Source organism: Haemorhous mexicanus, chromosome 11 (assembly GCF_027477595.1).
Source record: "Haemorhous mexicanus isolate bHaeMex1 chromosome 11, bHaeMex1.pri, whole genome shotgun sequence".
Lineage (NCBI taxonomy): Eukaryota > Metazoa > Chordata > Aves > Passeriformes > Fringillidae > Haemorhous > Haemorhous mexicanus.
The window spans coordinates 24,272,771-24,390,514 of record NC_082351.1 but is presented as its reverse complement, the minus strand read 5'-3'; the positions used below and the strand labels follow the sequence as shown (position 1 = coordinate 24,390,514).

The following is a 117,744-nucleotide window of genomic DNA, read 5'->3' as shown; positions in this document are numbered from 1 at the left end:
CTGACCTGCTCAGGAGGATGCCCGCACCCAGGATAGGGCCCTCTGGGACAGATTTGATCCATATGAATCTGAAAAAAAGTTAGGGCAACAGTCAAACCGTTGCAGGATAACTTAACCTGCAGAGCTCCAGGCATCTTGTGCCCATCTAGAGTCCAACAACACCCCACATTACAAACTTCAGGGCCCCGGGACTTCTACTGCACCAGGCTATGCGACAGGGCAGAGCGGTTCCGGCACAAATGCGTGCAGACACCCATGACACAGGACAGGACGTGACAAACAAGGGGGACACGACACACACAGAAATCTCTTGGCAAGGGAAATGACTGCAAGGACCGAGAGAATGCAAAATGAGATGACCGAGGTGGGACCGATGGAGAGCTGATGAGGCTCAGAGAACCCTGGAGGAAGAAGATGCTAACTGAATGATTTATTCCAAGAACTGCCAAAATGGATGCCTGAGAATCCTACGGTCACAATCCTCTGCCTAACCTCGCATTCTGACAAGTCCTAACCTGCCATAATGGATCTTTGTGGGGCGCAGCTGTCCATACAGCTCGGAACAAGACCTGAGAAGACACCTGACTGGATGCTTCTAAAGAGACATGCGAGTCTGATGGCAGTCTGAGCTCCCAAGTCAGAAGTTCTATGGCATTGGTGCCAGAATAAAGAATGCAGATCACAGATGCCAAGAATGGTTTCTGATTGGCCCCTCAAAGGCCTGAGGTAAAAGACATGACATATACAAACAAACAACACAGAATGCACGATAGACAAGTGACACGACACACACCGGGACTGCTCTGCCCTGTGCACCTCGGCACTGTGATCAAAAGCGACATTTTACCTTTACAGGGCCTAAGGGGGCATTACTTGGACATCCCCATCTCCAAAGCCGAATCAAAATCCCCTCCCCGTGAGTTGTAACCCAGACCCCGCTTTCATCCCCTCTGTGGGTCGTAGCCCTCTACTTATCTCTCGGACAGCTGGGCGTGCCGATCCGTGCTGGGTGGAAAGAAGGCGGACCCGCTATCTGGGAAGTCCCTGCTGACACCGGGCTGTTGTCTCTTAGTCTGCCAGGAGAAAGGAAACCAAACGTGAGCGCACAATCTTAGCAGCACAGCAGCCAAAACGTGACAATTTTCCTACTCACCGTTCTCCTGTGAAGGCCTGGCTCCTCGGGCCGCACGCTTCAGGCCTGCTCGGTGGCTGACACCATCATCACACCTGGGTTAAAGTGGAGACAAGGTGATCTGGCATTGCTGAGACCTGAGTGGAGCCTCCCTCCTCCTCCCTGCCTCCTTGACTCACCGCAACTCCTCGGCCGTTCCTGAGGGCTGCCAGGATGGGACCGTGAAATAGCAAAGTTGAAGGCTTCATCATCACAGACTCCTGTAATACTTCCACCGGGCTCACAGATGTAGGAAACCCGGTGCATCGGCCGGTTGGTGACGGGGGCTGGATGTACGCCGAGTCGATTGCCTAAAGTGCACAAACGAGAAAGGATGCTTAGAGTTGCACCAGAAAGTGAGACTTGGGCAATAACAACTGCTCCTGTACACTGCTCAATGCTCACCTTGCCCACTTGGCCTTGACTGCTGCTCTCTGCCTTGACTTCCTAAAAAGAAAGACAAAGAACAGTGCTGTAACAGAGTCACCATTTACACTTCTGCTGCAGAGACAAACAGTGAGTGACTGACCTGCTCAGGAGGATGCCCGCACCCAGGATAGGGCCCTCTGGGACAGATTTGATCCATATGAATCTGAAAGAAAAGTTAGGACAATAGTCAAACTGTTGCAAGATAACTTAACCTGCAGAGCTCCAGGCATCTTGTGCCCATCTAGAGTCCAACAACACCCCACATTACAAACATCAAGGCCCCGGGACTTCTCCTATTGCACCAGGCTATGCGGCAGGGCAGGGAGGCTCCGGCAAAAATGCGTGCAGACACCCGTGACAAACAAGGGGGACACAACACGGACAGAGAGTCTCTTGGCAAGAAAAATGACTGCAAGGACCGAGAGAATGCAAAATGAGATGACGAGGTGGGACGACGGTGGAGAGCTGATGAGGACCGAGGTGGGACCGATGGAGAGCTGATGAGGCTCAGAGAACCCTGGAGGAAGAAGATGCTAACTGAATGATTTATTCCAAGAACTGCCAAGATGGATGCCTGGGAATCCTATGGTCAGAGTCCTCTGCCTAAACTCGCATTCTGACGAGTCCTAACGTGCCGGAATGGATCCTTGTGGGGTGCAGCTTCCCGTACAGCTCGGGACAAGACCTGAGAAGACATCTGACTGGATGCTTCTAAAGAGACATGCGAGTCTGATGGCAGTCTGAGCTCCTAAGGCAAAAGTTCTATGGCATTGGTGCCAGAATAAAGAACGCAGATCACAGATGCCAAGAATGGTTTCTGATAGGCCCCTCAAAGGCCTGAGGTAAAAGACATGGCATATACAAACAAACAACACAGAATGCACGATAGACAAGTGACATGACACACACCGGGACTGCTCTGCCCTGTGCACCTCGGCACTGTGATCAAAAGTGACACTTTCCCTTTACAGGGCCTAAGGGGGCACTGCTTGGACATCCTCGTCTCCAAAGCCAAATCAAAATCCCCTCCCTGTGAGATGTAACCCAGACCCCGCTTTCATCCCCTCTGTGGGTCGTAGCCCTCTACTTATCTCTCGGACAGCTGGGCGTGCCGATCCGTGCTGGGTGGAAAGAAAGCGGACCCGCTATCTGGGAAGTCCCTGCTGACACCGGGCTGTTGTCTCTTAGTCTGCCAGGAGAAAGGAAACCAAACGTGAGAGCACAATCTTAGAGGCACAGCAGCCAAAACATGATGGTTTTGCTACTCACCATACTCCTGAGAATGCCCGGCTTCTCGGGCCGCACGCTTCAGGCCTGCTCGGCGGCTGACACCGTCATCACACCTGGGTTAAAGTGGAGACAAGGTGATCTGGCATTGCTGAGACCTGAGCGGAGCCTCCCTCCTCCTCCCCGCCTCCTCGACTCACCGCAACTCCTCGGCCGTTCCTGAGGGCTGCCAGGATGGGACCATGAAATAGCAAAGTTGAAGGCTTCATCATCACAGACTCCTGTAATACTTCCACCGGGCTCACAGATGTAGGAAACCCGGTGCATCGGCCGGTTGGTGACGGGGGCTGGATGTGCGCCGAGTCGATTGCCTAAGGTGCACAAACGAGAACGGATGCTTAGAGTTGCATCAAAAAGTGAGACTTGAGCAATAACAACTGCTCCTGTACACTGCTCAATGCTCACCTTGCCCACTCGGCCTTGACTGCTGCTCTCTGCCTTGACTTCCTAAAAAGACAGACAAAGAACAGTGCTGTGACAGAGTCACCATTTACACGTTTGCTGCAGAGACAAACGGTGACTGACCTGCTCGGGGGGGCAACCCTCACTCCAGATGGGGCCCTCTGGCACAGATTTAATCCCGATGAATCTGAAAAAAAAGTTAGGACAATAGTCAAAGCATTGCAGGATAACTTACCTTGCAGAGCTCCAGACATCTTGTGTCCATCTACAAATCCCATCTAGAGTCCAACCGCACCCCACATTACAAACTTCCAGGCCCCGGGACTTCTCCTAATGCACCAGGCTACGCGGCAGGGCAGAGCAGCTCCGGCACAAATGCGTGCAGGCACCCGTGACACAAGAAGGGACGTGACAAACAAGGGGGACACAACACAGACAAATCTCTCGGCAGGAGGAATGACTGCAAGGACCGAGGGGATGCAAAATGAGATGACCAAGGTGAGACCGATGGCGAGCTGATGCGGCTCAGAGAACCCGGGAGGAAGAGGATGCTAACTGAATGATTTAGTCCGAGAACTGCAAAGATGGATGCTCGAGAATCAGAATCCTCTACCTGACCTCACATTCTTTCAAGTCCTAATCTGCCATAATGGATCTTTGTTGGGACGCAGCTGTCCATACAGCTCGGAACAAGACCTGAAAAGACATCTAACTGGATGCTACTAAAGAGAGATGCGGGTCTGATGCCAGTCTGAGCTCCTGAGTCCAAAGTTCTGTGGCACTGGTGCCAGACTAAGGAAGGCAGAGATCATGGACGGTAAGAACAATGCCAGGGTTCCTGATAGGCCCCTCAAAGGCCTAAGGTAAAAGACATGACGTATCCAAAACACACAGAATGCACGACAGACAAATGACACGATACACACCGGACCTGCTCTGCCCTGCACACCTCGGCACTGTGATCCAAAGCGACAGTTTGCCTTTACAGGGCCTAAGGGGCCAATGCTTGGACATCCCCGTCTCCAAAGCCGAATCAAAATCCCCTCCCTGCGAGTCGTGACCCAGACCCCACTTTCGTCCCCTCGGTGGGTCGTAGCCCTCTACTTATCTCTCAGACAGGTGGGCGTGCCGATCCGTGTCGGGTGCGAAAGAAAGTGGACGCGCCGTCTGGGAAGTCCCTGCTGACACCAGGCTGCTGTCTCTTAGTCTGCCAAGAGAAAGGAAACTAAACATGAGTGCACAATCTTAGCAGCACAGTGGCCAAAACATGACAATTTTCCTACTCACCGTTCTCCTGAGAACGCCCAGCTCCTCGGGCCCCATGCATCAGGCCTGCTCGCCGGCTGACACCATTGTCTCAGGGCGCACCTGGGTTAAAGTGGAGACAAGGTGATCTGGCATTGCAGAGACCTGAGTGGAGCCTCGCTCCTCCTCCCTGCCTCCTCCACTCACCACAACTCCTTAGCCGCTCTCGAGGGCTACCCAGATGGGACCAGGAAATAGAAAATTTGAGGTCTTCATCATCACAGACTCCTGTAATACTTCCACGGGGCTCACAGATGTAGGAAACCCGGTGCATCAACCGGCAGGTGATGGCGGCTGGATGTACGCTGAGTGGATTGCCTGAAGTGCACAAACAAGAACAGATGCTTAGAATTGCACCGGAAAGTGAGACTTGAGCAAGAACTGCTTCTGTACACTACTCAATGCTCACCTTGCCCACTTGGCCTTGACTGCTGCTCTCTGCTTTGACTTCCAAAAAAGAAAGACAAAGAACAGTGCTGTACACAGTCACCATTTATACTTCCTCCACAAAGAGTGACTGACCTCCTCGTGAGAGCCCACTAACCTGGGATGGGGCGCTCTGGCACGGATGTAGTGCATCTGCATCTGAAAGTTAGGGCTAGAGTCAAACAGCTGCAGGGTAACTCAACAGCCGCAAACATCTTATGTCAATCTAGGAATACCATCTAACATCCAACTACACCCCACATTACAAATTTCAAGTCCCCGGGCTATGCAGCAGGGCAGAGCAGCTCTGGCACAAATATGTGCAGACACCCGTGACACAGGACAGGACATGACAGACAATGGGGACACAACAGGGACAGAAGTCTCTTGACAAGAGGAAGGACTACAAGGACCGAGAGAATGCAAAATGAGATGATGGAGGTGAGACCGACGGCAAGCTGATGAGGCTCAGAGAGCCCTGGAGGAAGAAGATGCTAACTGAATGACTTATTCCAAAACTGCAAAGATGCCCGTATATCCTACGGTCAGAATCCTCTACCTATCCTCACATTCTTACAAGTCCTAAACTACTGTAATGGATCCTTGCAGGGCGCAGCTGTCCATACAGCTCAGAACCAGACATTAAAAGACATCTGACCGGATGCTTCTAAAGAGAGATGCGAGTCTGATGCCTGGCTGAGCTCCTGAGTCAAAAGTTCTACGGCATTGGTGCCAGACCAAGGAACACGGATCACAGATGCTAAGAATGATGCCAGCATTTCTAAGAGGCCTCTCAAAGGGCTAAGGTAAAAGACATGAGACACCCAAGCACACAGAATGCACGATCGACAGGTGACACGATGCATGCCGGGACCACTCTGCCCTGCGCACCTCAGCGCTGTGATCAAAGGTGAGACTCGCCTTTTATGTGGCCTAAGGGGCCACTGCTTGGACATCCCCATCTCCAAAGCGGACTCAAAAATCCTTCCCAGCGAGTCCCAACCCGGCACCCCCACTTTCATCCCCGCTGCGGGTCTTAGCCCTCTACTTATCTCTCGGACATCTGGGGACGCCGGTCCGTGGCAGGTGCGAAAGAAGGCCACCTTGCCATCTGGGAAGTTCCTGCTGTCACCGGGCTGTTGTCTCTTAGTCGGCTACATTAAAGAAAACCAAGTATCAATGTGTGATCTCAGCAGCACATCGGCCAAAACCAGCAATTCTGCTACTCACCGGTCTCCTAAGAATGCCCGGCTCCTTGGGCCATACACTTCAGCTGTGCTCTGAGACTGATACCATCATCACAGGGTACGCCTGGTTTAGACTGACTCTGCCATCACAGGGTAGGCCTGGCTTAGAGGAGACAAGGTGACGTGGCATTGCTGAAACCTGAGTGGACCCTTGCTCCTCTTCCCTATCTCCCCGACTCACCGCATGTCCTCAGCCATCCCTGAGAGCTACCCGGATGGGACCTTGAAATAGAAAATTTCAAGGCTTCATTACATAGTCCTGTTATACTTCCAGTGGGCTCGTGAAAGAATCAAACCTGGTCCATCAGCCAATGTGTGATGGGGGCTTGGCATACTCCGAGTGGATTGCCTAAAGCACACAAACACAATTGGATGCTTAGTGTTGCACCAGAAATTGAGGCCTGAGCAAGAACCGCTTCTGTCCGCTGTTTGCTGCTCACCTTGCCCGCTTCCCCTTGATTGCTGATATCCAGCTTGACTTCCTAAAAATAAATACAAAGAACAGTGCTGTAACAGAGTCACCAGATACGCTTCCCCTGCAAACACAGGGACTGACCTGCTCAGTGGAACCCTCTCAGCTGGGACGGGGAGCTGGGCCACAAATTTTTTAGTCTGCATCTGAAAGAACGTTAGGACAAAGGTCAGAGGGCTGCAGGATAACTTCACAGCTCCAAACATCTTGCGTCAGTCTAGGATTACCATCTAGAGTCCAGCTACACCCCACATTACAAGTTTCAAGACCCCACAACTCATCCTATTATGCTTACACCAGGCTATGCAGCAGGGCAGAGCAGCTCTGGGACAACTGTGTGCCACCACCCATGACTCAGGACAGGACAAAACGAGGGGATGCTAAACACAAAGAACACATTATGCTACAGACAGTGTGACACAAGGTTGACAGAAAAGTTACTAGCAATAAGAGAAATGGCAAGGACTGAGAGGATGCTAAAAGAGTTGACAGATGCTATGGCAATGGTGGATGGAGGAGGATCTAAGGAGCAGAAGGAAAGACTGGAACAGAGTGACTTGTTTAAGGAACTGTTGGTCAAGATGATGAAGACGGCTGTGAGACAATGCTACATTTACAATGTTCTCCATATCATACCATCTTATAAGCCCAGGACGTTACAGGTCATGGCTGGAAAGAATGGATGGTGATACGGCTGGGAACAAGGCTTCAAAAGCCATCCGACTCGATGCTGCTGAGATGTGACTCGAGACGAGGCCGAGCCTGCCGGTAAAAGAACGAACGATATCGGCATGGTGCCGAGAAGCGCGAGTGTTTGAGAGCCTAGAGATGACGGCTGATGCTTGTGGTGAGGGCCTCAAGGGGAAAAGACAGAGATACCTGATCCAAGGGACCTCAAAGACTCGCTAGGTAACACAGGACGCCAGACATGACACAGACCGGAACGGCTCTGCACTGCGCACCCTAGAGCTGCCATCAAAAGTAAAGCCTCTCCCTTTACCTGTTTGAAGGGGCCTCTTAGAGGACAGCCCTTTACCCTCTGCTAATTTTTAAATCTGTCCCAGGAGTTTCCAACCCAGTACTCTCCTATCCTCCCATCTCCAGGTTGTGGCCCGTGACTTAGCTTTTGGATAACCGGTGATGTGAACCCACATTGGACCTGAAATAAGTCTGCCTCACAGGGCCCCATAATCACCTGTTAGCCTCTCAGCCAGCTACCATAAAGAACACCCAAAATTAACATATGAGTTTAGTGCTGTGTGGGCCAAATCCCAGCAAGTCAGCTACTTGCCCTCTCCTGAGTGTGCCTGGATCCTCCAGTCTCCAGCTTCATCCTGAGTCCAAGGCTGTATCTGTTATTATGAGCAGCACCTGGGTTAGACAGAGGCAAAGTTACATGGCATTTCTGTGAGTGCAGTGGATGAGTTGACGTACTGTAAGACGCATGAATGCCTCTGCTCCGCTTATGAAAAGCCTTAGGGGCCCTAAAATGAACACCATTACTCACTCTGCCACTCTGCTGCCTCAACCCCTGCCCACCCCCCCCGCCCCCAATAAGTCCTGACTGCGTACCCTTCCTCTCCTAGCCACAAGCCTCAGCTTAACTCATCTGAAGCCTCAATCTCAAATATCATCTTCAACAAGGGGGCAGATCCCTTTTGTGACATGATGAATCTGCTGAAAAAATCTGAAGTGCTATACTTAACACAACCTAGAATTTCAGGACGTTGCACACCTCCTTAAAAAAAAACCCCACAAACAACAACAACAAAAAAAAAACCAACCAAAAAAAACCCAAAAAAAACCAACCCCCCCAAAAAAACCCAAACAAACAACCCCCCCCCAAAAAAACCCAAACAAACAAACCCCCCCCAAAAAAACAAAACAAAAAAAAGCAAAAAAAAAAAAATCAAAAAAACCCCAAAAACACCAAAAAACCCGAACCCCAAAATCGCAAAAGTGCCTTACCACCCCTGAATGCACAACCCAAAATCGTGAACTTAAATACTCCCTGTGTTCAATGCAGTTTTCTTCATAGCATCTTCAAAGCCTCTGCTGTTTTACACACCCAAAAGTGCTTGCTGAAAACAACCTGAGATAAGCTGAAAGAGCCTCTTCACCAAACTGAGAAGAGAGCTCTTATCCCAGCTAATCCCAGAGAGAGAATGAAGGGCCTTAGCAAAGGCTGAGGTTAATATACCCCTGATGGTGCCTGCCTCTCTTTCCCATGAACACCCAGGAAAAGGGAGGGGCAAATTGCACCAGGTATAAAAGCCCTCAGAGGAGCTGCAGCTGTTTGGCTCCTCTGACTTGAATTCAAGGGGAGTAAAGGGCTTGATACAGGAGAAAGCACCTCAGATAAATGACAATGCTTTCCTTTTTGCTACAACTACTTGGAGCAAAAAGGCAGAAAACAGGTAAGAAATAGACCTTTGTGTTTAGGCAGCACAGTTAGGTAAGTGGGGTAATTTGTTGTTAACTTAGATAATTATTCCTCAGCGACTACCAGGTAGTACTGCACATGTGACTAAGTAGGGTGGAGAACGATACTAATGATATGAATGGTCTAAGTCTCCTTGGGACCTCTAATTAGGGCTATCTACATTATAAATAAAAGCAAGAAAAATGATAGACTCTTGGGTGATATTAGGATTATTTATGTGCCAGACATACTCCTATACAAGATAGTTCATATCAGGGCATGGGTAGAAGCACCCTGAAATGCACACTTAAACCCTTAAATTGCTGGAAAAGGGAGAGCTTCCTTCAAGTGAACCCCTTAAAATGAAGAAATGGGGCAGTAGCATCCACTGAAATTGATACAATGGCAAATAAATGGTTTCTTCCCTTTAATTTAGTCCCTCAAAATATTGGGAAAAGAGGGGTTTTCCTCACTTTAAATTTCTGATATGGTGGAAAAGGGGGATTTTTCCCCCTCAGTTCAAGCCCTTAAAAACCCTAACCCTCACCCCTAACCCTGTCTACGGTGTGAGTGGCTGCAAATGGAGGCCACTTTCCATGGAAAAAGAAGTCATTTCCCTAGGGTCTGGGTAGCAGCTCAGAGATGCTCTTTGGGGCTTTAAGGGTGTGAAGGGGCCTACTTGCTTCATTCCCCCCAGTTCAAATACAGACGGTAATGGGAGAGGAGTTGCTTCCCTCAGTTTAAACTCCTTTTGTCTGCATAATTCCCGTTTTTCTGGGGGCACTTTGTAGAGACTGGCAAGATGAAATCAAAAGTGAAAAGGAGAAAGATTCCCCCCTGCAACTTCATGCACTGGCTCACCTGCTGAGCTGCTGCTGCCTGGCACGAAGGTTTGTCCCTCGACACCTCCTGTAACCAATGTTCCACACATCCAAATTCACATTCCGGTGCTCTCCCAGACCTTGTGAGAAGCTCTCACAGTCATTCCATGAGGCAGACCCCAGGAGCCCACCATAAACCCCTCTCCTCCAGCAGCTTGATGCAAAAGTGAACTGAGGAAGCCCCTCCTAAAGCAGCCCCCAGCAGGAGCCACCCTCTCCTCGCCCTCACAGCTCACATCTGGGACTGCTGCCACTCTGAGTGTGAGGGTAGTGGCAGAAGGGACTTGCTGCTCATTCCCTGGACAGTTCATTGTCCGCAGCTGACACGCTGGGTCACCGGGCTTTCCTTTCTATGCGTAAGAATTGTTGCAGTATGTTTTTTGTTTGACAGGTTCACTGCTTAATTTGTGGTTTTGTTCACTGTTCAGTCTGTGGGTTTTGTAATCCCCCTGCATTGTCCTCCCCCTGTCTTCGGAGTGGCACCGGCTCCTCATCTTGTATCTTGTGTTTCTAAAACTAGATGTGCTCCCTCATTGTTATTCAGTTCAGTTAGATGTCAATCTCTTTGTTTGCCACCCAGCCACTCCCTACCAAGTGGTTAATCCCCAGTCTTCCCAGTTGTCAATCCCTCTTGTCCCTGCCTCCCACAGAATGTCAATCCTCCCCCGAACCTGCCCTCTCTTCTGGAAAGTTCCTTGTCTATCCTTTTAGAACCCTATTGGTTTACCCAAGTTGTGTTCCTCCCTATTGCTCCCTTATTGGTTCAAGTGTAAAATATCCCGCCTTCAACCCCTCCTCAGCCATACCCCTATTGGCTTGCTACCCTAAACCTCTCCTCCCGAATGATGTTATAAAAGCTCTTGTTTGTCCCAAGTCTTGGGTCCTCGCCTTGGATCCTTCTCTTGGATGCTGGTCATGAAATAAAGCCACCCTTGCTTCACCCCGTGCTGCTGCCTTTTTGCTCCTGTGCCGAACCACTGCTGCTAGCTGGGATTTGCGGAGCTTGTGAGGGGGATCTGTCGCGCCCCGTCGTCATCACCTGGCCGGGCAAAGGTCAGCACCGCGGCAGTTGGTGCCCAACGTGTGAGGCTCCCTTCCTCGTCTTCAAAAACAAATGGGCAGGATTTGTGGGGGCGCCCACCTCACGGAAAAGGAGGAAGGGAACAAAGACATCGATGACAGCTTCAAGCTCCGCCTTGCGACTCAAAGAAGTCCCCAGACTATCAGTGAACATCGCATTTGATCGGCACACCTGGTAAGGAGAGGGACTGGTGCAGGAAGATCCTCAGAGACCATACCCCTGTTGGACCCTAAACCCGTGAGTCAGCCGAGGATCACCCGCCAGAGGATGACCTGACACCCGTGCTTGGAGGGTAAGTGAATTGACGAGCGCACTAGGGGCTGATAGCGGCCGTGCCCAGGGCTCCAGGGACGGGCCTTGAAGCACCGGGAGCACCCAGGTCCTTGGAGGTGGCGGGTCATCCCTCCTTCGCTTACCAGAGGGTGTTTCGTCTGCTTTCATTTTTCCTCCCCCAAGTTAGGGCTCTCCCCCAGGAAACTGGGGCATCCCTTGAGGGGGTGAGAGCGGAGAACACCGGGATGGAGCAAAAATTTTTCACCAAGCAGCAGCACGTCCAGAAATATGGGAGAGATATTTAAATTATTGTTAAAAGGACCTTTGATCGTCCTGAATATCATCTTATTTGATTGTGCCAAGCCCTTCTCCCACAGATTCGCCTATAGCTTCTGCGAAGCTCCCTATACCCTCTGTCCCTCCGACTACCCAAAAGCTCTTCCCTATCCTAATTAGGGCCGGCCACACTGCTCCAAGCGTCTGGCCGCACACTGTTCAGGCCTTATTAGGCACCTGCAGTGTGCCGAGCCAGAACTGCAGTGTGCTGAGCCTCCCTTTCCAAGATGGCGATGGCCACGCCACTTGGAGCCCACTTTCCCACCAAAACCCTTCTTTTACGGCCCCACCCCTTCCTCAAGAGCCGCCTCTCACATTATGGGTTGTAGGCCAGTCCCCCTTGCAGGAGGTTGGGACAGAAGCAATCCCTAATCCTTCTTCTGGCTCCTCCTCTGGGGAGGGACTGCCAGTGGGCTCTCCCCTCAGAGGACCTCCCTCCTTGAGGAGTCATCCCTCCCTCTAGGAGGACTCCCCTCCGGAGGCAGGCGGAGCTGGAAACCCAGACCTGGTCACTGTCATCTTGTTCCCCCCAGGGTGGCGGTGCCTGGATCTCTTTCCTCACCTACCCCCTTACTTACCTGTGGCAGCCACCGGTTTTACCATAACGCTCCCCATAAGATTCGCACCTGTCGTGCCACCGTTGTCGTCGTCACCTGGCCGGGCCAAGGTCAGCGCCGCAGCAAAGAATCCCTATTCTGCTCCAGGTGCCCAAAGCTGAAATTTGGATTCCATCTCCAAAATTCTATGAGGTTAGTAATTTCCAAGGAAATTCCCCACTGATAAGTCATCACCTACAAATTCTTCTCGGGAAACCTTACTGCCTTGGCTTTCTGTGATAGTGTTTCAAACATCCATTGCGGATTCAGGGACTTGGCTGGATTGTTTAGGGCTCATCCTGACAGGCCCAGGCCAACTCTAACCACCCTCATCACTGCCGCACCCCCAATTTCAGGGATATATAGATAGTTTATAAATACACTCCTTGCCTGCAACTCGGTCCTTCTCTGCACATCCCAGGAGTGGATTTACTCCATCCTTTGTTCCCAACAGTACCTTTTCAGCACAAATTCCACTTCTAGCAGACACAAACCAGAAATCTAGTACAGCTGTTGGCTCTAAAAGTAATATTCTTAGTACATCTGGCTACGTGATTAAAACAGATACGTGCATTGTTGGTCATAGAGGGAAAGCTCTTCAGAGGAGAAAATAGCCATTTTGGTAGCACACTTTCATACACCTTCAGAAAAAGCAGAATTAGCACCAACTCCTAAGATGCTGCTGAGAAATCCAGCCCTTGGGACACTCAATGCGGCAGACATTGAAAGAGAGGAAAACCCAAGTTTGGAGTTTGGAGCAAAAAGAGAACATAAATACATCAGCCTTTAAAAAACCTTCACACCGCCATAGTGAGAAACAGTGACATTTATTTCCTTGCTTTTTGTGATGACATAAATATGAAGTAGAATCACATTAAACACAAGGCAGAGCTAGGATTTTACAGGTCTTCATTTTGGCAATCTGGATGACAAATACCTCTTCATGCACCAACACCCAGCCCAGTTTAAATCCATCTTTAGCTAGCTCAGCCCTTCCTCACCTCCCATTTCCCACCGCTCTGCTCAGGGCTTTGCAGCTCACGCCTTTTCCTCCTGCAGTGGCATGGCGCCGGAACACAGAAAGGTTTTGGCTGGCACTCACGCTCCCACCAAGATGATCTTATTACCAGGAACTCTTCCGCTTTTCACTGCACCAGCCATGACAACATCTGCTCACAAAAATAGATCTTTTCTACAACGAACCGCAGGTGCGAGGGAACGAGTCCTGAACAACAATATTTTTCAGCCTAAAACAAATAAATACTTTCTAAGGTTTGGATTCTGTTTCAGTCCACCGGAACCAAATGAATCTGCCCTGGCTCTGAAAACATCGGCAACACCAAACACAGCTGAGCTGCCAGCATGAAGCACCTCGCTGTTCCTACTTGCCCTGTCCTTCACACCCTGCTTTTTCATGTCCTGCGCTACCCTGCTACAGACTGCTGGGAGCAAGATTCATCCCCAAGAACAGTCACACCGATACCCCTGACCATTTCAACTTCAATGTGAATATTGTCGGAACCTCCTGAGTGCCATTCCCTAGTACAGCAACAAGACAACGTCCTCACTCACCCCGTATCTTCATAAAATAGAGTACGAGGTTTAAACGAGCCTCGTGGTTTGAGGGGCATTATCTGCCCAAAAAGCCCAACTCTGCATCCAGATGAAATGAACACCAGAAACAGGTCAATGAACAACAGATGCACAGGACACTGTCAGCTTGGACCTGTATTTAATTCAGCAATGGAAAAATGTGGGCCCGAAGGTCTCGTGAGAGAGTGCAAAATAATTGAATGCTGTTTCTAGAATGCGCCTACATCATTACTTTAAGGGGTGGCTCAATTAAGGAACAATACCAGTAAAGCCCACAGACACAAAGCTGTTTTTTTTCCTTCTTTTAAAAAACTCGACTATCTAAATTATGGTTCAGTAATTCAGGTGAGTTCAGCCTGCCGCTTTCTGTTGAAAAAGGATCAACTAAGTCTACACTCTAAGATATCAACAGCAGTTAAATTAAAGAGGTGGGACACACAGTATCATCCTTCCACTGAATGTTGGCCACAAAAGAAGCTTCTCTCTGCCCCAGGAGTTGCAAGGAATTTGGTAGGTGAATGACATCAGAAAATTGCTGTAAAATTCAAAGGCAGAAAGAGAAGATCTACCATTAAAAGGCAGAAAAATGGGAAAGGTTTCAGAAAACATCTCTGCGGCCCAAATAATAATTATTTCCAATTCCCCAGTGAGAACGGGAACCTGCAGCAATGCGGGCCGCAGAGTTGATGGCAGCGAGAACTCAGCACGCATCCAGAGAGGCATTTCCAGCATCTAAAATAAAAAAAAGGAGAAAGAGTTGATTTATTTTGTTTAAAAGTTGCTTGACGTTCTGAAAACCAAACTAACCTTTGCCCTTGATTTTGGTTCACTGACACACACAGAGGAAGCCAATGGTCACAGAGGCCCTGCTTGCAGAATTCCTGATCCAAACCCTTGCCTCTCCCGGCCAGTGCTGAGGGAAATCTGACAGAGGAATAACAAAGAGCCTTTGCCGAGAGCAGTCATCACCCCTGTCCCCTGTCACCCACGCGCGAGGGGCAGGGCCCTGGCTCGGGGACTGCAGTAGCGCTCTCTGTCCGCAGGGCGGCAGCACTGCCGCCGAGCTCAGCCCGGGGCCGCGACGTGCTTTAAGGACGGGCAGAGAATGGATGCAAAAGTTGCCAGAGAGCCCTATTCCCTTCAGCGCCAGCAGCTTTTCTTAAGGTTTCGGCTCCTCCACCCAGCGATGTTGGGGTGCCCCAAATGAGATCTGAGCCCCTGAGCCTCCACCCCATCCCCTAGCCTTTCCTCACCCCCAAAGAAAACACAAAATGAGTACCTGGACAGCAGCGTGTTGCTTTATTAAAGCATTTCCATGTGCACACGCCCCCAAAAAGGGGCTCTGCTGCAACAAGAAAGGGCGGCAGCCCCCAGAAGGCCTGAAGTTCCTCCCCAGCTCTGCTGTCGTGGATTGACAGGCCCCCCACGGCCCGGGGGCAGTGTGGCTGGGGACACTGCCGTGGCTCCTGCTCATGCTCTGCTCTGTTCCTGTACTGGAGCCGGTGGCAGCAGTTGGTTCATGCCTTCCCTATGACACTGCTGCTGCTGCTGCCCCCCCGGGACGCCGTATGTTCAGGTTCCTCGCATGGTCCCAAACTTGATCTTCATTTTTAATGGCTATTACGTATTCCACCAGTCCCTGTCTTGAGGGGCAGGGGCTTGAGAGAAGTAGGAAGAGAGATTACCATAGAAAACTGAGATTACAAAGTTGCTGAGTATCTCAGCCTTCTCCATGACAATTGCCTCTAGTTTTCTTGTCTTGCTTATCAGGTGAGCACGGGGAGTGTGATGTGTGCATTTTCTTTCCTTTGCTGTTCATCATACTTTGTCTTGGTCTTCCTGACCTCATCTCTGCTCCAGGCAGCATCCCTGCAATGAAAGGAAAGCATACACGGAAGACAAGTGTGAGGTTACAAGTAGTTTGGAATTCAGCCATCCATGAGTTCTAGATTTACTGCCTATCTAAGTGCACATATTCCAGAATTTTGCGTATTTCACATTCACAGAGGCATGTTGCAAGAATGGCATGCATATTCAAGAAAGGTCCAATACAGCCGCCCTGACCTATAAAAACTGGCATCCAGCAACTGCACGGTCATAGTGCTAACATTCCTAGTAAGAATTAATGCCAAAGCCAGATGACAACGTAGGACGTAAGTCTGAAATTTGATATTAAAGAGACATCTTCCACTTCTAAACTCAAGTATAGTATTCTTGCTAATAAGGGATTAGACAGACCTGCACAGGGTCTTCTGCAGTACACAAAGAAATTAGGTAAGTAGGAAGTATCAGATTTGGAATGTAGAAGTAGAGATTTGCATTTAAATCTTCAAAACCTTCAAACAAATACCCATGATGTACCAGGCATCTAATGTATTCTTACCTTTACTGGCTAATAAGTCATTCGTGTGGACAGGCTTTTTTACCTTCTTTACCTGGCAGCTGAGAGATGCTGTATGAGGAAGCAAAGAAAACAAAGCTGGAAGCTTTTGGAATGCCACTAATAATATGAGCTGTATCAGCTGACTTTCTGGTATTACCTCCCAAGCACTCCATCAACTTAAGAGGTATGAATGAAGGAGCCATTTATGAAGGATTACCTGTATAATGCATCTCAGTCATACACATGCAGATAGACTGCTGAAGGGTTAAAAAGGATGGTGTCCTGAAACTCTCGGGCTCCCCGACCCTCTTTCCTTAACCCTTTCCTCAGAGTCTGGATGAGATCAAGCAATTGTGTGTTTGTGTCGATCCAGAGGCACACGCTGGAATGCAAGGACCAAGGCAGTAACCACAGTCTCCTACTGAACCGCATTCAGCCTTTCACCACTTAAGACGCTGCAAATCCGCTTTTGCTGGCTCAGGACTTGAGTCAGGGGAAGGCACAAACCAATCAGTGTCATTCAAAGGCATAGTTCTTCAATTTATACTCATTATTAATTCAGCTGCTGCTATTAATACTATAGAGGTCTATAATTTTACAAGAGAACAATTATAGATTAATCTGCCGCAACTGCTAAAAACATTAGTATGTGGCATAGAATGTAAGTGAAAAAAATCCAGCAATGCACAGCTCTGCTCTAACACCTGGTGTCAGGGCCAAAGTAAGTGACCAGCTTCAAACTACCTTCTCAAACTGATTGTGCAGTGATTGTCCTTCTCAGCCAATCCACAACTAAGTCCACAAGTTTTCACCCCTGGAGGTGGAAAATTGAAAAATGTGGAGCTGTCATTCTTATGTTCCACTGCCCTCATCTCACTCACATGATACTGAACTCATACCTTCCATTTCTAGGATATGTTCTAAGGCATGTTTCTTTTTCCCTGGCTTCAAACCTGTCACTTGGCCTCAGTGTCACCATGTATATTTAGTCTCATTTACCCCATTTTTGTTTCTTGCTTCTTTTACTGCTCCTTCCACTAGAGACTTCTTTTTCCTTACCTTATAATGTCTTTCCCATTGCCACTGATCACCTTCAGGATCCTTAGGCGGTCATGTCCATGTGGGGCATGGGCAGTCCAAACAAAACATGCCAAGATGTAAACTGGTGCATGAGTTATTGCTACTATTCATATTACTTTTAATGGCAAAGGAGATTGTAGTTATTGCTACATCATATTACTATTCATAAAGCTGCTAACATCGGTGGTTATTTTTCAGACCATTACTCAGGATATTGCCCTATAATTTTCTTTAACTTAATTTTAATAGTCTGCTTCATTCCTTTTTTTGTTTTTCCTGAGTGCTGTGGGTGGCAAAATATAAGCAGCTTTTGTTTAATTCCCTGCTTATTCTTGAGGGCTTGAGTTACTTCACTTACCAAATCTCCTGCTTCTCTATCTCCTGGTCTGTCATAATGCTAGCCAGAGATCTATACCTACAGTGAATTTCCTTTGATAGATATTTTTTTACACTTACAGCTGCTTCATTTCTGTCAGTGGGGAGTATTAAACCCATTCCAAAACTGTGCACTCGATGATAAGCAGGGACTTTTTTTTTCTTTTTAAATTTAGAGCAGTTTATAATTTGTACTCTTTACCAAGGTCCCCAGGCTCTCTCATGCGAGAGATGGAAGCTTGGTTATATTAGTTTGCTGACAGAATTTAAGGGGGGAAAATGAGATGGCAGAAAGCATCTCGTGGCAGCACAGAGCTCTGAACCCCGCTCGGACACCGTTCAGTAAGCACAGCCCACGGCACTGCGCGCGTCACCCGCGGCCAGGGCCGGCCCCTCACTCGGGACGAGCCGCCGCCGCGGTGGCAGCGTGCGAAGAGCCCCGGCCAGACCACGCGCCCGCGGCCGCCCGGGGCAGGCGCTCCGCCCGCCGGCCACGACCCTGCACCAGCCCCACGGTCCCCCAGCGAGCGCAGGCACGGCCACGAGGCGGGCGAGCGGCCGGAGCAGAGCCGCGGCGGGGCACGGGGCGCCGAGCAGCCCTCGCCCAGCGCAGTACCAGGCCCCTCCTCGCCCCCTCCTCTGCCCCAGGGGGGACGCGGGCACGGCGGCCAGGGAAACATCCAGAGGCTCGTGGCCACCCGCGGGAATGCGCTTACTTGGTCGGGGCCCAAGCGAGCTGTCGACAGCTGGGAGAAGAGTGGCAGCGCGGGACGGAAGCTGACACGGCTCGGACGGAAGCACCGCGGCACACGGGAGGGTCCCGCCCCCGCCCCGCCCCCGCCCCGCCCTCACGGCTGAGCCGCGCTCATGTCCTACCGGCCCTGGGCGCGCTGGGCGGCGGCGGCGGGTGAGTGCTGCCCGGCCGGGGGGGACGGCGCAGGTTTGGGGCGGCCAAAAAGTGTTACCGCTAGACATGAGCGCACAAAAGAGTGCTCGGTTCTGTGTTCCTGGCCTCCCTCGCCGCTGCTCCCGATCTCCGGCTAGGAAGAATGCGTAGCACTGAGAGCACCAGATGCTGAGAAAATACAGATTTGGGAGCCCTGAACAAAACAGGAAAAGGAAGACGTTTAGTCCAAGCCAAGATTCCAGCTGTAGAAAATACATCGGTTTTCAGCTTTCAGTTTTGATGGGTTACCTATGTTTATCTGTGAGTCAAAAAAAACCCCCAAAACAAACCACAACAAAAACCGTCCCCAACACCCAAACACATTTTAAAATGCCAACTAATCGCTGCAAGCGTTGCAGCAGCAGAGGAAAAAGGAAAATAAGCAGCCTGTAATTTTTATAGGCTCCTTTGTCACATATGTGCTTAAAATAAATCACCCAAATAATCGCTTTAATTCCGCATTAGTGCATACAGCAGTTTACTGATTTTATGGCTGATGGTTAGGCTTTATGAACACTTAGTATTTCAGTGCTACAAGGAAGGAAGTGCTGAGCACAGATGTTTGCAAACAGCGATAATAATAAATTACTGCAAAGTAAAGACAAGCTCTTGACGTCACATACCTACTCTCTTATTTATGCAGAAAAAATATCTTAACATATTCAGTAAAAAGCTATCAGGAATTCCTGGCCGGTGCTGCGGTGGGAAAAGATACGGCGGGCCGTGCCTGAACACTTAAAGATTGTTCTGTCATTGTTTGAGCCGACCTGGTGGAGGTATTTCTCATATCTAATTCTTTTCATTTTCTTTAGTTGACAGCTGTAGCTGAAGTCCGATGATGAAGAAGTACGTTTTGGAGATGGCAGAGGCTGGAGGGTGCTGAAGCAGTTCTAGTCTTTCTTGCAGGGCAAGGCAAAACCATTCTCCTCATCACCACAGCTCACAGGAACTGAAAGCTAGGGACTAAGAAGAGGGTTTTAAAGAAGTGACATGGATGGCTCCAGTAGGAGCACAGGATCTGAGCCCCTTAGGATTAGACCACAAAAATAAAATTGCTGTAGGTCTGTGCCTCATTGCTGCGTCTCTCTTTTTTCTACCTGTTCCCAGTGTATGCTTGGTCTAGAATATCAAAACTAGACAATCTGTTTCTGAGACAGATCTGAATTTCAGAGCACATGCTCTTCCTGACTAGCATCATGCCGCCTGCAGGCTTTTCACATTCTCCTTGCCAGGAAAATATCACACCTACTTATAAGACATCAATACGAGTCAAGAGCAATTGTTGATCCTCTGCTCATCCAGGCATAATTTTGGAGATTCAGTATGGACCTGCTGGGACAAGCAGGGGCTCCAAGCAGCCTCTCTGATGTGAAGCATGTCACTTCTCGCAGTCACCCTCCTGCGTATTACCTATTTCCTACCAGGTGAGAGGAGGTGTGCAAATTCTTCTGGCATCAATGATTTTATGGCACATGCCACCTGGGCACATTCCTCAGTATGCCTCTGGCAGCTGCCAGTTCTCAACACTGCTTAAATAGTTCTCTGCCCCAAAAGAATGTACTGATTTTCTTGATTCTTCCCTGAAGATTGTAAGTGAACCTGATGGAGCAGAAAGTGAAGAGGACATATTTTTGTGGGCACTGGTTTGGAGCACAAAATTTACCTTTGGCTCAGAACCCTTTTACAAAGATCTTCAAATACTGCCAAACTACAACAGAGACTGCAAGTGACTGAAAAAGCATACCAAACCTCCTTTGCCCTTTAAAAGATAGAAACTCCCTAGAAGACAGTTATATTTAGCAGTCATGAGAAAAAATACATTAGGAGCAATCAACACAGAAAAGGTCCTCTTCTTTTTATGCTGGGTTGTCTACTTTCCCCTTCCTTCTTTAAAATTGTTTCTCTGCTTCTGAGAAAAATTACAAAAATTAAAGCAATTTTCCTGTGTCCCTCATAGACAGGAAATGGTGATGCGTTTAAACACTGATCTAGTGTGCAGAAACCCTCCTCACATAGCCACAGGGACATTATATATATCTCACCTTCCTAGCGTAAGTTACTTTGAAGCCCCTCTCGGTAGAAACCCAGAGACAAATGCAATCCTGTGCATGGTGCTGCTCAGACCCTCTCTCCTCACAGAGACATTTTCCCCCCAAGAGCAAAAAGATACAAGGGGCCACCATAAGGTCACATGAACCAGAACACAATGAAGGAGGGGGAGGATCTATAGGCAATATAGTCCCAGTATTGTCTGCTCCTTCAATAGCTCTTAAGTGCAAGAAAATTACCTCTTACTCTTTTGACACGAATCAACCACCCGTGCTACTGAGGTGTTACTGGATTGGAGTTCCAGAACTCACAATGTTTCTGTGAAGGAGTAGGAATGTTAGGTGCTTGCTCCTGAAAGCTTCTTTCTCTCCAAACAGGGACTATCCCTTTGAGAGAGTCACAGGCATCTCACGTGGTTGTTTTTATTTAATGCCTTCCTGTCATTGGCAAAGGTTTTCCTTCTTTGACTGACCTACTTGTGTCAAGGCTCCTACATGTGAAGCCTCCTTTCTTTGATCTTTCTAAAGCTGGTGGCAAGGCAGAAATAGTGAGTGAAATATCTACTATGGCGTTGGAAAGGCTTTTGTTGCAGTTTTATGATGTAGCTTCTATGGCAATGGAGAGGCTGAAAGTGCTATTTCCAAGTGAAAATATGTCCGTTTCTCATGTCTGCCGTGTCGCCTCATTTTACCACATTAAATGGTTGAACCCACATTTTATTTCAAGCTTGTTCTCCTTCTCTACCAACATTGATAACGTTGGTAGAGAAGGAGAACATCGGCAACTGCAAGCTGAAAATAACATCGTGCATAATTTTTGTCACAAGCACATGCTGTGCTGAACCTGGAGGTATTGATTGAACAGAGACTTGTTTATCCAAAACAGGCATAGTCCATTGCATAGTTTATCCATACGATCACTCTGTGGTCACTAACCCTGGTTTCAGAATTTAGTCATCACATTAGGCAACCAGTTACCGGGGACCTATTCTGACAATTTTTGACTGACTGGCAGAGTTGGATGAGGATCCATGTGGGACTGGGAAAAACCTAGGCAAAGCAAAGGGGAATTTTCTAGCTCTACTATCAGCTCCATGCCAAGTAGACAGCAGGAAATAATGAATAGTCACTGTTGCTTGTTTTAACTGATGTGATATTTTACATGCTCAGGAGAGAGACTGATAGCAGGCATTGCAAAGCCACCCTTGTCACATCCTTAATTTTAAAAGAGGTTTGTTTTGTGAAAAAGGCGCAAATTAATAATTTCCGTCATTTTGCCCTCTCCTTCCTCAAAGTATTTCAGGCAAACTGGCCTTTTCCAACAGAAATTCCTTTTAACCAAAGTGTCCTAAGTAGCCGTTCTTGTAAATAGAGAACTGAGATATCAGGCCATTGTAACAGTAAAGTCTCATCCCAGTCGATTAAAATCTTGAACGGAGATTGATAGCCATCTCAGGCAGCAATATGCAGGGGCTGGAACAGTAGTATTATCCCCCATTTTAAATTATTAAGCTCTGGAATGGAGAGGGGTTTTTTTCAGAATTTCTTATCAGCATCTTGCCTACATGAGCAACTAAATAAGGGTCTTACCACTCCCTTTCCAGGGATAAGATAATTCATAAATGGGTAACTATGTGCCGTAAATACATTGGGAGGAGCCTAAATTTTCTCTTTAGTTGATACCACTATTAAAGAGAATTGGTCCAGAAAGAAAGGTTTGAAAATGTCTCAATTTCTACAATTTAATTTATTTTTCCTCCTTTGGCCTGAGAATTTTTAAAGCCAAATGCCTTATTATAGTTTTCCAGTTGGGAATGTAATGCGGCATTGGTGGACTCACTGCCAGTCACTGCTATCAAGACAGCTTGAATGTATCATACTGGATGCTCAAAGATAAGTCTTAACTCATAGAGTCATTTGGTTTAATATTTTTTAAAAATGGTTGGGCAATTTGCCATCTGCCTAAAGCACTGCTCCAAATTTATCTGTTTTTTCATTATTACTTGGTATATAATACTCTAAGGCAGATGGCATATTCGTGTAAAGCAGAATCTAACAAAGGAAGGAATCAAATGCAGTCCTCTTGGCACTTTGTTTTCCTAGGAAACCCTTATGTTAGTTCTCCTTCTGACACATTCCTCCTTATTTAGCTTACAAATTCATTATTTCCACTGTAATCTTTCTGGCTTTTGGCACAGGTGTAGAAAAGCCAAGCAGTAAATAACTGAACTGGGAATCTTGAGAACTGATGTCAATGATTCCATGGCCATTTCAAAGTTCTTTGTGTTGAACCTAAATGTGAGCTCTCCATTCTTTTGTAAGCTCTCCTGAGAGAGATAGGATTGTTAATATTCATCTTCCTCTGATACAATTTGGTTTCAGAGGCTCCTTGGGAACCAGCCAGATTGGAATAATATAATCATAGTAAATTGCTTGTGGCAAAAATTGTATATAAGGCTGCTCTAATACATACATTCAGTCTCTGGACAGCAACAAAAACATCATAACTGAATTAGACTTTTAACAAGATTTTGACCATTGATGAAGTAAATGCAACCTTTAAAACCAAAAGTTCCCTCCCCCTCTCCTTATCGTGTCTGAGCTGTCAACAGAGAAATCTGGTCTACCTCCTTCATGAATTAGTCTCTCTATTTATGTATTGCCTTCCTCAGTGTTCCCATTTGCTACAAAGCTAGCCAACCCAGCTAATTTTGTTCCAGCATTATTAAAATTACTATTACCATTGCAAATGTTTCCAAGGGAGATAATATTAATAACAGTCTCTCTCATCAGATCCTGTCAGTTCCTGGGGTGATTAATATTCCTGTCTGCAAGAAGCATCATATCATTTAGAGAGGGCATATTGCTTGACTCACAGGCTATAATTCTTTATGGTCTGTGATGAGTGCATTGTGATCTGCTATTATTGCTTTACTGTTTACACATCTTGAGATACCTCATAAAACAGTTAGGAGTAAGATGAAATTCAGATAGATTCAGATCTATCTCACACTCTGCAGTAGTGTATCACTTGTCATGCCAAAGGCATGGCAGATATATAAAATGCATCTCTCTGAAGACCACCACAAGCAAAACATGCTTGTTCATGTGGGCAGGAACAAGTCGTGCTGTGAAAGCAGCAACATCTCAGTGTGCTATTATGTCAAGGTACTTTTAAATTTCCATTCAGTTTTAAAACCCACTAGTTGTCACCTTGAAGCACTATCACCTCCAGGCTGTGCAGGAAGGTGTTCCCTTTCATCCTTGAAGAAAAAGCAATGGCAAAATGCTCCACTTTACTGCGGAAGCACGTGTCTTTTCTGACGCAAAGAATATAATGAACTAGTGAATATAGAAAGTACTTACAGAATTTGTTCACAACTCCTTGTATATTTGGGAGAAGTATGACAAAGATTTTGCTTTCACTAAAAAGGATATTAACACTTTTGTCTTTGCCGTGGGGCTCACAGTATCCCTTAAGGCTTGCCCTGGAGTTTTTCTCCGCTGAAAGATATTCAGAGCTGCCAGTGCTAAATATCAGTACTCATGTTAGTGCTGTAAGATGATACCATTCAGAAGCATTAAAGAAGGGGCTGCTAAATTTCTATTTGGGCTCCCAATGCAGCATGGGAAGAGCAACAGAGCATCACTGACTTCAGCAGAACTACTGATGATTATACTGGGAGACATTTCTCTCCACTAGTTGTACATAAATTACCTGTTTGAGAGGGATAAGCTCTAGTCATGAGCTTTATCCCTAACCTTCCTACTAACATGTACCTTCCCAACTGGAAAACTATAAACAGGCATTTGGCTTTAAAACTTCTCAGGCGAAAGGAAGAAAAATAAATTAAACAGTAGAAATTGAGACATGCCTTTTAATAATAGTGTTCCGCTAAAACACGAGTCACATTTATACATAATACGCCCCCCCAAAAAATCAAAACACAGAAAATTTGTTCCAGGAAAATAATTATTTCCCTTTTCATTGTCAAAGTTTCTTTAGGGCAACGTATGCCTTTTGGTTTTTTTAATTCTTCTAAAAAAAAATTTTCAGTGAGTGCATACTTGTATAAGCATATCTATGTATGTATTTATGTATGCCATTATCTGTGTATGTGTAAATACATACAAGTGCATATGAGTCAGGGGAGGTTTAGATGGATATAAGGAAAACGTTTTTCACTCAGAGGGTGGTTGAACACTGGAACACTGAACAACTCCTCAGGGCAGTGGTCATGGCCTCAAGCCTGAGTTCAAGAAGCATTCAGACAAAACTCTAAACCCCAATGTGGGGTTGTTGGGGTTTCCTTTGTAGTGCCAGAAGCTGGACTTAGTGATGCCGGTGGCTTTCTTCCAGCTCAGGAAGAGCTATGAGAGAGAGTTCTATGATTCTATGCTTCTACATGTAAATATCTATACACAGTAAGCAGATTGTAATTTATATGCCTGACAGTTCAGTTGAACCTCATGAAAAGATCATAGTCTTCAAAACTAGGCTGTCAACTAACAGAATACCAAATATTGTAAGATGCATTACCTATCAGCTACCATGATGATTCACTTAAGCTGACTTGACCCATCAGGAGTTTAACTCAGGTTGATTACATAACACAAAATAATGCAATTATGGGAGCATGGTCCCTGGAGATGGCTGGAAGACAAACACAAAGCCAAATTCTCTTATAGTGCAATCCTGGTGAAGCCAACGTACATCTCCTGAGGATATGCATGTCCTATTAGGGGACACAAGAGCTGTGCTTGGTGGCAGTCATTTATCTCTCTGGAGGGTACCGGTTTATAACCTTGATCTTTCCAGGAGGTTTAGGGAAGATTTTCTGTGAAAGTCAGGGCAGATGATACCAAATTTGTCTATTAAACCTCAATCCATAGTCCTTATGGGCAGATACCATGGTTTCATTACTGTGGTAGCAAACCTTGCAGGACTACACAGCACTTGCTACAAACAGAACAGTTCTGTCTCTGTCCCTGGCTTATCCTGCAAAGGACAACTTTAGTAGCTAGGCTGTTAAAAGGAAAAGCTGCATAATTCTTTCGAGGAAGTGTCTTTTTGTCATTCTGCCTTTTGGGCACAGAGTCCACTCTAGGATCTACTACACTGTGTCATTTTAGACTTGTTCTGCTCAGAGGGTGCTTGAAACTGAGCCAGTGGAAACGGAAGTAAAAAGAAACAAACAAAAAACCAAAGAACAAACTAGCAGGGTGGGGAGGAGGATGAGGGGAAGCGAGGGGCAGTCACAAATTGAGGGACGAGATGCCCAACGGTATTTATCTGCTTTTGCAGTCTGTTTTGCTTTTGTTTAAGATGTCTGCTCTTTGGGCAGGAAAAATATATTTTTCCTTGGCATGCATAACAAAAAATAACAGCAAATTTCCAAGAAGGTTGTCAGGACACACTGCATCTTTACCTATGTTTATACTTTGTTCTCCCAGAGATCCTAGGTTTGGGTTTAAAAATGACAGAGATAAATTATTGTCTTGCTAATTAAATCCACATAGGGACCTGTGCTATACAGATTACATTTTAATTGGTTCTTTTTATCACTTTTTGCACTGTATCTGAAAAGCGGGTTTCATGCTAGATTAGTACAGATTGAGCAGATTAGTGTCTACGCATGTGTAGGCAGTGTAGGCGATAAAAGAGTGTGGATGGATAAATTTGCACATATTTTTCCCTAAAATTGGGTTTTTTGCAATTCACCTTCCTAAATTCTCCTTCCTGTCCATCAAAGAAAATTATTAATTTATTAATCTATATCTGGCCTACAAGGAAGCTAGAGGTTGCTGAAAACAATTTGGGAGTTTATCCCTGCTAGAAATAAAAGATGGAATATGCAAATTGTCAGGGAAGTCAGCTGAGCGAGGGAGTTTTATTGGTAGATCATGTAAATCAGGTGACTTTCAGGTAGGAGAAAAACCATGCAGTGAAAGAGTATTCAGAGAATAGAGACAGAAATAGGAGTGTTGAATCAATGATGTGAAGCAGATGATGATGAACGAATTTTAAGAAGATAGGAGATAAGCAAGATTACCAGCTTGGTTTCATGCAGGCCACAATGGCAAAACATGACTATTACTAAATTTGAAAATTAAGAGGGTACAGTAACCAACAGAAAAGGTACTAGGGTCTGGGTAACTTCTCTGTCTGGAAGAAAAGAAAAAATGGGACAGTTAAATAAAAATCCTAGACATGAAAATTGCTCGCAAAACCAAGTCACAATTCCCTTGTAGCATTCAGAAATAGTCTAAATTTTGTTTTAAGTTATAGTTTGTATTTGATGGAGTTATTGCCAAAGAGATTAGCAAATCCTTTCAGTTCAGAGACATTTAAATTTAGCAGCAGGAAAAAGAAGTTTGTTGAGTGTGGAATCCACCCCTGCTGCTCCAAAACAATCAGAAACAGGAAAAAGTAATCAAAAGGGAGTTTTAATGAGTTATAGAGCTATTGTTTACTGGGGAGGGCTGAAAGCCTGAAGCCCAAGCCTGGAGGACCTCTGTGACCCTGCACTGCCTCTCGGTGGCAAAATATTTGCTTGAAATTACGTCAAAACAACACAATGTGTGTGTCTGAAGGCCAAGGGGGTGGGGGGAGCAGTGAGAAAAATAGTGGAAATTCCCTGAGTCTCTGAACGTACTGAAGGCTTTCCCTGAAAAACAAGGCAATAAACAGCAGCTGTATTCGTACATTCAAGCAATGTACCACAGGCAGCATCTCTTTTGGCTGTACCAAACCGAAGGCTTGCCCTGTCAGACAGCCCCAGAAACAGCTGTCACCCCTCTTTGCTCCACAGCTGCTGAGCAGGCGTGGGCTGTGGGGCTGATGGTCCCAGGCACAATCCTGAAGGGCCAGGTGCCCGCGGGGCGTGAACTGCCAGGATGTGTGCGAGGGCCAGGACCCTCTGTGGCAGCCAGGGTAAAGCAATACTGCCATGGTCTCCTTAGCCTGCCAAAGTCAAAGCTTCACAGGGGAATCTGGAAGCTCTTCTGGAGAGGGGCTGAAAGTGGGAAGCTAAATTTCCCAAGGAAATAATTATATAGAAGTGCTGGGGTTTTGAGAAAGGAGACTTCTGTTGCTTTCCCAGAACCCTGCCCCAGGTAAAAAAGCACGAAATTAAGTTAGTGCACAAAGGCAACAGTTATGTTACTGTAGTGCTCACCAGGAGTTCTTATTCAGTAGCATGTGTCTGAGAGTAGCACCTACCTGGTCAGGTAAAGACCACGTGCCTCTCTGCCTGTCCCTATTGACTTCTTGGGTGGAAAAATCTCTGTTTGTCTCTGCCAAAATGTTTGTGTCTTGCATTTAATGCAAGTCATGCACCACAGAATTGGTATAGACCCCTCCAGCCCTCCCAAAAGCATCCAAGTACGAGGAAGACGACAGAATGAAAATAAGCAAAAAAGATGCAATGTTTCCCTTGGAAAATGGACACATTAAAACGAGCAGCAGATCTTCACCTCAAGAAATAGCGATGAGGTCTGTGAGCTCTGCTCAGACAGCTGTCAGTGATGGCAGAGAGTCTCGAGTTACGTAAAATAACAGATGACCTACTCAGCCACATACTCCATAATCCAAAGAATTTGTCTACCCATCCATCACAGTAATACTCCCAACCAGTACGTGTAAGAACAAATTGAGCAGGGTATAAGCCAGATCCTTGGCAAAAGTACAATATGTGTGATGGTCACGAGCTAGCTGGCCCATCTAGGTATTCCTCTCCTGTGTTTTACAAACTGCCTAATTCCATTCAGTGGCACCATGCACAATTATGTAGCATCCCAAGAGATTCCCCTGGCAGCTGGAAGAAACACATTTTGCAATGTGGAGCTAGACAGGAAGCAACTCACAGCAGCTTCCAGGTTAACGGTCCCCATGAAAATTTTGGTTCTTCCAACATCCTATTAAAAGAAGGCTTTCCCTCTGTATAGCACACACTGGCCAGCATGACGTCCCTAACAACACTTAAATTTTGTCATTTTTGGCACAAGCAATCACCTGAAGAAGACAGATGACAGCTGCGTCCCCTACAGGTAACAGGGAATGATATTTAAGGCAGTACTCAATGTGTAGTACAGATTGAAAGTGCTGTTGACAGACTGTCAAACCAGACCAAATATTTTTACTTCACCAACACCTACTATACTATCAACAGGTTTGTTAAGCCCCCAGATTTTATTTCACTTTCACCTTTGTTAAAATGCAAAATAGCCATCATTTTTCTGCACAAGATCCCATGTGGTCATATGGCTTTCCAGGGAAATGTAAAACAATAGCTTTGTCTAGAGTTATGTCATTTTCTTTTCACTCAGATCACTCCACCAAGAATCTGAAGTATTTGAATTAGATATAATATGTAAATTCAAGTAAGAATTTTAAAGAAGGAAAACCCCATAAAGGGACTTTTAAAGTGGCCTCTAAAAGGCAGATTCTTAATTTTTTGCAAGACAAATTAAAGATTTTCAGTCCATTAACATCCACAGCACCTACAGCTGCCACTACAGCTGTGAGACAGCATCCCTGCAGCTCAGGATGGAACAAAATTGAAGCCTTCAGGCCCACTAACTGCATCTGAAAATTTCATACACTCTCAATAAGATATGCTCGTACATTGACATATTGATTTTCTAGAATGTGCGGTCATGAGCAGTACTTAAGACCCAATAAGGTCTTACACTGACAGAATTAGCATGTCTAATGATAGCTGCATTTGGTATGTCATATATATAGTTATATATATGAATAAAAAGCTCACCTTGATGTTGTACATGTGTTTAATATGTACCAAGATGTTTGTAATAAGACACACTGTTACAATTGTAATCTACAACAACTGTAATATAAGTGAGCCAATACTACGCAGTTTTTCAGCTTTCACCGTGCTGAAAACTTTAGATCAAAATTTTGAATTCAGAATCAGATTGTGGATTTGCACAGACCTACCAGTACATATAAGAACGTTGTGTTTTCATACATACAAAAGATGCCTAGCTACAATCATTCTGAATATTTTTGGCCACCTATTCTTCAAACTCACAAGCCCTCACAAGCACTTGTTCTGCTGTCAATCTGAAAAGTGCCAGCAGGTCTCAAAATGTTGCTTACAATTTCAATGCAAGAAATCAGTTTGACTTTTGGAGCAGGCAGGGGGGCAGGAATATATATATATATTTAAAAAAAAAAAAAAATACACACACACATATATGTATGTATATGTAATATATATAAGTTCTCTATATTTTTTATATATATATTCTCTCTCTCTCTCTTTTTATATATATATATATATATATATATATCTAAATAAAATTTTTTTAAGTCAGCAGCAAAATAAAATTTACTTTCTTGATGAAGAAAAAGATGTTTTGCCATGTCTTATATCTGTTAACAAAACTGGATGTGGGAAAAAAAAGACATATAGTAATAGGCACAACTACCCCCACCTTCCTCACTGCTCACTCTCTCTCCTGCAATTGTGTAAAGCAAGGAAATAAAAAGCTGGTAGAGACAGAAAAACATGTTTTTCTTTGAAAGTCCATCTGCAGAAATATTTATCAGCTGTTGGCAAAATGCATACAAAATAATAATCTCTTTTAAAAGCCAGGAGCAGATAGGTCCTTTTTTTACTGAAAAAATGGAAGACATTTGAAGTCCCTGTGGTTGGAAAATGAAAAACATGTTTTTCATTTGCTGATTTTTGTGAAGATTTTTACTGCTCCCTAACAGTTAATTGGGTCTTTGGCCACTCAGATATGCAGTATTATCCAGTGTATTTTTGCCCCTTGGTCAGTCAAAAATCTTCCTTTTTCATGAATCGATGTCACCAAAGCTAACCATCAAGAAGATAATTTAAAAACCCTCTCATTTATCTGGGTGCTGTAAATAAAGGCTACATAATCAGGCAAGGGTGGGTACATAGGAAGAGACATGCTGTGTGTACACCATTCACAGTAACTGCAGCAATAGGAGCCCTGGCAGACTGCCCCCAGAAAGGTCCTGGTTTTGGAGGGGGACGGAACGACAGTGGGGGAGATCTCTGTAGAATACACCAGATACACAGTTCAATCAAAGCCAACCTTTCCCTGGTTTAATCTAAGAAGTCTGGCAAGTCTCAGGCTCCAGGATGGTCTTGTGAATTAGGAGCAAAACCCTTTCACAGTTCACATTGACCTCTAGAAACAGACCTCTTTCTTCCCAGCCTCTCTGGCTCCCTTCTCTTCTCAGCTTACAGAAGAGAAAGTTCCTCTCAAAGGAAGCACACTTGTTTCCAGAGTCCTTCCATATCAGTGCTCAAGAGGATTTGCAAAAATGGCTTTAAACTCTTCTCTCGCTACGAGGTGCCCAAGGAAAGGAAGAAAATGCTAGAACAAATTAGTTTTCCTATTTTCCCCACATCATTTTCTCAGTTCCCACTATGTTGAAATCACAGAACGTCACAAGACTTTGAAGAATCCCTCATTATGACAGGAAGGACACTTAGAAAATACGTAGAGAATGCAGGCATGACTTGGATTCTAATTTAGTGAAAAGGTATGCAGAGCAAAACAAGAAATTGTTTTTAAACAATTAAAACTCCGTATCTCTGTTTTAAGGATAGGAAATAATCAGCTATAATTACCGCTGTACAAAATGGTTTTATCATTGTTGTCTTAACTAAGGAATACAAAAATCATGGAAAGTGTATGGTACTGACACGGCTAAGCAAAAATAGAGATGTCCTGAAGCGATGGAAACTCTGGTAAAATGTTTCCTAGCTTCCTGGAAAAAAAAATCCAATATCCTGATTTTAGGAAAGCAATGTACTTTCATCCACATTGAGAGTATATAAGCTAATGCCTCTGTAACTTTGAGCAAACAGTTTGAAAAATGGTGCAGGCTAAGAAACTTTGCAAGACTCCTGGTTAAGGAGAAGGGATAGAGACTGTGATGACATGAGGACAGTGATTCTGTCCTCATGAATCAAAACGCTTAAGAAAATTAAATAGCTTTAAATATTGTCACCTGGTTAAATTTTGTCTCTTTCTCTCTGCTTGGATCAGAAGTGGATTCTAGGAGCTCTGACCCAGCTTTAAAGGTTCACAAATGCTACCACCCAGCATATACACTTGTTGTGTGTCTTGTCACTTCAGTCCTCCACATTAAAATTCCTTCCGCTGAACTTTATTACTCTCCTTTTGATGCTCATCACTGAAGAGCAAAGTCTGGGATGGGCATGTAGACAAGAGAGGAGGAATCAGTACAGGAGAAACTGCAGTATGAGTCCACTCTTTATCAGATACTAGGGAATTCAGGGAGTTTTTTGCTTACAGCCCAGCTACAGGCAAGATCTTAAAATCAGACTTCACACTATGTTCCACTTGAAAGGCAACCATGAATGACACAAATTTATGAGAAGTCAAGTTTCATACATTCCAGGGCTCAATGCTTTTGAAAGAAAGTACTGCCACAAAATGGGCAGAAGATACTCTTGCTCTGCTTTAGCAGAATGGTTGTACAAACACTTTCTTGTGGCTGTGTACACATTCTTCTCCTGGTGATGTCTAAAAATGTTCCAAATATATCAATGAGGACTGATTCATTGAGGAACAATGTTTATTTGGCAGTTCTGCCTAGAGGACATCAAAGAAGTGCTGCAAAGTAGGCTGCTCAGATACCTTACACAGAGAAATTTCAGTGAAATGAAACCTAATGTCAAAATTAGGAATGAAATGGATCTTTACACCCTTAAATAGCTGTAATTACTTAGAAATGCTTGCTAGAGGCAAAGCCATGCCAGACAGAAGAGAGAAATTTCAGTTTTGATGCTCCACATGAGGAGCATTTCTGAGTGGATTGGTTCCACAAGGCTTTCATGCATCCTGTGTTGCTTATTCACCAAATTACAGTCAGTATTAGTGGAGCTTCTCACCATCCATACCAGTGCTTGAGAGCATGCTCAAAAAGTTAATTGCCTGGCTCGGTAAGTTAGTCAGAACTGCAGGAGTGCCTCACATCTTTCCTCCTGTGTACTTCCACTTGAAGCGCATTGACTTGCACTGCAGCCAGGACATGGAATAACACCCTGGAACCACTTGGCCTACTCTAAACACAGTAGAATAGAAAACAATGGTCTCGCATACCTATGAGAGAGACTGAAGAAACAAGGAGGGTGGTGCTCAAAATAGGAAATTTTGGGCATTTCACAACTTTTTCATCTCAAATAAGGATCCCTGCATAAACGGCCCCAAGGGATAGATATATCACAAGCAGTTTATCCCACGGTCCAGGCCACTGTGAAAAATGTTTCCATATTCTGATCACATCACTTTTGTATTACCTCTCCTCATGCAGCATAACATCACCTTTTAAGAGCTAGGTTTAAGTTTTTTCCTCCAAAGAACAAAGAAACACCCAGGAACTGGGAAGACCATAGCAGCAAGTTTGTGTCTTATTACATTCTTCTCACATTTATGACTAGGCTAAAGCAAGAAAAGTTACATACAGCTTGCATTTAGCTTAAAACATACTGGTTTCTCTCCTGGTTTGGTGAGAGGACTGAAGGAGAGCTTGTCTGCCTTATGACCCAGATCAGTCAGCTTATCAAGATGAATCGCTTCTCTTGGCAAACTTTGCTTCTCCCTTTAAAATTCACTTGCGGTGAAAGGACAGGCTTCTCTGTGTATGAAAATCACTAGAAACAATGAGAAACCCTTCTGTAAGGCATCTCTATACACTACTGGCAATTCAGGTGGCTTGGATTACAGCAGGAATGAGCCACAAGTACACAACAGCTTCCCCCTTTACCTGCTGATTACCAGGGGTAGAGTCATAGGCAAAATAATTAGTATAGATTTTGAAGGCAGCCACTCTAGGATTAACAGCATAGCTTGCTGGCAGGAAATCAGACAGTTTGAGGGGAATCCTTCATTGTAGCACTCTACTGGCAGGAAGTATTTGGTGAGAAAGTAGCTGAATGCAAAGGAAAGGTTGACTTCTGAATGTTGCTATATCCTACTGCTCTATTTCCTTAAGCCTAACACTAGGAAAATTACTCAGACATCCAAATTGCTCAGCTTTATGGGTGGAGCTGACAGGGGCTTCGCATTTACTGTGAAAAGATGATCATGCAGGTACAATTTATGTCCAAACCCAATAATAAGAACAAAAATTTTTCACCATTTATAATTTTCATCTACTGCATTTGTTTTTATGCTCTGAAGCGCACTTTCACCCCCTATCAGATACAGCTGACCTGCAGGCTCTTTTAAAAGTACCCAACAAATCAGAGCTTTAGAGTAAAATTTTTTAACACTCTCTATGTATGCAGAATTACAGAAGTTTATACTAATTTCAACTATGCTTCGCTGGCTCTGCTAGTAACAAGCTTTCTGTGATGCAACCTATAACATGCACATAGTTTTCTCCAGGACTACAAAGGACTGCATTCAAGCTGCAGTGATTTGCTGAAAGCTCCACTTCCGACTACTAAAGGAGGTTTGATCATAAGTGGGAAACTACTCAAAGAGCAAAGCATGAGATATCAATACTTCTAGTCAAACGATACTTGTACTGTCATTAAAAAATTCAAAAGAGAGAGTGGCAATGTTGCCGTGTTCAGTAACCTCTCCAATGCCAAGTCAGAGGGGCAATATTACAAATTTAGATTCCAGAGATTGGTGGCACAAGATCAATATTTAATCATGAAGATGAAAAGTGTTTAGAAATGCTTCCAGTGCATAGGATTATCGTCTGCTACCTAACATCCAGACTGTTAATTGAGGCAGCAATGTAGGCACAGAGAGGTGGGAGCAGTGGTGCATAGAAAGGCACTTTCCAAGCTTTCAGGGTAGATTATGGCCTGAATTATGAACTCCCACTATATCTGTTATGGCACTCCACTAGTTAATATGAGTCTTTGTCTACGGGTTGCTTCGGAGACGGTTCCTGTATCTCAGGAAGCAGGGAGAAGAGAAGTTTCCTGTTTTGAAGAAGGTTTAAGAACTACTTTCCTCCAATCAGGTAGCAGATGCCTGGGCAGGAAATGGAGAATGCAGCTGCCAACCCCACTCTGGGTCAGTGGTTGTGCTAATCAATGCAGCCAAGGTCTACCACAGCCAAAAAAGGCCCTAGTGATAAGTAGGTTGCACAGTAAAAGTGAGGATTTGTGGTGGAAGGTGCCTAGACTGAGACTTTCACTGGCACAAGACCAAAACAAATCCAAATACTGAGAGGAAATGGGCGTTTGTCTTCCTCCCTATATGTAGCTCTCGTACAACAGATTGCGCCCAGTACATAGCCATGATAAAATGAGGTGTGTAATTATTGTTGTGGTTCAAAACAATGCTCAGAGTAACCGACGTTGCTGTAATCTTTTCTCTCATTGATGACCCACCGCCGTTGCATTTACTGGGGGGTATCGAATGCATGGTCCCATCACACACAGGAAACCAGTCAAAATTTCTCCAGCTGGGTGAGGTTTTTTTGCCCCTTTTTTGAAATGAAATTTAGCAAGAGTGTTTGCTGACTTCAAGAACTGAAATTCAGCTCTTGAAGGTCCCCAGTGCTGATGAGTTTCTTTAAGCCAAGTCTCAGCCTTTTTGACTTGGTGACCAATTTTTATTTCACTGACATCAAGTTTACACCTGCATGACATTTGACCTTCCATGGTATTGCTCCTCACTTATACTTGGTTATTTTGAGTGATGTCTGAAGCACCTGTCTGCTATCCTTCAGCTCACAGCTCACCATTTGATTCTTTTTGATGCTATTTCCTCTCGTGCTTTGTGTAACGGACAGCATCTGCAAGGGCGTGAAAGTCTGGATCAAAACAAGTAACTGCAGTAGGCCAGTCCATCAAAATGTACTTTCAGCTACTTCTGTTTGTTGCCAGTAGATCTGTATTGACATTTTCCAAATACAGGCACCAAGTGCTTTGGAGTGCAGAACCATCACATGCCATTGAGTAAAGATAGACTTGTTTCTGGACACATCCTTGCCCAAGCTAAGTTACGTTAAATGAAGTCATACCTGGGTAAGACATTGGCAAAAACTAATCCAGGACACGAGAATTAGGTATCTGGGCAGTTGAGTGGCAAAGGAAATTTCCATGGCAGTGAGCAATGAGTAGACCCAAATGTGGGGTTTCTCAGATTTTGCACAATTGGCTACAATTATACTAAGCGGTAAAAAGTTCATAAACGTGATGCATCAGAGGAACCTTGATGGCACTGTAAGCCTGAATGGAAACACGTAAATCCCCATCCTGAGAGGCCTGGTGCTCTTGCTAAGGGCCCTGTACTGAAAATGATAAGTGAAGCAATCATATGTTCATTTGATCAAGTGAGAGTCAAAGATATATTTGAAGTATTTCAGAATTGTATTCCTTTGTAAGGAATAAAAACACAGACTAGTTTTCCAGGCACTGACACCACTATCCTTGTAGCCTCCCTCTCCTACGACATGCTGGGGTCTGTACACGTCAACCATCTTTCAAAATCTAGTATCCCCTGTAGTCTGAAATGAGCTCTGTAAACTATGTAATGGACCGCACGTTTGCAGCGTTAGTCATTAATAACTGGTAACTGTAATCTCTTTTATTGCGAAATAACGCTGTGAAAAAATGTATGCTGTGAAGTAACAAACTACTTATATGGGACAGAATACTCATCATGTAGCTATAACTTTCCCAAACTTCTTTTCCTCTCTCCACTCCCTTCGTGTTTGTCTTCATTCAGCTTCTCTTGCCTTTAATGAGGATGTACAATCAGGGGCCAAGGCTACTGTGGTTACGGACAGTCTAGTCAGAAGGAGAGAGTCAGAGAAACTTTCACAGGCATTGCCCTGGGAAGTTTTAAGAAAATTCAGAGAAAGAATTAAAGTAATCCCTTATCTTTGCAGCTGGTGTTTTGAACATGTTAATTACTTGTAAGATGTTCACAAGAAAAATGTTGTTCCTAATTAACCAATGACATCAGGGGTGTTGATTGAGGACCAACCAGGTCCAGCTTTATCAGAACAGTCTATAAAAAGAAATTGATGTCTAATAAACTCAGCATTTTACCTTCTGAGACCTTAGAGTCTACATGTCGCTTTATTCACCCATCTCAATACAACAGCGACAGGCTATGACATATATACAACACATTCTTTGCAATCATTTTTGATGTAAAGAAGAACACAAATGTAGAGTGAAGGCAGCAAGCAAACTGTTTGTCATAAAAGGTATATTGGTGCTCAAAAATAGGAAGAAATTACCATTATATGCCAGGAAGTATTGTGCTGAATTGTGCTGAAATGAGCAGCTAATGCTGTCAAATTTTTATATGAGCAAGCTTTGCTTTCAGACACTTCTGTTCTAGCCAGGCAATATGGGCTCCTGCAGGGTGAAGGATTTCATCTGAGTCTCCATTCTGTCTTTCAAAGAAATTTTCACCAAAAATCTTTGAGATCTCATCTGAGCGATGGTCCTTCAACTTTTTTCTCTACCAAGAACTCTCAAGAGAAAAAGAGACAGAAGGGTGAAAGGTCATGAAAAATGCCCTGAAAGACTGCTTATAAAGAAGCAGACCTCATCTTGGCAAACACCTCTATGGAATAACATAAAGAGGCTTAAAAATAACAATTAGGATGCTTAGGTAGTGCATTATGATAGACAGACTCTATAGAACTCCATTAAAATGGCAAAAAGAGTGCTAGCTTATGTTACAATGATAAAAAAGTAAGACTCCGGAGTGCTAGATAGCTCTGATCTAACAGGGCACTTAAGTATACGGAGTAACCCTACTTAAAACAGATTATATGCACTTGATTAAATTTAAACATGTACTTAAAACATCTGCTGGAAGGGGACCTATAAACCTAGAACATTCATCTGAGTTTTAAATTCATAAAATATGTCAAATGGGTAGTTGGGTTATGTTAATCCCTATTATGTTATGTAATCCTTTGTTAAAAGACATCTCAGTATTAAAAGTTAGTCAAAATTATTTTTAAATATATGCTTCATTTATTGCAATAGATGACTAAAGAAATTAGATGTGTCAATTCCACCTCTCATCAATTAAGTCATGGGTTCTCCCTGGGGAAAATGATTTTTCTGTTCTGAACTCTGCTTACTTCAAGGAATGTGTTATGTGGTGTGGACTCCACCCATTAAAACCTTAATTGCAGGATATGCTTGCAAAAGCAGAGATTCCTCTTCTGGCTGCAAAAACTTGATTTGACCCTTAAGCATCTCCTGAACATGTTCACATGCATTCTCCTTCCCATTCTTCCATTTGTAATACAGATCGTTCCCCATTATTTTTCGAGAGGATTACAGAGTAAACAGACAAATTTCAAGCAGCTATTTTATGGTTCTTACTTGCCTTTAGCTACAAAATTCTCACGACGTTTCATCATTTCAGTACAGGAAATTGCATCCTGGATTGTCTTTTAGGCTAATAATAAAAAGAATATAATGCTTTTGCTCACTAAGTATACTTAAGTTGCACAGATTTTCAGGGGTTTTCCCTGTTGAATCCAAATTGTAGTCTAATTGCCCATGCAGCAGTTCTCGGAGCCCAAAATTCGTCTGAACTGCTCAAGAACATATTCCTTGTTGAAGAGTACCATATCTTGTAGCAATGCATTGGTTACATTTTTAAACACCACAAATCAGTTCAAAGTTCAAACCAATCAGATGTGACGAAAGAAAGGAGTGAGCAACTCTTGGAGGTACCCTGGCACCATGCTCTTCACATTAGGAAGCAGATTTGAGCACAGGCAGTCAGAAACTTGTGAGAAGCACTCAGCCTGTACAGAGCTAGGTCCCAAAATTGATCTCAGGCAATGTCTGCCCCTTAGCTGGGCTTTGAGCTAATGGCATGATGTTAGGAACGGGACTTCCTAACTCCTGACAAGTTCTCCTTGCCATAAGTATAGGGTTCTGCTGGAGTGTTCAGCTACTTCCACAGAAAAAGTGAAATTTTTCCCAAATAATTGTTTGGATCAAAACCTATGAAGTATCATGGTTCTTTGTCCGACAGCAGACCAAAAAAGTTTTTTTGTGAAGGGCACTATAGAAATACTATATTAATTACAACAGTCTATTTGCAACATCTCTTTTACAATGGCTTTGTTTAGATAGTAACATATTTAACCATTCTTCCATTATGTATTTAGGTAGGAAGAAACTTTGCAGTCTAGACCATGTTTTTCCGTTTATTAGGAAATTCCCCCAAATCCTGCAGCCAACATTCTCAATTCTTCTGTGAAAACATGTTTCTTGCCTTCCTGCTGCCTCTTTCCCTACTGTTTAGTTTTTTGCAGATGTTTAACCAAAAAGTTATTCTCCTGGAGAACATATTCAAGGAATTTTTCCCAAATCACTCTTACTGTGCTTGATTTTTTAAAATTGTGCATTCTTTTTCCATTCTTTGTCCCATAAACTTTTCCCCAGCATTTGCAAGATCTTAAATCTGTATTCTCAAAGCTATTTCATATGCTGCTTTCTGTTGAGATTTATGTTGCGTGACACAGACATCAAGGCTGCAGGTGGCAAGAATAAAATCAGGGACCAATACATGAAGATGGGAGAAGCTATGACAGCTGGTCATGCGGGGACCAGGGAAACCCATTTTGTTCCCTGCACCAGGGCACAGACCAGACACATTATGCTGTGAGGGACTATATAGGCCTTTGTATCAGTCAGAGTAGTAAGGAAAGAGCTGCTGCTGTGAAGTTATCCATCTCCAAAACCATACAGCATTGCAAATGCATACTTAGAGCCATAGCAGTACAACTAGGGTCCTCTATAGAATCAAAACCCAGCATTCCTGGATAGCAGCCTCAGTGGGAGACACTCAAGTCCATGCAAAGAACTCCCATTTCTGTCACTGCTTGCTTTCTCTCTTGAGAGTTCTGTGCACTACAGTGCAAGGCACCCTGCACCCCATCAGTCACAATGAGACAGCTTTGAAAGGTCAAGAAAAAGAACTTTGTCTGTACTATAGAGTACCTGCCAGCAGGATGATGTTAGTTATTAGGCCCTTTGCAAAAACACAACATTTAAAATTGAGTTTCTCTGGATGGTGTTAGCAATTGTCATGGTTCCTGGGGGATTCAAAATGTCAAAGTAAGAACTGACAGCTTGAAACCCCTACTTGGACTCTGGGCAGGTACAGTGTGCAACTTCTCCCCACAGCCAGCCCGCTGGCCTGCAGAACTCTGGGCTTGCTGCAAACAACTGTCCTGCTCCAGGAAGGAAGGGTCTGTCCCCGACTAGGGAAGCGAATCTCGAGGTCAGCTCAGTCCTCCTGAGATTTCTTTGCTGGGGGGAAATCTGCCAAGTTGTGCTTACTTGCATGAGCAATACCAGCCCCTCTGGGAAATGTAGCAAGGTGATATAATGCCTCCATTGAGAGGAAGAGAGCAATCCAATTTTGCTTGGGTGCTAGTGCTGCCACCAGCCCTAAAACAAGGTGCCTGCATTAACCTCGTTGAGCCAGATGCTGACTTATGGGAGAGGGCTGCAGAGAGCATCCTGCAGCTGTCTGAAACTGCTCTGAGCAAGTGTGGTTTGTATGCGAGGGACCGTGCCTGGTTCCTCTGCACTCAGATCCCGCTTCCAGCAGCAGGTGCTGTCGGCTCTGCAGGGATGCTCCCGGTTAGGGAAAAAAGCCTGGGGCGGGGCGGGGGCCTCCCCGAGCCTCGTTCCCTGGAGGGTCCTAGGCTGGGGCGGTCGTGTTCCTCAGGGGAATGGAGTGGGTGCGTGTGTGTGAATGAATACATTGAGGAGGATGGACGGACGGGGGAAAATTATGGAGAGAAAGGAAGGCTGGTCAGGAGGACAAGGATGAAGAGAGGGAAAAAGATGTTGCGGGGAGATGGAGGCGATATGGAGGGAGTAGAGAAAGCGGGAGAGGGGATGGAGAAGGGGCTGAAAGGGAGCGCAAAGGGGGACCAAGGGCAGTGGAAAGGGAGTGGGGGGGGGGGGGGGGGGGGGGTCGGGGGACACACGCGGAAAGGAGGCCGAAGGACCCCGCCGCGCCTTTCAATATTCGCGCGCTTGGGCATCCGTGCCGCATCCATGTCCTCCACTCCCCGCGGGGACCCCCGGACTCGCCCCGCGGCGGGCGCTGCCTGCACGCAGTCGGTCCTGCCCCGCCCGGTCCGGCCCCACGCGCCGCCGGCCGTGCGGGGCCCCGGCGCCGCCACCGCCCCCCGACGGGCCGCGCGCGGGGCAGGGCGGAGGCGCGCGGCGCTGACCGCCCCCGGCCGGCACCGTCACCCGCCCAGCCCGCCGTCCGCGTCCGGCCGTCCCGCTGCGCTCCCGTGCCCCCGCAGGGGCTGTAGGGCCGGGCGCGGCCTCGAGGGGCGAGGGCGGCGGGGCCCCCGGAGCCATGCACTGAGCGCCCGGAGCAGCCGGCGAGCGAAGTTGGAGTGGAAGATGAACAACGCCGGTAAGTGCGCGGGCCCGCCGGGAAGGGTCTCTGCTTCTGAACATCATTTCCCCGGAGCCGGCAAACGCCGGGCGGGCTTCCTTCCTCCGGCACCCTCCTTCCCTCGGGCCGGCACATCCCATCACCAGGACAGACCCCCTGTCCGGGTACGGCTCCTCCGGGGCTCGCGTACCCCTTCGTCCCGGCATCCCTGCATCTGGGCCGTGCCGCTGCGGCTGGCACCTCTCCCCCGGGCACCTTCCGTCCAGGGCCGGCCCTCTTTTTCCCCGCGATCCAGCAGGTGCTCAATGGCTCCCCGAGTCTATGAGTACCCCATTGCTTGCCCAGCCATTGAGGGATCAAGGGCGGGCGCGGTTAGGTGTTCCGGGGACAACCAGGCTGGCAGACCGGCAAGGCTGCGCTTGCTAAGGAACACGGCGCCCACTACTCCCTCGGATACACACAACCGTTCACGAAGTTCCTAGTGAATCTGCTGTGACTTTCTTTCCAAGAGTATATTTTTGGGAGAAGGTAATGTTTTATGCAGAATTTGCTCTCTAAGGCAAACCCAAACCCTTCCTCCTCCTTTCTATTAACTTTTCAGATGTTTCCTTGATGGAAACTGGGAAGGTGAAAGAGACAGAATAAGAGAACAGGCATTCAACAGTTAAAACATGAAAAGAAGCCACTGGAAAATTGGGGCAAACTTTAAACTGTTCACCAAGACTTTCTGATTTTCAGGGATGAGGCATGTGTGTGAAAAGCATAACAATACCGGAAACAATTATTGCTAACTGGAATTATTTAGAAAAATTTAAAGCTGCTTCTAAAATTAAAGATGAAAAGCAACAGATCTTTTTTGTTAGCCCTAAAAATTTCCGTTGTGTTTCCTTGCTCCAGGTAAATATTGCTGGGCGCCTCACTCGCAATGTAGGGGTACATCCTGAAGCCCAGAGATTTTAACGCTAGATACCTTGCCCTACAACTGTTCTGTGTTGGGAAACTATGATTCATTGTTTGCCAAAACGTAGTGACATAGGATTGGAACAGTTATTTTCTGTCAAACCCAGCACTCTGCTGTTGTATCAGCGTGTTATACCACTCCTCTGAATTTAAAGCAAAAAGGTTCTCCTTCCTCTAGTAGTCCTAAAATCTGGTGATATTTCCATTCTATTTGCTGATCCTGGTCTGGATTCTGTCCCTCCCAGGAGACAAACTCATTTGAAAATGAAGCCAGCCAAAAATAACTTCAGCAATGATGCTCCTACCTCTCTTTTTTCATCTCTCCATTATTTAAAACAGACCAGCTCGAATCTAGTCCTGTTGTCAGTGGAAGTGCAGGGTAAGGAATATTAGATGTATCCATTTGTAAAGACTTAAACTTTATTAGCAGGTGTTTTTGGTTTTTTTTTTTTTTTGAGGACTGTAGGACTGAATGGGACTGCCTTCACTATCAAAAGTGGCACCCGTTGTTATTACTGCTTTTAATAATTCCTCCAATTATATCCTAAACAAAAACTTTTCAGGTAGCTCTCCTGCTACTCCTGGTTTCCAGACTAGATTCAACACCATTTATTCTTGTGATTACATTGTCCTTTTGCTTAAAAATAGTTCCTTTCCTCTTCTGGTGTTTACCTCCAGGCTGTATTTATAGAGTGCTCATATCCCTTCTCAGCCTTTGTTTTGTATGTTTGCACAATGCAAGGAATGTCTCCCCCATCAGTGCAAAGCAGAACTTCCTACTGAATCTGAAGGAGAGGGATATTTATTAACTGGTACAACATGGGCACCAGCATTAGGCTTTCATTGTATTACAGTAAGTAACGCATAGCACCAGTAAGTAGAGTCATATGTGCAGGCATACATGGCAGCCTTGATCCCACAGAACTTAAAATAATGACGGACTGAGAACAGGAAGGGAGATATGGATTATCCTCAGAGATGCAAAACCGATATGAAAGATGAAGCAATCCACCCAAGGCCACAGGAAATCTGTGGTAAGAGACAAGAGACCAGACCAGCTTCATGTATGGGACCTTCAAGCCTCTAGTAATTTTTTTGCCAGGTGGTGAAATGATGTAAAATGAAACGTGCACAGACATTAGACTCCAGATTGTTCAGAGATATAAGCAGATTGCACATTCTTTCAGCTGCTACTGAAAGTGATAGAGGAAAAAATGCTGTATGGACCTGTCAGAGAATTTTAACCGTCTTCTTTGGCTCCTAGGAAGCAATATATGAAACAGCAGGTTCTATGCCTCAGCATTAAGTTACTGTTGTGAAAACAGAATAACATCGCCAAACTGGTAACATCGCAAACGCTTACAATTGCATTAAAAAGAAATGTATGGTAGTAGTTTAGAACCAAGATTATTTGTCACGTGCATGTGGTTTTTCGTTGCCAAGCCCACCAGCGAGACTTATGCGTACAGTCTGCTAGAGACAGTGAGAATTTTTGGGATCAAGATGGTTTTGGTGTTGAAACATACCCTTTCCTGATTTTATTGCCTTTTGATTTTTCCCCCTTCTCCAACACTGTTTCACTGTGGAATATTATGCTGTTGAATTATATTTATAGATGACTGCAGTAAAGTTATATAGTAACAGAAACTTGTAAGGTATTGATGTGATATTCCAGCATCATAATGCATTGATCTAATCATAGAGGATGTGTTCCAGTAACTGTACATAGCAGCATTTTAGTTCTGCAGAGTGGGGTGGGCTTTGACAGCCCAGCTGTTAATATGGCAGCTATGACTTTTAGGATGATAAAATTCCTATGTGAATTGTTGGGAGAGTTACTAGTGACTATCGGTCTGTCTTCAGGCTGTGGAGCCCTCTTGCTATATGCAGAGTACCTTTGATCACAAGAACACATACTGATAAGATAGATACTTCTCAAAAGTATCAGACTTACAAAGAACATGAAATACCATTTTCGTAAATATCTGAGGCATTTAGGGGCTTGCTGATTTTGACCTCGTATTTCAAGTTCCTGAAGTCCAAATTCGCAAAAGCCATGTAAATATCTAATACCTGTTCAAGTCAAACTAGTACCTGAATCTGGACTGGAACTCCAATTAATAGGAAGACTTGCAGTCCTATATCATTTGAAAGTCCTAGTCTGAATACCTTTTCCATTTCAAGTAATTCCCGTGCAACTGTTTCCACTTCTTTTGTAATTTTTGTAGTCTCAGACTTTTATCCAGTAGTGTGAAATAAGTGATGCACTTATATGCTGTAAAACAAAGAACTATTTCTGCATCAAATGTTGCACAATTAATTATATGGAAGAAACAATAATAAATGGAATGTTTCAATGGAGGAAGCAATGTTAAGTGCTGGAAATAGAAGCAAGGCAGCACTAACTGGAAAAAAGGGCTTCATTTTAAAAACAAATAATTATTTACAGGATTAAAATATGGTGATACTAAGGTGTATAGTCTACCTTTTGATGACTTTAGACCAAAATCTTCTAGAAAATCAGTTTTAGCTTCATTCTGATATACCTATGTGAAATTATAAAGCTCCTGATCAGAGCTGAACAGGACTTTCTCATGTCCTTCTCTGGATAGTCTCCCTCTGCCTCCTGTTTCTCAGACACTTTCCATCTGTGGATTTCAATCCCTTCTTCCTGGGCAGAAGCAGTGGCAGACAAGACTTGGTTTCTACCAGGATTCTCAGTTTGGTGCAGTCCCATCCCGCTGTTGCAATGTTGGCCCTTCACCTGCCCTGTCACTTCCACCCAAAAGCTCTGCAAATCCCTGAACAATACATTTCTGCCCTCTGTCCTCAGTGCCTTTGCCATTTTAACGAATGTCTGAGTTGAATTAGTGCCAAAGGCATGGAGGAAGCACAGGTCCACAGAAGTTCATTGGTCAGAAAAAGCTACTTTCAGCATCTTAAAAGAAGCCTGAACTGGAGTGCAGCTCCAGTCAAGGCTGGAACCAGTATCTGCACTCTGGAGCTATGTACTTTCTTGAGCCGCTAGCAAAGACCATGGCCCTGGGACATGTCTACCATATGTCCAGGCAAATGTGAAACCTCAGTTTAGTTAGTTCTCGGTGGTGGTGTTTTGTAGGTATGGTCCCTTATAAACCCTAATTAAATTCTAGGCTAAATTTGAAATCCTAAATGTGAAAATATTTGAAAGTGGGTAGTTGCAGTATTTCTGGTAATACCATACTACAAAATATATATTGTTTCAAAGAAATACTTGAACAGTGAAGGCTGCATGGGTTGCTTGCTATTCCAGGAGAGCTGTACCAGGTGACCTACTAGACTACTGTTGACTGCTTAGAAACTTGGACAGGAGGAGACTAATGTAATGTAATTTCATATGGATCATGGCAGGAATAGAATTATGCAGGGTTGCCTGAAGGGAAGGTGGGTAAGGAGAGGAAGCGGTCCTTGTCAGTACAAGGAAGCACTGAACAATAAGGGGAGGAGCAGGCTAAAGGAATTTGTATTCCCCAAGAGTTTCCTTTTAAGCACAAGGTGGGTGTGTCTCCCTCCAACATAAAATACATCCTAAAATAAACATGCACAATTTTTTGGGAGCATACACATTACTTATGGTGCAATGTTGCATTTAGAAGTTACAGCCAGAACCTTTCAAGTGGCTCAGACAGCAAAGGAAGCAGAAATTGAAGCAGAATGAAATTGTGATAAAAGGCAAGAAGCTGTGGTTTCTTTTGTTTGGGTTATTTTTTAAACAAACACTTGCACTCCCCTCCTGCTACCTCTTCCTCACTGCCACCAAAGAAAAAGGAATATTGTTTAAGGAGACTCACGAAAGGCAAGATCAATGGACGAAGCATCTAGGAAAAAAACTATGTAAGGAAACAGTAGTGACCAGTAGCTGGCACAAGCGGGTAGGAGAAGGACATGACAATGCTTATTACCATACTGTGAATAGGCTCCATTACCGTAAGTTCTCTTCCAACAGCAGTGTTACTGCTGTTACTGCTGAAGGTAGCAGAAGGAAAAACGCAAGATTACTTGATCCTTTTGCTGTAGAAAATTATCACTGGAGGGAAAGTGGGTAATTGTTTAAGTTGCGTTTCTTTTAAGTGGATGTCTCCATGGTTATTTTACCTAAAGGAAATGAGTTTCTGTCATTATTTTATTTCAAATTTGTTTATACGGCAAAGCTTGGAAGGTCCCGGCATTCTCTAAAGTCCAGTCTTTTCCTCATTATTTACTGTTTTATTAAAAACACTCTCTGAAATGAACAAGGATGAGAATGGAGAAACTTCAAGTTTTGTCACATTCCAGGAACAGACTAATATTTGTATCCAACTCTTGGATATGCATTCCTAGGAAGGGCCAGGCACTGCAGAAAGCGGTGTAGTACCTCCAAGATGATGGGTTTTTTCTTGGAGTTAGTCCTAAATATGTTTTATTATGGTGGTAAAGGTATAAAGACTTTTAGCTAATAACAAATTCATTCATTTTACTACCATAAAATTAGTTTAGGATGTTCCATAATTTCAGCAACTAATTTAAAAATGCAAAAGGTAGCTCTCGCTGGGGCACCAGGCTTACAAGATACTAAACCCACTTCTATTGCCTCCCTGTTTTTAACTGGCAAGAGTCTCCAGTACTCTACAGCCTTCAACCGCTGCCTGCAAAAGAAGCAATGTTACTTCAGCAAAGGTGGAGTGTTCGGCACGTAAAGTTTCTGACTTAACGGGCAGGGAAAAACGAGTTGCCCATTCTGTGATTAGACAGACACCCAGCAGCCTAAACCAGCAGTGGATACTGTGAAACACCGCAGTAACTGCGGACTGGTGAACACACAGTTCTCTCTCCCTCCTTTTTCATGCGTTAAGTCTCCCACATGCAGCTGGATAGGATAAAACTCCAGATACAGAATAATCCTTAAGTGGTATATGCAATAAGGCACCTGCTTATAACAGATTTTTCCTTCCTTCTGGGCTGAGATCACTGATTCAGTTTTTAACTTAGATAAAATCTCTCTGGTGTCTCATAACTCTAGAAAGACTGTTTTCTGATTACATCAGAATGCCAAATTGTCAGCTTCTTTCTTGTATCAGAAGAAATTTCGGGAAGGTTAAGATCAGAAGAAACAGCCTTTTATGTCTCCCAGAGTCTAACCAAACAAATAGGCCAGTATTATTTTAGCCCAAATTACTCCAATTATACCAGGAAAACAATAAGAGAAGTACCCTGCCACCAAATATTGGGACAATCAGAGAATCTTTTTCAAGCAGTTTGCATTCAGTATTCCTTTATTCTCAGTACAGTGCACAGCTCAGTTCTAACTGTCTGCACTTCTACGTATCTAAAGTCTGCATTTCAAAATGCTCTAAATGCAACAGCACAGTAGCTACACTTTCTGAAGCTCATACCATTATTTTGGATAGGATTTCACATAGGAACAGTGCCCCAGCTTTTGTCTTTTGACATGTTGTTCTGTTATTTCTTGTGAGTTGTGCATGAAGATTATCCACAAATAATTGTTTCTATCTTTGTAATGATGAAATAGTTTGTCCTGTGCTTTTGTTTACAATGGAGAGCTCTCCTCTTTCCACCACCATGAGTAAATTAAAAATATAATTAGAGATTTCTGATTGCTTAACAGTGCCATTATCTATTGATGGCTAGGAAACAGCAATAGGAGGAAACCACTTCTCCCTACTTTCTTACCATCTGTTACCGTTTGTTATGCTGGCTTCTTCACACTACGTATTTTATCTCATAAAAAACCTCACAAGGGAGGATCCCTATTGCTGCCTATTTATGCAGTCTTTCAGCATTTTGTTTAGTTTTTGAAGAAAAATAATTTCAGGACCAAGACAGCTGGAAATGGCTGTGGCAGGCAAGCTACTGAGTAAAATGGTGATATAGAAACGATTTAATTCACATAGCTTCAATCTAGTTTATTGCCAGTCTGCTTGATTTCCCCTACATATGTGTCAGCCCTACCAGCAGAAATACAAGGCTGGCCTTATGGTAAATACATAACAATAAATGTATTTACATAAATATATTTAAAATACATTTTGATGTTTAGAGAAGTTTGTACCTGCAAGGGATCCTGGCATTTACAGGAGGAATGGAGGATCTTTTGACTAAAGGGCTAAAGAAGCTGTACACTGAAAACATAACTTGACTTTAAACCAGTAAGTGTCCTCATGTTTTGGGTTGGAGTATGATACATCCTTGGGTCTGCAGCTGTACATCTTTCCCCAAGTGTGCTAGGGCTGCATCTAGTTCAGTTCAGATTTGACCTTAAACTATGCTCACTGGAATAGCTACAGTGTCACATGGAGGGACGATCCATATGCTTTGCTCTTTCAGTTCTCTTTTCAGCTTTTTGTTGGCTGGACTACTTCTGACTACAAGTCACTGATAAAGTGTATTGCAGGATCTATTCTGCTGAGTTTAATAAGAAACCAAGATGACTAACATGACTTTTGTCTCTTTTCTCTAGAAATCTCAAAACCACCATTAGCACCGAAACCAAAGATTATTGGTCATCTTTCTCCAGCACCTGTCTCCAAATTTTCTCCTTCACTGCCAAGAGCTGATATTCTTCATCACCCGAACTCTGTTTCTAGGGGTCCCAAACCACCTATTGCTCCCAAGCCAAATTTCTCAGCTGACACTGAGGGCAAATCCAGTGTTTCTAACAACAATAATTTAAATAAATGTGCAAATGGGAAACTGGTGTGTCTTGGTGGAGAGCTGTGTGAAGGAAACCAATGCAATGCTGATTGCCTAGTATCTGAGGCAGATAATGAATACGTTGTAGTTCCTGAAGCTCAGCTGCCCGGCAAAGACTCTAATGATTTGGAACGTGAGCATGATCAAAACCTAGATTCCTCTGTGGAAAATGAAGTCTCAGAAACTCCAGAAAAGGTAGAGAAGGAAGAGGATAACATTGCTAGTGATGAGAATGCCAGTAATCGAGAAGTCATTGGAGATGAGCATCATAACTCTTCAGATACTGCTGAACCAAGGGAACCAGACTCTCAAGAGTCATCCAGAGACTGTGACCAGTCCAAAGTACTTTGTGAGGAGTCATTAGATGCCCCAGATAGGGATAACAATGCTACCAAGAATGTAGATGAAGATGAGGATGTTGTAGGTGATTATACTGAAACCAAAAACAGGCAAGAAACTTCTTACAACCTGGAGCTGGTCAAGAACAGTAGCGATTGTAAGACTGACAGTGATAACATTTTGAATAGAGATGAGAAACTAATGGGTGATACTTGTAGAGATAGCATTGCAATGCCACTGCCTGCAGATGAATCAATCCCAGCTTGTGAGAAGGTAGGGCAAGAGGAGGAGGAGGAACTGCCTGAGATTTTAGAAATGGCAGGGTGTCTAGCACAAAATGATGACCGCAGCGTGCATGCAGAGCTTGATTTGAACATGGAAGGGGACTTAGAAAATGATGACTGTGCAAGCCCTGACATGCTGCCTGAGGAGGCCAGTGAAGAAACAGGTCCTGACTTAGAACTGTGTGGAGATGAACCCGGTGCCAAAAACAGTTTAGCAGAGTTAACCCATCAAGCAGCAGCTGAAGAGGAGGAAGTAGACCCAAATGAGCACAATAATACAAACACAGGAAATGCCAGTGATGGCTGCCAGATCACTGAGAGGAAAAGTGAGAAGACATCAGAGGTAGCCTGTGAAGCAAGCAAAGACTCTGGGAAAGAGGAAGAAGAAACTGTGAATGCAGAGAATATGGATGACGGGTGTCAGATTGCACCTTGTGAGAATGAATGTTGTGAGGAAATACCTGTGGAACATTCAGATGAGAATCTTCAAACAGAAGAAGCCTCTCTGCATGAAGGTGGCTTGATTTCTGATAGTCTACCTTGTAGTCCAGGGATGGAGCCAGAACTAGAAGCTGTAACTGTTGAAGAGCATAATGAAAATACTGCGGAAGCCTCCAAATCAAATGAGTTGCAACTTAAAGACAATGAGATGGAAGCAAACAGCCTCAGCAAAAGTGTCCCAAGTTCGCCTCAAGAGGTCCCACTTGAGGATGACTTAGAAATCTGTAAGCATGGCAAAATTAATGTAGAGTGTGGGACCAAATGTGTTTTGCACGAAAATCTAGCAGTCCCTGAAGTGGTCATTGTGACTGAGGAATCGGAGGAAAGAGAAACTAGCAGTGATTCCCTAGATGATCCCTATGTGCTTCCTGAAGAAAATGAAATTGTCCATGATGTGCAGACTGATGTAGGAGCTGATCACAGTAAAAGGGGTGAATTAGGCATGGATGGTGAAAACAACTTGCTGCCCATTGATCGTAAAAGTATTGTCACTAGAACACGATCTCTCTCTGGGAGAATGCCAGGCTATGTCCCAGAAACTGTTCCAGAAGAAACTGGACCTGAAACTGATTTACCCTCTTCCCAAAGTGGCTCTGGGACAGAAGACTTGAGCAATAATTCCTTTTCATTGGAAGGAAAACCAGTGGAAGCCAACAGGGCTTTACCAACCAAGTCAAGACGCTTTCTCTTATATCCTCGATCTTATTCTGTTGAAGGGAGAGAGATACCTATCTCTCTTTACAGAGAAAGTGATGTCTGTGTGCTGGATGGTGTTAGAATAAAAAGAACAGAAGACAACTTGTCCTTGCCTTGTGTCAATGGTTCCTCAGGTAGTTTTTCCCAGCAAAATCATCTCTCATCATGTGGCATATCTACTCCATCCTCAGTTGTTGATATACCACCTCCATTTGAACTTGCCTACATCACCAAAAAGCCAATCACTAAAAGTTCACCTTCACTTTTGATAGAGAATGACTCACCTACTAAGTATTCCAAGAAAAAGAAGTCTTCTTTTAAGAGATTTCTTACGCTAAAGTTCAAGAAGAAAAGTGAGAATAAAGTTCATGTAGATGTTAATGTTTCTTCTTCAAGGTCGTCATCAGAGTCCAGCTATCATGGGCCTCCTAGGCTGATGGAGCTGGAAGGAAGGAGCCTAAGTAGCTCACCTCAACTAAAATCGCATGTGGGTAAGCTCCGTGCATCTGAGTCTCCCTCAGCTGTTCTTTTCTATAAGGACGGTAAAAGAAAAGGAACGCCCAAGTCCTTCAGCAGAAGTGTGTCAAGGGTGGAGTCCTTTGAGGACCGGTCCAGACCTCCTTTCATGCCACTGCCATTAACAAAACCTAGGTCTATTTCTTTTCCCAATGCCGACACATCTGACTATGAGAACATTCCTGCTATGAGCTCTGACTATGAAAACATACAAATTCCTCCTCGGAGATCCACCAGAGCAGGAACTTTTACCGAGTTTTTTGAAGATCCCAGCAGGGCATTATCTGCTGCTAATGAGAATGATGGCTATGTGGATATGAGCAGCTTCACTGGCTTTGAAAACAAGCAGCAAACCACAGACCAGGAAACAGAAAGGTACTGTAATAAATTATTATGTAAGACCTGCTAGCCTTGGCCAAACAAGCAAGGCCTTCCCTGCTAGGTATCATAGGCAGATTCTCCATGTTGGCTGACTTATACCCCTCTCAGGAAATGCTTACAAGAAAGATTGGAAGAATACAAGATAAGCCTTTATCAGTGAAAACAATAAAAGACATCAAATTAACTCCTTACTTTGTAAATGAATACTGGATCTGAATCCTATGATTTGCAGGCAGAAACCAAAGAATATTCAAAAATATTTGGTTTATCCAGTTTATCTAATTTTTTGTGGCTGGCAGGGGAAATGGGGAGAGTTTGCTTTGTTCTTCAGTAAGAAAGGTTTCTGACTTCTTGACTGAATGAAAGGAGAGCCTATGTCCTGGAAGGGGTCCTACTTCTTTTTTTAAATTCCTGTCAATTTCTCAAATCAATAATATACACATCATTTATGTTTCTATGTACCTCAGTTAAATATAGACCAGAAAATCCCAAATCATGAACTAATCAGATGAGACAGTGAATTTTAGAACTTGCTTTAAGGGCTGTCATGGACCTTGGACAGAGCTGCTAACTTATAAATGAATTAAATAGTTCTGAAATCATATGCACTGCTAACATTAATAACAACCTTTCACCCCATTCCATTAGGTTGTTGGCAACACGAAAATGTCTTTTTCAAAGGAATGTAGGAGCAATGCATTCAACACCTTTGAATTTGAACTTGCTGTCAAATTATAGCATACAATCAGTGGAATGCAGAGATGTAAATAAGAAGAGTGTTTTCTATTAAGTTCCTGTTTAACAGGTAGTGAGATAACAAGGTGCAAATCAATTGAATGGAATGTCTTTAATGCAGTTGCATTTTGTTGGAGCTGTATGAGAAAGGTAAAAAAACTTAGAAATAAGGTTTTCATGCCCATTTGCATCCATCATTCTCTAAAAGATTTAATATTTGTGTTTCTTTGCAACATTCATTTTTTTCTGCTCGTCTCTCTTGTCATTGTGGATGGAACAAACCATGGGCATTTCACAAGCAGCAAAACAGTAAAAGAACTTTTCTTTAACACCTCTGAATGAGTCTTGCAAACCATTTCTAAGACAAAAATGATGTGGGGTAGTGAGTAAGACATGGGAAAAGAGATTGCATCAAGGCTTAAGCAGTGGATCCAAACACAACTGAGGCTGAGGGATGTGGAACACAGGCCCGTGGTTTAGCTCTTTGGAGACAATGGCTGCCTGCAGTATTGGGAGCTCCAGTGATGCTGACACAGGGACATGGTGGAGTGGAATGCAGCTTCACAGCACACACCACCACATCCCCAGAGCAGCAAAAGCTACATTACTCAATTGCTTTCAGTGGTTTGCATTTTCCCCACCGCACTGACATTTGCTTTTGAAAAAGCCGGGAAGCTCCTTGTGTCCATGAAACACCACCCATTGTAGGTAGTTCTTGAAGAACCAAGTTAAAAATATTAGGACTACGTCAATTGCTGTGACTTGGGCCCATTTATGAACTTCCTGTGGAAGCCTGCAGTTTCAAAGGGAGAGCCAATCCAAACTGGTTCAGGAAGTCTCGAGGTCAAGGCATGAACATAATCTTCAGCCTGCTGCTTGTTGTGCATGCAGTTTTTGCCACTGGGGGTGAAATGAAGGCTAGGCTCCTGTACAGCTCCTTTATCAAGATAACCAGGGTGGAGGGGAAGAGCACTAGGCAGACATAATTACTGCTGAGATAGCTATTATTTGCTATATTTTGTCAGCATGTTTTGGACAAAGACATGCCTGAAAGGCTTTGATGAAATGTAAATACACATCCCGTGTACATACTCATGCAGTGGCATAGCAGACTTGAAGAAACAGTGTATGGCCTAATTTTAAAGCAAAGCAAATTGTACAAGCAGGTGCACCTATTTACACATGCATACATGATGTATGGACATGGATGTTTTATTTGCTGCTAAAGTAGTTTGGCCTAAAATGCCTTGCCATGGATTTAAGATTTCTAGTAAGAATACCTCTCAAACATACCTCTACCAAAATGAGATAAAAAATTTCTTTGGACTGCAGTTTGTTCATATCCAGAGGCTTTTTTCAACTGTTTGAGAGTACAAGTGTGTTGGATTAAACCCTTGCAATACATAGTTTTTGAGCCCATGAACTACTTTTTTGTGCATTCACCTGTAGAGCACTTGCATTAAACGTCTGGTTAAACATCTGGTTTACCTTACGGAATTGCTACATTTTTGATGAATAACTAAGTTCAACTCATCTATCACACTTTAGAGAACAGAACATGAGTGTTATAAAAGATTATTATAAACCAGGAACCTTCCCTTCTATGTTTGACTGGGGAACAGCAGGGCAGGAGGGGACTTCACAGAAACTGTGATGAGAAGATTCACTGTTTCAGTTTCTTGCTTAAAAGGACAGACATTTGAAGTGTGCTGCTATGCAGTCATCAGGAGAATCCTAACAGCAATACCAAGATTTTAATCAGCTCTGAGAAATACAGTTGTGGTATTACAGAATCACAGAATCAATGGGTTGGAAGAGACCTTCAAGGTCATTGAGTCCAACCCATTCCCTGACACCTCAACTAAACCATGGCACCGAGTGCCACATCCAGTCTTTTTTTAAACACATCCAGGGATGATGACTCCACCACCTCCCCGGGCAGACCATTCTGGTACTTTATCACCCTTTCTGTAAAAACCTTTTCCTAATATCCAGCCTATATTTCCCTTACTGCAGCTTGAGACGGTGACCTCTCGTTCTACCAGTTGCTGCCTGGAGAAAGAGACCGACCCCCACCTGACTACAGCTACCCTTCAGGAAGTTGTAGGGAGTGATAAGGTCACCCCTGAGTCTCCTTTTCTCCAGACTGAACAACTCTAGCTCCCTCAGCCGCTCCTCACAGGGTTTGTGTTCCAAGCCCCTCACCAACCTAGTTGCCCTCCTCTGGACGCGCTCCAGCGTCTCAACGTCCTTCCCAAACTGAGGGCCCAGAACTGGACACAGCACTTGAGGTGAGGCCTCACCAGTGCCGAGTACGGGGAAGAATGACCTCCCTGCTCCTGCTGGCCACGCTATTCCTGATCCAGGCCAGGAGCCATTGGCCTTCTTGGCCACCAGGGCACACTGCTGGCTCGTGTTCTGTTGGCTGTCGACCAGTACCCCCAGGTCCCTTTCTGCCTGGGCACTGTCCAGCCACGCCATCCCCAGCCTATAATGCTGCAGGGGGTTATTGTGGCCAAAATGCAGGACTTGGCACATGGACTTATTAAACTTCATGTTGTTAGTCTCTGCCCATCTATCCAACTGTCCAGGTCTCTCTGCAGAGCCATCCTGCCCTCCAACAGGTCGACACATTCTCCCAGCTTGGTGTCATCTGCAAATTTACTAATGAAAGACTTAATCCTCCCATCCATGTCATCAATAAAAATATTGAACAGAGCTGGCCCCAGCACAGAGCCCTGAGGAACACCAGTGGTGACTGGCTGCCAGCTGGATGCAGCACCATTCACCACCACTCTCTGGGCCCGGCCATCCAGCCAGTTCTGAACCCAGCACAGAGTGCTCCTGTCCCAGCCCTGGGCTGCAGCTTTTCCAAGAGTGTGCTGTGGGAGACAGTGCCAAAGGCCTTGATGAAGTCCAGGTACACAACGTCCACAGCCTTTCCCTCATCCACCAGGAGGGTCACCTGGTCATAAATGGAGACCAGGTTGGTCAAACACAACCTACCCCTCCCTAAACCCCTGCTGACTGTCTCTGATACCCTGGCCATGCTGTAGATGCTGCATGATGACACTCAGTATAAATTACTCCATTATCTTGGTCAGGCTGACCGGTCTATAATTACTAGGATCCTCTTTCCCACCCTTGTTGTGAATGGGCGTCACGTTGGGCAGCTTCCAGTCATCTGGAACCTCACCAGTGCACCAGGACTGTTGGTAAATGATGGAGAGTGGCTTCGCAAGCTCACCGGCCAGCTCTCTCATCACCCTGGGGTGGATCCCATCTGGTCCCATAGATTTATGAATATACAAGCAGCTCAGCAGTTCACTGACTGCCTCCTCTTGGATAATGGGGGGACCATTCTGTTCCCTGGCACCATCAACCAGCCTAAGAGGACAGTTGTCCTAGGGACAAGCCATCTTCCCACTAAAGACTGAGGCAAAGAAGGCGTTAAGTACTTCTGCCTTCTCCTCACCTGCAGTTACTAAGTTCTCTCCCTCATCCAGTAAAGAACAAAGGTTGGTCTTACCCTTCCTTTTACCATTAATATATTTGTAAAAACATTTTTTATTGTCCTTTAAAGAAGTCACCATTTTAAGTTCAAACTGAGCTTTGGCCTCCCTAATTTCTTTCCTACATGCTCAGCAGCCCCCTTAAAGAGGGTCAGAGACCTGACCCTCTTTCCAAAGATGATACATCCTCCTTTTCATCTTAAGTTTCTTAAAAACCTCCTTGCTCATCCAAGCTGGGCCTTTAACTCGTCGAATCATCTTTCAGCACACAGGGACAGTCTGTTCCCATGCACTCAAGATCTCTGTTTTGAAACTCACCCACCTTTCCTGAACTCCTATTGCATCAGATGGGCATGGAGGATGGCCACTAGAAACTCCTGGAGCCTTTCACTCCGTGGATAAAAAAATGCAGCTGAAGCAATAGGTACAGCTAAAGCACCTGATTGTTTTTTATACAGATGCAACCTGCCCCTTCCATGACAATTAATTCAGGTGAACTCTGGCCCAAAGAAAACCGTTAGGCTATAGTTGTTTCTGTCCCAACAAAGAGCAAATGAAAGGGAAGCATTCTAGTTGCTTCTAGGTAATCAAATTAACCTCATATAGAAGGAGTAGTTATGAAAGGAAAAGCAACAGAAAATTTCCAGATGTTTCTGACATTTTCTAGAAAACATGGGCAGAAAAAAGACACACAGTTTGTTAGCTGGTTTTGACCCGTACAACACCTGCCCATATGCCAACCGTATCAAGACTTCTCATCCCAATGAGCAGTTCAGTTACCATACTTTCCTGTTTATGGTAAAACTCAAGGAGAATTTTGTCAAAAAGATAAAATCAACTTATGCTTTGTTTTGCTGCTTGTCCTAGCTAGAGCTGCTCAGTACAGGCATGGCTGTCAGAGGATATCCAAACAAGATAACACATGTTCAACACAGTTCAAGCTGTCTTTTGGTTCACTGCTATGTATGATAATAGCAATGTTGCTGACATATCCCTGCATTTATAAGAGAAGCAAGCTGTATCTATACTGGAGACAAAACGCTGCAAAGCAGGCTTTGAGCTACAGAATCAGCATAGATTTTAGATAGTTGTTTTGGGAAAGATTTTCCCATCCTTTCCTTTTCTTGCTTTCACGGAAAAACAAATTCTAGCTGCTGATTCCACTCAGTTCCTAGTTGTCCGCTTCTTAAATCCCTGCTCTGTGACTACACTAAGCTAGCATGCATGCAGAGAATTGATGAGACTTTTTACAAGAGACAGAATTTTGGTTTTGTAGATCTAGCATTTCTCAGGGCTGGTGATATATTAATATCTATTATGGAGGTAGCACAGAAGTGGTGTACTAATGTATGGCTTACAATTAACCGATACAGGCTTTAAAGACCTGTAGAGGTTAATTGTAAGGAATTTTGCTGACAATCATTAAGCTGAAGAGAACCAAAGTGATCATGAGCAGTGTGAGAGGTTTTTAAAAGAAACATAATTAAAAAAAAAAATCACTCATAAAAATCTCTACATGGTTTTTTGTTTGGTTTTTTTTTCCATGTCAGTGTGAAACATGCTGTGCTCTAGATCTTGTAGATGGGAGAAAGTCCCATAAAAATGCTGTCACAGAGGGAAGGAGGATCAGGGACCGAGCCCAGAGACAAGGAAAAGAGACATTGTCACTTTTCATCTGGTGAACAGGATAGAAAATAAAATCTCATGAGTTTTCACCACTTCTTGAATTTTGCAGCATAAACCTGAAAGAAAGCTTTGTAAGTTCATTGCAGAATAAGGGATCCCAGTACTATACTTGACTTCAGGCCATGCACAACCTCTTGAAAATCTTAACAACAGCCGCAGCCAGCTCTGACACAAGTCATGTTTTTATTTCTGTTTACTTGAGCATTGTCTGAATTGCAGCAGGGAATTTGAAGGTGACTGTGGTTAATGAAGAACTTCTAGCTGCTCATAGACTGGCAACAGTCTGCTGGAGATAACCCATTGCTGATGGGCAACGGGGCATGCTTCACCTTGCACTGTCAGGCATTCGAGACAGAAAATATTAAGTGCTCTTGGATGACAGAGTTTTTCTAAGAAGCACCTCTGAGAAGTGTCTCTAGACAGTATCAGTTATGTCATATTAATACCAAAGAATGAAAGATTAAAATACATTTCCCACAAGCAGGTATCAATTTTCCAGCAACTCCATGATTGCTCTCCTGTTTCCTCACATCAGTGGAGTTGTTTGTCTTGGTTCATGCAGGGGATGCAGATATGTAGGGACAGTATAGGTCATGAGAAAGCCAGTGTGCTCCCTAGCACAGCTTTGCATTGCATATCACCATCCTGCATACATAGCACAGCCTCAGAGAACTGCCGCTACTTAGACACAACGTGGTGGATCTCACCCTGGTTTTGTTTATGAGAAATCACTGTCTCATATACCTCCCAGGAAATGTTCCAAAAACCTCAGCAGATGTTGGCTTTATTAGTAGACGGACTTCATTGTGATGGCTACTTTAATTATCAAATTACAGTGCAGAAAAGAAGGAATGTGTACACATCGCCCTCTTCATGCCCTGAGGGCTTTTATGCCTGGGTTGAATTCTCTGTCTTCACTGTTTCCATTAAATGAACCAGAATTATATTTCAGTGGGGTTACACAAGAGAAGAGAGTCTGCTGTGCAGAATTGTCCTGGATGATGATTATGGAACCAGAAGTGATATTGGTTTGATTTAAGCAATGCTAGCACCATGCAGAAAGAAAGCATGTGCTGCAGACAGGGTGATGAAATGTTTGTAGTGGTCAGACCTTTTACTGTCAATAACATGACATGTTATTGCTTGCCTTGTTCTGTGCCTACCTTTCTCCTCTCCCACCCCCACTAGGAGCCTCACTGAGAAGATTTATTGAAGGAGAGATTGCACATTAGAATGCTGTAGCCTTTCCAGAATCCACTGCTCCATGACATGGGGTGTATATCTAGATTAGATTTGTAGCAAAAGCAACAGAATGCTATTGCATTTTAAATGCAAATCAAGTCAAGTATTTTATGTTTTGTTTTGCCACCCAGCAAAGCTATTTATAGTGCACAACACATTTTTAATTATACTACAAGAATTCTTCCTTTACAGGACCCAAAGAGGGGTTAATGTAAAAACTCCCTCTAAAAATTTGGTGTTCCGTGGCATACAACAATTAATTTTACTTTAATTGACCAATTAGAGTTAATGGATGGAAGAACATATTTAAGAGGCGCTGTTTGTTTTGCCAAGAACCCTCTTAAACAGCTTATAAAAGGATCCTTTCACTTGAGTAATTGGCTGGATTAATTAGATGCTATCCATAAAAAGCCTAGAGCAAACCGATTTAGACCTATTGTTAGTGAGCACCTTTTGGTGCTCTGACTCATGCTACACCCGCTTTATCAGTATCACAGGGATACTCAAACTTTTTTTTCTCAAAAGAAATACAGCTAGGTACTGATGGACTGAGACAAGAGATAGTTGCCTATGTCTGCTGCGCTGTCTCCATCCAGTTATCCTCAGCTGTCCCAAATTAAGTACCTCTTCAGTCTCTTGGTAGTTTGTCCTTATGCCTTGAATATGTTCACTAAACTTGGATATTAACCCACTGCATCCCCTGATGGGCCCGCAGGGCAGGTGGACCTCATCAAGGATAGCTAGTTTGGTGTTTCTGATGAGAGTTTCTTATCCTCTTACATTTCAGGTCTCAGTCTGCATTCTTAGTTCTGAGAGTTGGCTAGAAGAACTCAGAAAAGACTCTTCCTTAGCACACATGTCTACAGAAGTAATGGACTGCATACAATACAACACAACTTTGAAGTCAAATCTTCTGGTCCTTAAATAGAAAAGGGCAGTATGTGAGGTAAAACTGGGCACCTCGAAATCTTTCCTTCACTCTTTCTACTTTCACATTGCTAGCCTTAAAAAATCCAGACACTGTCAGTGAGATGAAAATACATCACAGTGAATACATCCAGCGTAAAGAGCCTCAGTGAGAGTGACATATATTAAGTTGTCTGGACAAGTAATTTATCTTGCCATTTGATTGCAGTTTTAAGAAAAAACATTGCTTCAGTGGCTAAGAGAGAGATAAAATATGCGTGCCTAATTGAAAAGTCTGAGAAAAAAGCCCCAACAAAATAAAGGAATTCTGTAGTTTATGACATTTTTCTGATTGCTTCATTTGCAAGTTAAAAAAAAAAAAAACATACTGAAATAAATTCTGAACTAAACCATATTTTTGAATTGGAGAAATAAGATGGTTTTGCTTTTCCACAATTATTTGGGAGAGTGGCCAGAAGCATTTAATGGATTCATCCCAGCCAAATATTAAAAATCTATGTCATTTTTAATCATTCCAAAGCTGATTTTCCAATTTAAAAACCCTCAGCCAAAAAGTACAGCAAACTCTAATTTTGATCTGGGAAATGAAGACAGAAGAGAGCACTTTCCTTCAGCCCTATAGATTAGCAGTTAAGCTCTGTTTCTCTCCTTCTGGAAGCACTGTTTTAACAACTGGGTGAATCTCTGAAATGCAAGAAAACTGAGTTCACTTGATCCTAGCTTCACTGCATTTTCCCCCTGGTTTGTCCCCAGATTTGGCTGCATGGTGTTGATAAAGCAATTGATCCTGGTAGTACAGGGAAATAATAACTCTCCTTCCATCTTAAGAGTCCTGCAGGGCAGAATGGTGTTCATTATGTTGAACTTACTGTGAGTATTTTCCATGGAAAGTATGGAATAACAAACTGGCAACAAAATGAAAAGAGAACATAAAGACTCTGGTACCAAGTTTTAGTGTCTAAATTACGCTGCCAAAAAATAAACAAAGTAATAATAATCAGGAGCATTTCCCTAATTGCCAGTCTATGATATGTGCGATGTTAACAGTTTCATTTTGTAAAATGCATCATCTTTTTCTAAGAGGATCCAGGACTCATAGTCTGAAGGACATTAGTAAAGTGGAAAAGTGACTATATAAGTGGAATCTGGATGATAAATGATACTATGCCAGATACTCATGTGGGGTACATTTGGACCTCTGAGGATGTGAACAGCAATTTGTGATTTGACTGCCTTGATGATTTGTGCTAGAACCTGAAATTAGAATGAGCTGAAACATTTTCCAAAAGGGAAACATTCACAAAAGAATTGTATGTGAACCATACATCTGTTTTGACAGAATTTAAAGGAACTCCTATATGCTGTAGCCTAAGATATAGAAAACCTAGTCTCTGCTTCTTGCACGTCTGCTTTTCCAGATCACTTTGAGTGATGATTTTGAAGCAGTCAGCAGTAGTAATTAGATTATGAGTTTCTCACAACCCAATGCCTAAAACACCAGCCACAGGGAGAAGGAAATACCTACAGGTTTTGCTCACAAGATCCAAAAATGGGCATAGTCCTGTTTAATTTCTAGAACATCTGAAATAATTTGTTTTCAGTTGTCTGAGGTACAAAAATAAATTCCTACACCTCAGATGTTGCAGCAAAGAAAAACTGTAGTCTTCTGGTCAAGTTCTGTACGAACTGAGCTAACACTTCAGACTTTGCAGTAATCAGAGTTTTGCATTCTACATTCTGCCCTCTTGGGCACTCTTCTGCTGCTGGATCTGAGACACAGATGTTGTTACTGCATTGAAAGGGTTCTCTTAAAGCCATACATTACAAGTGTCATTTCCATTTTGGAAATGGCAATTACAAACCAAGGGTGTCCTCCCATTCCTAATACCAGTTTTGAAATTCTGCCCTTATTCTGCTATGTGGGTAACCAACTGTTATTCTACTTATGCATGAACTAAATTTAATTCAGTAATACTACAACAATACTTAGAGATATTTCTCGTATTAGGACTCTTTATTGTACAAGATGTTTGTAACTTCACTTCTAAACAAGGTACTATTTGTAAGAAATTAGAATTTTGTCTGTCATAGCAGATTCAGACTTTGTAAAGTATTGGTGCTATGTTACTGCTACTTTTCATAATTTTAGAAAAAAGTATGCTTTTTTTGAAAAGAAAGAAAAAAAAACCCTGAAAACTGTCATTACCTGCATTGGTAGTATCATTTTCTCTAATGAGAGTCTAAAAGGCTCTGGGAATATGAATTTTAAGTCTTTTCCCAATACAAGCCTAAAAAGCTTTTTAAAAAGGCAATGTTCTCTACTACAAAAACCAATGCCTCTGTCGCCCACCAGTTCTGATGTCTTTTGGAATCAGATGCCAAGAATTCAAATTTCTATTAATAAACAAGTCACTAAAAAGTCTGTCTGCAGCAAATGATGACTGATTCAAGTTCAATCTTGTGTTTGTGTTTCACTGACACAATTTCCAAGCTGGCATCCTCCTCTGAGTTTTCACAACTATTATCACTTACAGTTATGTTAAACTGGATATTCTGAAAGGATTATAATGAGTTGCATCCATTCACTGCTATGATGATCACATTTGCCTAACTGACACCTAATCACAGCTCATCCAGACTAGATTCCAGAATCAACAATGTAATCCTGGCTCTACTCTGAGTTTCAGGACTATTTGTGCAAAAATACAGAGCAACTGCTGTAGTGTACGAACCTAGATTCACTAAGGAACAGGACTTGTAAAGATATTCTAGTTCTGTGTAGCTCACTATAGTCAATAAGCTCCTTGTGCAGGTATGAAACATATCTGGATCAGATTCTTACCTATATAAAATTTTAAACCTGTTTATTATGCTTGTTAGATAGCAGAACTGTCCACCAACACAGAATGTCTCCAGGGGATCCCTGTGTGTGACAAATTTGCCTTGGTTCTGGCTTGGCTCCTTTTGCAAAACTCCCACACGATGACTGATGCAGATCTTTTTCTGAATTGTCTATCTGCAATGTTTTTATGAATTCTAATTCTTTGGGCAAGTAATACTGCTTAAATCTTTCCTTATTGCTGTTCTTCTCCAGTGTGTGCCTTTGTGCAGAAATAATCAACTTGGCTGCCTGAAAGCCATTGACAGCCCACAACTCAGGAACCCTCACCACCAGCAGAAAACAGCAATACTAGCAAGCATGACTGTTAAATAGTTCCAGGTAGATTTCTGCATCTCAGCTTGGCCATAAGAATGAAAACACTCCTCTGTGCCTTCAGCATGGGCATAATCCTGGGATACCCATCCCTCTCTCTTAAGAACAAAGTGAAATCCCTTTAAGTTTGCAGTAAACAGAAAGAAGTAAAACTGTGCCTCAAGGGAGATGGACAAAGTAGCTCTGGTTTAGACCCTGTCAGGGATCCACACTGTCCAAAGCCTTCGGTCTAACCTCTGAACGTGACATTGCTCTGGGATTACCCACCTTACACAACTGACTGCCAAAGCACAAAGTTAAGAAACATGCCAAAGATCAAAACAAATAATTTGTAGTAAAGCAGTGGCTTCAGCTTTGCTTCCCAGACAGTGGTCTCCCCAGAGAGGTGCACTTCTCATATTCTGAAATGACTATGAGGTGACCAGCTGAAAGTCACTTCTAACTTATATTTTTTCCTTCCCTTTAATAATGAAGTTCTAGGTGGTTGGTTTATTCTGTCACTGATTTATAGAGAGGAGTACGTCTTTCAGAGGGTTGTGTGAAATCACAGGGTCTTCTGCTGCTCAAAGATCACAAATACAAAGTGAGTCCACTGAAGTCAGGATGAATCCTCCCCAGTTTTACGTCATTGTATCCAAAGTCAGACTGTCACTGAGATAAGTCATTTTATAGAGGAGAATATGGCAAAAGCTTTGGGTGGTTTCACAGTCAGAGGCCATTTGTACTGTGGCTAGGCAATACTCAGCAAATCATTTGAAACCTATCCAGATAATTGGTGGATGTGTTCCCTGTTAGCTTCTGTCCCTTGACAGAAATGCAGAATGGAGTTTCAACATAACGCAGATTTATGTTGTGCATGGTCTGGGAGCAAAGAAGAGTTTCACGGCACAGTACTTCTGTCACTGTCAAGCATTCAGGTCTTCATTATGCCCACCTCCTTTGCATTGCAAGGATTCAACATAGCAAAAGGTTACCTCAGATGGGGAATGATAGGATGATGGAGATCAAATGGGCTATCATTTAGTAAGGGAAAGAAGGAAAAGAGAAGCATAAAAAGAATCTTAAGGGAAACCTCTGCTGAGGCTGTTGGATATAAAAGCTCTGGGGTGCCTGTGAAGCTAATGATTTATTGAAAGTAAAAGCTCTGTGGTGGCTGACATGTGATGTGATTAATACATTCAAAGGAGTCCCTAAAGGGTAGAGCTGCCTTTAATAATATATTATGTATTATTGGCTGCCCCATTGTACCTTCTGGCACGGTGGGGCGCTGGGTGTGGTGCAGCTGAGCGTCAGCCCTTGCTAGTTCATTGCCAGGTCATCTCTGGGGAGGAACTGTTCCCTGTTTACAGGAAATGCAGGACAAGGGCTGAAGGGCTGGGCTGAGCACAAGCTGAGGCCACTACAGCTCACTGCCTCTCCCTCATGCCTGGGAGAGCAGGAAGGAGGTATGCCACTTGTCCGAGGCCCAAGGACACTGTTTTGTTTCCAGGAATGTCCAGCTTTTACTGCTGCTTTGTTTTACCTAGTGTTTTAAAACCACAGGGCTGGGGAGAGTAATGGTGCTCACCGACAGCAGTGCATCCCAGGGTACATCACTGAGCCTGAAGTGTGGATTGCCTACACAGGTGCCTCAAAGCAAAAGCTTCAAAGCTATCCATCCTGACACATCTGGGACATGGCTAGTGAAACCTCACTCTCAGGCTTTCACTTATCCCTTCTCTACTGATAGCACCCCAGGCTGGGCCAGAGGACACTCCCTAAGATGGAGCCCAAACACCTTTGTGCTCCTCACTTCCTGCATTCCCTTTCAAAACTAGACCTGCACCAGCACTGTTGTTCTGTGACCATCTCCAGGAGCAGTGGTTGAAGCTGGGAGAGTTTTGTCCCTAAAGATGTCTGGAAAAGAGCAAAAGCCTTATGCACCAGATCAAAAATCCTCTTCCATTCTCCTGTATTCTGTAACACAATAATGTAAGAAAGAGCAATATTCAAATTGAAATACTTGTGGAATTATAGAGCCCCTTTCTGACCTTGGCAGGCAAACAGCTTATGCCTCAGAGTGTGAAATGTGATTATCCCTGTGTTACCTTGCCTTGACAGGCTGTGTATGTTATTAGCAGGCATCATGTCTTTCTTGACTTTCTCGGGCTTCAGGTACAATATTTGCCTTGATGATCTGCCATAGGGAACTGACTGGCTAAACGTATGCTGCACTAATAAGCATTTCCTTTTATTGGCTTTAAATGCATTTGGACTTTATTTTCCTTTATTAATGAGCCTTCCTTTTGCAGAATGAATTAAAACAATAATTTACAAATTGATACAGGGAAATAAATAATCAGTTTTAATAAAACAAGGTACTTCAGCACCCCACTGCATCTCCCAAATTACACAATCACTGCATTGAGTTCATATTATTTTAGTTTTTTGCAATAAGAATGTCACTGTCTGAGAATTTGAACTAGTAACTACTGGGCTTGGGACTTGAGATAGGGACAGGGACACTGCATGCAGAAAAAAGCAGGATTCAATCCTCTTGGCCAAACAATGGAGGGCTGGGCTCTTTGCAGGTGTTGATTATTTTTCTTTCCCACTGGATGGCATAAATTTTATATATGTGGGTTTCACATAACCCAGATGTGTCCAGGTGAGATTCTGGTCTTGCATCCAATACATTATAATTAGTTATGAGCTAAGATTCCTGTAACAGAGGAGTTTAAATGGGCACAGGATGGGGTCTGTGGATGGAAAGGTTATGGCAGCAATTTAGTAGTCATTTGTAAATTTAGCATGTGTCTTCTGAGTTGATGTGTCAAGCTCATCACCACTCAGCTGGCTTCAGGGGAGATATACTTGTAGAGGATGTACTCTACAGAGAAAGAATAACTGTACCTTCCGAGGTAGTTCATATAAGCTTGCTTTCCTGACTCAGGTCAAATAATTGCCAATGCAAACACCAATACACACAGAAAAACATTTAGGGTCATAACTGTCGTTAATTTCAGAGCATTTCAGGATCTAGGTCTAAATGAACTCAACACTGCAGCCATTTTCTCTTAGGCAAATATTTGAAAGGATTGCCTTTTAGCAGTCCAGAAACATGGTTTCACTAATGAATGGATGAAACATCCTAGACAAAAAGACATTCTGTTACCCCACAACAGGCAGAGCAGAAGTCAGTGCTTACCTCAGAAACCCAGACAGTTCACTTTCTTCCTATTGCCACTGTGTGTAAACATTGAATATGGTGAGCCCTGTGTTAATAATTACTGACAAAGCACCTTTAATATACTGATTCTACTGTGGGAATGGAACTGGGGATGTGATTTCTAGCCTCTTCTACTGCTTTCTTCATCTTGCGTTGAAATTTTTGCCAAAATACTGTTATTATCTTTACTTTCAGACACTTTTGAAACCATAAGTAATTTTCCAAAAATATATCAGGGGCTCTTTGGCCTTCATGTACATTGGTGGTAATTAATTTGCATCATCAAATTTGCAGTTTGCAACAGATGCAAAGAAAATCAATATTCTCTCTCTATGTCCTGCCGCTGACTAGGAAGATAGAGTGAAAGACCACAGGGAGGCAGCAAGGAGGTAATCCAGGTAGTCCAGGTGTCTGAATGCCGAACAGATACCTGTTAACCAAATGATGTCACAACGGTTGAAACATCAGCACATCCTGGACACTGGTTTTGGGACACATTAAGCAAGGTATCCTTTGCTGACCTCTTGAGCTTTATTAGCTGGGATCATCCTTTAGGCAGTATGTACCTTATGGAGACAAATTATTAGTTCATTTTAAATATGAACACAGCAAAGGTTCCTTAAGTACTGCACTTGTTCATACCCTTCTTTAGACTGAAGTACATGCTCCTGGACTCTGAGTGTGAGGGAAAAGCTGGAGGCAGAACAGAGAGGCTGACAGCCACACTTGCATGGGTGACACATAGCCCTGTTTGCAGCTTAGAGGTAAATGCAGATATGTAGGGAGTTTCCTTTCTGAAAGGAAATAAGAATCTGGTCAGTGACCCCCTTGGGAGTCTCGTCATTGTCCTCTCACTTACATTAGCTCATCTTTGCCCCGCCTAATGTTACTCTAGTATTGGCTTTAATGCCTTGGGTTTGTTCACATCTGGGATCTCCAAGCAGATGAAAGAAGAATAAAGGGATGAAGTAGAGATGTGAAAGGAAGTTAGTGTTTCAGAGGAAATGAGACGTATAGAAATAATATAAAGTGAGTAATCCAGGCCCACATTACAGACTGACCAGGCTGGCCAACATGTCTACTAGAAAACATGGCGATGTCAGATTTTGTTTCTCAAGACAAAAGACTTGCCCTCTTGGCTGAACACAGGAACCTTGCCCTAAAAATGTAAAAAGCTTGGGGCCACTGTGGTGTATAAGCTGTATATAAACTCCCAGAATGACACTGTGGTCAAAAAACCAAATCTGATCCTTGAATGTGAAAACTCAGTAAAGTCAGGTAGGGATAGATGGATGTTGCAGCTTATATATACAGCTTGGTATACATCTTTTGCCAGTGCCAGAATAATGAGTTACATGTTGCAGTACCAAGAGCAGTATCAAAACTGGATGGCTGCAAAAGCTGATGCTAAAATGATTGGTAAATTGAATAATGCTAATGCATAATTGGATGAAGTTCAGAGATTTTAGAAGTATTAAATCATAAGTGGCATGACATAGTAAGACACCAAAATCTTCACCTCTTTCATATAAAATTAAAAATTAAGGGACAACTTGAATATAGCTTGTGAGTACACAGTAACAAAATCTGAAAGACTGGCCACCAGTTCAGCAAAGGTTTAACAACATCCAGCAACTGGAATTTGGAGCTAGGCATATACAGATCGGCTTTAGTCATGCTTTGTGGAGGTTTTGAGACCACTGGCAATTTTAATTGAATTTTTTTTTTTTTAAATAAAATGCTGTGAAGCCACAGGCCTGTACTGCACTGGTCTGTGTTTCGCACCAGGTCTAGTACTCTTACTGCACACCTTTCTCTGGGTTTCTGGAGCTGAATTCATGTTCCCTTGAAACAATCCAAGGATTCTGGAACCTGAGTATCTTGTAGTTTAATTGATGACATTGGTATTACCAGTATACTTTTCTCGTCCTTTTGATGTTTTCCCAGAAAACCCATTACCACAGTATCTAACTTCCATTTAAAATTGTTAGTGTGATTTTACTGAGTCTATTTTGAGGCGTTGACTGTGGAGGAGCAAAGCAGTTCTGCTTCCAGCTAAGTATGAAGTTTTTACTCCAAACTGGGCGCCAGAGCACTGATGTCTTGGGAAAACTTAAACCAGTTCATTTAACTTCCCATTGCTCCTTTCAGAGTCTTCTGCTTGCCTAAATGGTTGCCTTTGAACATAGCAGCCAAAAAAAAACCCAAAAAACCCCTGCTTGATAAATCTTGCTTTCCAAGCCCTGCAGTTCTGCAGAGATTCTATATGTCTGAGCAACAGTGAGTCTGGGAACAGCACCGTTGAGCTAGTCTGTTCTTTTTTTCTGCAGTGCCTACACTGAGCCCTACAAGGTGTGCCCAGTCTCTGTGACACCAATGGAAGTAGTCACATCAGATGAGGAACAAAAGAGTTCAGAAGATGATGAAAGCAGCCTTGGTGATCCCAGTCTCACCAACAAGGTAAAAAACCCTAAAAGTGGTTAATGCATGAAACCTGGAGAGGGAAAAGCAATTTGCAGAAGATCCTGGATTCTTAGCTCTCTGCTTTTTGTCTGGTGCTCATTTAGAAATGGCAGAGCCATCAGTCCTTTACTCCCCCACTGCACTAGGAATAATTTACCTCTGCAGCACATGGCAAAGGCAAAGAATGTAGTCTGAAGATGGACAGTGGAGGCAACATAAACAGCAAGAAAGGCCTGACTTGAATGTCAGGAAAAAAGTCTCACTCCAAAGCATTTAGTTTCCAACTTGAGAATTTAAAATTACATTGAATCAAAAAAGACATATGGAGAAGACCTGCACTGTGCACAAACAGGGACCAGTAAGCAGAGTCTCAAATGTCTCAAAACAAACAGGGCAGCTACTGACTCAAAAGCAGCAGTACATAAGAATGTCTTTGCTGCTCCTCACACATTTCCACTGGTTTCCAGACTCCAGGAATCATTCTGTTTTGCAAACCTTTAATATAGTAAAATATGCGCTCATGTTCACATACACAAAACTGAAATGTGCTGGAGTTGGGAACTACAGATTTGTGTGCCTTGAGGAAGCACCTACTTCAGATGTCTTTCAAGGGACAGCTCTTGATTTATATAATTATGTAGATCCCTCCAGGACAGCTGCAATCTAGCTCTTCAGGAATGGATCTGGAAGACAGATATGGACTACTTTTCCTTCACTCTCACTGATTCACAGAGCTAACCTGAAAAAGTGAATTTTTCATGTAATGCTTCAGTTTGCTTACCATTGGCACTACTGTAAACTGCTACATAGTGCAAAACAATTACAAATGGGGCATTAAGAAGTCTCTCAGATACCGAAGCTTATAAAACTGTTATGAGCCTCTGATTCTGACAGTAGCACTCTTGTCTGAGTACAATCAAGCTACAATACACTCTGAAGTACAACACATACATAATAAAATGCATGAGGAGGTGAAATTTATCCATGTTAGCATGGCAAGTTAGTGGCACACACAGCAATGGAGCCTCTGCTTCTGTGTTTTCACGAGTTGCCCTCCTTTGAAACGTAGAGGGTACTCCAAAAGACTACTCAGAGAAGTGACTTGCACAATGCTTCTGGTTTAGAAAATTGTTCTATGATCTACTTGTGTAGCTCTTAGGCCAAACAACTCCATCCTAGCCCCATGGAGGCAGTTTTGCCTCCAGCCCCACAATTTTTTTAAGCTGGATCTGTTTGGTTCAGTTTTTTAAGGAGACGAGTCTGGTTCTGATCAAGGTCATGCAAATAGTTGGGTCAGCACAGCTGAGAGCTGCCACTATGCTTAGAGGGGAGTGACTGGCACTGTCACCAAAGTGCCACCAATCTTTATGATTAATGTGTCATAGGCAAAATTCAGGGACTTCAGTGTCACATTGTCTGCCTAGAACAAGTCTGAGAGTGTCTCTATGCATTGTCTGTCTTGGGTTATTTAATTGCTGTTTGTTTAACCAGGAAATTAACTCTGAGATACACAACAGTGTTTGTAGACAGATTTCTGGGAACAGGGGACAGAGTGGGTGCAGGTCCCTCAATTTTTCACTCTCTGAAACAAAGTGATTATTCTAAGACTGCAAAGCTACCAGCATTTTAGAAATCTTTACTCCCTGCAGCCAGTCATGTGCCTAGTCCTGTGGTACAGCTTTCTCCCAGCTCCCTCTTCAGAAGCTGCCCTCTGGGCCTTGCTCCAAGCCTTTGCTTAGCAGATGGAGGCCATGGCAGCCATGTAGGGACCCTTGACTTTCTGCTTCACTGAGTCTTCTTACCAGCATACTTGGCCTGGCGAGCAATGTCACAAAGACTTGATACTGCACTCATTTCCCCTGAGTCCACTTTAGGTCACTGAGGGCTGCATTTCTTTGCAACTACTAGACCACTGTTTTAGCTCCTTACTTCATCACTGCTGAAAAAGTCAAACTTTTCCCAGTACATTCCTTTCAGTACGTATTTCTATGCTTTGGCCATCTCTTACCATAAGGATGAATCATGAATTAGGAGCAAAATACTATGAGCCACATGCACCTCAGAGCCATACAGTTTGCTTCTTTCACAGTTATCTGTGTTTTCCAAGATGCCTACCAGTTAAATAGACACCTCTGAGATTTCAAACAATGTTGTCTGGTGAAGTACTGAATAATTCTAGAGATATTTAAGGCCATTTAGTTTAGACACTTTTTTTAGTACACAATAAAGCCCTCTGTCCCATTTGCTTCCACAGGTCTCACTGACAGCAGTCAGAACAGTTTGGTATACGACCATTTTGATAAAGAACTCCCCTTTCCAAGTGGTATATCCTCAACAGCTGTGAAGCTAGCCTGTTCAAAGTTAAGCACTTTCTGCTTCTTTGACAAATTTTGGACTCGTAAAAATCCACAGAAAATTTCACTCCTCCTTCAATAGCAAGACATTTTTCAAACTTACTATTTGTATTAGCAGCTATTACACTGTACTGTATTACTAGTATTTGAATTGAGGAAAATGGCCTGTCTTGAAAAGTCCAGGATGCCAGACACTGAACAACAAAGAAAAAAGGCCACTATTTTTACTATAGAAATATGTCAGTTTAAAGTGCTCTCTGACACTGCTTTACTTTGTAGAATGAAAAATCTCTTAATTGCTTCTGACTTCTTCTGTTGACAGAAAGAAGGCCAGTCCAGAGCTTACCTCATTGCCCAGGAACTAATGTCTTCAGAAAAAGTGTGAGTTTGTTTTTATAATCTACCTGTTGCACTTCTAAAATTAAAGCAATACAGTCCACCCTTCAGTATTCATTTGATGGCAGTTAACAAAAGTTTGTCTCTCTCCCCAGATATGTGGAAATGCTCCAGTTGTTACGTACGGTAAGTAAATAATTTTAATCACTGAAACCTAGATTCCCTTTTATTTAGCTGCAATTTAAAAGATCTAAAAGCACTGAAGGGATTTAAGTGAATTTGAGGAGGAATGGCTTACTGTGAACCATTCTAATCTATTATTTGTCATCTAGAGGGAAAAGTGTTGGCCAGCAGCTGGGTCTTCTTGAGGTTGAGGCTGGTGTAAGGTGCATAACAAGCCTAGTGCAGAGAAGGAGATGGTGATAAACAGGGGTGGACACTCTCCCTTCACAGTGAGACAGATGGGAATAGAGCTATGAAGCATGGGGATTTGGTTTCAATGGACTCACTATGCTTGCATTTAAGCTTCTTGTTTTCTAATACTGCAGTATTGGTAATAGCCAGTGGGCTCTGGGTATCCACTCTGTGTCACTGCTTTGGTTTAAGACAATTTAAGAGGCAGATGCTCTAAAATGAGTTACCTCCCCATTGATTTAACAAATCCCTTTCCACCAATAAGGAGAAAGGAACAGCAGTAGATATAAGTGAAGAAAAAGCAGTCTATAAAAAAAAAGAAATCAGCAACAGGCAAAAAATAACAGTAATCCTCACTAGTTAAAGTTGCTGAGCTCTCAGGGACTACTGGAAACAAACATAAACTCCAAAGGGCAGAGTAACCCCTCTCCCAAGACGGGGCCCTCCGCAGCCCAGAGTGCTTTGGAGACAAAGAGAAAATGACAGAGAAACCCCTCAGACGACGCCCTCTGCAGACGACTGCATGTGGGGAGACAAAGACGGCAGCAGCCCTCCCCCCTCATCTCTCAGCAGCAACAACTCCATTGACAAAGGTGGCTGGCACCCTCGGGCATCTGGAGCTTGGGAAGTGAAGAACTCGGTGAATCTGCAATGCCAGCCTCTCTGCCTGTCCCTAGGCTGGCGGCAGCCAACAAGCATCAGCACCGCGTCCTCCAAGCCACTGGTGCTGGTTGCGGTGCTGCTCTCTCAGGTCCCTGTTCTGATGGGGGCTCGGGAGAAAACGGAGTCTCAAGCACAGAAAGAACAGTGGCTCAGCCCCAACCAGTGCCGGCCTTGCGCTGCAGGCAAATGTTCAACATTCACTCTGAAAGCTTTTCATTTTGAAATGCAGCCTCTCAGGTTGATACCCAGAAGCAACTCTCTTCTAAGGCCAGAGGGAAACAAAAACAAGCCAAAGCCTCTACCTGCACTGTCTCAGCTATCTTGCCCTTCAAGAACAAAAGGGAAAAGAGCAGAGCCAAGAGGCAAGAGAGCTCTTCTTGGGCAACATTTCATTGCTTGGGCAATGAAAAAGATGGGCACCATCTGGTTCTGCTTCTGGCTGCGCCATGGGGTCTTAATGAGACAGTCACAACTTTGGTCTCAGATAGGTATGAAATACCAAACATTTTGGGTTAGCCAAGACACACAGCTTATCCCCACGGTGAAAATACAGATTCTAGTATCAGAAACATGTGAGAGAACACCCAGAAATAATCACTTTTAGTCCCTGATAGAGAATTCTCGCATGGCATAAACTGACTGGTAACTTTGTCCTGGAATACTCTGTGTCCCTTTAACAGATCTTCCTCTGCTTCCCTAGAGACTGGTACACAGTTTAGATGGCCTTGCTGTCAGTGTCTTGGCTGTTAGTTGAAAGGTAGTAAGGAATAATAGCCATTACACAAAGCATACTGCTGCTATTTCCACTGCTGCTTGGAAAGAAATTTCCTGAGAAGGGAAAAAGTAACCCCAGGTTGTCCTTGGAGGACATCTCAAACACTAGCAGTGGAACAGGAACTCTGATGGGGACAAAAGTAATGAGGTTAGAACTCAAAGTGTGACAATGTCAATGAATTGGGAGGAGCAGTCGATTCCTTCAAGGGCAGAAAGGCCTTGCAGACAGGCCTTGACAAATTAGATAGGTGGGCCATCATCAACCACATGAAGTTTGACAAGGACAAGTGCCAGATTCGGTGCCTGGGACAGGGCAACCCTGGCTGTGTATACAGACTGGGGAAGAAGAGGCTGGAGAGCAGCACTGTGGAAAGCACATATACAGTGGAGGGAGAGTATTTAGTGGGAGTGTCTAGGAGAGGCCTCTCATTTGCATTACATCCTGGCATTTTGCATACGCCTCTAGGAGATAAAAGTGACTTACTAATGCCAGAAAACTTATATATATATATATATATATATATATATATATATATATATATATAAAAAATATACATACATATACACACACACACACACACACACACACATATATATATATCTATATATATATCTATATATATATATCTATATATATATATCTCTATATATCTCTATATATATATATATCTCCAAACTTAAAATGCATTTCAGAGCCTTTATCCACAGTATAAATGGCTGCACACCCTCATGGCTGCTATAGCACCATGTTACTGCCAGGCTGCCTTACCTATGCTATTACTAGGTCAAGAAAGAAATACTTCAGGGCTTTTCCCCATCCCTTCCCTTTTCTGCTTCCTCTGGTAAATCCCTGAGTAGTGAAATTTGTTTCCCTGCCTGCCCATCCCACTGAATTAAAGGGATCTTATAAATATTTAGCATGTTCTCATTATTTCCCTAGTTATGAAAGAAATTAAGGAAAAGAGAAAGAGAGAAAAAAAAGAGAAGTTAATATGTCAAATGAAAGTAAGAAATGGACCAAAGCAGACCCTTGACTGAATGCGCTGGTGGGCAAAGTTAAGCCACTTACTGGTTGTGAAATGTCAGAATAACTGTAATCATGCACTGTGACATTCTCTGTCCCAATTCCCTGCGTTAGAAAGTTTAATAAAATCTCATCAATTTGAGAACTGGAATGAGCCATCAGGCAGATGAGCAGTCACCAACTGTATGAAGTTTAAGAAGGGCAAAATCATAATTTTGATTAATCATTTCCCCATACAGTGGAAAAGTTCATATGTATCTCGTAACCTTTCGGGTTACAGGAGGCATTTCTTCAGCAGAGCCAACAAGCAAGTTTCTCAGATAAGATTTAATTGTTTTTATGAGTTGGCTTTCCACCTTGTGAGGATGTATGAATGGAACCTGTGTCAGGGAATGAGGGAAAAGAGAGAAACAGGCAGCCTTTTTTCACACTTTTCTGCTAGTTCAAGCAGTCTTTGGTTCAGAAGAAGTCAAAAGTCTGTATGGGAAAAGGCTCAGAGGGTATGTTTCTGAGTTTCTCTGATTGTCTGTCACCCTGGCATACCCCATCTCTGCTGGTATAAACTGACGTCTGTATGATACCTACCTACTACAGTGGCATTCAGAAATAATCTGCAGGTTTCTTCAAACGTTTGCAAACACATTCAATTTAGAAAACACTGTCACTTTCTCTGTCCCAACTAATGTTGGATCTTTGTATTCACATGCTGCCCAGTGTATTGTTCAGAATATCTAGAGAAACTATTACCAGTATTACAACATGCAAGTCTCTTAGAATATAGGGGTAATATTGGTTATTGCCTAACCAAAGCAACATTTTCAATACTGCCATAACACTAAAAGTTACAATAATCTAATTGTTACTTTTTCCATATTGTAATAGTTTTAAGAATAGTCACATGAGCAAAAAATCATGCTTTCCTGTGCACTCGCTATTGACACAAGTTCCACTGGCAGATTTCAGAAGCAACCAAGAGTGCCCACAGTCACCAAATTGATCTCAAGGTACAGCACACCATTCATGGCCAGTTAGGACCATCCTTAACAACATTCCTCAACCCAGACATGCATTTCTGTTTCCCATCACCAACTTTCTCAAGAAAACAGTTTCTAAATGCCTAGCATCAAGTCTCATCTTCTCATGTAAATCCACATATTGGTAAGAAAGGCAAAGAACTAAACCACACCCTAGCTGCTTTCAGAAAGGAAAAAAAAGGCTTTTCTTAAGCCTGCAGCAAGAGTAATTTCCCATCTCATTTCCAGGCTCAGTTAGTGCTGCTGTTCATTCAGCATAACAGAGTCTGTTTGGCCTTTCAGCGGAGACTTTAATAAACTGATTGATTGCCAAAATGATGACATTTCCATACACCCACTCTGCTATTGAACTGAAAGACTGGAAACATTGTGTTAGCTCACAAACTTGGTATCCGTTGGTGTGGTAGTAATGATAATAATACAAAAGGTTAGCTGTTACTTGCCCTACTCAAAGGTAATGCAGTTCTCTGGAGCAGTGAGTTCAGGACCCATTCTGGTCTGAGCAGGTGGAACTGGCAGGGCCTTCTAGTCCAAGTTGATGACCTCTTGGTACTCACAGTTTTTCCAGTCAATTGGTCTTTGAATTTCCTTCAAGATCATTTAATCTTCGAGCTTTATCATTCTGTCTCCTATTATGCTTCCCCAGCAGTGCAGGCTGCACTTGACACCCTTCACTTAGTAGTTGCTCCTGAACAAAATGCTGCAGGTGGCTTTCTCAGCCTAAAATTTCACACATCACCAAGATGGTTTATTTGCTTCCCCTCAGCTGTCTGTTTCAAATGGCTTCACAAGATGTACACAAACAAAACCTAGTGTGACTCAGATTGCTTCAGGATCCCAGTCTGTATGGGACCAAGCATTTGCTTGATAGTGTATCATGATCACATTTATTTTTCCTTTTATTTTTAATAGTGGATCATGTTAATATTTATTTTGCCTTTGGCTTTTGTACATAAAATCTTTGTGCGTGCATAAACCCCTTTGAAGTTATTACTTCCCTCCAAGATATTTACTGAATTAAGGACATCTCTGCACTGAAAAGACATCAGCCCAAACATCTCCTTTGAAAAAGAAAATTGACCCTATTTCCTGGTTTGCATTTTCCTCAAACAATGGACCACAATTGTTAGAAACAAAGAGTCCTAGATTTATGCTTCCTAAGCATTGGGAGATAGAGCTATGAATATGATAAAGATCAAAATGTGCTGATTCTCCAGCCATCAGAGCAGTTTGGAATTCAACATTGCACTGGACATCCCAGTGTTCACGACTGCAGAATAAATCTTAGGACGTAAAAAAGAACAAAATAATCTTAGTGCTCAAGCTTTTAACTTAAGATTAAACCTCATTGATTAAACTCTACTTTCAGAATTCTTGTATGTGGCACATTCTCAAAAACAAAAATTAACTGCCTAATTTAGGAACCACTGCTACATTTTAGACAAAACAGAATTTCATCTATCTAATTATCTCCTGCCACCTTTCTAATAATTTACACTTCCAGTGAATGATTTGCTGAGCCTTTTTTATGACTGTGAATTTCTTAGATGATGTTCAAAGTTCTGCTGGACCAATCAAGTCATTACTTTCCTAATAAAATGTTTTAGTGAATGCAACAGGCTGGCTAAGCAACGAGCTAGCTTGCTGTTAGTCCCTCTGAAGCTCTTATAACAGCCTAAGGACACACTGTTGCAAAATAATAGCCTGCCCTCACTTACACTAGGCTGATTTTTTTCTCATTTATTTATTCATTGTTGTGTTCATCAGCAGTGGGAAAATAACTATGTATTGGCCAGGGAGTGCTGAGCCAAAATACCTTTCAGATAATCTGTGTATCTCTTAAAAGGAGAAGGAAGCCACACCAGCCCATCTGGATCAGGACTATTCCCTGGTAAAAAGCTGCACCGATACAGTATTCTCGGTGCATACTGTACAGTCTGCTGTTCTGAAATTAATTTGCAGTGTTTTGGATGAATGTTACTATTTGGCTGCATGTGAGTGTGTGCTGAGGTCAGGGTTCCTGACCTAGATTGTACCCTGTATGGCAGGATAAGGGACTAATTGTGGCTGCTGCGATAGCATTTTCTGCTGTTCATCTGGCATTGTTTCTGCTGAGTCCAGTAGTGAGAAATGTGAGATCACTGCTCCACACAGATCAGGGGTCATTCAGTATGCTATAGGAGATGTGCCACTTTTTAATTCAGGAGTGCCACTTTCATCATTCAGAGAGGGGCTGCTGACTGTGATGCAGATACCTCCAAGAATCTCCATGAGTCAAACTCGGTTCATAGAGCACTCTACAGCATCTCATGTCTGCACTTGGCTTTAATATGGAGGCTGTCTTTTCCTCCTTTGAACTCTTCACCCTCCCCTCAGGTATAATGCATAGATGTCCAAAGGAGCTCTGGATTTTGCAATATGCAGAATCTATAAAATCCACCTTCATTCTAGAAGTGAGAATGGCTGTAAAATCCTGCCCCACATTATGCAATTACTGTAGACTTACATAATTTGGGCTGCAACAAGATTTCCTGTTGTCCTCCCTAGCCGCCTTACAAAGCGTCAAATACAATGACTTCCCATTAGTATCCGTCCATTAAAACACCAACTTGACTACGGAAGCATTTGCAATTCTAGATATACATGTAAAATTATTTTGTATGCATGTATGTTGATGTATGTATGTATTTTGCTGAAAAGCATAAAAGTCTGGATGCCAGGTGGGTGTTGTGGTGTGAACAAGGTAAAAACACGCTGTGTGCAGACATGATTTCTGTAGCTGAAGTGCCAGTATCCTCATATGAAGACAAAGGCAGAAAAATAGCTGCAGTTTTCCACTAATGCATCTGCTCTGTACACTTGCTCCCTTTTATTTTTTTTTTTTTTTCAGTGTTATTCCCTAATGGAATCTCACACATCTATTTTAAAAATTGTAGAAATATCCCAGACTAGAGATATATGCAGAAAAGCTGATTCAGCCATGACAGCAGTAGAGGTCAGATCTCTGCTTCGTGTAAATTTACATAGCTTTTCTCTGGCAAGAACAGCAGATGATTAATGTCTTCAAAGCACTGCATTGCATCCTTTTGAGTTAAGATTTCTTTACTTTGTTAACAACAATGTGAAGCTAATTCAAAATTTGGGATGCAGTTCAGCTCTCTTCTGCTTTGTACGACTTTTCTTCCCCCCAATGAGACATTGTAATAAAGAGCAAATCGACACTTTGTTTTCAAGATCTGGAATCAAGGTCACCCATAATCCTTAGACTGCAGGCATTCAGAGCTTTTCTAATTCAGCCACAATCTAACAATCTGTTCCTTCTAGTACGAGGTGCACTTTTTGTTCACAGAAATGCTATTTGTTACAGATATTTCTCTTGGCCTATTAAAGAGTGGCTTTGCTCTATAAACACCGCTTTCTACTAGAACGTCATAGTTTCTAGTTCAAATGCAGACCTGATGCTAGAAACACAATGCTGTGAGCCAGTGAGAAGGAACCTCAATCACCACCTGCAGAGGAACTGCTGGTTAAACCACAGGACTAAAAATTACTATTGGCAAAGACAATATTAATGGTGTTCTCCTGCCATTATGGTCAATATGCAAGGACTAGGATTTTCATTATGACTATGAATTGTCTGTGCTAGTGCTTTAGAAGATGAAAAATAAGAAACCCAAGCAAATCTAGCAACTGATCAGCATTTCTTGGAAAATTCTAAAAGGTCTTCTTTCAAACAGAGCTGTCTGTTTAGCTATACTTATAAGTCAAAATCCCAACTTTCCCTTCTTTAGTGTACTCAGCTTTCTAATAACCATAGTTGCTTTCAACTCATTGCAGATGGCAGAACCATTAGCTTTTTACAGTAAAGGTAGAAAATAACTTCAGTCCTATCATTTTCTGACTAACTCTACTAGACCGGTTGCAGTATTCCCCAGTTCCCAGGGATTCGTTCATCTCTATTGGATGAACTGATCTAATTTGGCCTGTTCTGTTATATACAGAAAAAAAGAAACAGACATTCTGAATCCAGAATGAATTACTGCACTCCAAGTTATTTTCAAGTAGAAGTTGAAGAAAAGGAGTCCCCCAACACAGAATATACTTTTATGTATGTATGTATGTATGTGTAGATGTACAGAGAGGCAATTTTTTTCTCCAGGGTAACCTACCTGCCTGATAAGTCATAAGTCTGACAAGAGATTGGTTTTCCTTTCTTTCACTACGGTCCTGCAAGGTTAAATGCTCTCATTTAAGTCATTTAGCTAATAAAGGCTAGCATGTATACAGGATTGCTACAGTTGAAATTTGCAGGCGGACTCCAAAGCACATTCACTCCCATTGTTGGAGAGAAACGATACACAAACTCACTGTTTCTGTATCTGTTCACAAAATCCTGGAAGCTAAACCCAGAATTAACTCTTGTCCCATTAACTGCAGCTCTTGCCCTTTTATTTGAATATCACATTTCATATAGATGTTGAATCCTGTACAGAACTTTCTTGATAAGTGCTCTACCAAAAACCTCTGGTTGCTGGCGTTGCTGACTTCTTTGAAAGAGTACTAAGAAATAACTACCTGCTACAAAAGTATCAAGGTTGCTGATCCTAAGTAAATTGAGCTACTTTTCTGTAGCCTAGAGCCAGGTACCTAATTTTTTTTTGCCCAGCACTCCCAGCATCAGCAAAGCATCTCATATCCCAGCATCCTGCGGGGAGGCTCATCACCTCAAAGAGCACATCAGATTCTCTTCCAAGAGCTAGTCATGTGCCAGTTAGGCAGGGCTCCACATAAACCATAAAATATTGTTGAAACCCTGCATTCCTCCTGGTCTCATACTCTTATGACAAACTCCAGGCTACAGTCCTATTTACAGCAGAGAACAGAATTCTTCAGAGGCATCTCTGGAGGGAAAAGAAGTAACTTGTGTGTATTAGTGATGTTCACAAACGAACAAACAAACAAAAAAAACCAAAAAAAAAACCCCAAAAAACCCGAGCTAACAACCTTTGTGGCTGTGGGGTTTGATCCTCTTTGTTTGGCTTCATTATTTGTAGGGTTTATGTCAGGGATGTTAAGGATACGGCCATTTGATGGCTGTAAAGGGCTTATTTATGGATGCCCAAATATAATCAAAAGGTTTGTGTTACAGAAATGTATTTTCATAGCTGGGTTGCTAACCCTCTGTGTCACCTAGGCAGCTTGGGTTATGCTTTCCATGCATATGCAAGTACAGGCATAAGACTGGTGTGAGATCTGTAGGCTCATCCAACCCTGGATGAGATTGAGCTTTGTAGCTATCACACCAGAGCCCTGAACTGAACAACTTCTGTTCATGAAGCTGTTTTAAGAAAGTTTTGATCCATCAGGGAATTATATGGACTCAGAGTTTAGTACCTCCTGTACTTAGACATTGGGCTTTTGTGAGAGACTTGGAGGCATTCAGGTGCCATGACTGATTACAGTTAGTGAGATTGGAAAAACACTTTGCATTTGATTAATGGCCTCACAGACACTCAGCATTTTCAACAGTGACATAATTATTTTTAATGGATGTTTATAGTGATTACTGTTATGCTGCAGGGTTTTTGTTAATCGTTAGAAAGCTGGCTATCCAGGCAACTGGAATTTAATTATTTGTCTGAGAATTCATTATAATCAAGGGGACAGTCAATTAATAATTAATTAAATCTAGTGAGATGCTGTGGGAAAGGAGTGTTAATCCTGTTGCTTTTTGTGGTGGAAAGTGGACAGATACAGAGCTGTTTGATGTTAATTTGGAAAAGATGACATCTTTGAAATGTAATAGATTACTTAAGCACATCACTAGTGAACTACAAGCTATTCACTTGTCTAGGCACAATAAGCTGAGAGAACCCTTTAGATTCTTTCCCTTTCCCTGGTCTGGATTAATTATGATGACTGAGGACTTTGAAAGGCTGCAGATTCCTCTGAGTTAGTAAAAGCTTCCAGAAGAGAGGTTGATTGGTTTAGTTGCTTGAAAAACTTCTGAATTATACACTGGCTGAAACGTGAATTTAGATAGGCTAACTCACATCAGAAAAAATTGGAAATTTAATAGCACAACATTGGGATTATTTATGGTACTGGGACAGGACATGTTGCAGAAATTAGACCCAGATAATTAGGAAACATAGTAATACTATTTCAGAAATCTTTATGGTATTTTTTTTATCCAGGATATAGTTAATCAAAAAGAAAACTGTCATCATGACCTTTTTTTTTTTTACCTGTGATCTCCTTGCCGTACTGAACACTATTGCTATTGATAGCATATCTTTTAATTTTTAGAAAGCATAGCTTAGGAGTCAAGAAATTGCAATAATTTCAGTAAAGATATTTTAAGTCTGTTTGCCTGATTTCAATGCTGTTGTTTACAGGATTTCTATGAAGGTATCTTGAAAGTGCTTGGAGATGATGATGAAAATGAACAAGAAGAAGTTAAACTCAAGCAAGGTTTAAGTGAACTCCCTGAAATTTATGAATTACACCAAGACATCCTGGAAGAACTGGAAGAGAGAGTCCTTAAATGGCAAGTACAGAATGGCATAGTTTGATGGCCTTAACATACCCTCCACAGCAGGTGGGTGAACTCATTGGTATTCCCTTGACCATCCCAGCAGAAATGAAAAGAATAGAATCTGAACCACTTTGGCAGATTTTGCATACAGACAGGAAGGAAGAAAATGTAGAGGCTGTCAGGCTAAGAAATCAAATACTGAAATATGCGTGCAGTGAACAGCCCATGACTTTGAAATGGCCCCATCAGTCAGTGTGAGAACAGCCAGCTTCATATGCATTATCCCTTGCCACTTCTCAGTCATCACCAAGTGGCTTCACACCCATGGCTTGAAGGTCACAGACTCACGTGTGGAAAGCAGGAAAAACTTACATTAGAACTGATCCTAAAGATCATCTGCTTACAGAAATCTACATAGCAGTTGTGTTGGTCTCAGTTAGGAACAGCCCCTTGCTCCCAGCACCAAGGCAAGGATCTGCTACCCTAGGCTTCCAAGCCAAACGGACTCTGGCAGCCTGTTAATGGGACTCCATCAAACATTCTTACAGGGAAAAGTCTTTCCATGAGAGAATAAGATCATGAATAGGTCAGACAATGCTGCAAAATTCATTCAGCTGAGGAGGCCCCTGACTTAAGCCAGGCTGCCAGGTTCTATTGAATGAAGGAGCATGAAACCCCACACCTCCAACTTGCCAAACTCCAGGAGGCACTGGTCACTGAGAATGGATGATCCTATTTCTGCACAGCCACTGAGCTATTAAGGAAGTCAGTTAAACTAGCAGAATTTTTCAGTAACAATCCTAAATGTAGGGCACAGGTCTCCTTGCAGCCCCGCTCTTCCCAATCAAAGCATACAACAAGGAAAGGAGAGGCTAAAGGAAACTGTGTTTTGGTTTGTGCCCACCAAGGGACTGTTGAGAGAAAGACTTAAAAAGTGTCACCAATGATTGATTTATACACTTAGAACACAAACAGACACAGTGTTTCTGGAAACTAAAATGTCTTGGCTATTAAAGAATCCACAACCCTACTTTAACAGCATGCTACCAGCTCCCTAAGACAAAAGGAACGCAACCATAAATACCTTAAGAGTTCTGTCCAGAACTACTCTGTGGCACTTTGGATAAAAGAGGACTGTACTGCAAATGCTGCCAGCACAACAGATATACATATGTTAAATGCCTGTACTCAAATAGGTTCCCAGGTCATTACCATACCTGAAGCTTCCAGTAAGCCCTTCCCTGTGCCTGCACTCCCCGAGACACTCTGTTGCTCTGGACATCCCAGGAACTCACATTCCTCTTTTAAGTATGATTCCTCTTTTGTGAACTCAGATTTTGTTCTGCTCTCTCCTTGTACATGCTTTATAAATATTTCAATGCTGTGCACCTGAATACTGAGAGAGATGACAGTGAGGCAGTGCTGAGAAACAGGCAGTGAAGGAGAGCTGGAGATCTGATAGTGCAACAAATGTTATATTCTCCCCCACAAACAGTGCTCAAAGCACTGCAGCAATTGGAAGGTCTATTTACAGGAGGAGGAGCCATGTCCTGAAAGGAGCCTCACAGTGATGCTATGGCAGAGGCACAGCCAAAGCACCAGCCCCCAATGGTGCCCATGCTACAGCAGCCTGTGGTGTTGTCAATCTGTACTGAAGCACTCTTCCTTTCCTGCTGTTCAGCCTAGGCTTTAATGCACAGTGTATAGAGCCATTGTGGGTCTAATACAATAAGCAAGAGTATGGCTCTACTTCTTTACTTTTATTTATTTGCTGCTTCTTTTCTTTCTGTGGACTTAGGGACGAACACCAGAAAGTTGCTGATGTTTTTCTCTCCAGAAAATCAAGGCTGCATCACCACACAGCATACATTATGCAGTTTGACAGGAATTTGGCTTTGCTAGATGAAATGTGCCTTAAATATTCCCAACTGGCTACCATGATTCAGGAGTTTGAGGTAAGGCTCACGTGTTTTTTTACATGCGCTAATGCCTGGCTTTGCCACGGGGACTACTCAAGGATTTATTTTTATCTGTAACTCCACCAGTGTTCACACATAGGGTAGAATTAAAGAATAGTCTTTTTTCACAGACTTGATGCTAAAATTGACGTGTTTGTTTCTGTCTCTGTTGCCCACACACTCCTGTGTGCGTGTACAGAATTTGTGTTGGTGAATCTAAAGATCCATGAGTATATTTTGCTGAAACATATTGGAGTGGTTTCTTGGTCACTTATTAACTTATCAAGTTCTTTGAGGATGTGTTAGAGTTAATAACTAGGATTAAAACTAGGATGACAATTTGCTGCTGAGCTCGCATTCCTCCTGATGTCTGTGTTTCTTCCCTTCCGCTGAGGACAGCAAAGCTCCAGTGACAGCCCTTACAGTGTGAAACACCAGCTTCTGAAAGTGGTACACCGTGTCTTCCAGTATCGTGTGATGCTCACAGGTCAGTAAAATCACTCTCAAAAGAACCCAAAAGAAACACTGCCCTGATGTGCTGTGCCTCCACTGTGCTACATATTGATGCCGTAACAGCTAAAATAGGGCTAAAGCAGTATGGGATTTCCTGGGAACTTCAATATGCTTCGTTCAGGATTCAGGAAGTGTCTGGCAGCCTGGGAAGATGCAGGCACTTTTAAAGGGCAGCCATGTTGAAAGGTCACAAAAAAGCATAGTCAGATGCTTTTAGCCGTTCCTTCTTGGTTTTTTTCTTCTGTGAATCAGGAGAGGCAGAGTTCAGCCTCACTACCAACAAACAGGTTTGATTTCTTATTATGTCAAGGGTAGTTATCAGAGACACTAGAAGACAGGTGACCTTGGCAAGGAGACTCTGCACTTCATCCTGTATGACAGTGGCAAGCACTATCTTATCAACAAAGCAGTTGTACCCAGTACTACATCATAAGTCCTGTGCACAGCATACCAAAACCTAGCGATTAGTCAATAAAACAGTCCAATTTTGCTGCATTATAGGAGGCAGAGATATAAATTTACATTAACAGTACACTTAGAGATTTTACATTTACAGTTATACCTTTCCTTTACATTCAGGACCATATGTATAACTAGTACCTGAGTCTCTCCAAGGGGGGTTATGTTGCTTCTCTGCAAGCCACTCCAAATCTAGCAATTCTGAGCCTGTGAGGAGAGTAGGCATTCTGAAGCAGAATGTGGCCCCTAGAAAGAATTGCAAAGTTTAGAACTGGCTAGGGAAGGAAACGGTGAAATGTAACAATGAAACTCAGTGTTGTCATGTAATTTAGAACACGAAAGAGCAAGGTTCCATAGACATAAAGATAGAGAAATATTTTGAAAGTATGCATATGTGTGGGTGAACAAGGATGCAAGATTAGTTATGCCCGGGACAGTAAAAAGGAAGCCATAAACCCTGCCCATACAGCCAGTGAAAGGCACAGTATACTACAAGGGGCTTCTATAAAAGCAGCAGAACAAAGTGACCAGATGAAAGCTTTAAAATAGCCCTTTTATCCTCTGTTTTCCCATTTCTGTGGTCCTCAAGATAAATTGCAAACATGCAGCATGGTATTTTGTGAGAAAGCTGGAAGGGCTTCAGTGAAGCTCTAGTGATTGGATTCTATCTATGCTTGAAACAATTGAGCTCCTCCTCATCCCATGTATTGACGCTAACTGGGAAAATGAAAGCTTTTGTGTGTACTGAGATGAAGTCCACACTGGATTAAGATACTACAGAAAACAGGTTTACTACTTTAGTTCTTCACCTCAAGAAACCAAGCCCCTCTTTGACTGCTAGGACAGAATGAGTCTGGAACAGTGCAGTCCTTTAGATGCTCAGGTGTACTTGTGTGATAACTGGCTGATTCTATCAGATAAGGAAGGGTATTTATGAGGCTATTGATTACCACTTATGGCACCACAACCGAAAGGATTTGTCCACTCATTCCATAACTGAGGACAAAGCTTGCAGTGGTGAAAAGAAACGCTAAATATTGCCTGATGACATCACACAACCCCTTCCTGCCTGCTTGAGTACAGGCAGATGCTTTCCAGAATGCCCGTAAAAGCCAGGTGAAGTTCAGGATGCCAGGGAAGGCACAGCACTAGAAAGAGAAATGTGTAGGAATAAGGCATTCAAGGGAACAGACATCCATGCCCAGCACCATTCTCAGCACAGAGGTCTAGTTCTTCAGTGCAGAATTTAGGAATCTGGACTAATCAGCAAGATAAGAATGAAGTGTTTCCAGGCTAGGGTCTTTAAACTGTAGCACTTACATACTACAGTTTTTAAAAGCATAAAGACCCAGACACAGAATAAGCAGGTGGTCCAAGAAAAGTAGTCCAAAATAACACTGGTTAAAGGTTTGTATATAATGCAAATATAATTGCTGTCACACTAAGTGCTATTGTATCTATCTTACAGAACCTATTTTCAGATTATGATTGACTCCGGTAGTAATTGTTTAAACCCTGCTTGTACAGAACTAGTGTCTCCTTCCTGTGCCCATAAAAAGCATATGATTCATTTAATCTAACTGCAAGTATAGCCAACAGCATTCATTCAGATGGGAAATCAGAATTAATTAGAAAAAGAGTTATTTGTAAAGTGGCGCTACTCAGCAATTCTCTTGAGAAATATTTTTGACACAGTTTATTTATACCTTCCAAATTATAAGAGCCCAAATCTGTATCAATGCTCTTTGCATTAATTTTCTTAAGTAAAATGCCATCAAAGATGAATTTTGCTTTGGAAAGAGGCTATATATACGCTTAATGATTTGGGAATTAAGTGCTGTGGGACATTGCTGTGGATGCCCCATTCCTGGAAGCATTCAAAGCCCAGGTTGGATGGGGCTTGGGGTGACCTGGTCTGCTGGAAAGTGTTCCTGCCCATGGTAGAGGGATTAGAACAAGATGATACTTAATGTCCCTTCCAACCCCAACCAGTGTCTGATTTTGTGATTAGGATTTAATGTTTTAGCTAACAACACTACAAATTATGTTGATCTGAATTCTGATTGTTGGATGTCTGTGTTTGTTTGATCATTTACTACAGATTACTTGAATAATCTTTGTCCTGATTCTACAGAGTATGAAGCCACACAAGGTAAAATGAAATTGGTAGAAGAAAACTTCAGTTTTGCTAACATTGCTTCTGAAGAGGTGCAAGATTTCTATACTGGTAGTATATATAAAATGATTCTTTTCAAGATTTTGCGTTAATAGGTTAGATGCAAAATCTGTAAGAATGGATTACTAACTTAGAGAAATTATTTAGGACAGGAATGGTACCCTTTTATTTTTAATTGAAACATATTGGCTTCCTATCGTTTTGGCATGATGGAACTTAGAGAAGAAGAAAACATCTATACAGGCATAGCGCAGACACTGTAGTTTTGCCCCAGTAATTGAGGAAATCTTAGTCCTCTTTGGCTTTGTAAATATTTGGCCCGGTCATTGTAAAATCAATTCGGATGGTTCCCCCTGCCTGATTGTGTTACATTAGCTATGGTATGCCTGCTGTGCTCTGTGAACTTGGGAGAAACCAAGGAGATCTGAGTTGCATATCTGTATTCTGGATTCCTTAACGTTACATAAAGTTGAAAGACATTGCATAAAAAGCAGTTCTGCAAAATCAGGAACAAATCCACTGCTAACACCATCCTTTACAACACATGAGATAGATAAAGCAGGAGTCTCTTACTCCCACTGAAATCATAGCAAGGTTTAGTTGTGATGTCTGTAGGAGTATTTTCCAGGCTGGAGTAAGCAGCAGACACATTGTATTAATGAAATTAATTCAGCCCTCTTACATTGATTAAAAATTCAAACCAACTCCTAGCAATAAAGTCAGTGGTTGACTCAAAGTCAGTTTATTCTGCCCAAGAGCAGAGACTCATGCAGGATTTAGGACTCCAGTCACTGACGGTAGAACAACAGCTATATCAGTAATTTATACAGTAGCTGGGCAGGCGCTCAAGCCCTCTGACCACAATTGCCTATCTCAATGGCACATGCTTGTGCCATTCCTAGCCAGCATGCTCCCAAGTTATGGCCAGAAACTGATAGAAAGCCCGGTGCCAGAGGGGAAGGGATGTGAAATAGGGGCCTGAGCCATGTTATGCCACTGCTCTCAGTGCCAGCAAACATGTCCTAGCCCAGGTTATTTGCCAGTGGAGAATCCAGGAATTAATTTGTGTCACCACTTCACACACATTTCTATCAGAAAGGGATGACATGTCCCCTCTCTCAGCAGTAAGAGGTACAGTATAGACTGCCATGCTGTTTGGTGGCTAAGTTGGGTTACATTCATCTCTCTATATAACAAGACATTGACAAAAATCTGCAACTAGAAAACATTACAGAAAAGACTTAGTGCCATCCTAGGTGCTTAAAAGGGACCTCATAAGCTCTCTGGATCAGCACAAGCATGATGCTCTTTCACACAAGCGAATGATGAAGGGAGGAAGGGGAGACAGCACCCTGTGCCGTGTCAGAGTTGCTGGGCTGTTGCATTATGAAAATTACAAAGAAGCCAAAGGATGCCCTTGCAATCAGGAGAGATTTGAGTTATTTTTTTACTCTTTTGCGTGATGTATGGTGTTTGTTTTCCTTCATCGCTCAGCTGCCTTATTCATTGTTTCTGAAATCACGGACCAAGCCAATGACAGCATGCTCCAAGCGGTGAGTCCTACCATGATGCATGCTCCCCTGATCAATGGTGTGTTTTTTGCACATCTGTTCAAGTGAATGCATTTGTCTGCTAGATTCTGAAGCCTACTCCAAAGTGAGACTCAAGGGCTTATACAGATCTGTTTTACAGTACTGCAAATGTGGAGTTGGTCTGTGCCCTTCAGTGCAGCTGTGCAAGATGCGAGACACTATAGCAAATAGCATAGAGGAGGTTTTTTCCCCTCTTGGGTTTCAACTCACTTCTTTATTATTTCCTTTTCTGAGCAATGAGAGGGTTGTTAATAATCATTCAGGCATTGGAAAATGAAATTCAAGATACAAAGAGAAAAGGCATCACATTAAGATGATGTAGATGAAGGAAAGGAGTGAAATATCAATCTTCTTAGTAAGAGCTTGTTTTCAGGTAGGCTTTTAAGGCTGAAAAAATGAATGCACCTGAATTGTTAGGGAAGAACACACTAATCGGTTATGAAGATGAAAGAACAGATGTAGGTTGCAGGGAGGATATCTACCAAGCTTAGAGTTTTATCACAAAAAGGAATGTAATCTGACCCCTCTGTAAACTAGACTCAAACTACAGACTTACTAGGCAAAGTTTTCAACTGGTTTGATTCTGATTTTCCTTCTCCTCGGGCAAAGAATTTATAATCATATTTTCCCATTATTAAAGCAGTCTTTGTACCAAAATAAATATTTCATCTAAAACCTGAGATCTCATGCAAACCTTCCAGAAAAATCTCAGAACTTTAGGGATATCTGTGTTAGAGGTTCAGAACTCTAAGAGCTCAGTTCCTAACAGATCAAGGTCACACATTCCTGGCACATTTGCTTCCTTAGATTTCACTCAGATATATGGGGTATTTATAGAAATACTTTTCTGAAGTCAGAAGTATATGTAAGTGGCCAAAATCAAATTTGTGTTGCATTGCCATGAAATCATTTTGTCTCCACTAAGCCATGCTTCAATTTGAAGAACATCATTGTATCATCTGAGTCTCACACATGTCACAGACTGTATAATAATTGCTATAAATAATGTCTTTTGTGGAATAATTTCATCACAAATTCCAAATATATTTTTACATTTATTTTTTATCATGTCATCAGAGCACATCTACTATTTTTCAAAACTTTGGTATGGAAGAGATGAAACAAAATTTTCTTCTTTCCCTTTTGCGTGAATGTGGGGTGTTTTGTAAAAGCACAGGTTCATGAGAAAAAAAGTTCAATTTTCTGTTAAATCAGAGATTGTCCTCCTAAATTAACATCCCAGACACAAAAGCCACAACCAGCACTTCTTTTCTTTCTCTCAGTTTAAAAAAAAGAAAACATAAAAGCAAATAATTACTCTAATTACAGAAGAACCTGAACAATGCCACTTATTTTGGGGCATTAATAAATTGTCATGTACCTGGCTGAATTTCTAAGAAATAATTTAGACTTGGCATATACCTGGAAGGAAGATGATTTCTGTTCCCATGTACCAGCTCATCAAACAACACTCCAAAAACCTCATAGGAGCACTGAATTAGGATCTACATTTTCTACAGAATATCAATGACCCATTTTTTTTGTTGTTTTATGATAATAAGACTCTAGCAGTTTTTCCTGGGGACTCTTAATCCAGGATTTTCAAGCAAATTTTGACCATAACTTTCTCCACAGCATTTTCACCATGTAGGAAAATTTTACTTTCAATTTATGGACGTACGAAAAGGAGTACAAAGCACAACATCACCACAGAGTATTCTATCTCTAATTCCAGGAGGTGAACTAAGCAGGGTTTGTACTGCTCTCTGAATGTCTACAATCTCTTAGAGGCCCTGAGACGCTAAGAGCTATAAATCACTGTTGCTATTAACAGCTAGTGAATTCCTTTGGGAGGTGTTCCTGCTGCATGGATATCATGATAAAATTATGGAAGCTGCAGTTCACTGCTAAAATGGCCACAGCAGTATTTCTGACACCCACTTCTGCAGTACTGTCTGGGTGGAGCTTTGCTTTTATTCCTTAATTGTAGGATTGTGAAGGATCTCAGAAAGAAGAATAGTGATAGTTTTAAGACCAATGAAGAAAGCTATATAAACTCGGAATTTTTGGAAACTGACAGGAAACTATGCCCCCCCTCAGCTGTCCACATTCCCAGATAAACCACTATCCTTCACATGTGATGGGTGTTTGACTTCCTTCAGGAAATGAGTTCAATACTTTTCTGTCCGTTTCCTGGTGAACATGTGTCCATATTGCAAACATCAGCATTTCAAGAGGCTCCTCTGCCAGCAGTCCTGGGAAAAGCTGGGCTGCTGCAACTTCTCTTGCTCTGGTAGAAACCCAGATGAGTAGTACTAGCACTGGCATGAGCGTGCCCACAGGAGAACACCTTTTCTGCAGATGAAAAACAGGTTTTCATTGTGGAAGTTGTCAATTGGACAGGTTTTGCCAGGCTAAAATACCCTTCAGTGACAGGAAAGTCGTTTGCAAATACCTTTTGCAAAAGTCAGCTGTCCCATGATCCCTGATATTTCTTGTGCTATTCCTTTATATGTTGCTATTTTATTTGCCTGTAGTATTTTAGAAATGACTTGAAAAAAATCCATTTGTTACTTCCTGCATTGCAAAAGAGATACCTGACATATCAAATTCTTGAAAATGTGTCAACTGTCAATTATGTTGCATGGGCACAGTGAAGCCCTGTGCTGGTCAAGCCTTCCAGGCTTGTAGGTATTTCCATGTATTTGACATCCAGTTACTGATTAAGAACTAAGTATCATACTAAACAGGTGCAATGTTTCACTAGGGCAGTAAGATAGGGAGATTTCAGGCTTATTCATAAAGCAAGCCTAGATAGGTATGTGAATTGTGTTAGCTGAAATCCAGGGTAAATTAGCCTTGACGTATCATCATGTTAACTTGGATATGCTCCTTCTGGTATCTGTGATAACTTTCTTAATTAGCTGATCCTGTAGACGTGACTGATTTGTATCAGGCAGATAGAGTGTATGATCTAATCAAGTCTGACTAATCCCAAGGCTATATTAATGCTAGTCAATGAGCAAGGAAAAACATTGCGTGTTGAAGCAGAAAACGGTTCTAAAAGGCTGTCAGGTCACAAAGCTGTATCAAGTATGGTCCTTAGTCTGTAGTTTATCTGGGTGTATAACTGAAGATACAGGATGCAGTGGCTGTATAGTATAGGAGACTTAGATAGGAGGCTCCTAATTTGTAGGCATATTCCAGTGAGGACTCACTGCAGCTGGGTAGCCCATTCTACTGTTCTGGTCAGATGAAAACCACAGCTGAATCCTATGCACGAGCCTCTGTTTTAACAGCCTCATCTGCTAAATGGAAGGAGATTGGAAAAGACTAGCAATATTGCAAAGGTACAGACCTCCCTTCTTCCTTCTTACATTCATCTGATTTTCTTTATGGGAGCACAAACTTATCTAGGGTAATCGTATTTACCATCTTCGTGGATAAGTTCATGCCTGCTGCCAGTACCCACTGACTGACTGTGCTTTAAGGCCAGGTAAATAGTTAATAGTATCAGAGTTGAATCAAAAACTTCCTGGTTTTTACAAAGCATCCAAACAGAAATGAAGGTTCATTGCCTGCTTACTAGTGTACCCTCTAAATCCCCTATTGCAAAAGCATTAATCTGTAATCACAGAATGTAAATCTTCAGATAATCCTAGCAACAGTCAGCATCAAAGCATGCTTTGGCTTTTTGGTGCCATGGCTCTTATACACAGGCCTTTGGAGCAGATACTTTTCTTTGTCCCTATTTCATTAGTTCACAGGGCCAGAAAGTCAGCAAAGAAGCCAATGTATAAATACCATATGAAGTTAGTAGTTCCTTTGGAAGGTACACTGGGGAATCACAGGTAAAAGAACTGTAGAAGGTCACAGCAGATGTGAATGCAGGTGATGAGGTTTTGTAAAATCCATAAGGCAGGAGGATGACATTCTGGGTGTAAATCTTTGGTCTCAGTTCTCTCTGAAATCTAATTCTGTAATATCAGTTCTAAAGAAATAAAATGGTGAGGAGGGGTGAGGGAAAATTTGCCTGCTTGTATAAAAACAGTCTCCATGCGGCCTTCTAAATGCTGTTTTTCTCTCCCAGGAAAACTTGCAGAAGCTAGTACACATTGAGCACAGTGTGAGAGGGCAGAGCGGCCTACTCCAGCCAGGAAGGGTGAGTGCTGCTGGCAGAACTATGCAATATCTCTGTGTCGATGGCCATGTTTCAGATGCCTACAGATGTTGTTCACTGAGCTATTGTGATACAAGCTGGAGCACTGGTTTGTGTAAAAAACATCACTCTGGCAGTGCACAAAGTGAAGGTCGTGCTGAGAAAGACATGCATTGTCTCTGCTTTTACACAGAGCAGCCTTTTGGCTTTTCACTTCAGCAGTTCTCAGACACGCCAAGTGTAGTGTATTTTGATGGAGGTACTGCTTTCCTCCTTATATACTCCTGTCAAAAGGCTGCAACTGTAGCAGGAATTGCTTTCAGCCTCTGTGCTTATACAGCTTATATATAAGCCTCTGTGCTTTATATAGCTGGCTAAGAACCTTAAATTAGGGCAATTAATTTTTTTCAATTTTATATTTTCACCATTCCCCTATGGTGCTTTTAATATAAGATGCTGTTTTTAAGCAACACATCAACAGAAACATGAGAGTGTACAGCTGTCTTGCTGTCCACATCAAATGCAAATTTCTTCTTCTGACTTTCAAATCTGTCCAGTTCCCTCAGCTCCAACCTGCTTCTGTGCTTCAAAAGATTTCTCTCCTGAATTCTGCAACTCTGAATTTTCCTTCAGTCCACCAATATCTTTAACAAAATTCATGAAGCAATTTCCAAAGCATGCATACTCATTGTATAAGAATACTCATCAGCCAAATATTGCAAATACTTTTTTTTCTCTCTAACATCAGTATTTTCACTTGTTCTTACTAGATAATGCTTTAACAAATTCTGCAAAGCCCAGCACACAGATTTTACAGGATTTGTCTCTTTGGTTATAAACTATTCTAGAGGGAAGAAGTACATCAGATTCTGTTCTCCATCTGAAAAGAGCTGGTGACTGTTCATCCACTGATGTAGTTCAGTTAGTTATGGCAGGCTTTTTCAAACATTATTGCAATGAAGTTCTAGTGTGCTGGTTTAGCTGGTTTTACATACACAGTCCTACCTACATACTTAGTAACATGATGGACTGAAAAATATTGTGCTTGCAAAATTAAGCAAATTATATATGGAGGCATAGTTAAGATGGTGTAGCATATTAAAACCCAAGGTTTCAGCTTTTCTCATTGGTCTGCCTATTTCAGAGGACTTTTAAAGACAAGAATTCTTTTCTAAAGCTCATTACATGTTAGCTTTCAATCTGTGACAATCACCTCTTAGCACAGTCCACAGTGCAGAAAGAGTGGGCTGAGGACAAGCGGGTTTCCTACCCATTTTGTACTGACACAAGTGCAAGCCATGAAGGGTAGCAGAGCTAACACAGGCAAAGACTAAGCCAGATCATAAAAGGAGTAAGGCTAGAAACAAGTGTTGAGGCTCTCTATGTCTTCTTGTACTGATGAATGGTGTTGGAGCAGCTCCTTCCCGAGGAGAAATGCTCTTCTTTCTCAGAAAGATTCAGAATGAAATCTCAGGATTACAATCTGCTGTTTTCTCCTTCAGATCTTTGTTAAAGAGGGAACGCTGATGAAAGTCTCTGGCAAAACCAGGCATCCTCGACATTTGTTCTTGGTAAGATTTTTTTATATTTTTACTGTTTCTCTCATATCTTTCCACGCATTTACACAACCCTGAAGCCTGGGAGATTTTAGGCTGCAAGTCATTTAACTATCAACAGTGATGTAGTGAGTTAGTTCCTGTTGCTAACAGGGCTGTAGTCCTTTCACATGTCCCATTGGCCCTGCAGACAGGAATACGTGCTGTGCAACCCTCCGGTTGTGCCACAGTTATACACAGCCTTCACCAGGACGTAATTCTGCAAGGAAGTGCAAGTTTTCAATGGGATAAGGAATATGAGAACTCCTAAAAACTTTCAGGAATTAAGCTACACACTTGAAAGTCCTAAGACTTTGAAGATTTAATCAGGAGCAAGAGAGAATACCCTACTGCTAAGGTAGCTGAAAACATCCTTTGGTCACACTTGGGAGGGATCTTTGAAGCTGAAGAACTTGCTTTTAGCTCCTGCGGTCCACATATATGTAAATTACCTAATAATTTTGCGCATTGCCTCAGCATTGTTCCTCTAAACATACACCTCCAGCTTAGTGTGGATTAGAACAACAGTTTTCAGTGACACTTTGCAACATTCTTCTAGGATAATTAGGAAAAATGGACCTTCCATCACTTGGCTGGAATACTCTTGACAAGGGTCCACAACCCTCCTACAAGTATTTGCAAATCAAAACAGATAAAACCCCATTGTTTTGGAGATCTGCTATGAACACTTATGCTTTCTACTTTGTATCACACATTCCACTGAGCAGTTAGGGAGTATCTGAGACTCCAGGCTCCTGAGCTCTGTTCTCAGTTTTTCAGGTAGCGTGTTTTGTAACCACACGTTTTTTTATGCACTTTTCAATATTAAGGGGTTTATGATACTTGCCTGTGTCTTAGGACTTTGTTACCTGCCTAGCTGTTAATATTTGAAAAATTCTTTAGAGCTCCCTCCCAGAAAAAAGCCATAAAGTACTGAGAATTACTGATGCTATTAAGGTTACAATACTGCTTGCGGAATTAATTTTAAAATAAATGAATTATATGCCTGGAATAAGTATTTGCTGTTGCCTTTAAGTGCTGACAGCTTTTCACCATAGGATCATTGTAAGGAGGAGAGATGGCTTATTACAGAAGCTATATATTTTGCATTAATCCTTTATATTTCTCCCTCTTAGCTGTAACTCCTATTTGGGCACGAGTGTATGCACAAGCTTTCTTCCCTCCTCAATCACATATTGCCCATCACAATCAAAGATCAGATGGAATGGGATGAAGTGCTGGTGCTGCACTTTTTTTGATGTTTTCAGTGGTTTCTGTAAAAATTCAGACTCTTACGAACTGAAAATGATGGATTTCACGCAAATCTTCGAATGTGAGATAGCTGCAGTTCTGTTTTACAGAGTCAGCATCAATGGACTGTAACAAGTGCAATAAATGTCAAAATCGTGACTCTGTTGCAGTCACAGGAAAAAGTCTAAGCCAGAAACTCCAGAAGCTGGCCTTAAGAAACAATGTTCTCAGCAGCAGTAACTCTGAAGTCTACTGATAACCACTTAATAACAGATGATAATTACATTCCTACTGATCTCTCTTCTGAAGCACTTGCCTCTGCTAGTCTTCAAAATTACTTTGGAATTGTGGCGAAAGCTGGGACAAAATTCTAAGACATCGCTACCCTTTAGTCTTCCAATGTGTTTGTTGCTGCCATCATAACCCACTACTAGAGCAAAAACTGAAGTGTTCTAGCTGACAAACTTAGCTGTTGTAACTGATACAGAGAATTTAAGGAAGATCAGAAATCAGGTTGATAATAAACACTGAGAGGAATGTAATTTAAACCTGGGATAAACTTATATAAATTTCAAGTCATCCAAAATGGTTGTATCAGCTTGAAGGTCATAAGTCACAAGAGGCCAAAATTACTGGAACAGAACAAGCATAGAAATTACTTTCTGGCACTCTCTAGTTTAGGAACTATTTCCTGGGGAAAGTTCAGATGTTAACTGCAGAGAGAAGTGTCTCTTGACAGCTGGAGACATTACAGTAGTCAATGTCTTATTAACAGAAGCTCTCACTATCCACAAACAGTGGGTTTTTTCTTCCTTTCAGTCAGCAAGGCAAATTGTGACCAAATGTGCTGTCATGCACAAGAATGGGGTGGAGCTAGTCATAATGGTTACTTTCAAGAACCAAGAGACACATAAACCTGGCTTCTTTCCTGATCTAACACACTGAAGATGCAATTACTTCAGGCTTTCTGTATTTTATCTCCAGTAGGGGCAAGGAGAGGGTGACTGGATCATTGAAACTACTTGAAACTTATTGGCAAATATCTACCTTCAGGTTCAGTGATTCCTGTGGAAGAAAATCCCATGACAAAACCCCAAGACTAGAATAATTTCCTAAACATTGTCTCTTAAAACTGACATTTATTTAAAGCCTTTGTCTTCTAAGGACCATATTGTAATCCTTTGAAGCCACTTGCAAAACTCAGGTTTGTGTATTAGCAAAAATACCTTTCAGAACTCCTTTTTAATGCTTCACATGTCAGCAGTGACTCAAAAAGATCAGATAACATGTAGAAGATGTAGCTTGGCTTTGATGGAATAAGTATATTTACCTTCACTATCCCAAGGAGATTTTTACAAGAATAGCATTTTCTGAAGTTCTTAGCAGCGAAGTTGCTCTGACTAAAGCTAAATCAAGACCAGGACCTGGAGAGAATTTCAGAACAAGAGTACACACTGAAGGATAACCCCGAGAACTTAATCCCTACTCATCCCAGGAGATGAGCCCATCAAACTGAAGTTGTAGCTAGAATAGGCTGTAAAACTTGGGTGTGTGCCAGACTTCTACTTGGCCTGTGCTTTCAAAGTGTGCTTTAGTGGTGTGCTCTGAATGTGTATCTGCCCCTAAGGAGCACTGTATGTCTGTGCACAGCACATATATGCATGACAGTGTAAAGACAAATTTCAAATGTTTCCGCAGGTGTATGTTGTGTGTATCAAAATGTTACTTGAGCTGGCAGTTTTTTGCAGGCTGATGGTATTGTTGAATCTGGTGTTTCCTGGCAGGATGTTTTGTGAGTTTTGCTGTGTGTCTGTTTCCTGAGTCCAGTCTCTGTTTACAAGGATGTTGTGGCCTCTGTGCAGCACAGTATGGGCTGCTGAAACTGGCAGGTCCCCTAACTGCCCCTCACCACAAGACTTTGCAACTCAGAGCCTGTCTCTTATCTCACCCTTCTAAGAATTTCTCTACAAAGACCACTTGTTTTGAAAATGGATTGCAGGAAGCTGCTATCAAATGGGAGACTGTTTAATGCTGTATCTGGCAGGGCTGGAGTATAGATTTTTGGAGTTGCAGCTTGAAAAACACAGCTCCAGCACACATTCAGACCAGTCCACTGACACTCAGGGCATGTTTAACTCAGACTTGAATAGAAGAAGGCAGGGTTCATAATTAGCTAGCCTTTAAAACATTCAGAAAAACCAAACAGGCAGTAGAAGCTTTTAGACAGAGTGTATATTACATATGGACGCCAGCAGTTTAGCAGGGCTTAAATTTGTTTGGATCAATCAACTTGAACACTGTAGTTAGAAAACTTGCATAGACTCTAATGTTACTGGGTACCTGTAACAACAGAGAGAATTCTAAAAAGAAGCGTGGGGAGGAAGGAAAGTAGTGACAGGAAAAAAGGGAATAAAGGATGAGACATATCCTTCTTTCTCTGTGCAGAAAAAGGGTATGTGCTCCAATATCAAACTCTGAGCAGTCTGGGAATCCCAATTATTAAAAGTATTCTGGCAAACAAGAATTGTGTCTGAAGCCCAAGGACTTGTGGGAGCTTCCCACAGGGTTCTAGCAGTCCATCTCCTCTACCACAGATTTCTGAGAGGCTGCAAGAGCAGCTTTTATCATCAGCCAGTCCTCACTGCTTGAGGGAACAGTGGACAGTCGAAGCAGGAGGAAATATGAAACCACTGGTACTAATACTAATTCTGTCCATACCATTCATATGGCCATCACTAAGATCTTTGCAAAGGAAACAGCAGTGAGTGCAAACCCTTTCTTTCTTCATGAATATGTGTGCCTTGCTTCACAAGCTTTGAAATATTTGTCATGATTTCACTGTGTCAAGTTGTAGCTAGTGAGACCTCCAAATCACAGCCTACTGCAAAATAGGGAAGAAAAAAAGGAGGGGAAAAAAAGGCAAATAAAAGAAAAGTAACATTTAGTAAAATCTTGGGATATTAATCAAGGTTGTCATGCTAATGGTATGCACCATAGTGTCATCCTTTATCAAGAGTAATAAAAAAAATAAGCAGGTTTTTAAAGAAATGTGTAACTTTTAAAATACATTTTAAAAAATGAGTTTGCTATTCAAGAAGACTCATAGCAGACTATGTCAGGATCCTGAAAATCTCTCTCAGGAGTTCACTTCCTTGGGTTTAGTGCCCAGGTGCTGCAGGGCCCATTTTAGAGCCAGAGCTCTTTAATATATTCATGAACAGGGATGCAAGACTCGAAGGGATAAGAAGTTTGCCGATCACGCTAAACTGGGAGGAGCTATCAGCTTCCTCAAGGGCAGAGAGGCCTTGCAGAGAAATCTTGATGAATTAGAAAGATAAGTAATCATCAACCATATGAAATTTAACAAGGACCAGTGCTGGGAAGGGGCCAACCTTTAGTGTAGACTAGGCAATGAGGTGCTAGAGAGCAGCACTGTGAAAAGGGACCTGTGGGTCCTGGTCAGCAAAAGCTGAATATGAGTCAGCTGTGCCCTGGCAGCCAAGAGGGCCAGCCATGTCCAGGGGCGCATCAGGGTCAGCATCGCCGGCTGGGTGAGGGAAGGGATTGTCCTGCTCTGCTCTGCACTGGGGCAGCCTCACCTGGAGTACTGTAAGCAGTTTTGAGCACCACAGCGAAAGGAGCTAAAACTGTTAGAGAGCATCCAAAGGAGGAACACAGATGGGTAAGAATCTGAAGGAGAAGCCATGCAAGGAATGGCTGAGGCCATTTGAATTGTTCAGCCTGGAGAAGAGGAGAACTGAAGTCAGACCTGATCATGGTCTGCAGCTCCCTCAGGAGGGGCAGCAGAGGACCAGCACCAGTCTCTGCTCTCTGTGACAGAATCCAAGGGAACAGCACGAAGCTGTCAGGAGAGGGTTAGGCTGGATATTAGGAAAGGGTTTGGGTTAGGTAACAGTCTCAGCAGTTCATCAAGTTACAGCTTGTTCCAGGTATACTCCCCAGGAGAATGGGCAAGCAGGCAAGCCTGAAAGCCATATTGCAAATTATTGATTTTGTTTCTTTTCATGTAGATGAATGATGTTCTGCTGTACACGTATCCCCAGAAGGATGGCAAATACCGACTGAAAAACACTTGGGCTGTGTCAGGCATGAAGGTAATGCTTCATCTCTGTTAAAAGCTTGAATTAAAGTTTTATAGGGAACTGCTGGTGCTTTGCTGGTTTATGTTTCATATCAAGCAAGGGGAAAGGGGGGATGGACCTGTTATCAGGGCATTCCCTTGTCTCTTACAGGAGACAGAAGGCAAAACGGTAGAAAAACATAAAAAGATTATCTCTAAGTCTGTGACTTAGTATGACAGCCTTATTTAGACTGCATAAATAATACAAGCCAAAATCAGTCACCCTCTAAACATGAAACAGGAAACAGAAAAGATTTATTATCTCCTTTTGTCTCCAGCCAATGCATTCTTATTCCCTTCAATATACTCACTAGAGCTCAGTCTGCCTGGTTTTAAACTCCTGCTACTCAAAATTTACACATGGCTGGTTTTCATGTGCCTTTTGTTTTCATCAAAAGCATTAGTGGTTCAAAAAGCAATTAGCCAACTTTGTTGCCAATACACCTTTTCCCCATAATTTCATGCAGTGATATGAAACCAACTTCTTCTTCAATAAATTTATAAATTGCAAACACAATTAAGGTGTCTTCACACTCTTTCCCTAAGTATTCATTGGCACCAGAATCTATGCAACAGGAAATATTGGACCAAAGTGGTCTATTGGACCTTCATAACTGTTCTATAACTAATATTCCAAGTTGTATTTATGTGAAAGAGGATTTGAAATGACAAGTCAAGAGTCTGATGATCTAGAAAACACACAAGATGAGAATTACTAATCATTAATTTCAGTGGAATGACATAGGAAGTTTAGGGTGTTGTGAAAATGTGGCAGGGATTGATCACGCCAGGGACCTGAGAGTTTAAAACTAACTTAGGGATCCCAGAAATTCCTAGGAATTGCCAAAATATCCTACTGTTTAGTGAAAAGGAGTTGTGGAGCAAGTTCTTACTGAAGTACATTTGAAACACTTTGTCACTAGCATAATGATGCTTGTTAATAAAAATGTATGAAACGATGAACATTTGTTTCTCCTCACTGGATGTTGCTATCAGCTGGCTATTAATATACTCCATGGTAGGGAAAAGATTGTAGCTGAGCTGTAGCTTTTAAGTTGGGCAGGCATTCACTGAACTGAAGTGCTTCACTGTATAATGCCCACATGTCAGAAAAAAAGTGTTTCTGTTCATTACAAGCATAGACCAAAATGCTCTGACACTTGGCAGACTAAACATCTAAGTTTGTCATATTAAAACTGAACCTTCACAGGTGCTTCATTCTTATAGGCTGGATTATGTTATTTTTTCCCTTCAGCACACCATCATATTGAAATAGAGATCATACCTCATTAAACAGCAATACAAAAAACCCTAATGCCCATCTTTTTGCACTGAAATATGAAACAGATGGTAGGCATATAAGAGGTCATATGCACTGAGACTTGTGTGGTGTACTGATTGTAGACAGTTTAACTCATGTCCACATTCATGTTCATGGCATTTGTTTCTAGGTCAGTCGCCCAGTGATAGAGAAAGCCCAAAACATCTTGAAGATTGAATATGATGAGCGTTGCCTGACCCTGTCAGCAAGGTACTGTTCCCAAATGTCCATGGCAGAGGGCATTATTTTCTAGAGCTGTATCTCTAGGTTAGTCCAACCAGTACCCAAGACTAAGATAGTGTCTCATTCTTTTTTAACCAGTGTTTTTCAGTCTCCTATTGGTGACAGACAATGTCTGAGTATCTGATTATGCAATAACAACATTCAACATTCATTATAAATGCAAGGCTCATAAACTGTAACTAATTCAATTAATGTGCTCCCTAAAGACTAGAAGTTGGGTCTGGATAAGATCTTAAAGAGAAAAGAAAGAAGAAGCCTGGGCACTTTCCATTATCTTTCGCATTATTTCCCTGCGACCCTAGGAGTCTGTTATATCTTCCTTTTATAAGTTCCCTTGTTACCTCATACCTCTAGGGTTGCAAAATTCCTGGAGAAAATAGTAATTAGGTAATACCATGCAACAGATATAAAAGTATTTAATAGTGCTTAAGTGTCAAAGTCAAAATCAAACCTTACTGGCAACCTCATGGGTTTTTCTAATAAAAGGAATTTCAGTAATGAGCTTGTGTACTGCTAGTATTGATTGCAACTGGGCGTCAAGATCTCTGTCCTAGGATCCCAAGCCAGTGCCAAAAAGAGATTGTAGATCAGTTTCTGGTCAGAAGATAGCAGTGTACTGTGTTTTTCATGGTTCTAGCCCAAAACTATCCCACTAATTTACATACAGCCATAGCAGAAAGGTAACTGGTTTGTTTTCTACATGCAGTTTATTACAAAAGATATAGCACACTACAGTGGTATTAAAATTAATTCTTCCAAATAACAAGGTCTTCAGTGCTTTTAAGTACTGACTTTCCCATCATCAGTCTGCAGTTACAGCGTGCAACAGAATACCTAGAAACACAGCCAACTTCCTAAATTAAACAGTCCCAGAGAAAGACAGGGATGGTACTTTCTTACTCAGAATCAGAATTCAGAGCTCTCATCCTTCCCAGAGCACTTACTATCTGTGGGGAGTGCTCAGCTACCAGTTAAAACCTTTTGGTCCATTTCCTTTTTATAACCATAACCATATCCTATATTTCCGTAGACCTCCACACTCTCTACAATCCTCAAAATATACTCACAATAATTATGAATTACCTGCCAATTATAAAAGCAAGATGTGTACCATCCTTCTGTATTGTAGAGGGGAAATTCTGTTGCAAGTCCTCTTTCCCCAGACCAACTGAAGTTGTCATACCTAGTGAGCAGTTTGGGAGGCACTGCTTGCATTATTAGGATGTTTCTTTGCCTTTTGTACTCATACCAAGTCCATGCTTAATTAGGATAAACAAAGTATGTGAGGCAACTGTGAGCTGTGTTTGTTTGTAGATAGAACCAGCAGCTGAGATTAAGGTTATCCTTCTGATAACAGACAGACAGAGGCTGGGATAGAGCCCCTTCCCTCTCCTTGTGCTGCTCCTTCTGTGACCAATCTGCTGTAAGTCACCCAAAACCAGTTATTCCTCCTCCTTTTTCTACTGGCTGGCAGAGGTAATGAGATATCAGTGAGCCAGTAGCCAGCACGCTCTCCTGACTCCATTGCACAACATCCTTGGCCTGTTACACCCACCAAAAGACGCACCGAAGACAGAAAAGTGCAGAAGGCTTGAAGTATCCCTAAAGACTGTATATTTTACTGTTCACACTGAGGGGCTGCAAGCTGTACTATAGGCCAGTGGTTGACAACCAAAGTGAAAACCCCAGAGCCTTTATATTTGTATGAGACAAGGTGAATGAACTGAGTAAATACAGCATGAATGCTAGGGACTAAAGGCAGTAGACCAAGGATGACCAAAGCTCAGAAGGCAGCATGGCTGTATGAGCAGATAGCACTGTAAAGTCTTTGCATTTCCTGCTGAAAATGGCTCATTCACCTGAAGAGCCATGTTATTGGTTTAGCAGGGAGCTGCTAACAGATTAAAGCACATCACCTTTATGGAGAAGGCTCATATGCTCTTATATCTTTATTTACATTTCAAAAATATTAATCTTGGACACAGGTCTAACTCTGTGGTGCTTATATAAAATACCAGCGAAAATATTAGGCGAACACAGTCAGTATAACCTCCTGAAAGGCTAATTTACAGTGATAGCGGTAGCGCTCTGACAAAATCCCATCCTGGTCCAATTTCTTTGTTCTGTGGATGTCCCCTGCTGTCTAGTGAAATGCAGTCACAACTTGACCCCCTCTTTCTGTTTGCTTAATGATGAATATATGAGCTGACATGGATAACTGATAGCTCACACAGAAGATGCATCCGAAAAATCCCACAAGGACCAAATGTGGCAATGGTGGATCACGGGCTGAGTTTCTCTGAGTGTCAGAGGTTCAGCAAAAACTCTGCTGAGCCTTCATGCAACCAGTCAAATATCTAATTAAGAACAAGCCTATGCAAATTGACATAATTGATCTTACTTATCAGCATATGGGTGTTATTTCCACATTTAGTCACTAAAAACCTGTAATTACTTCCTAGATATTTTTAGTTGAATGGAAAAGAGGCTTAAGGGGACAGTTAGATATCAGACTTTTGCTAGCATGTTGTCCTTCTTACCTGTCTTTCCTAAAGTGGCTTTAATTTCCACCACTATATGGGCCATGATTTCCTTTGTGTTTCTTTTGGGTTTTGTTAATCATATCTTAATTCTCAAGTGAAGAGAATTTCCGTTAAAGAATTAGCAAGACAAATGTTTAAATCAGGACTTTTTTAGTGTTTTCTAGGCAGCGGACATTATTTGTCTGGAAGATACAGACATCTTCAGATTTCTTAGAAGGTGTAATTTGACAGGTGGTAACTTTGGTAGTAATAAGGAGTGACTAGGCTAAATAGAGCTCTGAGCAACCTGGTCTAGGGAAAGGTGTCCCTGCCCATGGCATGAGATGATCTCTAAGGTCTCTTCCAACCCAAACCATTCTGGGATTCTAGGACTACTAGTGTGACTCTTGACAGAGGTGATCTCCTGTAACATAGCTCCTTGGCTTCCAGAGGAAGCTACCCAGTTTGTAGTACATACACTAGCTCAGAGTTCCTGCTCCAGGCTTGTTGAATTTTGCACAGGCTGATGTTTGTCAGACAAGGGCTTATGCTTATAGTGCAGACGGATGCCAAGTCAAAGATCATCAAGAAAATCTGGAAATCTGGCATTTCCTCTCTTTTTGTGCCTTTTTTTTTTTTAGACCTCAAAACACAAATTGTTCTCAGATGTCTTGTTTGGTGGTCTTCATGAGGACAGTGTGAGGAAATCACAGCTGAACAACAGCTGGCAATGACGCCACTGCTAGTTTTTACAACAAAGTCTAGTGGGTAGCTTTAATGTGAGTGGCTGGTATGATCTGGAAAGGGGAGACCACACTGAATTGCATTCTCTCTGGTGACTGAGGCTAGAAACCACTAGAGCTGTGCAGAGAGTTTTAAATGAACAGGAAGTGCACAGTTTGAAGTCACAGCAGAAAAAACAGCTAAAACAGGCAGGATACCTCACAGCTGTAACAGAGCAAATGCATCTGTAAAATAACAGGAACCCACCCTGCTGGTTTTTGGGGATAGCTGGACTAGCAGGCAAATGCGAAGTGCTCGCTGGTTTGCCTTGTCCACAGGGGGCATCTAGGGGCCAGTCTGGAGAATTACTGGCCTCCACGGGTAACTGCAACTCCAGGGAACACCCAGCTTCCTTCACTAATTGCTATCCTAGCTTCTTCTGTTCCAGGAGACTGGAGGCTGTCTGTGAAGAAGCTAAAGGAAAATTGAATCAAACACACCTCTACCGTGGGCGATACACTTCTGCATTTCCCAATATGCAATTCAGCTAAGCAGCCCACTGTAGAGATGAGCATAAACATGCTTGCTTTGAGCAACCCATATATGCCAACACTCTATACACTAGAGCGCCTAAAAGATAGGGCAGACAAGGACAAAAAGACAGGACAAAAAGAGACACTTCATATTGTCCTGTGTGATCTAGGATTGAGCAGCTTATAGCAAAACCAGAGACTACTTCGAAAAATTTTCTGGGCATTTGGTTCCTTCTCAGTCACAGTCCTAAGCATGGAGCTACACTAATCATCACTCTGAGTATGTCCAACAGTCAATTTTGTTCCTAGTCAGAAAATTATAAGTTCAGTGCAGGAGTGGGGAAAAGCAAGCGCTCATGAAGTGAAACTTGTCTCCTCTGATCAGTTTGTTTAAGTCCCTGCTGTACATGGCATTGACTGCTCTGCTGTATTTCATTCCCCAGCTCTTGCTCAGAAAGGGATGACTGGTACAGCTGCATCACCAAACACATCCCAGACGACTGCCAAGCTCACAAGACTTCAACTTTCCACAGTAGCGTGGAGGTAAAAGGAGGCCAAACCTTTTAATGCTTGAAAAGGGAAGGGAGAGAAAGACAGAGACACAAAAGAAGGAGGGTTGTACAATATGGAGTTCCTAGTAGCCATACATTCTATTTTTATTTAAATAAGCATGCCAAGCTTGAACAATGAAACTCATCACAGCTCATGGGCCACCTCTGAAATATTAATCACACTCCATACTCTGTGGCCTTTGCTTAATTCTTCTGGAAGAAGACTGTTTTGTCCTAAACAACAAACAAGTACTTATTTTGGATTTATTAAAAATAGCTACAAACTTCATAGATTAAAAAAAAAACCACTACCCATTAATTACACTAATATCACGTACACAAAGTCACTATCAGTGCAATTATGCATATTATCTCATTATTTTCAGTTATTCTACTCCCAGTTAAGGAGGCAAAACCTGCATCTGATAAAAAGTAAAAAAGCTATTTTAGATTACATAGAGCCCCAGTTTTACTAAATACAAAAGAGTGCTGGTGAGGCCACATCTGGAGTGCTGTGTCCAATGCTGGGCTCCTCAGTATGACACATGGAAACCTTGGGAAGAGTCAAGAAAGGGCAGCAAAGCTGATAATGGACTGGAGCATCTCAGATAGGAGAAAAGGCTGAGAAAGCTGGGACTGTTCAGCCAGGAGAAGAGAAGGCTCAGGGAGCATCTACTGTATAAATACCTGGAGGGCACAAAGAATAAGAAGCCAGGCTCTTCTCAGTGGTGTCCAGTGACAGGACTAGAGGCAGTGGCCACAAACTGAAACAGGAAATTTTTTCAAACAACAGCAACCACTTTTTCACCCTGAGGGCGACTGAGCACTGGCACCCAGGGTTGCCTGAAGAGGTTGTGGAGTCTCCATCCTTGGAGATGTTCAGAAGACACCCACACACAGTTCTTGCCAACTGCCCCTATGTGGCTTTGCCTGAGCAGAGTGGTTGAACCAGGTGACCTTCAGAGTTCCTTTCCAAATTCAACCATTCTATAAATTAATTTTTTAAGACCTCAGAAAGTAAACAATTAATTCAAAACCAAATTGGGCTTTTTTTTTCCCTGAGCTGTATCGAATCTACTTTTAAATATTTAACAGAAAAAAAAAATCTGAAATTAGTCGGTTTAGTAATATAAACCAAATCCTTTTTCAACAAATGAAACAATAATTTATTTTGCATTTTTGCCTCTGGTATAAGCTCAAATGTGTGCATGGAGAAACTTGATTTAAAACTTGGAGGAATTTGATTTGTCTGTGTTTAGATCCTGTTGTTGGCAGAAGTTTTCTTTATCCTCCCTTCCCTTATCACATAGCTGTCCCAAGGTGTAATGGCAAAGAGCTCAGGTGCTTTTTCAATTGAAGGTTGTAGAGCTTTTTTTGATATTATTTCAAAAGCTGCTAACAAAAAAGATGCTTTTAAGTCATCTTCCTACCTGCAATTTTCTTATGCAATTAGTCAGATATTTTTCTGATGTGGAAGAGTGTCAGGGCCTTACCAAAAATAGATTTATGTGGATTGTTACTTTTTGTGACTGACTTTAACAGCAGTGTGTGCTAATCTTTCAATGCTGAAGCAGCTGTATATCACTTATAGAAGTGTATTAAGAATGGGAAAATTTGGGAATCTTAGCAGGTGAAGGTAGACTGAAATGAGATGCAACAGGGCTGACTAAGTGGACTTAAGAAATGTGGATGCTTCCTCATTTATTCTTCTTTGATTTTAAGCTAAGGGAAAGGCTTGGAATACCCTTGGGTGAGAGGCCTCCTACACTGGTGCCCGTGTCCCATGTCATGATGTGCATGAACTGTGGCTGTGACTTTACCCTCACTTTGAGGCGACATCATTGCCATGCCTGCGGGAAGGTAAGAGCTGTACAAGCTTCTCACGCGGGTTTTATTCACACCTCTAGGACACGGGCAGCTGTAACCTGAAAATTTGTATCAACATTGGATTTCTCACAGAACCAGTGAGGGCTTTGCTAAATTAGGTTTCTAAAGTTACTAGAAGGAATAACTGCCTTAAGGTCAAATTACCTCCTAAAGGCTAGTTGTTAAAGGCTGACAGGATAATTGTTGTTGAGTACAGCCCTTTTATCTAATACACAGCTAGTTCTAGAGACAATGAAGAAATAGACTGATAAAACAGGCTCTGTTATGGACCAGAGCAGTAGCACAACTACTCCATGTCCTGTCCCTGATAACAGCTGGCAAAATGATCTTCCAAGGAAAGCGAAGAAAGTCAGCAGCAGAGCATGGTTTGATCAATGACTAAAGGGAAGGTTTCCTCTGTGCTCCAAAGAGCTGTTGCCTTTTGCCCTAAAGCTCAGGGGAATCTATAAAGCTTTCTTGGTTTTATCTCTTGACCTCTGACTAAAGAGATTTGCCTGTATACATAAACCTGCAGTCCTGTTTTAAACCACTGCTGTCTTTTAACCTGTTTTTAAAATTTATTTTAATTAAACCACCAGCAATTTTTTGATAGGATAAAAAAGCATTTAACTTAATATTTTTTTCCTAATTCCACTGAGAAAATCAATCTGTACATACACAGGGTTTAGAGGAGCACACAAGCTTGTTTACGAAAACAATGTTACTAACAAAGCTACAAAAACAGAAGTCGCATTAAAGTGGTCTTTCTGTGATTCAGTGGCAGGAAGGTGTAAATTCCTGGAGAGAAGGATACAGCTATGGCGTGCAACCAAATACAGTGACCAGTTCTGCTTGGCTTGCCACAGTGTAAAGCTACAGCAATCACATTTAAATCAGCAGGCATTTCCTGACTGCCCCAGATTCAGGAGAGAGTCATGTTTAGTCCACTATCCAACTTCCTCTCCCAGCCAGCTCAGGGGATTTGTTTTGTATGTGCATATCTATAAACTTATATTGTATTTATGTGCCTCTCCTCTTGCTGAAACAGATTGTATGTCGAAATTGTTCAAGAAACAAGTACCCTATGAAGTACCTCAAAGATCAAGCCGCCAAAGTCTGTGATAGCTGCTATGTGGAACTTAAGAAAAGAGGTAAGATTCCTTCATTCTTGACAAAACTGACAAATCTGTTTCTTGCCTGTGTTATGGGGATGATTTAGGACCTGCCTTCCATATTGTGTTTTGTTAAATAGTACTCCTCATTTCAAGTTTGAGGCATGTGTACTGAGGTTCTGGGAGAGCCAGGCTCTATAGCAGCTAAAACTGTTTAGTAAGCCACAAAATCAAGTTTAGCAAACTGTTTTTTCAGACTGGAGCAGCAGAAACTTAGGTTAGCGCGACAGAAGAAATTCTTTGCTCATAGGGTGATGAGGCATTGGCACATGTTTCCTGGAGAAGCTGCAGCTGCCCTGTCCCTTGCAAGTGTTCCAGGCCAGATTGGATGGACCTTGGAGCCACCTAGTCTAGTGAAAGGCATCCCTGCCCATGGCAGGGATAGAATGAGATGAAGTTTAAGAACTCAAACCATTCTGGGATTCTATGATTATAAGCCAGTTCTCTGAGACCTGCCCTGGCCTTTGGATAAACCAGAATAATTATAAAAATAATGTCCTACAATGAGCAGCTGAGGACTGAGTTTGCCTCCTTAGAAGAGGCAAACTCAGAGGAGTCTGAAGGTGACCTCATTGCTCCCTGCAGCTTCCTGAGGAGGGGATATGGAAACAGTGGTGCTGATCTCTTCTCCCTCTGCTCAAGTAACAAGACACATGAGAAAGGCTCAGCACTTCAGTAGGGAAGGTTCTGACTTGACATGAGGAAACCTTTATTTTACCAGAGGGTGGCCAAACATTGGAACAGGCTTTCTAGAGAGGTGGTCTATACCCCCTGCCTCTCAGTGTTTAAGAGACATTTAAACAATGCCCTAAATAACATGTTTTAATGTTTGGGCAACCCTTAATTGGTCAAGCAATTGGATTAGATTGTTGTAGGTTCTTCCTAACTGAACTATTTTATTCATTATAGGTAATAACTATTACTTGTCATTTCTAATTAATTATCCATTAAAATAAAACATGTCTTTGTGGTTCTTCACTGTCCTCATCCATGCTGCAGCTTTTACAAAAAGAAATACTAAGGCTAAGTACAAAGTCACTAAGAGCTGTTCTACAAGGCGAGTTTATCTAGTTACAGATGAAAGTGTGAATTCAAAGCAGAAGAGCTACTGTCTATCTAGAAGTTTGTTTTATTATCCTACTATCTAAGTCTCTTCTGATTTAAGTACACATCCAAATAAAAGACAAAAGGGGGACAGGGGTTACTGATATACGAACAGAGAGTGAACAGGAAATAATTTTCTTGCACAACTACTCATGTAGACAGTCTCTAAAAGCTTACTACATTGCCAGGAAAAAAAAGGCATGGACAGATGAAGTTTCATTTTCCCCTTCTGATTAAAGAAATTCACACTAGCCAAGAAAACACAAACAGATGCTTTCACAACAGCCAAAAAAGCATCCCCGAGCCATTGTGTGTCCAGAAACAGTTACTCAGATTTGTGCTAAACTAATGCTGTGCTTTACTAAGAACTTTCAAATAATGCGTTGCCAGAAGTGAAATCATGAAGATATGAACTCAGACACGTGGGCCTAATGGAAATTTTCAGATACAGAATACCTGTCTCCCATGTACAATTCAAAGAGAATGAATGGTTCATAAAGAAAGAATATTGCATTAGTGAATCTATCCTGGAAAGGTGTTACAGAACATAAATGAGAAAGATGTCAAAGCCATTTGCTTAATGCTCATTTTAAATAAGAAGAAAACAAGCTGTGTTTTGTGCTTTGTCAGCTTTCTTGCAGGCTTTTTCAAGAAACTTTAGGTTAGTACCATTAACTGAGGGTGCCATGGAACCCACTCATCAGACTTAAAAAGGTGATTTGAAAGAAAGACTAAAATAAAAACTGTGTATAGAGGAGGCATTGCATGTTCCTTAGTTATTTATATTAGTGTATCATGTCTCTACCCTAGCCTGATAAATACCAACTTATCCATTTCCCCCTTCCCTTTCTGAATTTTCTTAATCTTGCAGAGCGGCCACTAAGTGTGAGCTTCCCTCCAGCTTCATCCAGGTGTTCAAGCAGTGCCTTCTCCTCTGTTTTCCACAATATTCATTATTCATCCTTCAAGAAACAGAAGAAAATCCCTTCAGCTCTCATGGAGGTAGGAACCAAGCTACCTGAGAAAGGCAAGGAACTATAGGAAACTGTGTGCTCATATTTCAGCAGCTATGATTTTAAATTATACTGTGTGCAGTGGGCTCAGCACATGCCTTGGTTTACTTTCATCATGCAATTTCTTTTTTTTTGCTTTTCACAGTAGTGTTCACAAAAATACTCTGAGCTCTAAAGATACCACAGAAGTGTCTTGAGCCCACTGAGAGAGTGGGACAGTATGGTAGTTTAACTTGCTCATCAGCCTATGAAGCCTAAAACGCTTTCAAGGTACTAGACAGAACAAGAGGGCAGATCAACAAAGCACGATATACTGTTCATCAGTTACCTTCTTTCTTAAGAAGACCCTTACTTCTGAAATCTTACTTTGATTTCAAGAGAAATAAAATAACACTTCCTTAGGAAATAGACTTAGTGAGTAGTCCTTGGCAGTCAATTCAAGAGCATACATGTTTTACCAGGCACTTTCCCTCCAGCTCAAACAAAACCATTTCAAATCAAATGGGTAAAATCTTGACCTCACCAATGTCAACAAAATTCCCACCAATTTCAATGGGGACATGATTTCTCCAATTGTGTTAGCTTTCTTTCCAGGAACAAGGTGCCAATCATGTTGATGATCGATTCTAGGCAGATAAACTGCGCACTGAACTTGAGTACAGTAAGGTACTCCCATTTCTGCGGGAATTTATCATTGTATTAAAGAGACTAGGGTGCAAACATCTTGCTGAACTCATTGTGCAGTCGAGACACTGGAATTTCTTGAGGTTTGTTCATGAAACTATGCCAAAGATACAAGCATGTAATCCAAACACACAAATTGAGTATTAAAAGAACTAGCAGGCAGAATTTCAACCCCATGAGGAAAAAAGCATCACCTTTCTATCCACAGGGAAGCAGCACATCTTTATTAACATGAACTATCTCACAATAGCATTACTCCATGTCCTGGAACACTTCTGTTCCCCTGCAAAACACTACTATATTAATTCTCAGTCATCTCTTGTATCAGTGTTACCAAAGCTGCTTTTGAATCTCTGCCCTTTGTTTCCAAATCCAATACTACAACAGTTTACTGCTGTAACTAATGATGTACACTGCATTCTATGTGAGCATATGTATAGTTCCATCTACTCAAAACCTGGATTTTTAAGAACATTAAGCCCTTAGAGCTCAAAATATTTCTATAAGAGAAGCAAGTCTTCTTAGAAATATTATTTCAAAAATGAAACCAAGTCATTACCAAAGTGATTAACATAAATTATTTATTAACTATAAAAACACAGTAAGGCCCTATATACACACCTATGTCTTAAAAGTGTTCAGCAACAAGACTGTAATTCACTTCTGGAAGCATGTACTTTTAAAATATGAAAAGCACCCAAAACCCACCAGATGCGGGAAAAAGGACAAGTTTGGCTTTTCAGAACACAACTGTAATCTTACTGACCTCAATAATAACTCAACCGCATATTTTCCATTAGAGTAACTGAGAATTAAGTTTAACTATAAATATTCAAACAGTTAAAAAAGAACCATAATACCATGCTTATAATTTTTTCTGTATCAATACTTTTAAGGTTTCACTTAGTGGTTTGGATTATGCAAACATGCATAATCAAGAGGGGAAAAGACTTAACTGTTACAAATCCTGATTTCTCCTACCATGCTCCAGGTGGCAGCCTCAGGAGAGGGAGCTACCATCAGTGGTTACCTCAGCAGATGTAAGGGAGGCAAAAGACATTGGAAGAAACGCTGGTTTGTTATCAAAGGCAAAGTCCTCTACACCTACATAGCAAACGAGGTACTGTGCAATCTGTCTTGAAATAGTTTTCTATCTGAGACTCCTTCTTTATTTCCTACAGGCAGCAGACCAGTAAATGGGAAAGGTACAAATGGTAGTTCTTCCAACTAGCTGCTTCTGAGACCTGGTCCTAACAGACTGACTTGGCCACAGTCCTAGCTGGACCTGTCACATGCTGCCCTTCATTATAATAGTATGAATAATAAGAAATCAAATAAATTGTCAACCACTGGAAATCTTAACATACATAATTATACCTAAAGACTTCAAGATCCTTCGGTATTCTCTGGTGCACTTAGTAACCGTCACATATTTTTGTAGAGAGAGAGTACTATGATCCATTTGGGGTGGGGAGGAAAATCTTGTTGTTTGGCAAATATAAATAAGACATGCTTCTCCAACTAGCACTAACAGGGAAAGACAGGAGGCAGAAGTGAGAACAATGCCTTCTGTGTTGGCCTGCAAGCTTTTCCTTACAGTCAAGGAAGCTGGGTATCAGCTAGATAATTTTTATGTATTTTATCCCTTATCTTATTATATATTAGCTGCAATACTGATGAAGTGTGATATAAAGTTTGGTTATGATTGATAGATTTCATAAGCAGAACCATAAAAATTCATTTTGCTCAAATAAAGGATATAGAATGCAAAAACCTGTCAAAGCAATGTTTGGTACTTTAAGCCTTTAGAATACTTTGCAAACATCAGATGTTTAAACTTGCATCACCATCACCCCTGTGATGGTTACATGAAGCAATGTTATCCCCTTTAAACAGATGAGGAGATTGAGTCACAAAACGATTCATGGCCAAAGCCAGCAGTTCAGATCATTAGCATCAAATTCTGTATCCAACACAATTGCCTTTTCTCTTTTAACCTTAAAAGCGATTATTTCTGGTACAGCAATAGGAAAAAAGCAACAATTGGTTACTTTACATACCTAGGCTGCAATTTACCTTCTAAAAGCAGAGGCAAAGGCAATATACGCATATAATCTACCTAAATATAGTGACCAAAACTGCAGCTATCAGTAACAGCTAAACTGCAATTTCATTAAGGCTTATAGTTTTTTTTAACTCATACAAAGCTCTATCTGCCAAGCAAAATTCATGGAAGTGTCTTTGGAGTAAATTAACGATTAATTGCATTACCAACTAGGAAATTTCCAAGCAGCCTCTTGGAAAGCATGTGCGCAGCTTGAGAAAGAACAGATTTCTAAATGACAAGGTACCAAAAGAACCACTACTTGCAGCCAGCAAATAAAAATGATTGAAAGAAACATAACTGGAAATGAGTCTCAGGCTTTCAGAACTGCTGCTGTACTCTTAGTAATCTCAATTTTGCCTCCTGGACCATAATGTCAAAGGCAGCCATCAAAGGAATGGCTAATTTGACCTTCACGGCCATGTGGATGATCATGAAGAACTGGACTTTGAGAGCTGGTGTTCAAGACACAGACTAGATAAAACATGTGCAGTATAGAGGCACTGCTCCTGTTTGGGTTAAAAGCCATGCCTCCAGCAGAACATCCACACTACTGCTTTTGCAGAACTGTCACAGAGGGGTTGTAGCATTTGCTTTTCAGAAAGAGCCCTCAAACTGTTACAAGCCTTCTCTCTACATTTCGGTTCTCTTCACTTCCAGGACAAAGTTGCTACAGAAAGTTTGCCTTTGTTGGGTTTCACCATTGCCACAGAAAAAGAGGAAGGAATCATGGATACAGTTTTTCATCTCTACCACAAGCAGACGCTCTTTTATAGCTTCCGAGCAGAGGATAACAATTCAGCACACAGGTATGGGGATAGACTTCCACATTAGCCAGTGAGCTTATGTGGGGATTTCCCCCTCCTTCACTTCAGAATGCCTTTGTAACAGATGAAACAAACAGCTTTCAGAATTTTGATTAAGCCAGATTGCATGTGACTGGCTTGATTGACATTAAAAATCTACCTGGTGCTTTTCAGTTCCTTCAGGAAGGAGAATTTGCTCCCTTCTGTAGGTAAAGAAAGGACTGAGCCTCAAGAGTCATAGCTAGAAGTCTGTCAAAAGTGATTACTGTAGAAAAACTTCCAGTTTATATGTTAAATTTACCTATTTCTTAGTTTTGAGATTTTACAATAAATGACTGGTCAAGACTGTACTAGAAAGCAAGAGTCCCAGTACTCAGCTCCATGCTTTAATCACAGAACTATTGTTCCTCATTAGAGCTGGGATGGAAAATACAGTCTCTTCTTCATGCTTTGTGTTCTTAAAATGCAAACAAAAATTTTATATGTACCATTTTTCTTTCCTCTACTTTTTAGGTGGATTGAAGCCATGGAAGAAGCATCCATATTATAGCAGCTTTCACTCAATGAACTTGGAATAAATTCTCAGATTTCTATACATCTCCAGCAACCCTCTTCTGACTTACAAAACTGAACAGTGTATTTCAGGCCCACTGGCCACCCACACTGGATCTGAACTGTTTCCAGCTTGCTCTTTTTCTTCCTCCTTCTTACATACACATTGTTGCAAATGAAAACATCAAGATAAGAGATTATTTATGGTGATCTTAATGTCTGTGCAAGTTCAGCCTGTACTATAAGCTTCTCTTCTGATCCCACAGTAAACTAAGTCTAACATCAAGACCAGAAAATACATGGAAATATTGACTACAGTAAGTAACAGACTCAGTTTTACTTATTCCAGAGCACTATTGTATTTCATTGGGTTGGTTTTGATGTCTACTGTGACATGAGAAACAATGCAGTAAACAACAAATGATCATTTAAAGCACTTTATCATTTTCTATTGAACTACAGCTTCATTTTCTTAATGTTTCTAAGGAGTTCTGTACCTGACTTATTACTTGTCCATTAACAGGCACCAGCATGAAAATATGCCCTGCATATGCTCAATTGCTTCCACATAAAATGAAGGAAAAACACAATTTACCTGGTCTACGAACATTTCACTGACTATGATCCAACATAGCTACTATCAATTTATAATAATTTCACACAAATCACCATATAATTTATGTTAAAGGTTTAGTTTCATATCACTGCAGTACTTTGAAATGCACTCCAGTAACTGCGGAGCCAGATGCTGAATTATAGCTCTCCAAGTACTTCAGACTCAAACCCAAAGGTTCTTTTTAATTTATTATTGAACTATGGACAGTTTTTATTTAACACATCTACCTAGTAGTGTTAAGATTTTTATCATCTATTTAAATACTGTATCTTTATTTTCAAAATTTCTGTTGTTTCTGCTGTTCTTGTTATGAAAAACGTCAAAAGTTGATCCACATAACCAGCACAGTATTTGACATATACTGGGTGGACTGAAATGCTCTTGTCTGAACTTGCTCTGCTGGAGTAATTTGGAACTCCTGGGGCCACACCTGTCCTATGTCAGAGTGCTGAGGTGTTTTACACCAGCTGAGGATATATATCTCTGGAGTTTGGGGGGTGGGGCTCTTTGTTTGGTTTGGTTTTTTTTGTTGTGTGGGTTTTTTTTTTTTGTTGCTTTGGTTTGGTGTAGGGGTTTTTTTTGTTTTGTTGTTTTGGTTATTGTTTTTGCAGTGGGGTTTTTTAGTGTTTTGGGTGGGAGTTTTTATAAAGAAGATTGAGAAGTGATGTTCTAATCATTGCAATACAGTGGTTTTGTCCTCAGTCATAATATTTAACTGAGGAACAGAATGACATCTATGATTAAAATATATCTTTGTATAAAAATAACATGCTCAAGAATTTACTTACATTAAATTATATTGGTGGGAATTTTTATTACTTTTATTTTTCCCTTTCTTCAAGGAACTTAATGGACATTTGAATTTTTAACCCTAACAAATTTTTTTAGAATTTTCCATATTTTTAAGAGTCTATCATATATATCCAAATGGTAAGGTAGATCAGTTTTTCACCAGGATAAACAAGCTTTAAGAAACAAATACACATCTACCACTAAATAAAAAGGTCATTTTGGTTTGGTTTTTTTTTTGATACATCTGACTCTGACCATTCCATTAAGCATATATTATTATCATGTGCAAACAGAAACCAAGAATGAGAAAAATAAAACTTTTGTACTCTTTAGTTAATGGATGAACAGCAAGGTTAACTTTGTTTCATGTAAGAGCCATGGCTTTGCTACCAATACCCTGTAAATATTTATCCCCCCCCTTGAAAACATTTTGCACTTACAAGAAAAATATGACAACATTGAATACAGAGCAAGATCTCTAGCCATTGTCTGAAACAAAACAAAACTCCCTACAGAATGACAATATTGTGAAGATTTAGGTGCTGATGTGTAGCGACTGTTGTATGAAGCTTTCAGTTAGAAGCAGGAAACGAACATGAAAATATTTTGTTGTAAAAAATAAGATACAGTGCTATTATACATTGGTTTAAGTAATGTAGAGAAATAAAAGAGCATAACATAACTGCAGTTCTACAGGCTTTTCCTTTACACCATTATTACCTTCTTTAATTCCAGCTTTGCAGTTCCAGTTACTGTTAACAGTTAACTTGCCTATTAAACAGTTCTCTGACAAATAAGAAAAAGCATCAAACCAGAAGATGGTACTGGAGGCCTTCTGGTAGAAACAGGATTTAGACATAATTGGTATGATGACATGTTTCAATCACACTGATTTACCTTCTGTAAAGCCCACCTACTTTACTTCATCTTGACTTCAGTTACAGATACAAATGGTCTCAATGCAGCATAAAGAGGGGAAAAAAAAAAAAAAAAGAAAATGTCCTCACAATTTCAGTCCTACGTTAACTGAATTTGAGCAAAGCTAAGCACCAGAGACAGAAATTTTAATTTCAGAGCTAACCCAGTAATCGTCTTTTAGAAAATGCTAACATACTAAAATAAGGGTGTATTCTCAGTTTACTACCTGACATTTACTTACACAGCTTTCTCTTACTAATTTATAGCTAGTATTACTCCTTCAAAACAAAAATTTTGTTCCATGTCTTCACAAATACAATAAAAAATTTAGTACTAAGTCACAATGTACAAGCTGCTCAGCCAACACCTGGGATCAAGTTTCTCCCATTTGTTGTTTGAGTTCTTCTGTTTATTAGATTTATTAAAAACCATTAAGGTTATTAGTTATTATCTGCAAATAATATTTATACCTATTTTATGGTAAATGCCTAGTTAAAAATCTGGTTTTTTAAACAGTTATTCCATTTTTCTTCAAATCAAAGTACAAGTCATTTGGAGATGGAGAATACCAACATAGCAAGATGCTATACCACTTACACAAGCACTGCTGGTCAAGACCTTGAACTGCTACCCTTCCTGAGCTGGTTCTCTACTGCTTTTATCACACAGCTATGACTAC

General features: G+C 42.2%; 1 protein-coding gene and 1 long non-coding RNA gene across 2 annotated transcripts; both read left to right on the top strand.

The window, feature by feature from the left end:
- The first annotated feature begins 18,828 nt into the window (after window positions 1-18,828).
- On the top strand, window positions 18,829-19,778 carry LOC132332500 (uncharacterized). Its single transcript, XR_009487917.1, has 2 exons — window positions 18,829-18,966; window positions 19,518-19,778. It is a non-coding gene; the product is annotated as an uncharacterized LOC132332500 (long non-coding RNA).
- Window positions 19,779-41,014: 21,236 nt separating this feature from the next.
- On the top strand, window positions 41,015-116,829 carry FGD5 (FYVE, RhoGEF and PH domain containing 5). Its single transcript, XM_059856921.1, has 21 exons — window positions 41,015-41,189; window positions 48,628-51,571; window positions 68,432-68,561; window positions 71,241-71,299; window positions 71,410-71,440; window positions 81,562-81,713; window positions 83,500-83,656; window positions 84,059-84,146; window positions 86,733-86,783; window positions 88,302-88,360; window positions 92,490-92,561; window positions 94,061-94,129; window positions 99,436-99,519; window positions 100,997-101,076; window positions 105,331-105,430; window positions 107,161-107,298; window positions 108,353-108,455; window positions 110,452-110,582; window positions 112,269-112,397; window positions 114,042-114,190; window positions 114,701-116,829. The coding sequence occupies exons 1-21, from the start codon at window positions 41,177-41,179 to the stop codon at window positions 114,735-114,737; spliced, it is 4,776 nt and encodes a 1,591-aa protein (XP_059712904.1). The 5' UTR covers window positions 41,015-41,176; the 3' UTR covers window positions 114,738-116,829.
- Window positions 116,830-117,744: the final 915 nt, after the last annotated feature.

Bases quoted from the DNA above. Each gene is read 5' to 3' on its own strand.
- FGD5 (XM_059856921.1), top strand. The intron at 94,130-99,435 runs GTAAGATTTTTT...CTTTTCATGTAG, and splicing joins ATCCTCGACATTTGTTCTTG to ATGAATGATGTTCTGCTGTA. The intron at 101,077-105,330 runs GTACTGTTCCCA...TTCATTCCCCAG, and splicing joins TGCCTGACCCTGTCAGCAAG to CTCTTGCTCAGAAAGGGATG.